A 144,179-nucleotide genomic window follows, 5' to 3' on the forward strand; every position below is an offset into this window, starting at 1 on the left:
AGGTTTCATGTAGAGTTGGTTTTTTTCCCCTCTTTCTCCCCCTTAATGGAGAAGCCACAGTGTTTGCTGGGATTGGGGGTTTCTTTATTGTGTTTTAAGTGACGCAGCACAGCGTGCTCTGGGTAAGGCTTTTGTGCTCCCTGTGAGCAGCACCCACCTGCTGCTCTCCCCCCCTGTGCCACCCCTGGGGAGGTTTTCCTTTGTGAGCAGGAGGAATCAGGGGCTCAGCAGCAGCTGGGGGGGACAAGGTGCAGGAGCGAGTCCCCCGGGAGCCCGGCCGCGCGGGCAGAGCTCTGCACCAGCGCACAGCGGTTTCGGTGACGGCTGTTGGCCACTCAGTACCTTCAACACACAGACTTTGGAGACTGACCTTCGGCATCTCGTTGTCATGAAGAACCCACCACCACGTGCTGGGGTGGAAACTCTGGTCCGTCTTCACGGATACGGGTAGTTTGGGTTTGTTTTTTCCTTTTTGCTTGGAGCAGGAGAAACCCACATGCCACCGCTGCTAATTTTCCCTGTAAACAGGAATCCTTGTTGCTACAGTTTGTGACCAGACCCCGGGGATGAGCATCGCTTCCTCGGACAGAAGACACAGGGTTTATTCAGATCATCTCCTCGTATTCTGTGTTGCTGACCTGAATCCATCCAACACAGAGGCTGTGGCTTGTCCAAAACCAGAGCACGGGGTGGGCAGGGCTGCGGTGGATGCGGCACAGCTTCCCCATGACCATTTCACCGTGCATCCCTGCGGCCATCCGGGCTGCGGGAGCCAGCGGGGACAGGAGCTCTGCACCCCCGACCCAGCGACAGCCAGCACCAGGGCTCAGGCAGCCGCGCAGCAACAGGCTGGGAGGTTTTTTTTTGGTTTTTAATATGCTCCACCCCAACACAGCTCTGGCAGCAAAACTGTTAGCGCAGAGTGAGCAGAGGAGCCCATCTGTCAGAAAAGACACCTCACCTCTGGGCAGGAGAGGAGATAAAGGGGTTTTTGTCAGCACATCTGCGTCTACCTCTGAAGTGTTGCTGGCAGCGTCCTGAGGGTGAGGGTGGGATGTGTCACATTCCTGGAAAACGGAGCTGCTCCCTCGGGGCTGCCCAGGGACCCGGCCTGAATTCCAGCTGCGTGGGCAGCGCAGCCTCCAGAGCAAGGCTGAGCCCAGCCAGGGCAGAGGGCGAGGCCGGGCACGGGTGTCACCGGCATTCGGGTGACAAAGGCATGCAAACCAAACGGGGGCAAGTCACCTAAAATCATTCCCACTAACACAACTACTTTTACTAACACAGCTTAAGCCGTAACAGCCTTGAGATGGAGGGAGTAAACCAATGGAGTCTTGTGGGTTTACCTGGGATTCTTTTCCAAAGTCCCTCCCGTTGCTGGAGGGTGTCACCTCCATGGATGAGGGACACTAAGGCAGCGTCACTGGCACGTCTAGCCCTCTCCAGCGCCAAGGCAGCGGTGGGGCCAGGAGCAGGAACACGGCTCAGCTCCGAGGGGATGGCTTCCAGCAAAAGGGCTGGAAGGTGCAGCTGCAGGGCCTTAACGTCGAACAGCTACAACTGCTTCCAAAGTGACCCTCTCTGTGCCCTTGGATAAGATTTTGCACATTAATGCCTGCAAATCTGATTATTCCAAGGATTTTACAAGCCACGTTCAACCAAACGAGCTCATCAAAACAATCTTTTGTTCTTCGAAAGGGAGCCTATCATGAGGTAGGAAAAGAAAAGAGCACTGAACAGTAATGGTAGCTCATATCACTTTAATATCCTGCAATGCTCGTTATTGCTCATTTCTGTGAGGAGGGTTTGTTGTGGGGTTTTTCTTACACAGAAGGCAAATGGGCGTCAATTTACATAATTTGGTTTTGAAAGGGAAAAATCCACCTAAGCGAAAAATACTCAGCCTTAATACACAGCCATCGCTTATTCAGAGACATCACGTCTAAAAGACGATGTATTAGCAAGGATAAAGTATTTGTGCTGCTTTTCCAGGAAAGCTTCCAAGATAGAAAAAAAAACCCAACTGTATTATTGAAGAATTTTGTCTCTTTGTTATTTCTAGAGCCTTTTGTTTAAGGGAAAAAAGAAAAAAAAAAGTACATATGCTAACCCAAAAGGCTGCGCTAATGAGCACCATACACCAATTGCCAGCAGTGCTGCGTGACGCAGAAAAGCAGCACAGCAGCGTGCGCACAAAGTGTTGACAGGGGCTGGGGTTTATTGTCTATCCTTCGCAGTTCAATAGTGTTCTTAAATACAGCGATAAAATTACTATTCCTCTTTTAGTGAGAGATTTGACAATAAAAGGGGAGACGGGCTGACTTCCTTCACTCGGCGCGCACTCCGGCACGGTGTCCCACCAAGCCTTTATGTTATGACAGTCGGACCGGTGCGGCCGGTTCTTTCATGAAGCTGTGAAAGTTTCAGTGCAATAGAAATGAGAGGTGCCAACATGACCTGCAGAAAGGAAAGAGATGGCTCAGAACCGCGCAGCAGAGCGGCGCACACAGCCCGCGTACGGCGCACCTTCCCTCGCGGGCGTCTGGTGTCAGCCCGGGACACCCACCGCTCGGAAGCACTGGTCAAAGGGGCTGTTTCAGGTTCACCGCGGGAGCTGCGGGACGCGCGAGAGCAAGGGCGCAGTGAGGGATGCGGCGCTACGACCGCAGGCAGGTTTGGAGAGAAGAATCCCAGCACAGCTCCGGTGCTGCTGCCGCCCTCGTTGTGCCACCAGCACAGGAGAGTTAAATCACAGGTTTAGTTTGTGCCTCTCAGAATGCAGGGGGCTTTTTTTTTTAGTCTTTTTGTCAATAATGGCACAGTAAGTTACGCAAAAAGAGCTCACAGACTCTTTGCTGGGGAATACAAAATGAAGGTTCTTTTCCTCCTACAAGAGAGGTCAACAGCATTTTTAAATGATGCTGTAAAGAACAGGTATTATCTTTAGTACACAACAGGCGAGTGCAACCTTATACACGACTGCCTCCTTTTACCCCCATTTATTTGTTTTGAACAAATATTTCCCAAATTCAGTACAGGAATGAGCTCATTATATGCCTAGTGATGCAACATTTCAACTAGAAGGTCAGTTGAGGACTGAAACAGTGTCCTCCCCCACCTGCCACCAGCCACAGACGTAACAGAAACAGGAAAACTAACGTGTGATTGCAGGAGCAGCTGGGAGGCATTCTGAATGAGGAACACTTGTTCCACACAGAGCTGCTTTTTTTTTTTTTAATACATCTATTTATACTGGGATTAAAGATACCAATTCCAAAATACCTCGCACCTCCACACATCCGTAAGCAAAGCAGTGCTAAGCAAAGATTGAAGCTTTTTAGGACGGTTGGGAGCCAGCAGTGCCGTGACTGAGATGCGATGCTTACCTGGGGGTCTTCATGTATCTTCTGAGCATCCTTCTCGTAGCTGTCGATGTACAGCCGCACGGTTGCTCCAGCACTGCCAGTGCCGCTTAATCTGAAGATAATGCGGGAGCCATCGGAGAAGATGAGCCGCAAGCCCTGGTAAGGGAGAAGGGGAGGAGAAGGGACTCTCAGCTACGCGCCTCTTGGGTACCCAAGGTATTTTCCATGAGAGCCAGCGTGGCTGTGCCTGACCTGCACGATCCCAGAGCTCCTCCTCTTCGGGGAGCCGCAGAAGGCTCCTGTTATCCTGTTCCCACTCCCGGAGGAGCTGGTGTCCCTCCTCACCCACTCTGGAGAACTCGCTAGAGCTCCTGACCATGAAGCGCGTTGCTGCTGTAAGGTCTCTCGCCCCAGCGCTTGCTTGGAAACGAGAGCCAGGGACTGATTTCTCTGCCAGGCACAGCATTACACCAACCCACCGCTCTCCCACAAAAATATGATATAAAGAAAACGCTCCCGTCATCCCACAGGCAAGGCAATCATTCCTGCAGGATTTCTCCATTATTCCTTCCCACTTACTATGCTTCCACATTATGCTGTCAAACCAATCCATTTACAGAACATCTTTATTCGATAACCTCTGGTGACAGGTTACTCATGTCACATGTATTCAATAGCCCCGTGACTTCTGGAGCCGGGAACTCAATCCCGCGTTACAGCCGCTCCTCACTGCTGCCTGCCCTCTTAGGGACAAGCATGTGAGGAGCACCATCAGCTCGGGGACAAACGCGTCTGGGGAGGATTTGCTAGAGACAAGACAATACCTGAAGGTATTATAAAGACAAGACAATGCTGGGAGGGTTCATGCCTCCTGCTGCAGTGGGGTTTGAACCCTTCATTCAGCACAACCCGGTTCTCAGCCATTGACCCATCGCCCTCAACTCAGCTCTGTCACTCCTGACATGGACCTGTTGGAGCAGGTCCAGAGGAGGCCAGGAAGATGCTCTGAGGGCTGGAGCCCCTCTGCTGTGAGAACAGGCTGAGAGAGCTGGGGGGGTTCAGCCTGGAGAAGAAAAGGCTCCAGGGAGACCTTAGAGCCTTCCAGGCCCTAAAGGGACTCCAGGAAAGCTGGGGAGGGACTTTTTACAAGGGCATGTAGTGATGGGACAAGGAGTAACGGCTTCAAACTGGAAAAGGGTAGATTTAGATTAGATATCAGGAAGAAATTTTTCACTCAGAGTGGTGAGCCCCTCGCCCAGGTTGCCCAGAGAAGCTGTGGCTGCCCCATCCCTGGAGGAGTTCAAGGCCAGGTTGGACGGGGCTTGGAGAAACCTGGGCTGGTGGGAGGTGTCCCTGCCCAGGGCAGGGGAGTGGAACAAGATGAGCTTTAAGGTCTCTTCCAACCCAAACCATTCTGTGATTCTATGATTCCCCTTCACAGTGGCTGTGGGGAAGCTCTACTCCGTCTCCAGACCCTGCTGGGGCAGGAGCAGTCTCCAGATCCTTCCCTCTCCAAGGCAGCAATTTCCCTTCATGCAGCACAGGATCCCACCAGCAAAAATTTTCCAAGGGACAAATGCAATGTTTGACTTTAAAGCAGGTGCAAATGTAACAGACAAAGTTTAAGCCCAAAATACACAGCACAATGCCCCTCTGAAGTCACGTTCAGCCCAGGCCAGGCTGTGCCCACCTGGTTCTTGGAGACACTTCCATCCACAGGATCGTTGTACTCAAAATTGTCGGCTTTCTCAACCGTGTAGACTTTGTCACCACAGGATAACTGCTTGCCCACAAAGGAGCGGTCAAACATCACAGTCTCCAAATCTTTCATCATCTTGTTAGCTGCATCTGCATCCACCTCTTCATAGTCATATCTACAACCAGTCACCACAAAACAAAGATTAGGGAGGCTGTACGGAGTCGCAATGTTTTGTGACGCCCTTGTTTAAACACTGCGGTCTGCCCCATAGATGTTCTCTACGCCCTCGCTGGCGGAGAAGGAAGAGAGGAGGATCTGTGCAGCAATACGGCTACGATCCGATACAAATCCATGGGATACCCTGCCACGTATTACAGGCGTCAGGAGAGATGAAAGCGCAAATTGTGCTGTCTTGCACTAGGCATATCGAAGACAGAGGGCTTGACTCTAACAACGCTGACTGCAAAGAATTTATTCTAATTCTGCCGATAGGATCTCGACAGGTTCCTCAGGACAACTATTTTGCCTGAACACCCTCCTGTGCGTCCCCACAGCCAAGCACAGGTGCGACTGCAGCAGATAACACACCAGTGCCAGCTTTGATCTCACTAACCCGGGTAAGAGCGGCAGAGAGAGCAGCTGAAGCACACATCGGGATCCCAGCCTTCGTACTCTGATTGCCAGAGTGATTTGTGCCGCTTGTCTTTGCCCGGCTGGCTAGATGGAGCACGCACAGGCTTGCCAACCTGCCTACCATCGCACTTAGCTTGCTATGCAGGCACACCTCCGGTGCTAAAAGACTGCCTTTTTATTCTAGACCTTGGCATTTTTTCCACAGGTTTAAATGCCTCAGATGTATGCTGGCTTTGTGGTGTGGTGCGTGTCGGGGGGAAGCAAGTTCTTTCATTTGGCAATTTGAGACAGAATTTTTGTGTAGATCTTTCCAAGCTGAAAGATTTCTGCCTTATGCTTTCACTCCTGACAGCATTCCCACCTTTGTTTATGTGTTCTCACTCCTTCCCTTTTCATCTTCCGTGTCTAACGTAGTTTAAATTAGAGTATTTTGGGACTGGACAGAAACTCAAGCAGGTAAGTAACGGCCTAGGAGCTGGGCATCCATTCAATAAGACACTGCCATCACGGAAGATATTACAAATTAACTTGTGATTTGTGGTCTCAGGAAACTGTTCCAATTGCAAAAAAAAGACTCTTGCAAGGAAAAAATCTCCATTAAAAGAAAAAAAAGATACCTTGCATATATAAAATGTACAGCCTTTGCAGAGTTTGGTACTGCCTAGATTTATGTTTAGAATAACAAATCCTAAACTGGACATCATGAAAGGTTAAGGTGAATACCTGCTGTTTTATTGAACCCAGGCATGTTGCATACAGCAGCAAACTGCTCAGGGAGTTTGAAATTACTGCACCAGGACAGAGACCGCGAGCGTGACGACGCAGGAACAGCACCGCGGTAGCACGCGCTGGTGGGCCCTGACCTCGGAGGGCTGAACACAGGACAGAGGTAAGCGTGAGGTGTCAGGAGCGCCCTCCTCACCTGGTGAAGAAGTTCCTGCCGTATTTCTGCCAGTGATCCTTCATGATGTCCTCCACGCTCTGCTTGCGGGTGGCCAGGATGGACAGCCAAGCCAGGACAGCCCACAGCCCGTCCTTCTCACGGATGTGGTCGGAGCCTGCAGAGAACCAGAGCAGAAACACATTTCCCACCTCCTTTCACGCGAGGGTCTGTGCTACAGCCCTACCTTGTCTTCTCTCCTCCATCCAACTGGCAGCCGTACAAACTCACAAATGGAAGGCATTTCACGAGCTTGATCCCCGCTGTATTGTTAAAACGGTTCAAGATATCATCTGCTTTTAGCTATAGCCCAAATAAAACATTCGGCCCCTTTTAACACACACACACTCATTGTTCACAGATCCTTAATTCTGTTCCCAAGGAAGTAATGGGGAACGCACAGTAAAAAGGTCATCCAAAAAAGAAAAAGAAAGGCAAACGCAAAGGAACAGCTCAGGAAGGACTAACATCAACCTCTTCAAGCAGCTGTCACGTACCTCATGCCAAATCAGCATACTCTGATCAGCACATACTCTGGCTGAGCACCAAGAAAAATGTCAGCCCTCGCTGAGGAAGCCAGACCCTAACGACTCTGAAAATGGGACAGCACCAGCCACCAGGGCTGGCAAATGGAGAGGCTTTCTTCACGTGCAGAAACCAGAAGACAGCCTCATGCCTGCTCTCGGCCCCACACGCCAGGCATTGAAAGGCTGTAAAAGACCCTCTTTTGGCTAGAAAAGGATTCCTCCAGAGCAAGCAGAGAGAGCAGGAGGCCGTGAGAGGCCAGCCCAGCCTTGCCCTGGGAGCACACCGGACAGGGCAGGGCAGGGACTGCAGGGCACCCAGGCCCTCGGGAAACCCGAGAGCGTGCTCCAACATAGACGGCACCCTGAACACCAAAATTAAACGAGGGATCAAATGGCAGCCCAGAATACATCCAACCCAGCCTCCGTGCTTCTGGCTTGCGAGTTTGGCGCTGTGCCCCACGGATGCACAACTTCTGAGTTTTATCTGCTGAGCTCTGGAAAACCTCCAAACAGGTATTAATGAAATCCCAAGGAGCCAGGGTACGCCTGCTAATGCGGAGAGCGCTACAGAGCTGCCATTTTACCCTCTCAAGAATTGCCAGAGTGAGCAATTATCTGGGGAAAAAGGCTGGGGGTTACGTGGTGCTTTACACAAATCCCACCATTGTGGACGCAGCGATAAATTATCCTCAGGGTCCTTTACAGCAGAGAGAGCTGTAGAGAGGTGATGGAGAGGAATGCTAAATAAACAGAAGTCCCATGTGATGTATCAACTTATTGCTGGAATAAAATACCCAAGAAAGCAAGCAGGAATTCTGTCATGTCGCATTACTCTAATTGCTCCCGGCCTCCAGTCCCACCAGGTCACAGTTTGTTTCAATTTTTACTGGGTCTATTTGGCTGCTCCTTCACCTCTCTCCCCTTCAGCACTCACATTCTGTCCGGCTCCAAACAGCTCCTCATTAGCTTACTATCAAACAACCTCCCTCGCCCCTTTTCGTTCCTTAAAGTGCATTTGCCAGATGGACAAACCCCCTTCGCACTGCACGGGGAGTCCAACACTCCTGGGCCCTTTCTTCATCCGCCCCCCACAAAAAACCTGCTTCAGCCCCTGGCCACTCAGACGTGATGCTGCACGGCCAAAATCGCAAACCTCTCTCTCTGCCCCTGCTGCACATGGAACCAGTCCCTTCTATTTGTAACGTCGAGTCACTTGCCTATTGGGGGACGCAGAGAAACTATGAGCTCATTGCTCATACAATAAAAGATGGAAACAATTTTAGAGAGCTGCTCATTAGAGACCATCTCCTATCAGCAGCTCCATGAATCATTTGCTGCTTTTTGTTTTTATTTATTTACTGAAATGCCGGTGCCCTCTCATTAGCCAAAGTCCAGAACATAAACTTAACGCATGCTGAAATCATTCAGGGCAAAACTCCAAAAAAATCTTTCTTTACTCACGATTTACTTCAAGATTTCTTTACAGAGATACCACATTTTCTGAAATTCCTCTTTCCTTCCAACCTGAGGCCAAATCCCGTGCATCAGAATAGCATCTGATTGTGAAAATAGTGCCACTGAAGACTGCTTCAGCCCCACAGCAAACCGCTTCCAACCAGAGTCTGTGATGCCACTTCCTCAGCTACAGAAAAGCCGGGGTAATCCTTCCATGTCAAGTTGTGCACCCCAGTTCCACAAAGCACTTAATTTCAGGCATTTTGGGGATTTAAGGCCATCCCCGCCCTGCGAGACACCCACGCGCAGGCTGAAATGTTTTTCTGAAATATGGGGTGGTGGAATCAAAACACACAAGGTTCGAGCCTGAAATCATCCAACCTAAATTCCCTCAAGACCCCGTGCCTTGCATATCCCACCGGCTGCCCCCGCTCTTCAGAGCTCGTTAGAGAATAAGAAAAACAAGACCTCGAGGAGAATTCAGACCAGATAAAACTCAGCCTTTGTGCGTGGCTTAGGTGCTGACCTCCTGCGTGCAGGGAAGGTCCCATTTCCAGAGGCAGGGCGATAAAACCATGAGGTAGGCGCCATGGGAGGACTCAGAAACTGCCGAGGCCTCCCGGGAACACTGCGCGTTTTGAGCACGCTGCTCCGACGCAGAGCAAAATCTGCTCGCTTTAACTTCCCTGCACAAATAATAGTTTTGTGTCACGTGCACACCCCTAGTAAATTCCTTAAGATGTTCACTTTGTTTCTCAGTAACCTAATAACTTGCTTAGACTGTTCAAAGGCAAGTGTTAATTTAAACTTTATAAATCATACCTTGTTTTTCGAACAGGAAAATGAGGGCCCTATTAAGCTCAGAGATTTAATAGTGACCTGAAACCTTCCCTAATAAAACTGCATGCTCCAAACCATATTTCTTTCCAGAAATGAAAACATTTAGAAGGTTTTCCTGGCCACCAAGAGTTGAAAAATACATTTAACACTGCACTTAATCCCCATAGACTCAATGACCGGGCTAGTAAAGAGGCCCTTAAACTTCCTGCATATCTACATATGCCTTCCTAAATAACTGAAAGGAGAACTAGCTCTTGCCTGACAAAACTTTTAGCATTGTGTTCCTTTCCACCAGTGATTCTTGCAAGCTTTTTCTTTTTTTTTTTAAATTATTTTACTATTTTAGAAGTATTAACAACTAGACATGAAAGATAAACCCTGAGCTACCCGGCGCAATAAGGAACTAAGAGGAGGAATAATACCATCATTAGTGCCATCAGGAACACTGACTTACCAGTACCAAAACTCTCCTCTCCGCACAGAGACAGTTTGTTTGCATCCATCAAGTTTCCAAAGAACTTCCAGCCAGTTGGAGTTTCATACAACGCGATCTTTGTAGCGTGGGCCACCCTTCAAAAGGTAAGAAGGTTAAGTCACACCACAGCTCCCATGTGAAACACTGCAGTAGGACCTTCGGTTGGGGTGTCTCTTTTGGGGTAACACTGCTGGCAGGTCATGCCACTCTTGTGGTTTTTTACAACAAACATTTATTTGTACAGCAATTCTCTATTTTATCCCAGCGTAATGTTTGGGAAATGGGCGGGATGCGTAACTAAAGAATAGATATAGACACATAGCTCTTCTAAAGCAATTTTAAGTCATAGGTTTCAGAGCACTTAACAAAGAAAGTAATACTATCAAATTAAAATAAAAAAAAAGGGTGGGGAAGATCATTTGATCGGGCTTATCTGTAGAGAAGAGAAAGAGCCAAGAGCAGAGCCCAGCTCCGCCATGTCCCCAAACAGGATTTAATTCATTAAACTCCACTGCCTCCCCTGGCAGGCAGCCCGCAGCCCTGGCACTGCTTCACCCTCCAGACGGACCACGCACTCACTCCCCACTACAGACACGTGTTAAACCACAAAAAAGGGACAGTCCCTCTCCTTGGCAGGGCTCCCCTCTCCCGCCGCACAGAGGTAGATGTTACCTATCGAGAGCCCCACTGGTGGGCATGCTCCGGGCAAAGCCACGGACTCCGGTCTGCTGGAAATAAGGAATACTGAAAATATTGGCAGCAATGACGGCGACAGAGTCGGAGGGGTTCACAAAGAAGCCGTGTTTCCCAAGAATCATGTTGCGGTCCTGGTGAAGACAAGAGAGAAACAGCTCTCATCCCCGCCCAGCGCAAAAAGGCTGCAATGGCAGAAGTTGCTCTACTTGGCAGGCGCAGCCTATAAACGCAACAACTCAGATTTTTTGACTGCACTGAAATAAATACAGAGGTTTGAAAAAGTTAAATTGCAACACCTGTATAGTATTTCACCTTCCCGCTGACTTTTCACAGCCTTTAAAGCTACTTAAATACAGTTTGGATTTCATTATTAACACAGTAGCCAGCTATTGCCATGGTGGCAAACTGCAAGTGGTTCACTTCTATTTGCAATTACAGAAGGGAAAGAGGCAGAAAAAAAGATCTTCACCTTCATCCTCCTCTTCTTAAAAGCAGCTGAGTGGTCGCTCCCCCCACAACTGACTAGAGGGCAAAAAAGTGAGTACAGAACAGCCCATTTACCCCGTCTCCATCAAAAGCAGCTCCAAAGTCGTACTCTCCTGTCTTCATGGTCTGGACCAGGTCAGCAGCATAGGTTAAGTTGGGGTCGGGATGGTGGCCACCAAAGTCCTCTAGCGGGGTGCAGTTCACAGCTGAATTTGCTGGGGCTCCGAGCTCCTCGCACAGGATCTTTTTCACGTAAGGGCCCACAACTATCACGGGAAAACAGAAAGAGGAAACAAGTCAGCCTCTGCCCTCAGGCGGCTCTGCACCAGCCACGTAGCCACCCAGGGCCTCCGGTCTGCTCACTTTGGGTCAGTTTATAAGGTTTATGGTACTCAAGTACAAGCGCTCCCAACAAAAGCCCCAAGCAGCGCATAGGTGTGCTTAAGCCTGGTCCGTCCAGGCACACAAGCTCTTGCCAAAGGAAGCTTTTCAGCTGTCCCACTAAATACGTGAGACCACTCATGGGTTTAGAGGTGAGGATGAGCCTTTGCCACTGTGAAGGGCTTGTGCCCCAAGTGCACCGAGGTATTAGTGCAACAGCCCCATAGAACAGAACAAAACGCCTGCGTGATTCACAGACCTCCAGCAGTACAAGAGGATTTACTGCTCTCAAACGCTAATAACGTAGACAATAAAAAATAAGTGAGCACAGGAACAGGAGTGGCCTGGAGACAAGAGAAACAAGACTCTAAGAAAGCTAGGGTGCTCCTGAAAACGTCTATTGAAAGAGACTCACAAGCTTGGCATATATATATTAAATTATATAATAGTCCAACGGTCCCACTTTTGGGACCAAATATCTAAGGGCAGACCTTCGCCTAACCGCTGTGACCTCCAGGGGACACGGACTGATGCAAAGCCTGCCAGGGCAGCTCGGATCCCAGCATCGGCGCTAATCTCTGTCTCAGGTGCGGATTGACATGGATTGACACAGCATCCCCCCTCCCCCGCCAAACCCCAAACATCTCCCAAGTCCAAGCACTTGACAAAAGAAAACAATGTAAAGCCATAAACAGTTCGCTTGCAAAAAGAAAAATGCAACGTGTTGCAAAACAAGAAACAATTTTACAAATCATGGATATAAACACCAGAAAAAAGTTTTCTCTCTGCAGTCAGTGCCAAAACCCCGGGGACACCCAGCCCCCCGCAATCCCAAGTGCCCCCGTACCTCCATGCATGGCATCTATGCGAATCTTGAGGTGGTTTTTCCCCGAAAGCAGTTCCTTTAACGCACTGAAGTCAAAGATGTTCCTCAGCATATTCGCATAAGCTTCTACTGAGTCCACAATTTCCACTGGGAAGAAAAAGTAAATAGAGACCAACTCTCAGAGCCCGAAATCTTTGCAGAAAAAACGATTTTGCAACACGTGGCGGTGTGCCGACAGTCCTTAGCGCAAAGGGCCAGGGCTCAGCATAAAGCCTTTAAACATCCCATAGAATCGTTTCATAAAGACAATAATAATGGTATAATGGTCCTATATTAAGAATTTAATTACAGGCTGTTGCTGCTAATTGAGTTACAGACCAAACAGACCAACAAAATCCTTAAGACAAGCACCGTTCCCAGCTACGGCTCCCTGCACTTCTTTTGAGAGGGCTCAGTCCCACTCTGCTTACCTGGAGCACAGGATTAGAGGAAAAGGGGAAAAAATACATATATAAAACCAGATCTCCAATTTCCACCAAAGTCTACAGGAACTGTGGACCTAATAGTCTGAAAAAGTGAGTTGCACCTTTGCAGCTAACAGGCCATAGAAAGACAGAGCCATGAAAACCCCGTTAACATCAAAATCTCACTACGCAGAAATGGGGACTGAGAAAAATCCCAACTTTTATATTTTCTGTTTTCATTTTTTATTTTTTTTAAGTACAAGCACGGGTCACTAAGAGATGGTAAAAAATACTTGCAGTAAGTGTTTTTCGAAAGACTTTTTTTAATGTATTTTCATATTTCACTGCTAAATGACAAAAGTCACCTGTGAAATGTAATGGCTTTCCCACCCACAGAGAGAGCTTTTGCACGGGAAGCCATGGGGAAAAAAAACCAAAATAAATTATAAAGAATAAACAGTAATGCTATAATTTTTAATCAGGAAAACGCACTTTAACTGCAGAGTTGTCTGTTTCGCAAGTACATGTTACTGATAGTCTTACGGACAAAATAGACTCTGATTTTAGTGAAGTTTGATGGATCGGATTTAACTACCAAAGTACAACCTTTTGTAGGACAGAAACAATGATATAATTAAAGTATTTACAGAAGGTAAGATGCAGGCCAAAGAAAATAACCAAAAATTGCCAGGATGCCAGGGTGACCAGGAGCGATGTCCTTGCTTGGCTTATCCAACAGATGAGAAGGAGAGGTCAGAATGGCCACGTCTGTCCTCCCAAAACACCAAATGTCCCTGTCCGTCCATGGGTGGTCCGCACTCACAACACCTGAAAGGAAACTTTCCAGGAGGAAGAACAGTTGTTTACCTGTAAATGGTTTAAATTTGTTCTCCAAGTCAAACTGCTGTTTCCCAATGGTGCTCAGGTCCACCTGGAGATCTGGGCAGATCGCATACTCTTCAATTTTCTTGCTGATTTGGAAAATTTTGTCCGTGATACCTTCGGGAGCAGGACCTGCAAGATAAAATGGTCAAGCGGGAAGACGTTAAAGAATCAGACTGTAAAAGAAGTCCACTTCAGAAGTACAGCAGAAGACCCGGGGCTGGGAATACCTCCCCTAGAGAGGAATATCAGGGTGCGAGAGGAACAGATCAATCACTTGCTCTGTTTAGGGAAACCCACTGCTCAGGGCACCAAAACTCTGTGGTATTAAGACAGTTAAATTAGGCTTCCTTGGGGTCAACACAAGAAACGGCCAGACAGAAACAGAGCAAATCAAAACGAACCAAGCGATGTTACCTCCGTTGGCAGTATTGAATTTAATGCCAAAATCCCCATTGGGCCCGCCGGGGTTGTGGCTGGCCGTCAGAATGATGCCACCGATGGCTTTGATTTTCCTGATGATGCAGGACACTGCTGGGGTGGAGAGAATGCCGTTCTGCCCGATGACCAAGCGGCCAATCTGAAAATTAAAGAGCAAAACAAACCACTGTGAGTCCCAAATCCTAAAACCGGCAAAAACTGCCAAAACCCCAAACAGTGGCGACAGGTAAAACCAGAGCCCCCAGGAGGCATGCTGATGGCAGAGGAGAGCTGACGGCAGAGGTGATGCTTCCCTGCAAGCAAACAGCTTGTTCCTGGGAGGCTGCCGAAGCTCTCCGCTGTGTACAGTGAAGGTCAACATCTGACCCCGCTCTGTTCTGCCTTTTTAGCATTTTCCTTTATGAATGCTGCAGCTCAACTGGAAATGGCAGCTTGCACTGAAAAGCTGAGCTTTCCAGAGGCATCTAAACAACAACCCAAAAAAACCAAAAAAACCCCACCCAAGCCAACCCTTTGGCTATGGTCTCGAACTTTGCTGTCAAAAGACACAATGGGACTGAGAGAAGCCAAAATGAAACAAAAATCGAACATCATCCCTGCTCCCATGGGACCAGCTGCAGATTCTCTTACTCGCAGCGGGTAACACACCTCCTTCCCATAAATTTAGTAATATCACTGAGATTAAATCCAGACCAATGCGCTAAGCAACAGAAGGTAATCGGGATCCGGCTGCTGGAGTTCATGGAATAAAACAGAAAACAAAAATTTTTCTGTAAGAACACGCTCCTTACCATAGCCCCCAAATGAGGTGACAGAGATTTAAAAAAAAAATACCAGACTACTCTCCATCAACCGAGGAGATTAGACCCTGCGAACGACTGAGAAAAGAGAAGGAATTTCATTCAAACACAAGATAAACCAGAAAACAAAAGGCAGCGTTCCCAGACCGAAGGTCCGCGTTCGGTGCTAAGCCAAGGGCACTGGATGACTGCGATTCCTCTCCCACGGCACTGCCTGGTGCTAAGCCCCGGCTCCGCTGCCGATCGGTCATTACATGCTACAGCTGTCACAGCCCGGCTGGGCGAGCAAGGCGTCGCTGAAAGAACTGCACCTTTAGCAAACAAGCAGCACAAATGCGAAACAGCAGTTTATAAACCCAAAGCGAATGCCCTTCTTTCAGCTGGCCATAGTAGGTAATATTACAGCCCTCACGGTGCCTGTCTGCCAGGCTGATCGCGCTAGTTTATTATGCCAAACATTTAATTTGAAGTAGCTCAACCTATGTGGGTTTTGCTTTTTCCCCCCCCATTCTCAGCCCAAGCCAGCACACCTTGTCTCATGTTTTATTCCCGCCTCCAAGTCTTGCTCCTTCAGCTTCACCGAGAATCAATGCAGTCTCCAGGAGGCTCCTCTCTAAAAACGTCATCTTTTGTTTCCCAGCTTCCCCTCGAGGGTCACGTTCAGCCGCAACCCCCCTCTTCATCGGTGCTCTGCCAGGCCTCGCACGCAGCTCCAGGGATGCTGCTGAGGACTGGCAAGCTGCCCTCTGATTTGGGGTCCTCCTTGGCTTTCAGAGGTTTTCATCTGTTGTTCCCCACCCAGCCAATGCTAAATCCTTTGTGGTGGCCACTGGAAAAGGCTGCTTGGTGTAGCAGCACGCTGAGCAACTTACACTTAAATCTTTTATAATTCTCTGGAATTTGCTATGAGAAAAATCTAAGGATGTAACGATGCAGAAATACCTCTCACAGACTGCTCAAAACAGACCTGTTCACAAACAGACCCACTTTGTGCGGCGATTCTGGGTTAGGGTACTTCGAAGCAATCCAGGCAACACTTCCCCCCTGGTTTTACTGAAAGCCCCACTAAGATGCACACGGGTAATAAAGGAGACCTCCTGTGGCCTCCCTTCTCCCCCCAGGTAACACAAGCTGATACTTTCACACCAAAAACATGTTTTCCAGGCCAAGGAAGCTGGTGTCTACAGCTCCATTGCGTCATCAGCACACCCTTCCAGTCCTCTTTCTGTAAAAGAGACGCATCACAAGATGCATCAATCCTATATACTGTGCCATAGTTACAGCCTCTGAACAGACACTTCTATTTACACAAGTCAGGTTAAGAGGACAAATTACTTTGGTCACTTTCTTTAGCGAAATAATCATCATTTAAGCCATGCAATGTGATGCTACCAACATACCAAGTGTGCCTGGGCCAATCTGGAAATCCTGCTGATCCCACATTTGTAGAGGTAACAGGACCTGCCTCTGCCACACACCAACAAAGAGATTTTCGCGTACTCAAAGCACGATACGCGCGCTCTCCTCGTGGCTTTTTACATTTGAAAACATCCTTGTGCTCAGCCCTTCTGTTCTATGGAGCAAGATGAGCACGATGCTGAGAGTCACAGGGATTAGCCAGACTGTATAAAAACAACCAATGAAAAATAGCAAAACCAGCAGCAAAACTAGATTTTAGCCAGACGTGGGCCGTGCTGCTGGGAAGAAATGCCTGAGAAAAGTCTCGGCTGGTGAAGACCAGTCTAACCTCACCTTTACCAGCAGAAAACGTGCCGCAGCGTCAAGCAGTCCAAGCAGCAAGCCTGGCTCTTTGTGCACATTCTCCAGCTCTTCTGCTCAGCCCATACACTGATTTAAGAGGAATACATTAATTTGCAATGCCAAGGGATTTTTTTTTTCCCCAAGATGGAAAATATGTTGATTTTTAAAAAAAAAAAGTTCTCTCCTATTCTCCCATTCACTATTAATTACCCTGCTGCAATCAGGTAAGTTTTTCTGTCAAATTCCTAACAGACAGGTCTCAGCATAAAGTTTGCTCCACACTAAGAGATCCCGGACAGACAGCAGAGCCTTTTCTTCTTAAAAAGCAGAAGGAAACAAAGACAAAACCCCAGTGCCCAAGAGTCTTGCAGTGCACAAACTGTGCTCTGCTGCCAACAGACGAACCATTTGTTTTGCTTCCAAAATACAGACTTCCAGCACGTTCAGAGATCACTGTAAAGGTTGCCACTCACTAACTCTCATCTTATTTCCATTTTCAAAGGCTCCCGGAGTACTTATCACACAGCCACAACTTATACCTGGTGAGAAACGCACCACCATGTTTTGCCTTTTCAATTTGCTGAGCAGCTCAGACCAACGCTGAACGAGCTTCTGCTGAGCTGACGCTGAGCAGCGAGCCACGGCTCCACCAGTTACTTTGCTTCTGAACAATGTCAGGGTTGATGGAGAGACTACAAAATCCACAGGTGCCAACAGCTCGTGGCATGTCAAAACACAAAACAAGAACACACGAAAACCAAGCAGCATTTATTTTCTTTGCTGCATGTGTATGCCCACATACTTCTATCCAACTGCATCCCTTAAAAATGACTAAATGGCAATTTCAGTATTACCAATCTCATTTTCCATTATAAAGTTAACTATTAGCAGTTGAATAAAATCTATGGGGAAATCAAATCGCATAGTGACTAATTTATTATGGTTTTCTGCATTTATCAGCCACACAACTACAGGAATTTAGTCATTTAACATTTACCAACCCCATTGGCAGCAGCCATTTGGACTATCAGTTCCACTGCAGACTTATTAAAGTATCTCCCATCACCTCCAACTACCATAGAAGATCCTTGTCGATCTCTTAGGTCTATGGAAAAAAATATACTCTGGATAAAATTCTGCAAATAGTTCGTCTTGGATTCAAAATAAAAGGTCTTCTTCCGTAATCCACTGGTTCCTGGTTTCTGATCGTTGTAAGGAGCTGTTGGCAAGGTCATCAGAGGTAGAGGAGCGTCTTCCATGTTCTTTTTTCATAAAAATGCATTTACAAAGTAAATTATGCCAAAATACAAAAATCAATCTTGACACCAGCAATGGCCCACCTATTAGGCAGAAGTTCAGTGAAGCTGCTGAGGACCCAAAAATAGCTCCTTGAACCTTGAGCTGAATGTGGTTTCTGTAACTGAAGACGTTTTCTTGCACTTGTTGTGGAGGATCAATGTCACGGAGAATACACAATTCCACGCTGCTGTCCCTCACTGAAACAGCTGGGAAAAAGAGATTTTTGTCTTCTTTATCATCTTCTTTTCTCCACAGGCAGAGCTCCTTGCCATTCTGGGCTATCACCCACCGAAGCCCAGCACCATCAATCCATCTGGTTCTCCCTTCGGGCAGGGCAACGGGGGAGGTGGTGAGGAGCTCAGCCCTCTGCTCGGATGCATGGACCGATGTGCTGCCCCGGCACGGAGCCCAGCGTTTTCGCCAGCCAAGCAAGATCTGCACGGCAGCGCCAGGCTGCTGGCCTGGGCCGGCCGTCACACCGCTCCCGGGGGCGGCGGGTCCCCGGGAGGTAAGGCTCCAGCGGGCATGGCAGCGCTCTGCTGGAGTTATTTTGCAAAGTCTGGTGAGTTAAAGGTCACTCTTAAAATGGAAGGCGACAGATCTGTTACCTACAATTTGCTCATACAGCCTGACTACTCCTTGGGCTCCCTCTCAAACACAGGGACGGTATCCACGACCATCAGTGGGACAGCCTTTCTTTGATTAAGAAAAACTCAGAGCAGCTAAAAAGCCACAGGAGCGATGGTGTCAGCTGAACAGCCACACGTCTCATCACGGGCAGAGTTATTAAAACCACAAAAAAACTCTCACATGTTTTGGAAAACTGCATCTGATAAAGCTGATGTTGGAGCAGCTTTAACACATACAGAAGAGCCTCAGATACCAAGAAACTTCTATGAAGCATCATCTTCCTGAACACGGGGAAGGTAACTTTGAATGCTAGACTGAAATCAGAGTTTCCTCCAAACCTCTTCAATAACACTCGGACTCCTCTGTCCGAGCTGCTGGAAACAGTTTGTAGATAATACTGGAGCAATTAAAGAACATATACTTCATAATGACTCGGTTTGTCCCGTTACTAAAAAGCAGGGGGGGAAAAGGAGATGTGTTCACAGCTGAATTGTGACGATTTATGAAGGCACTCACTGGACTGTTTCCTGAGGTGCTAATTCTGTCATTGCTCCAAAAACTAACAGATTTTCTTCCACAGGGTAATATTTATCAGTACATTAAAATCGAGCTGGATAATTTGTATGAGACTGAGGGAAAACCTCATAATTGAAGGCGGAAAAACACCTTTGGACACAAAGGCTCTACCTGACCTTCTGCAAAGGCGTCAGCCAGGTCCTGCGACAGAGCCAAAGGAGCCAGGCAAGCTCTCGTGTCTACTCCCTAGGGAAGGGATTTAATTCCCAAGGAAGGGGAATTTAATTCAGGTTTGATCCCAGAAAGGAAAGCTATTTCAGCCACCTGCAGGAATCTCAAAGGCTGCCCCACGCAGCCACGTACCCAAGCTTGGCCAAGGGGCGAGCGCTGGCTTACACAAAAGCCGGGACATTGCAGAGCTCAGAATCTGATTCCTTAATTCTTCTCTTTTCCCCACCAAACCACACTGAAGCACGGGTACTGCAGAACTAGGACAACACATATTTTACACCAAGAGCGAGATTGCCCGGGTTATGTAGCTAGAAACCACTGGCTTCTATTTTATACATCCATGCTATCTCAGCATCCTGCAGCTGAGATGCCCTTTATTTTCATGCAAAGGCACAGGTTTCCCTCTAGTGGCACAGAAAACAAAATCCACATCCCAAAATGAGCTAACGGGGAGCCTCACACCAGTCAGGCCCCTGGCAGGAAAAGGCCTAAGCAAGCTCTTTCGTTCACATTCCCGGCTAGATGAACTTACTGCCCTGCGAAATGCCGCGGCATCAAGTGACAGGAGGAGGGCACAGGCCACCTACAAGCTCCGGAGGCTGAATGAAGGAGATTCACACGGACTTACTGGCAGGGAAAAGGCCTAGGCAAGGTTAGGATTTTGTGCTTATAACTAAGTGCACAGGTACCGGACAAAGGAATCAAGTTAAATTAAGCTGGGGAGGAAGGTATTGGTCATCAGTGCCATGCTTATGTACATAAAATGAAACACATTCTATCAAACAAAATATAAAACACTGCATATAAAGCATAGGGACAAGACCAGCACATACACCAAGCCCACCCGGTCCCAGGGCTTTCCTGCAACATGTGCATCACTACTGGGGATAAACTAAATCACCAGTAATTGGCCAACCGGGACTGGTATCGGGGTCAGCGATCCGACAGTTGCCAGAAGATTCAGAGGTGGAAAAAGCTCACCAAAGGTGGACCCTGACCACCTTAGGGACTGGAGCAGAGACTGAGGAAGGGTCATTTGATCTGTGATCTGGGAGGCTTTGCTTGGATGACTGTGATCATTACAGATCACTTACAGGCAGGAAAGGAATTCAGCGGGTCATCTCCTCCCTCCCTAGAACTGGTACAGGATCAAACACACCTAGGGCATCCTCCAAAAAATTGATACAACTTGTTCTTGAAATCTTTTTCTCTAGGTAAGCTGGGCCAGTGCATAATTAGCCTTGTAGTTAGAAGCGTTTTCCCACAATCTGCTGTCCATCTTCCTTGCTGTGGTTTATGTTGTCCTGAGCTGACACAGAAAACAAACTGATCATAATCATCTTCCTGACAACTTCTCACATATTAAAAAAAAAAACCTTTAGCATACAGACTCTGAGTGCCCTCTCTTTGCTACAGTACACAACTCCAACCTCCTTAACTCTTCCTTGTGGTCTTATTTCCTAGGTGTCTTATTCCTCATGGGTGTCAGAGGCTGGTGAGGGTGTTTCCGCCTCCGAACAGATGATCTTTTGCAGGCAGGGACACTTGCTAGCTTAGGTCCTCTTCTACTGTCTTGCACTTCAGACATGCAAGGATAGAGTTAAAGCTATGAACTCACTGTTGACTTTGGTTAATGATAAAAAGACAAACAAGACTATTTTGAGAGGACTTAAACTTCCGTAAAACGTTGCAGAGCACGCAGCTCCTCTCTTGGCTCGATACTGCTGGTCCCTGCCCCATCCCCTCTCCCCCTGCCTGAGCTCTGCCATCTTCTCTCATCCAACCCACTTGGGACCGCGGCTGTCTGGACCCTCCCCAAGCCTGGGACCAGGCAGCTGGGTTCTCTCAACCTCCCACTCCCAACACGAACCCATCCTCAGCACAGCCTTCCTCCGAGACACCATCTTACATTTTGATATTCAGGCAAGCAAAATAATTGGGGGGGGGGGGGAAAGCCCACTGTGCAAAAGCCAGACTGAACAGTAATTCTCTCTTCTCATCCCCTGCAAACACCCTTGGGTCAGGCTGCTCCGAGGTCCATGATGCCCTCTCCTTTGTGAGCAGCCCCTCTCCTCTCCTTTCAGCATCTTCCAATTCCTCTCTCCCCATCCAGTGGGCTCTTTTTTTGTAATTAATCAAAAAGTTACACTGCATGAAACTCCAGGGAACAAATGGAATCAAATCAGGTATTTTTGCACTTATTTTGTGACTCTCCTTCAAAACAGAAAACACATTTCCCTAGCTCTTGCGCACAAAAAAGTTCTGGTCCCTGCACTGCTGCCTGCACGCTCGCCGTAAGAGGGTGCCAACAGCCCTGAACAGCCCCGCTGTGCAGCTGCCAAAACCATGCTCTTTCTGCCCAAGCACAACGCTGGTCCAGGCAGCCACTGCTGCGTGTGACATTTGGCAATGTCAAGACAAATGGAGCCCAAGTTAAAGAAACAGATCAACTGCAAGCCTATTAGTCATACAAGAGTGCTGCTCCAACTGCAAAACTCTTTGCTTCCATAAGAGCTAATTAAAAATCTAGGTTTTGAAGTTGCTGTAGAGATTCCGGAGAGGCAAAATACTTGGCACCATCTCAACAGCACAAGTGTACGTAGATGCAACCACGTACATACAAGTCACTCCAGAATTACGACACATTGTTCTGTGCTTACATTGCACGCGGTTAAAATTAAGAGACAAGCCAGAGGGGTGGCAAAGGGCTCTGCAGGGCTAGGGGTGAAAGCACCATCTGCAGGGCTGCTATGGATACCATGACGGGCTCCAGGTTTGTCACACTGGTAGGGGCTGATCATCCCTTTGCCAGGAGAGTACACACCAACAACCAAGACTGAGAAACTTTCTGTTCAAAGGTCAGCTCTTCAAAGCATATCAAAATCTGCATGTTACCTTGAACTGCCCTGGCATTTGCTGTCCTGCCCCTGCACCAGGGAATGGGAGAGGAATTCCAGCTGGTTTACCTCGAGCAGAACCAGGAAAGCTCTGGGATCCCTGGCCCCAGCCCGCTGTGAGAGAGCCCCCATCCCTAGGTCCTCACAGAAACCAGCACCTGAACCCAAGAAATCCACAATTACAAAATGCAGACAAACTTGTAGAGGGGAGGGGGGGCAGTGGCTGGCTTGCCTAGATGCTAGCATGAGGAGCAAAGACATGTCTGGTTAAACCTTGCAGGATCAGGGACGGAGGTCTGAGGCGTACAGCACCAAGCTGCTGCCTGGCAGCAAGCTAGTAACCCCCAGTATGTATACGTGACAGGGAGGTGGCTATACGTAGCAGGAAATAGCACGGATGGAAGGGGAGAGGACAAGACTTACACGAGCATTTTCTCAGAAACTTACTAGGATGTGCTAGAGAAGCTTCGTCTGTGGGCCCAGGGGTAAGAAGCGGCTGAAGTACAGTAGCAGGAAAGAGGGCTGGAAGGGCTGTGGAGAGGATCAAGGCAGGGTCAACCCTACCCAACCCATTCTCATTAGAGGTTTTCCCAGGCAGAGACCCAATGACGTCCCCAGGCAACCCACTGCCTTCATTAGCCTTAAGCTTCCAAAATGCTTTCTAATGTTGAACCTAAACTTCTGCTGTTGCAATATTAATTATTTCCCTGTCCCCAGCAGGCCAGAGAACAAGTTGTTACCTCCCTCCCCGCAGCACGATTGCAGAGGTTTGCAGACTGCCAGCGTGCTTCCCCAGCTCTAGGCTAGGAAGACTCTTTCATTCCTTCGTCACTGGCCCCATCTGCCCAACCTCAGGTCGCTCCTGCTGGAGCCTCCCCAAAGCAGCCAGCATCCTCTCTGAGGGGTGGTACCCCAGATCAGGGCTTACGCTCCCCGTGACTTAATTTCCTGGGTTTCACTTACAACAACCCTTTTTAAAAATCTAGGAATGACATTTGTTTTTCTGGCTAACTGGATGATGCCGCCAACAGTCTTTGCGGTCTGCTCATCAGATTTGCTGCTTAGTACGTTACTCTGCAACTTGTACTATGATTATAAACGTACACATTATGGTCACATTTTATTACATCTGCCTATGCTGCCTTCTTTGCACTTCTTACTGATATCCTATGTTATTTCTCTTTACTTCTAAGATATGTTCCAGTTCATCATTTGAAGCATTAATCAGTACATTGATCAGCTCAGAGAGAACCAGGATAGGATGGCAAGGACCCACTATAGCACATTTCTTGATCCTGGTGAAGCTCAGTCTTGGCATAAGACGTATGGGTAGCACCTATTCAGTCCAGCTCACCTATTCCAAACTTTGCCTTGACAAAGAGAGGGCATTAGACCCTGTCCTGCTGCCCCACCAGCACAGCCAGAGCTGAGGTTTCTGGTTATACAGAGTCATTGTTCCAGGAGATTATGGTTAAACCCGTCAGTGTGACTTTCAACTCTCCGTCTGCTGGATTTGCAGAGATTAGCCGCAAAGCACCTTAGCTCTTCCCTTGAGCTGGACTTTCATTATTGTAGAGTTTAAAATTCCAAAAGGCACTGAAACTGGACAACCTGACCACTGCCTTAATAACCTTTAATTGTAAACTGATATAAGTCAATTAAGTTTAGAGGGAAAATGAAGCTAAGCTAGCGCAAAAGCAGTCTCCAAGCTGTAAGAGCTGCTGCATGCATAGTTGTCTTCTAAAACCCACCGTGATCTGAAGCCAGGATATATCTGCATGGGAATGCTCATAGCACAAATGGTATCTATTTCCTTACTTCACATATAACATCTCAATTTCCCCTTCTGCTTCCGAGAAAAACAGTAACATAAGAAAGACCAGAAACCGAGATTTTCCTTAATGGCCTGTAGAATCTAGCATCACTGCATCTAATTCCGGTACACAGGGATTGCTTTTCGGAAGAACTTTCTTTATGATGACTTTAGTTTGACGGTTTTAGCATCAGTAGCTTTACTTAAAGGGAAGATCTGACCCTGAGGACTGAGGGAGTCTGTTCTTTGGGACAACGATGCCAATTGCAGGACGGATGAAGGTCTGTAAATCAATATGGCTAAGGCTGACCACACAGGACTATGCAGAGCCAGGAACAAGCAGAAGAGATGTTGGTAACAGGTTTCTTAAAAAATAGACAAGAAAAACAAGTGAGGCTGAGACAGGGGTGAGCAATAACGAACACTTCCCATAAGCAGGCCCAAAGCAGATCACAGACATGCTGGTCCCACCATGCCCCTTCCACAGCTGGGACGGCTGAGGCCAGGAACGTGGCCACACTCGAGCCAGGACCAGAACGCGGGTCTCCAGGCCTGCACCACACCGTAGCACTTATTATGGGCTCTGTGGCACCGTCAGAATGGGAACTGGTCTGGAGACTATGGGAGAACAGCACAAAGTAAAAGGGAGCAGAGCTACACAAGTAGAGCAGTGACAAATAAAGAGCTGCTGTGCAATGCAACTGAGTTTAAACACTTGGTTTCCCTGGGATAATTGAGTGGAGAAAAGCTTTAGAGCAGCCAAGCCAGGAAACCAAACTCTCTAGGCTAGAGAGCAGTATTTCTCATAAAAGCACTGTTTGTCCTGCAGCAGTAAAACAAAACCAGGCGAGCATTTAACATGCAAAGCACTGCCTGGCATTCAGAACACCTTCAAGCAATTTGCTTTAATGTAGCTACTTTGCAGCACTTTGGAATTTGTTTATTTAAGAAGGAACCAGGAGCACAGTAAATTTGTTCACTAGCGGGTGACGGTGTTAGTGGATCAACCTGCTGCTAGCTATACGATCAGATCTAGAGGTATAGCTTCAATTCTGTAATTTTTGCATGTTTTTGACACAAAGCCACACTTTTACTCTGCCAGGTGATGCTCCAACAGGGGCTTTTAAGCTCTTATTCATGTAATTAAGGAGTCAGACTCGCTAACTATGTGGGAATAACATCAAGGAAACCTGGCACAACAGACCAAAACAAAATAGGGAGGCTACACTGGATGCCAACCGAGAACAGCAAAACCAACAATCTCTATTTTAGTTTACTTGTACAAACGCAAAGTTATAAATAGAATAAACACTTCTTAATCACACAACTACAAATTGAGTTGTTGCTAGTCAAATACAAGTACTTAGTTATACATTAACCATTCCAGATGGAGACAAAACTAAAACTCACTTTAGCATCCTTTCCTTTTAAGTTATAAAACTAAAAATAATAAACTGTAGTCCTCAGGTTTCTCCTGTGGCTTGAGAAAATCACTCAACCAGACCTTAAAAGTCACATGATTTTAAATTATTAATCCGAACACCTCTTACTCCATAGGACCAGAAATACAGTTTTGCAGGACTTGCTCTGGGACAGGTGGCAGGCTGGCTGACTTTAGATGCGCAAATACGGCCTGGTATAACATACCTTGGCAATCCAGCAATCAGAAAAGCTAAAACTTCTTGTTTTCAATTTTACCACATTCTTACTATACCTACACACCAGTCCCCCTTACATGCATTGTAATAATCATTTTTTCTACAGATGAAACACCACTGTCAGTTCAGGTGTCCAGGCAGGGCAGTGCAGCCACTTCTGGAGTTTTCTCTACATTACCCAGTACCTTTCAGCATGAGATGACGGAGACTTTCTCCGAGAGCTGGCTGCCGGAATCAGGAGACCCCCTCCAAATACCCCCAGCACTCAGACAAAACCAGTCTCCAGGAACAAGTTACCACGTGTTCCCTGTTCTGCAGTACACTTTCTTACCAGTTAACAGAAGTAGTTCACCCTTCCCTTTGAAGGGTAGGTGACTTCCAGTTACTTCACATTTATTATGAAGAAACAGGATTTTCACAGGCTCTTACTCAACTACACTGTGGTAACTATCAGGGAACTGTTACTTTCAGTTATAGAGAAAAACTTATGAAGCAAGCATCCCCTAACCATTCCAAAATAGGAAAGCAGATACATAGAAACTTATTACAAACTAGCATTTTGCATTTGCTAAAGAAACTTTTTATTTTTAGTCACCTTATTTCTTAGGACCTGATAATTTCGCCAATTTTTAAGTTTGGCAATGCGATACTTGCACTGTCTTATTTAGGCCAGTGCCACTCACACTTAGCCAGCAATTGTATATCAAGTGTTCAATGGCTCCGTATTCTGCAAATCACTTCACTGTACCTCCTTCTGCTGACTTATTCAGGCTTTACCTGCTGCTCATTTATTAAAGAATTTGGGGGATATTTTGCTCTTCTCTTCTATGCTTCCTGATGAGGTCTTTTTCCTCCTCTTTTTTAAGTGAGATACTTAGACCTACGATTTTACAGTGCTTTTGACTTGCCAGTCCTCTCTAAATCTCTGAAGGGGGAAATGGGGTAATTTCATGGCACTCTACAGCACGTTGTTAAGCCTATACCACTACCTCTGTTCTGCTACAACCAACATATAGAGAACCTGCGTCTGTAGATGACTGGTAATGCTGTAATACTGCCAGATTTTTGCTTGAAATAGTCTAGCATTTTGTCTCAGGCCGTGGCCATTATCTTGTTTTATAAATTAATGATTCAGAATGAAAAGCTTTTAAAGTAAAACTTTTCACTTCATATACTAGCGTCTTGGCTCTTAACCCACATACTCTTCCACCTGTTTTCTTCCTCTACCTTCCCATTTCCTTTCTTGCCTTTCCAGAACATTTTTCTGAATTTAGAGCCTACCACTTTGAATTCACGCGGACCAAATTCTACACGACAAATGCCCATTAGCAAGTGCACCCCTTGGAACTGGCTTCTGTAATTCCGGCAGACAGCTCAGTGCTGTAATGCTGCTCGTACATGAGCATCTGCACGATGAGGGTGGAGGATTTGAGCGGTGACTGGCTCTTGACCCCCTCCCAAGAAGACACCTAATCAGGACCTAGCATAGTCTACCATGGGGCCCTGGTCGCTTCTGGAATTGAGTTAAGACACAGATGACAGAGAACTCAGTGCCTGGAAGGCTGCCACATCCCACCAGGCCCCAGGTGCATATCCAGAAACCTGCACAAACTAAGGCTTTATCCCAGGGAACAAGTCTCCCAGTCTGTTCATTCACAGGGATCTAAGGTGCTGTCTATGAGCGCAGTCAGGCATGAACACTGTACGTTTCAACTCCAAGCCCTTCTCAGAACAAATAAATAAACCAGTCTCTGTTGCTTTCCCCGTCAGGGAAGGCTGCACTATCCATCACTTCCACAGATGCACACAACAAGGCCAGTGCTGTTAAGGGATGCTGGGACATAGACTGAAAATTGACCAGCTACCACAAGTCACAAAAGATAAATTTCTACATGGCTTAAAAAGAAACAGTTGTTTGCTTCTTTATGCCATAAGAAGACAGCAATCTCAAATTAATTTATTTTTTTTTGAGAAGCCAGGCATACAGAGGCACCGAGGCACCTGATTACCTCAGAAGCCGAAGTAGGTAACTCTGAAGTTTTACCATAACGTGTTACCCTAACCACCAAGCGTTCCCAGCTCTCTCCTTGGTCTGTGAGGAAGCAAGGTTGCTGCTGACGAGGAGGAGTCATGTGTCCCAGGGGAAGAGAACGTTTTTCATTTGGAAAAGACCAAATGGAGGGAAAAGCTTCCCTTTCCAAATTCAGCTTCAGCGCTGCCATCCCTACCGACATCACATTCCCTGCTGGGCTTCTCTCAAGCTGACCAAGTGACAGGGCCAAGTGGAATCAACAGAGATGAAGTCTCCAGCAGCGAGACGCAGCCCAGTGCGGTGGAAGGCACTGTTGCTCCCCACCCAGCGCACCTCACCACTGGCACGTCGTGCCGCTGGTTTGTGCTGTTTGCTGGAAAACACAACTATCGCCCCAAGCAAGAAAAAAAGCAGTAAGAGGAAAGCTGCACTCACATCCCACCTCCGCACTCGCGGAAGCCTGACGGCTCCTGCACCTATCGAAGGGGGGTAAAACCACCGGGTAACTTTTAGCGTGTGAAACACAAGCTGAGCTGCGTCAGCTCCTGTGTCATTCACCGCTTCACTTCCACGCCACGGCCACGCAAAGCGCCAGCGATCCCCGGCTCCCCCGGCAGCCCTACCCCGTTGGCGGCGGCGATGCGGACGATGAGCTGGATGGCGTCCCTCATGTAGAAGCGGCCGTCCCCCCCCACCACCAGCGTGGCCTCCTGCCGCTCGCCCGGCGGCACGGTGGCCAGGATGCTCTGGATGAAGTTCTCGGTGTAGTTGGCATTGCTCTGGAAGACGGTCACCCGCTTGCGCAGCCCGCTGGTACCGGGTTTCTGGTCGCCGTACGGCTTGGTCTTCACCGTCACGATCTGCACCATGGCCGGCCGAGGCTGCGAGTTCCGGGCGGCCGCGGCTCGGGGAGGGGGGGGAACCGGAGCCGGCCCCGCCACCGCGCCCGCCCCGCCGCCCGCCCCTTAAAGGCGCCGGCAGCACCGGAGAGGGTGTGGGGGGATCCCTCCCGCCCCCAGCCCCGTACCGGCGGTGAGGAGCGGGCGAGAGGAGGACGGCCTTCCTGCCGAGCGGCGCCTCTCGGCGCCAGGAGGACGGCGGTGCTGCGCTGCCGGGCCCTGCGGGGAGAAGAGGGAGATTGAGGGGCTCGGTCCCGGCTGGGCCGCACGGTACCGAGCGCCTCCAGGGCCCGGGCCCGTGTCCCCCAAGGCCACCAGCGGGATGTCACCACAGGTCCTGGCAGCCCGGGCCTCTACTGGCCACCGACACAAGCAGGAGAGCCACCCAATGCCCCCAGAAAGGGTGGTCGGGGAACCCAGCGTTAGCAAAGCCATGCAGCTGCACTGAAGATAACATTCCAGAAATTCAAATTACAGGCACTTTTTCTCCCAAATGTCTCCCCTCAGAAGAAGAGAGGCCGGTGCCTGTGTTCAGCCTTAAAAAGAGACGCTAGAATGTTTTTCTACCTTAGCGGTACCTGGACTGAGAGTGAAAACCGGAAAAGACTCTGCTGATACAAAAGGTCCCTGTTCTCATCTCCTCCTGGGCAGGAAAGGTAGAACCTACTCTGGAGAGCTAGCCTATCTTCCCACTTAAAATAATAATAATAATTAAACTCATTCTAGCAGCAAGAGGATCAGAAAAAAAAAAGGTTCCGCTCTACTGCTGTGTCACATTGAACTAGACCCTGCCTGCAGCAAAACCGTATCTTTTCACGTGCACCGATTTCTCAGCAAAGTACTTCTGTTTTAACTGCAAACACAGAAAGAGTAGCATATGGGTTCCCGCCACATCTAACAAGGCTGATTTTATAAACAAAAGAAATGCAAATAATGGAGCCCTCGCTTTTCCTGTCTCCTGCACACAGAAAGTGTCTCATCATTTCCCAGCTCCTCCTTAGAGATGCAGCCGGGAACTTCTGCCCTACCCGCCACACCTCGCCTCAGGCGGCATTTACACAGCTCAGGCTTGTTTGCTAGAAATCACCAAGTATTTGTGGGGCCTCTTACTACAACTTCTACTTCTTTTAGACAATTCTGAAAATGAAAGTGATATCTGCCGTACCAGCTAAGAAAAGGAAAAAAGGAAAACTAAGCAGTCACCAGTAAAGCTGCCTGAGGACCAGTTGCTGAAGCGTGTAAATCACAGCCGGCCTCTAGCAGAGCTCTCATTTTGTAGCTGACATTTACTTGCCCAGGGTACGATTACAGCAGAGCGCAGGAGTTGCTGGCAGATAAATATAACTTTGCAAGACTACTTGCTGCCCTTGCAGATGAGGTCACATACATTTAATGTCTATTTTAAACTCAGACACTTTTTAAGCATCCAGTGGCCAGGGTCATCATTCCCTCCCCCCCCCCCATTAACAGACGTTTAGAAGAACTAGAAAAACATAATCGGCTGCATATTTTTAGTACCTCAAAGTTGCTTGTCATTGCTATTGCAGCTTACACTTGGTGGACTTTAGTCTCCTTATTTCAGCAACCCTGGAAATAATTCATCGCTGTTAACAGTCAAGAGCCTAAAACAAAACCATCATTTTCCTCAAATAATGGTATTTCATTATCACATATTAAAAGGCAGACTTTATTTATATAAAAAGAGTATTAAAACAGTCAGTAATTATTCAGAACAAGTATAAGATGCATATTATCATCAAATGACAAAAAAAAGCAAACAAAATTTAAAAAAAGAACCAAATCCTTTATCAGGTGGCAATACAAAATCATTAACCCCACCCCTTTATACTTCTTATGTCAAAACCACAATAGTGTTTAATTAGGAACCCACCAGACCAATTCAACAAAGCAAGTTTCTTCTCAGTGAAACGGTTCCAGCACGTGATGGAACTACATTTCATGTTACAGAAAATAAAAGCATATTTAGGGAAACTATCCTTCATAAAACACAATTACATTACAACTGCCAGCTGTGTTACTGAAGAGTATTAATTGTTATCTTGTCTTAATGTTTTCATGCCGAAGTGTTTCGTTAGACGGTGTATAATGACTCGTCTGTCAGAGAGTATTACATACTTACAATTATTCCATCCCTATGCTATCACGACTAAAAGAGTCGTAAACGACTAAAGGAGTCGTTTAGATGTGGTGTTGGGGGATATGGTGTAGGGGAGAACTTTGTAGAGTGGGGTTGATGGTTGGACTCGATGGTCCCAAGGGTCTTTTCCAACCTGAATGATTCTATGATTCTGTACATTTCTTAAAAGCCATTAGCAGAAGTGTGATACCAGAAATAAGTGCTTATGTGATTCATTGGCTTTAACAAATCAAACTCTGGGAAGCATAAATGTATGCCAGCTTTTGGAGAAGGGAAATACCATAAATTGCCTAGAAACTACCAGAAAAAATCCTGGTTTAGTCTGAAGGACTCTCTAACTGGAATGTTTAACGTAAGAGGGAATGCACGCAATTATAAAGCCATTCTTCCTGCTCGTTCAGCGGCATCACGTGCTGAGAAACCTGTATACAAGAGAGAAAACAGAGGTGAAATAGTCATTTATTGGAGAACTGTGTGTATGTTACCTGAAGTGCTACGTGAGCAAAACGAACCGTTTCAGTACTTGTATCGCTAACATTAAACGACGAACATTCTTTATCTATAATGACAGCTGGTATTCAAAACTTAGTATCGAATTTAATTGCATGACAGCAAAATATTGATAAGGGACACTGAATCTACTATTTATACTGAATGAAGGTGAAATTAAAATTAATAAAGCACCTTACAGGATCAGGCTATAGACATCTAAAGTGTCAGCAGCAATATCAGAATAGGCCCCCACCCTGCCTGTGTCATGGGACTGTATCTGCTTACAAGGGGTTTGGATGCATCCACACTGGAAAGCTGTGAAATATAAAATAGTTTGGATGACTCTCCTTTGAAAGGAAGAGACCATACTTTTAGAATAATAAAAACGGGATTTTCTTCATAAATGAATGCAGAAAAATATCATCGGCATTTGTAACGCATTTCCAATCTCATTCTATCCCTTAGAACCCTCTTTTAGAATTTTCGCTAAAGCCTGTGCAGCTTTGGAACCGGGATCAGCAGATCAAATTGCCTTGTGGCTAAACATGATCCATAAGTCGAGTCTAAAAAAATATTAGCCATCTGCAAATCACACCGTGCGTAAGGAGTGCAACCTATATATTTGTTTCTGACTTGCACGTGCTTGGTCTGTTTCTCACAGACATCAATAGATCTGATTAAAAGTTGCTAAGTAAAAAAAATAAAATAATAAAGCCTTAGAAAAAGAATATTTAAAAATATTAGTAAATGGTACATGTATTGAATGGACAACAAACAGGCACAGGTATGAAAAACTGAACAGCTGTGGACTTTTATAGCAATCTGCACAGGGAAACATGGATACATCAAGTACATGTTCAGCTTTGAAATATCAAGAACTATATCTGATCTGTACCGGTGATGAAGACGCCACCATCCACATGCCCATTACCATGATAAAAGACCCGCAAAAGGAAACTGTACAGATGTCACATGATTCTTCCTTTTTGCTTCGATTTTAAGTTGGCTACACAATAAAAATCTTACCATCATGGACTTCGGTGCCACTTCTACAGCAAAAACAGTAAGTCCCCTATTACTTAGGCAGTTCTTACTCTGCTCGTTGTTGACATGAATAATCACTTTGTTGTCAGACTGCAAGTGGAAAGACATGAAGGAACCCATTACTCTTAATGGTTAAGTGGCTGCTCTTTATGTAACAACTACAGACTCCTCTTATTTCCTCTGACTTTGCTGTTTCCCAGGACAGAAACGCTTTAAGGACACCGACATCTATTCAAGAGTAGCAGTTTCAACTGTACCTTAGCATCATCAGAGCCCAGAGCCACTATCAAAAGTAATTTAAGACTCATTGAAATAACTTCAGCACTTACAAAGATACAACCTGGGAACACCATTTAGTGAGAAAAGTATTTGCCACAGAATGTTACAGATTCTAACAGTTTACATAGTTTCAGAGGTGACTGGACAAATTCATACTAGATTTTAAGTACAAAGAAAATATTTCTGTCTCAAGTAGTCCTTGAACTGCACATCACTGGATGCTAGGACAGTGGTCTGGAAAAGCGCCACTGGACGTTTGCCCAATTTTTATTTGCAACATCCCCTACAGGCCATTTCTGAAGACTTCTATTAATAGAGAGTTTCAAAAATATTGGATGAAATTGGCCATCGGTCAGTCTCACCTCCATGCCAGGCAAGATCATGGAGCAGATCCTCCTGGAAACTATGCTAAGGCACATTGAAAATAAGGAGGTGATTGGTGACAGCCAACATGGCTTCACTAAGAGCAAATTGTGGCTGACAAATCTGGTGCCCTTCTAAGACAGCATTCCAGCGTTGGTGGATAAGGGAAGAGTAACAGACATCATCTCCATGGACGTTTGACACTGTCCTGCATGACATCCTTGTCTCTAAATTGCAGAGACATGGATTTGACAGATGGACCACTCGGTGGATAAGGAATTGGATGGATGTGGTCAACAGCTTGATGTCCAAGTAGCGACTAGTGATGAGTGGCGTTCCTCAGGGGTCATTACTGGGACTGGCGCTATTTAATGTCTTTGTTGGTGACATGGACAGTGGGATTGAGTGCATGCTCAGCAAGTTTGCCAACGACACCAAGCTGTGTGGAGCGGTCAACACACTGGAGGGAAGGAATGCCATCCAGAGGGACCTGGACAGTCTTGAGAGGTGGGCCCGTGCCAACCTCATGAAGTTCAACCAGGACGAGTGCACGGTCCTGCACATGGGTTGGGGCAATCCCAAGCACAAATACAGGCTGGGTGGGGAATAGATTGAGAGCAGCCCTGAGGAGAAGGACTTGAGAGTGTTAGTTGATGAGAAGCTCAACGTGAGCCAGCAATCTGCACTCACAGCCCAGAAAGCCAACTGCATCCTGGCCTGCATTAAAAGAAGCAGGGCCAGAAGGTCGAGGGACGAGATTCTGCCCCTCTACTCCATTCTTGTGAGACCCCATCTAGAGTACTGCGTCCAGCTCTGGGGCCCCCAATATCAGAAGGGCATGGACCTGTTTGAGAGGGTCCAGAGGAGGCCACGAAGACGCTCTGAGGGCTGGAGCCCCTCTGCTGTGGGGACAGGCCAAGAGAGTTGTGGGGGTTCAGCCTGGGGAAGAGAAGGCTCTAGGGAGACCTTAGAGCCCCTTCCAGTCCCTAAAGGGGCTACAGCAGAGATGGGGAGGGACACTTTATCAAGGAATGTAGTGATAGGATGAGGTGTAACGGTTTTAAACTGCAAAAGGGTGGATTTAGATTAGATATTAGGAAGAAATTCTTTACTGCGAAGGTGGTGAGGCACTGGAACGGGTTGCCGAGAGAAGCTGTGGCTGCCCCATCCCTGGAGGGGTTCAAGGCCAGGCTGGATGGGGCTTGGAGCAACCTGGGCTGGTGGGAGGTGTCCTTGCCCAGGGCAGGGGGTGCCACTGGGTGATCTTTAAGGTCCCTTCCAACTCTAACCGTTCTATGAAATTAATGTAAGTATAATCACTTAAAGAACACATACTCTTGCTAAAGCTATGCAAAAAGGATCCAGTACATAAAACCGAAGGCTTGGGCAACAGAAAATTCGTTAACCACTAGTTTATCCCAGGCAATATTCATACAGAAGACCTAAGGACATGCTACTATACCCGCCCCCATTCCGTTTTCTCTAGAGAAATCTCAGTTTGACAGAGATGCTGGAACATCTGAACGCAGTTTCTTTACACAACCAGCCTCATGCAGCAAAGAAGCTGCTATTAGACTGGTAAGGACTGACCTAAAAAAAAAAAAAAAAAAAAAAGATCTATCTATCTCTGGTGCTCACGCTACAAAGGGTTTCTGGACAGCAGAGTGTAAATATGGTAATTCTTGAAATATGGTATCGTTGCAGAAATGTAAACACAGTCTAGTATTAAGCTGCTTTTTACTTTGCTCTAGCTGCTCTGGCATCACTGTGGTGAAGCCCTCATTTCTACAGGGCAGTGAGATAAAGGCAAACAAAAGAATTATCTGTACAGGAAGGTACTTATGGCAACAGGAAGAAGGTCACAGATATTCACCTAGCACAGAGCGTATATTATAGTAAGTGTGTACGTTGGATAATAGAAAATGCCTCACTATTTCTTCTGGCACACAAACGGGCAGACAGTAGATTTGGTGCTGCTTGCTCTCTAAATTTGAGGCTCTGTATGAAGTCTTTTAATCTCCCCAGGTCACACCCTGACAAGGGAGGGTTAGAAGACAGGCACCTTTCTCTCCCCGCTGATTAAATGCAAGACTAAAACAGAATCCCTCAGAAACTAGCATATTTCCTTAATTTAATTACAGAAATAACAAAGAAACAATTATTTCCATTGAAATCATCAGCACAATAACTGAAGATATAATCAGATTACTTGCACTGCGGGAAGCTTAAAAGATGACGGATGCACGAAACTGTCTTTTTATTATTTCTTTCCAGACTTTTACAATACAAAAAAAGCCTCCAGTCTACAAATTCTAATGAGATTTTCAGGGAAGTGCAACTATTTGCTACAATGCAGAACAGAGGTATTTATGAAGCCTAAATGGTATAAAGGGCAGTGGTCAGCGAATTTAATCAGACAGCATCCAGCTGCCTCAGTACAGACCTCATCTACTTCTCTGACATATCCACAAACATATAAATAACTCCAGTATATCCACCCTAAAGGGCGAAGTGCAGATCTAAACCTGTAGTTCCGAGGAGTCTCAGCATTCAGTCCTAATATTAGTCCACCAACCCACCCCCTTTTGCATGTTTGCCCATTTAAAAATATACTTCTTGTTGTGATCTTTTAAGATTTAAAGCATCTTAAGTTTAGCATCTTACTGCACTGAATTTATTTCCTCATGGTTCCTGATATAAATGAAACTGAGAATGAACAGCACCTTTGTTAGGATCTATGCAAAAAGGGTTAAAATCTCTGCTTCTCACCAACCACTTTTTCTTGGATTTACAATTCTTAGCTTGGATTTACAATTCTTAGCTTGGATTAGTAATAAAGTGAATGTGTAAGACTAGCCCGTTAACAATTCACCCATAATGCACTTATAACACACAATCAATGCAAGTCATTTCTCTTTTACTTTCTTATACACACTGAAAATATTAAATAGTGCAAATGTGCTATTTATCTTTGCTCTTTCTGTAATTGTATTTCCTGTTCTTAGTATTTGTTTTCTGGTATTATGAACACCTTATTTCTCCCATAATTATCAAAATATTGAAAAATTGGAATGTAAACACAAGCAAATATTTCGATTCTATGTGACAGTAAAAACTGCTTGCCTCGTTATAACAAGCTGCCCCTCTGAAGAACAGTGATACAGACTTTTTTGAAGTCTGAGTCATATATCCAAAAGAGCTTTGCATCTTTGGTTTTTTTTTTGAACTAGATACAAAAACTCGATATTGGAAAATATAATTCTCAAAAATGATGGAAGGAGGGAAGAACAACAATAATAAGACATTAACATAAAGTCCCTTACAGAAGTCTCATGCCATACCTTATTTTCAATAACAGAAGTGATTCTCCTGCCCACTTTGTAGGTATAGATGATTATGTTTTCACAGCCATCCATTACTTTGGCCTCTCCTTTATTAACAACAGACTTGCAAACAGCCCTGTTGAGTTGCCAGCTGCCTGCCTCTAGATATATGGCTTTAATTCTGGGTTTGCATTTTTCTGCGTAGATGTCAATGACAAAGGGGCATGCCTGCAATGGAGAAAATGAGTTTCATCATCACTTTATCTGTAGTTTTTCTCCTCAGGTTTTCCTCCACAGCTCCTAAGTATTTTCATGTATGCTCAGAAGTAGAATTATCCAAATACAAGAATGCCACTGAATATTAAATGTTCAAAACCTGAGAGCTGCAGCAATCTTTTAAACCAAATGAAAGCTCAGGATGAATATCTTTTATGCCAGTCACAGTACACTCGATATGCAGTTTGGCACATTTGGATCCAACACAGCAAACCCTTCCTTGGATAGCAAAACGTACAGGAATTAAGACGAAGTATGAAGGTATTTCAGTGTCTGAAATAAATCCGTTTCCTTTACCTGTCACACTCTTGCTATTTTTGCCACTCCACACAGATCTAAAATATCTGCAATGTTGCATTAAGCACTCTGCTCTTACAGTATCTTGGCTAAGATTAGTACAAGTAACAACCAGGAGTCTTCATTTTCTTCGACTCAGTAATAGCACCTCGGTTTCTTTCAAATGGCTATTGGAATCCACCAGGATTTCTCAGTTCTGTCTTTAATTTGTTAGAGGCTCAGTGCTCCTGAAATATCAATCTCTTAAACCACCTGAAATCTAGGAATTAAAGGGTTAAGTAGATATACATTTTTAGATGAACGACTAAAGCATTCGGAGAGCTATGTTGTCTGGAAAGCAAAGGCTATAGCCATAAACCACAGCTAGTATAAGGCACAAAATACCTGTAAGAAATTTCTAGCTTGATAAAAGCCTTCCCAAAATCTTCTTTCTTAGAGGATAGCTCCCTCTTACGTCTGAAATGCAGAAATACAGTTTTGCAGTTCTGCTAACCATACCCACAGGAAAAGGAGAAAGTGCTACTCATTAAGAAATCATTCACCATGAGCTCAATATTTTCACTGAGAGACAACTGAAGTCTCTCTACCATACTGAGCGGTTTTGCTCTCTCTATATTTGTTTCATACACACGTATTTTTACACGGTGACTACACTGACCTGATTTAGTTTAACAAAAACTGAAGAAATAACCAGAGTATGATAAAAAAAAAATCAGCTTTTCTTGTGAATGAAAGTTAAATGATGAAGTTACCTGCATATTTAATGTTTTCTTTAGGTTTTCATAATTTCTATTCTTTAAGCATATCCTCTTTCTTTAGTGAGAACTACTAACACCGACACCGATATTGTTTTGGGGAAAAAAAAAAAAATAAATCTGTAAGAACACAGAAACATTAGGGAAATAACTCCGGTCCTGGAAAGTAAACAGTGTCCCACCAGAAGCTCTTTCACTACAATTTTATATTGAACAACTTCGGACACTGTTGTGAAAGGCAACAGTAACAGAAATAGCCATGTCTGAAAATTAAGAATTCCGAATCATGTGGAAAAAAGTTTTCTCCTTATCCACTTCCGTTGTGGCTTGGACCAGGAAAGTGACTATTTTAAGCAGAGCAAGTCCTGCATTTTGTAGGTTTGCTGACAGGTCACAGTTTACCATCACTGTCTTCCTATCGTTTCCCACCAGCAAGGTGCGTGAATTCTTTCAACAGGTATAGCCCAAGATTCCTTCCTCTACGACCCCACAAAATACTGTCTTTCTCTAAAGCAAAAGGCAAATTTCCTCCTTCAACAATGTCAGTGTTATCCTAAGAAAGAGGATACCATAATTACTGAAAGTCATAGTGTAAACCCTGTATTAACAGTTTGGACTGGATCACTGACCTACTGAAATCAATTTATGACAGACAGAAACAGTACTGCAGTTAAACATGTGCAGCAAGTTGTATGTGAAGCAGTTATTTTTGCTATATGGCTATCATACCTCTGTCATTTCTAATGCTTTATTGTAGCCCAGAGACAATAAAGTGACCCAAAGGTCACTAGGATCCCCTTCACGGTCATTGGCTTCCATGAGATTCAAATCCATAAATCCTTGTCTTGTTAGCTCATTCTTCTTCATATCAAAATTCTCTGTTTAAAAAGAAATATAAGGTAGCACTTAAACATCTGTTCTCTTTATAAACGCCCTTTATCCTTCCAGAGCCAAACTCCCACTTTTGTTAACGAGGTTTAAAAAAATGGAGCCATCTTGCAGCCTCAGGTTCTCCAATATTCTTTGGGAACGTCCTTGACCAGACACGTGCTCTTTGCAGAGCTTTCCTGTGGATTTTAGACAATGACTAGAAACAGCTTGTCCCTTGTACAATGCAAAAGAGGGTGAGATTTCAAAACAGAAAGAGTTCATACTGATTCTTTTTTTTTTCTTTTTTGCTAGCAGTATCTGTTGTGGCTGAGATTAGCAGTATGGTGTATATTAGGAATGGGAAATTAAAGTCTGCTGGGGCCAGCACCCTTAGTGCTTGAGGTCCTCGATATAGAAATGATTTACTTAGTTCCTAAAAAGCAATAAAATGCCAGTAACCCTAACACCCCTCTCTCGATAGAATATCATAGATCGACCACTCTAATGTCAGCAAACACATAATTGAAATGTCCTTGTGTCAGAGATTTTTAAAAATGGTTTTCTCATCTTCATAACAATGCTAAATCTTTACTATATATTATTAAAAAGGGATTACCAATTTAATAAATCTATCTAAGGGTACAGATGCTATAATAAATGGCTAACTTTGGTGTCAAGATTTATGCTATTCGTCTGAACCCTTCAACTGATTAATGACCTGGTAAAACATTCACCATATTCTCTTCTTTCCTCTCTTGTACACTTCACACACACATCCACCCCTCCTACTCATGTTGAGACCAGCGCACAGAGGCATAACGCAAAGTCATAAAGCGTGGAAAAGCATGTACAGGGATGAGAGAGACGAGAAACTCATTTATAGAAAAGTATTTTTGTATGAGCTTTCCATCATTTAGGAAAAAATCCAGTATCTTTGAATGTTTTGGGGAGAAAGTTAGCAGGACTTGCCAGATTTAAAGTATTTTGGCCCAGATTAAGTAATATGTCATAGCTTACCACAGACAACAACATGACATCAAACATGACATGGGCTGATATATAATGATATGCCATACTGGCATTTCAGACATAATTTGCAGAAAAACTACATTTCTTATAGAAATTTCTAATTTTCATACAATGGCTTCTAAATTTCCAGTTTGTCTATTCACTGCAGCTAAACTTCCTTTTTTTCTTCAAAATCGACACTTGTGGCCTAATACTGCTCCCGCAAGCTGGCAAAACGCCCAGTAACACTGACGAGACGTATCAGCAGACAGAAAACAAAATACAGCTGGAAGTGTCTTAACTGTCTGTCAGCTTCTTTGTCTCACTCATGGAAGTCTCAAAACCTCACGCTGTCATATAGCGAGATTCGGACAAACTGACACACCATACACGAACCTTCAAAAGACAGATTTTTAAATGAAAAACTATTTACATCTGAAGGAAAAATATAGTTGCACTAGGTATTTTCTAATGTATAATTTTCTAAACAATCATCCTAAGCTCTACATGCCATTTTTAAAGCATCATATACACACTAATTAAATGACTCTCTCAACACTTTATGAGATACAAAAGCAGTAACAGCTTAATCTGCAGAAAGGAGACTGATTAAACGAGTACCTGTTACAGCTTAATTCACCACATGATCCATGATAGAAAACCTGTAGGTTTTGGCAGCTATAAAGTCTTTCACCTACAATACTTTGCAATTAGCAATGGGAGGAATTTCCTCAGCAGAAGGTCAGTGGCACACAAACCAGAATGAAGGAAGACAATGGACAGGAGACTGGAAAAGGAAAGAAAAGAAAAACAAAGGGAGAAGAAAACAATATCTACATGTGTTCTTGGTATAGGCTGCAAAATACTCAGTTCCTCTATACTATATACAGAGTAGGATGCTATAAACAACAGCTCGCAAGTAGATTGATAGCCCTAATGAACTTACCCTTGCATACAGCCCACGCTTCCTCATCGCATTTCTCGCCGCTAGTTCTCAGTTCAAAGAAATTGTATTCCTCCAAACTCAGAAGGCCATTTCCATCCAAATCAATTGTCTCAAATATATCCAATAAAGCCGCTCTAAAAGATGAAAAAGGCAGAACTATTTCCAAATACTTCTATTTCCTTTACTGTCTCGTAATACCATCCATAACTATTCAGTCTATTTGAGAATATTCTGTACAAACAGTACTTTGGTAAAATACAGTTTTTAAAAAGCTAGGTGTCATTTGGAGCATATATTTTTATAATAGCTACCATGCCTCTTTGGGAATGTGACTCACCGGAACTCTTTGGTCAGAACCAGTTCTCCATCTTCACCTCTATACACCAGTTTTGCTTCTCCAGTAATTTGTGTTTTTACCTTCTTCAGCCTACAGCCCGTTGTGAATGGGAGTAGCCAGTAAACTCCTGATCCAAGCTCCCCTCTCCATCCAAACATCTACTCTTAAAAGAAGACGGACAAGTTTGTAAGTGACTTCTCAAATGATACCTTTCTTTATTAGTAGGAATATTCATACAAAAGTGATTAATTACTTGAAAACACTGGTAATGTGAGGTTCTTTCCTTAAAGAAAACATGTCTACAGTGAGATGCTGTGTGATGCCATTTTAAAGACACAAAAATTAGTGCATGTCTTAGTTATAAGAGAAGTTAGAAAAATGTACAGGACCAGAGATGAGGGGATAACAGTCATTACTGGAAGTGTCTAATAACAGTCCTATCATTTTTCAGTTTTGTAACAGTCTTTAACTGTTAAAGTTTAAGAGAAAAGCAGTCAGAAGCAGGCTGACAAAACCCACCGAATTTTTCATTTCCTCCCTGATTTATTAGCTTTGTTCAAACTAGCAACAAAAATTTCCTATGTAAAAAGTCACAAGTAACTTAGGGTTTAAGAAGCAAGCTGAGTTCCCTGTGGCTTGGAAGGGGGAAGTAATTTAACGCTGCCATTTCTCCTCCCTTATTTCTGCCATAGGATAAGAATATTCTGTGCACTGTGAAGTTCTACATCATATATATGGCAAGGAGAAAGAAAATTAAAGGAAATTTTAACAAATTTTACCTTTGAAATGTTGTTTTTGAAGGTGCAGGAGAACAGGTGAGTTTCCACAGAGTGCCTATATAGACAATCAGCAACTCGGCAATACTTGCCAACACACCACATGATAATATGATCCTCACAGGAATTTCACTAAACTTCTACACAAGGGGCTTGCAATTCAGCCCATCCAAAGGGCACAGCTAAGACAGTATTACATCCTAGTTTGCGTAAGTTCTGTCAATTTTGAAAGGGAACATGCACAGAACAAGTGTTTCTTCTCTCCTCTAGTCTGATTAGTTACAGTTTGAATGCCTTTCAAACACATGGGAACTCACCCATGCACCATTAACACATACACTGAAGATACAACAATTAAAAAAGGAATACAACAAAAATATCTAACCTCTTTGTTTTGTTGTTCAGTAAAGCTCACAAGCTGTAGATTTTCTTGGGTTTCATTTTCCTTCAGAATATACAAAGCTGTATCCACTGACAACCAGTGACAAGGTTTTCCTAAAAAGAAAAACATTTCCAATACAAATGCTTTATAATGACACAAAATTGTTTCTCTTTGAACCCCGAAGTAGATATTTCCATGGTATTTATAATATTGATCCTTGTTAACGTAAGATGGAAAAAAAGAATCCATTATACGCTAGCGGGACTTCCTTCCTATTTAGGGGGATCAGATAAATTGTTCCAAGTCTTGTGATTGTCTTACAGATAATGATTACTATTAATAGCTCTAATAGTAAAACCTTTGGTAGTTAAAGAAGCTATTTTCATTGTTTTCTGCCATTAGAACAACATTATTATTTATTACTTTTCTTTATACTAAGGCTCCTAGATATTTGCAGTTAAGGACATTAGCAAAATTATATCTGTATGTATGTTTTGTAAAATACTGTTAAACTCATCTTGACTGGAAACCCAGATCATGCGCAAAAGCTAGGGATACCAGAAGATAGCAATCTCAGAAGCATAAACTTCAATAATTTTAAAGATTAAATAGCAAGATCCTCCTACATGGCATCATGCATGATTTGTTTCTCTGATCGTGTATGATTTGTTTGTCTTGGGTTGGATTGGAATGGAGGCCTGGTCTTACGTATGTTGAATAGATGCCATTTGTATCTCTTTGATTTCTGGTAGCTGCTCGGTTCCTGAGGGCAATCAATCAATGAGCTATTAAGTGGTCTTCAAGTTAATCAGACCACAGCAAAGCGATGAATGCAGGGGCTTATTGTTTCTACAGTTAGCAGTCAAGAATACGAAAGAGTAGCTAGACACCACACAACTTTGTTAAAAATTTGAAGATGTTTTTGATTTCTCATAAAAAGGTAATTGCTTTGCTAACATGAATCCTTTCCTTACATACCAATATTATGCCTTCCTCTTCACAACAAAACACAAAGATATTTCTACATACAGGACAATAATATTGTGCAAAAGTAGATTTTTTTTTTTTTTTTTTTTAAATTACTCTTCTGGTCCCACAGAATGTCTGGACAATTCTGCAACAGAACTATTCTAAGGCACAGTTTAAAAGGGTGCCACCTGAAAAAACAAGAGTTATGAGCAGAGCACTGAGACATCCTGTTACACACATCTGTTAGTGTCAGATCACTTTTCCTCGCCATTAGAAGTCTGTTGATCAACTTCCCATTTCAGCCAGGTAGTAACTGGGAGATGACTACTTTCCATGAATTATTTGCAGTGACATTTTTATTACCAGCCTCAATCAGAATCAGTTACCAACCTGTAGCACAACAGCCAGTCCAGATGACTCTAAAACATCTTTGGGATCTAATGGCTCCTGTTTCATGGGATTAAAGAGGGAATAATCTACTTGGGAAAGAAAAATCCCAACGTACCAACTAGATAAAGCACCTTCGTAAATCACCAGATAGAATAAAGCCAATAGTGTTTGGCAAAAAGGAGCACAAGGCTGACTAATCTCAGGCGGCTCCAATGTTGGGCTTCACTCTTAAAATGAAAATTAAAATAGGCAAACTAAGCTATAAATCCCTCAGACGAGTTTCATAATCAAAACATCAAGGTACCATACTGATATAAAAAGCCATAACCTATTTTCAGTATTTACAAAAGTATCTGAGGTGGACAATACAAAATCTTTCACACAATATTCACTAAGTTTTGTATTGTTGTTTCTCACAAAGTACATCAACACCTTAAAGGGAAATACTGCAAACAGTGCTAACGCTTCAGTTTTGTAGTAAGAAACTTCACAAATCTATGGCCAAAAATAAACTAAGAAGTTGTCTCGCTGCAAAGAGAAACATAATGGACTTACCTGATTTTCACTGCCCAGGCAGTGAGCACGAAATGACAAAGCAGAAAATATGGTCTGACAAGTTAAGTTATATTTTCAATAGGATTCTCTCCATAGAGAAAAATATTGCTATATTGCAAGATCACAAAATATCGCAAAGTATTGAAAGTGAGAAAGGGAGAGATGTATCAGCAGGAGGAGAGAAAATATTTTTATAGGGGAAAATTCTCCAAAGAAATAGAAATACATGTACCTTCTACCTGACGAACGTTTAAAGGCTTGATGGTAATACATACTGTAGACCTTTGAGGTAAGTGCAACCTGTACTTGTGACTAATGATTTCACCATCTTCTTCTAAGTAGAAGCATCCTTTGGATTGTGCACATTGCCATTCCTGGAAACCAAGCAAATGTTAGATGTTGCCTTCATCTTTGATCAAGATAAAAACGCCTTCTCTGAAATATTAATCTGATGATTTAGTAAATCCTGCATAAAAATATAACACAAGATGCAGCACTGATCTAATTTTTTTTTTTTAATTTTCTCAAATAGTCCTTCTTGTAGTCAATTTTTGCAGGCAGTTAGTAACGTTGCTTCACTTGCGAAAATGCTTGAAAAACATACAGATTACCCCAATGCTCAAATAGTTGAAATGAAATTTAATTGCCAGGAAGAATCAAACTGAATTCATGAAATTCTCTGAACTGTGTGATTTACCACTGAAAGGCTGGAATTCTGCTACATTAGTTCCATCAGGCCAACCAAGCAAAGAACATAACTGATTAGCTGAACGACGGAGGAGTTATTTCCTCAGACAAATCACAAATACAAGTACTGGTCAAATTAAGTGATTTTTCTTGGCTTCTGTCAAAGCTATTGGAGAGACATAAACTGAAAACTGCTGTGTTTGTGAATAATAGGGTTCCTAAAGAAGCCATGATTTTGCTGAAATGCTCAAACAGCTACATGCTTCACCTCTTTTTTTTGTATTTTTTTTTTGAAACAGCAGTTCTCAGTTTTCAATTTCAATATCATTTGAATGATACTTCTTTAGCAACATAAAAATAAAGTCCTTATAGGAGGACTTTATTTTTGCTGCCTTGAGGAGCGCAAGACATTCTTGATTTGCCTTCCCTGGTCTGGATTAAGTCCGTTATTTCTAGTAACTCTCCTAGCAGCGGGAGATAATGTTTCTGAGCGGAGCCTAGCGGGAGGAATCTTTCAGTGCAGTCTCAGCAGAGAGCTCTGTCCAGGTGGCTGAACCTCTGCTTCGTGTTCAGCGTCACAGGTAGCTAACACAGATTTGAAAAGAGAGCTTCTAAAAAACGGAGGAGGTCTGCATGTAACTCTCAGTAACCAGGCTAACTACTAACTCTGCCTAAGGCCAAACAGCCTTCATCAGTGCTACATTTAATTTCTCCTCTTAAAGAACCAGTTCTTGTTACAACACATTCACACTCCATTGATGGTACTTTACAGCCAATGACCTAAAGGTGTCAGGCAAGAACTGGACTTTACTAGAGTACGCACACCCAGGATGCCAAGTAACTCGGTTGGTAATACATGTAGCTCCGATCCTGAATTTAGATTTCTCCATTCACAACTCTACCTTTCTTAAGAACTTAAATTACTCGGGGACTCACAGATCTAAGCGCTTTCAAGTCCTGTGCCACAATTTTGCCACTGATTTCTGTGGGAACAGGATCAACTCCTCTATACTAAACATTTCTAACATGGGAGTTAATAGTAACATTAGAGTCAATCTAAATCAGTGCTAGAATTCAAATATGTAGTTTAATCTGTTAAATCATTCCAGTACCATTCCATTCTCGGTAAACTGTTTATTCCAATACTTGCACAACTCAACTTCATCTAAAGTCTATATGCAGTAAATTGAGATTTTTCCATAAAACTTGACGCAGGTGAGATAAGCTTAGAGACTATAGCAAGCTAACAAGAAGTTAATACCGTACAAAACTCTTTGAAAAATTAATGGCATTCTGAAAAGACCAAAGTCAAAAGGTCTGCTAATGAAGCAACGTGGCTGTTCTTTGAGACATAAAAGAGCATAACGTAAGTTTAAACAGCAGTCCAAATGTACTATAACTAGTCAAAGAGATACTGGGACAATTTTCACGTACCAAAATTACTTTAACAGCCACGTTCTGTTCCCCCTCTCTCACTATGGCAGTGGTCTTCAAACCATCATCTCCCAGATAGTCCATGGAGAGTAGCTTTGTCCTGTTTGTTTACCCTCCATTTTCTAGCTGTTATTTCAGATGAAAGACTACCATTTTTGCAGTTTTGCATTTACATAGATATTGCTACAACAGGGACATCAAACAATCCAAGTAAGCAGGGAAAACATCTCAAGGAAAAACGTGCAGGTTAAGATGCAAGCAACAGAAAGCAAAGATTTGACAGTGCTTTAGGAATCAAGTACTAAACTGTTGTTCTTGCAGAGAGCGTAAGGTGGTGCTATATTCTCTAAATTATCCACGTCAAATTACAAACAGGTATGTAAACTGGGGAAGCTAAAATATTATTTTCTGTTTTGATTTTAGTACGTCACTTCAAAACATAACAAGAGTTGTCAAATAACAGCTAACATAGTGGGGAACGTCTGTATTAGAAATGTTAATCATAAAGAAATGTTAGGTACTACCTGCTGCTGCCAGTGCTGGCCACTGCCCAAATAATGTATTCCACCGCTATTATAATTTAAGTTATTATTGGAATTTTCCACACAGTCATGCATAATTCCAAATAAAAAACAATGTTTGAGAGAGGAATTGTTCCTATGATTAAAGCAAAGAGCTTCAGTTCAACACTTTATCTTGTACAAACCTGTTCCACAAGCACAGAAAGACTTGCCAGTTCAATTGCACGAGGCTACTTCACCAACGAGTGCGCGCATGTAACTACTTTTTTCAGGAAAAACAATTTTCTCAGGCATTTCTTTTGCTACCCACTGCATGTAGAGGTCTTTCACCGGCTTCGGTAGAGCGGAATGCAGAGGTGAGAATCCTTAGCAGGGACAACTTAGCTACCCAATGCAAAGAAATTTTAGAAAATGATACACTGCTCGCTTTTTTTTTTTTTTGTATTAATAACCTTAAATCTTGACTAAAACCGACACAAAGAACATTTTGTGGAAATTTAAGATCTTCATTAGCCATCTTTTAATTAATTCTGATTCAGCTACAGTTGAAGCCCAACAGGGCAGCATGTTGTTTATGCACATCTGTAGCACTTCTGCAGCACTTCTGCAACTGCCTATTTTTTCTCCCTGAAGTTATTTACATGTCTTTGAACATGTCACAAAACTCCACTGACAAAAAGAAAACACGTAGAAGAATGTACTATGAAACATTCCATGTTTTCTAGGGGCTTTTTAATTTAGACATTCACCATATTTTGACTTCCACTGTTTTTGTTCTGTCAGAAATGTAAAGTTGGCATTGGTCCAACTTCATCATGGGAATATTTTCTTACTGTCCCAAAAAGACAAGTTAACTGCAGGAAAAAAAATTCTGACTATAAGATAAACAAAAAGAATTTTTGGATGCTAGATTCTGAACCACACCACAAATGAATCACTGTGTGTTTATTCATTGATTTTAACAGTTTGTATCATGCCATTAAAAGTTATGGTTAAAAAAAAAAAATTAGTAGTTCTAGTTATACCTCTTCATGTTTATTGATTGATTTCAGTTTTTGTGTGATGCTAATCAATAGCAATCGATATTTACAGCTGCTTTTTTTCAGTCAGTTCTTACTGGCTTGTACATAGAAAGAGGAATCCAATATTGGGAAACTGCGCTGGTTTTATATACTACATATCATGTTTGAACAAGGTGAAATTGCAGGTTAAATTGCATGGAGGTCCAGATACCTAAACAGACTGCAAAAAATTCCTTTGAGATTATGTTTTTAAATTTTAATATAGAACAAATGTCACTGTATAGCAATGTCGAAGATATAAAGGACTTCAGAGTTCAATAACAAATACAGAGTTGTTATTTGAAACAAAAATGTAACTCATGAGAACAATCAGTTCAGTTTTCTAGCAGCAGTTACACTGTGTGGTCATAACCATTTTTTCCCTTTTATACAGGAGTCTCAAGGTGCACATTTTTAATGTATCCTAGCAGTTTCCAGTTAATGTTTTATATTTCTACAGCTATTATTTTCTGTTGAAAGAAAACTAGTAAAGGTTCAGTCAAGAAAGGGAAAACAAAGGAAAAAGATCAATATTAACACTCTACAAATATTGACTTAGGGAAGTGACTTTGTTGTCTTTCTCCCACAGGAATTTATATTGAATGAGTGATTTATTTAAAAGAAAATACTGATAGAACATATTAGTCTAACTAAAAATCAATATTTTCAGGCTACAGCATATATTTACAAATTAATGCCCAACAAACTGAATATGCTCACAGATCTGTTATTTATTTCCAATTACCTTTCATATAAAGGTTTATGATACACAATCTTTCAGACTACTTAAGCATTTAAAGTTCTCACCAACCTAATAAATTATTAAATTTTAAATTTCTCAAAAAGTCATTAAATGTTTTATCCAACAGTGGTTTCATTTATAAAAAACACACTTTGTTCTATTAAACCTTCACACCTGAAAAATTATTTTCAATAACTAGATGTCAGCAAAACCAACAGTATATAAAAATGTTAATAATAATATGTATGAAGAAACCTCTCAGTAGTTCATAGCTCCCCTTGACAAACTATTAATAAAACATAAGCTAAAAATCAGAGAAAAACGGTTTCTTATTTAAAATGCAATAACATATGTGCCTAGAGGAAAACAGCATAATTTCAATAGGACTAGCTTACACGATACCTTCATTGTGTCTGGCTCAATTAGCTTTGTGTTCCTGTTGCTACCGGCCCCCATGCTGATAGTGGTAGAAACGGATGCTTTGCAACTTTGAGCTGATGATGGTCTTGAAGGAGTTCTGCTATCACCTATAAACATAGATATTTAGTTACTATTACATTCTTTCAGGTTACTCCTCGTGCTATTTATCATAAAGCCTTGCATTTATAGGCACGCAGAGAAAAACCGGATGACAAAAACTTAAATCGCATAAGCTGACTCCCCTTATAATTATATAACATTTAATAATTCTTTACTTCCCTGATTGTACATCCCAGGTTAACAGGCGTATGAATGGCAGAACCTTGGAATCCAAATCTGCCTGAAGGACAAGAAATTGTTACCACATGATTCCATTTACCTTGGAATTAAGGTAAATCTGTCCTAAGTGTAGAGGTTTAACCTGTTTCTAATTTAAAGTTATTTCTTTCCAAGACAATGTAGTTTCCCTGCCAGACAGCACATCGCTTATGCACAGCTGCCCAACGCAATCACTTCCAAGCCGTTACTTTCAGGTTCCTTATGTTGGGGCAACTCTGCTGGTACAATTGTTGATTTAGCTACATAAACTCAGTCTTCATTACTGTTTTGTCGTCTTTGCACCTCTACAGTACTGCCTAGAATTGAAGCAACTAACAAGAGCACACACTACATGCCAATATTTCATACATGGTACATTTGCAGTCTGTTAGCCTGTGGTCTTTTTCCAGTTTGGGAAGGTTTGTAAGTATCTTTGCAACTTCAGGAAGAACATTAAACTCTCATATTGATTGTGCCTGAAAAGTAGCCTCAATAATTGAAACAAACAGACTGCTTATTGATAAATGTTTAAGGTTTCATCTCTGACCTAGGAAAGAAATAAATAACTTGCTATGTTGCAACATCTGAGCATTCATTTTCTCTCTTCCCTCTGGACTGTGTCACATAAGACTCAACAAAATTCACTCTTAAGAACTTGAGAGCTTCAGATCATAGATGGAGCCAAAGTCCATCTGAACACGGGGGTCAGATATTCTACTGAGACGTTTAAGCGATTGCCACAGTAGAAATTTATATTAGTCAATAACATCCTCACTAATCTGAGAAAAATTAAATAAATACTCCACTGTTCGTTGACCGAGAGCATGAACTCCAACAGAATGAAAACTCCCAACGTGAAACATAAATACCTTTTGTTGGTGCTAGTTTGTGATCAGTTTTCCTTGAGATTCTTGGTGATGGTTTTGACACTGGCAGTGTGATCCCTTCACAAGAAGTTTCAGTTTGACTTCCAAACTGCTGCTGCCTCAGTCGACCATCAACTTCCAGTTTCTCTCGTGCAGTCTTGCAGCACTGCTCACTGGTTGTCATGTACAAGTCACAAAACTTTAAAGAAAGAAAAGTAATCTGTTAAGTGAAACATTCTTTCTCACAGTTTTAAGGATTAAAATGTAACATTAGTAAGGAAAGGACAGGTCAATAGATGTAATGCATTTTCTCTAAAAGCACAATATTAATTTTCATTTTAATGAATCAGAGCAACCACTCAAGCGACACAGTAAAATGGAGACATGATTCAACAAGGAGGTCCACTGCTGAATGAAAATTGAGTGCAACTTTCAGCCCCAGAGAATTTCTTTCTACATATTTGAAGACTGATTTTTTTTTTTTAACATGTATTTTTAATAGGGGGTTGTTTTTCTCCTATGAAACTATATTTATGTACAAATCTTTGTGGACTGTTTGTTCACTTCAAAACTTAGTCATTGCTTAGAGGTGATGTCAAAAAAGCTGGTAAGAAGTTGCATCTTGAAAATTAGATGTTCAACATATACAATAAGGTCCCACACACAAGAAATTATGAAATGTCACAGACATAGCATCTCTTCCTGATTAGCTGAGTTTGCTGACAATTGTCTTCTTTATCCTGACGTTCCTTAACTCTTACCTTCGCACATGCTGTTAGGCTTCATGCTTAATATTAGGCTGTGCCCAATACATTAAGTTCACTTGCAGCAAGTGACCTTTTCAAGGATAATATCCAGGGCAGCATGTTGTGAGATAAAGTGTGGGAAACAGAAATATATACCAGCCCACGTTCCAGTACATAGGCAGTTAGGGGGGGCTTGGGTAAGGTCATCAACGGACCAACACAGAGAGGTGGCATGTATTGTGTTTGATAATGCTAATACTGTTAAAAACATCAAGCCAAAGACACAAGAACAAAACACTCTGGTTGCCATACCTTGTTGTAGTCAAGTTTGCCACCGCAGTTAAAATCCGCTTGTTTAATAATGGCACTCGCTTCATCCCGAGTCATTGTTTCACCTCTCTGCAATAAAAACAACTCAGTTTGGGTTCCTAATAAAGAATGCTGTTCACCTACAGCACACATTTAATAAAAACACAAAGAAAGATTATCTTTTTATCCTTTCAGGGAGTCTTATCTTGCAATACATGTAAATGGACGTGGATTTGAATCATCAAAATAGAGGTCAACATCTTAAAAAATTATGTCCCTGCAATGCTACTAAATACTGAAGAGATGAATTGCATCACTTTATACAATTTTGTGGTGTCTTCTGGAAACCTACTGTGAATGATACCTACATCAATTTCAGAAAATCTTCCATAAACTGGGGAATCTTCTGGGGAATCTAGTTCCAGATATTTTTTAATGTGATTATGTTAAGCCACATCAATGACATGTACAGGTAAGTCTTCTGACATCTGCATGCTTTGGGCTGATCATAGAATCATAGAATCATAGAATTGTTGAGGTTGGAAGGGACCTTTTTAAGATCATCGAGTCCAACCTTTAGCCTACCCTGACAAGAGCCACTTCTAAACCATGTCCCTCAGTGCCCCATCTACCCTTTTTTTAAACACCTCCAGAGATGGTGATAATGCATAATGTCTAACCAAAGTATCAACCCACCCTAGCACAACTTATCTTAAGACCTCAATGAACTACAGAACGTCATAGCTGTGATAAAACCAAGACACTGACCATAATATTTTATGTATAGCTTGGATAAATGTTATTTTTTAACTTTTTATCTGTACACACATAGACAACTTGTGAGGTGAGAACAGCACAAGTATGTCATCAGCTGTCTTGATAAAAGTTCATAACCCCAAAGGGCTGCAGAGGGCCTCTGTAAAGAACAGATGGACTTGCACTAACTTAACCAATGCAGGGACATGTGCTTCCCTTTCTGTTACTCCACTGCAGTATAGATAGGATTTCAACAAAACGTTCTTTGAAAGCATTAAAAATATTTTCTCCGCCAGCTTCCACCTCCAAGGCGCATTTGCTGAAAGAGATTGACAGGTTATCAATGGCAAGACTGTAACGGCAAAAAATGGAAGAAATATCATAGATAACCACAGAAAACTAGACATAAAATTGAAAAAAAAAAACACAAACAAAAACCAAAATCCAAACATGAATCAGTTATTCATTCTTTTGATCAGGAATATTTGTTTACACATTCAGAATTGTTTCCAAAAATTTCTACAAATGGTTAAAGATGAATAATTAAGTTTCTACTGATGCTTACCGTTGTAAGAATTTTATAAAGTTCATCATGTAAAATATACCCAGTGTTATCTGGGTCTATTTTTCCAAATGCTTCAAGCAGTTCTGTTTTTGTAGCTGGTTTTTCTTTTTTTAAAATGGTACAAAAGTCATCAAAATTCAGTGTAGTTGTTTGTGAAGTCCAATATTTATTAACTGTCTTCTGAGACGGATTTCTTCCAGCCTGTTGAAGTACTGAACATTAAAACATAATATTAACTAGATATTCCAGCTGTCAGTAAAGGAGTTTTCTCAAAACATCCTTTAATCACTTCCCATGTTCAGACTTTTTTTTTTTTAAGCCAAATCAATCCAAGGGAAAAGCAGGTCTGAAGGACAGTTTTGCTTATAGTCTCAATCCTGTACTCTACTGATACAGACTGACTGTGACCTTCCCTGGCCTTGAATTCTGTGGCTTGTACCAGTGAAGTTCAAGCAGCCTGACGGGCAGATGAGCTCACTTGCATATTCTTTTGAAAGGAGTCATCAAACAGGCAGTGCCTGGCATCCTACATCATCCCTCGCAAACGGTGACCCAGCACAGAGATGACATACGCCGCACTGCTGAGAATCACATCCACTTTCTTCTACAGAAGAAGGAAGAAACCAGAGAGTAGTCTGTGACTTTATAACACAACAATATCGCAGGAACTATTTTGCTTAAAGGCTCTGATCTGCAGCTTCCACTTACTCGTGTGCACCATTCTACTAAACTCAATGGGATGTCTCCCTTAAAGAAAGTCAAGGGGTTCAAAGCATTAATTAAGGAAAACATCCATGAATTCAAAGACAGGCTCCTCAAGAGACAAGTGTAAAATTCAGCCCAGTGTCTATATCCCCTGCCTTAATATCAAGAACCTATTATTTGTAAGCTTGCAGATTATTAGGTCCCGTTTCTACCAAGATACACATAAATCTTTCCATTTATTTTGCCGAGAATTGAGATCTAGTGTAGAATTCATCTAAAACAATCATTTATGTCATACCTATACATTTGAACTTATCCGTTCAAATTATGCAACATGAATTTCAAACGTAAAGGAAAAATGATACTAACAGACATACATTGTTAAGGCCAAGAGCCAATACCATACATGCAACCAGCCCCACTGCTCCTACGCCTGGCATTCTTCAAAATGAATTTGCTGGATCTAGTTAGCTTCTTAAAAGCCTTTACTGAAGACATACTTGCATCAGTTTCCAGGGTGAATAAGGTATTATGTTAAATTGAAATTAAATTCAAATGCACAGTCTATCTGAAACTGGAAGGATGCTTTTATATCTTCCCATATAATCAAGTTTTTTAGGGAAACACAAGAGATCCTTCATCTCTACCCAGGCCAGCAGTTTTGATTTTTAGCCAGCTGACCAATGACCAAGTCTATGCTGGCTGAGAGCAGTTCAGTAGCATCTGTGAAATGAAGTGGTGGCATTGTTACAAATCTCAGTAGGCAACCGTGTCACCATAAAAACAAACAAACAAAACCAGACACCTTTGTTGCTAATCTTCGATTGAATGCCAAGGACTAAATAAAGATTTCTGCCCTATCACCTCTACAGGCGGAGTCAGGAGAATACAGCAAAGCTTACATCTTTATCCATGCAATGCTTGGGCACATAGCAATTGTTTAAGGATTTCAAGGTCAAGGTCAGCCAAGGAAGGGCAGTTACTCTGTGTGTTTGTTTACGGGGATAGCGAAGTTCCCTGGAATATTGATATAGCACAGTATTCACTTATATTTAACAGAGTATCCTTCAAGTATATGACAATTCTGTATTTTTATGTATCCTGGGAGATCAGCACTTGCCATACCCCACATGCCTCCCCAGTTTATATTTGTGAAAGTTCAATTAGACTGCACCTTTTATTTATACTTCTTTACTGACTGATTCTGCTAAATACCTTAAATAATATTACAACACAGGAAATGAAGCTACTGTCCGTGAATAAGTAAGACTCCTATGAATGAAATTTTGCAGAGACCATCTCTAAGTGAATATTTCACAGTTTACAATATTAGCCAAACATCATGTAGCAAGAGAGCTTACACACTAGCACCACTTATTTGATAAATGCCAGAATTTACTTCAGATGCAATATAAGTCTATAATAACTCTCAATGCTTACAAATTTTAAAAGAAGTCCTTAAATATCTCTGAAAAGACTGGGAGCCTGAACCACTAATTGCCCTTCCTGAGTTGACCTTGGAACCAAAAAGGCCCAAACACTTGCTATCTAGTGAAGTGGCATGTGGATAGAGATGAAAGCCAAAGCATATATAAAAGAGACGACATTTGTTCACACCGCTCCTATCTTAAAATACAGATTATCCAAAACTATCATTAGGATATTATAAAGGCACTTTTATAACAGCTGAGAAAGCCTGGATAACACTAAATCACATGCTGAAAGAATGTGCTTGCTAATGGGTAGAATTTTATGCACTGGTATAGGGAAAGAAGCTACAAACAATCAGTGCATCAGAGAAGTACACTCAGCTTTTATAATGGTGGATTCCATGTGGAGACCTCATGTATTTTAGGCACCAGGCATGCAGCCACTAGTGAAAAATATTTCCTTACATATGCAGAAAAAAATACGGTCACTAGAATTCTGATAAAACTAGATTCTCTGCTAGATAGCATAGCATGTTTTTCCCTTTAGCCGTTGCTTTTTTTTTTTTTATTACAAACAACTGCAATGCCATAATAAACATACTTTTTACTGGCATCATAATCTGAGAAGACTTGAGAAAGCAACCTGTACTACCATCCATCCCAAGTACATTCTAAGCTGCACCTGAAACCCACAAAATAAAAATCATTTGTTTTCAAATGATGATACATTTCGGTTCTCTTTATCTAACCGAAGGTTTATGTTCTCATGCTTTCCTTGTGAACCATGCGAACTGGAAACATTTTTTTCCAATAAAGCAAGGTAAGATTTTCACATCACAAAACTCCAAATTGAAAATAGGACTGAAAGACACTTTCATAAGTTTCCTAACACAATCCCATGCCATTACATCCAACCATGAACAAACTTTTTCATGAAAGGACAAAAATGCTCTAAGAAGGAGAAAACAAAACCAAAAAAAAAAAAACCAAAGCAAAAAAATCCCCAAACAAACCCCAAACACGGTAAGACATGGTACACAATCCTACAACTCCAAGAGACAGAAAAGTTGTTATTGTATTTACTTGAGAAATTTCATCTGGGATAGTGAAACATATTTCAGAGGTTATTACTCAGACTTATCTTACTCCTTTCCTATCTTACTTGGTCACTAAGGTATATTACAAAGATATCAATTTCCAATACACAGCCCTAACTACCATTTTTCAGGTAAACTTTTGTAACTTTCCCAATAATTCCATGCAAGGAACTTTAAAATTCCATAGGTCTTCAAAACAAAAGTTGTTAAGCTCCACAGCTTTCAGTATCTACTAACATCTTTATCTAGTACAGCTGATGCATTCAGAGATATTTTTTTCTTGTTGTACTGCTGACAGCAAAACACTTATACACAAATATAATATGGATGAAAAAATCAAAACTTTTCATTTTAGTCTATGGGAACATTGTAATTCAAAAGGAGTTTAAATAAAGTAAGAATTCTTATGAAACACTAGTGCCTGAAACAGTCCATTTGATCACAAAATTGGTAGAGGAAAGGCAATTATTTTCACATATTACTCAAAGTGGCTTAGAATTGATCTGTGATACTACCTTTAGGGGTAAATTGCCTCCAGTAATTTAGGGGTAAACTGTCGCCAGTAAACTACCTCCAGTAATTTAGGGGTAAATTTTCTCCAGTAACAACCTCTCCTATGAGTCTACAAACCTCTGTGCCAATTAATGCCAGTTATCATGGAGATTTCCTGTGACAGTGCAATAAGGAGCAATTGCCCCCTATAAACTGAACTGAGACCAACTCACTTAATAATTTGTAGTAGGAAAAAATTTATTGCAGAAATGTCACAATCAAAAAGCAATACCTAGGCCCACCTCAAGCAAGCAACAATGCTACCATCAAATTTGGTGTTGTTAAACAGCTCACTTAGGTCCCCTGTAAACTGTCAGCTGGTATTGACTTTTGCTCATTCATACTGGTGATTTACAGATGAAAAGCTCTGTATGCTATTCCCACTTCCCCGAGTCATCCAACACCTAGCAACAAAGAAGGAGGATTTGAGGAAAATGAAAAACTTTGAGGAATGGTGAAAAAATCACTACGTGACATATTTTCTAACAGGTAAATGATGAAAATGTCTTCAAAGATACAGCCACCAACACTTGAAATCTGAACCCTATCTAAAACTACTGTAAATTCCTTAAAACAGTTACTGAGTTTATGCGCTGGGATACTCTCACAGCTGAATTGCTGACTGCTGTTTGTAAACTACCCGCTGCAATCACCACACACAATAGTTATGGGGAAAAAAATATCTAATCGTTACCTAAACTGAGTTGTTCTTTTGATTTAATATTTTCTAAACTGCTTTTCAAAACAGTTAGATAGGCTGCTCGGCAGTTCATGTAAAAGATTGCTTCTTCTGCATGCTGGGACTTCTTTGCTTGGGAACTCTCTGAGCGTGTGACTTTCTGAACAGAGAGGGATGCGTTATTCTCAGGACTGCTGGCCATTCTGTGAAGAATACAATTACAGTTAGAGTTTGTTACTTTCTTGCCTGTTTAATAACGTCTCTGCTTTATACAGATTATCCTAACATCCAGGCCATATGCTTTTGGTTCTCTAAATCTGGGATGAGAATACATACCTATGTTTGTAGGTAGGCACCATGGGATCTGCAAACAAAAATAGCTTGAGCTCTACTTATTAACAACAGTTTATTCCCTATTGGCAGTCAAAAGTTTCATTTTATTGTATTTTATTTTAATTTCAGACATTTTATATCACAGTGATTATATAGTCATGTTATTTGAAAGCCTAAAAACAAATTTTCAAGTTATCTGTAATACAAACCATTGATATCCATGTTTAGAAGTAAACCACTAGGACTTGTCCATACTACACACTTACTACACATTTCTACGACAATTTCTCTCTTGCCACGTTAGCTAAATTCTCCTAATGACAGAATGGGAAAGTTTGTACAGAAGTGCACTTGTTGGCTGTGATGACTTTACTACCATTGTCTATGCCTAGCATGATTTGTCACAACAGTATATTAATGAACATATCATATCTACCACTGTTTTGTCCCCAGTGCCACTCTCATTGTTGCTACAGTTCACCAGCAGTAGCAAAAGTGGCTTCTCACGGTGTTTTCCTAAAAACACTCCAGTTTAAACATGGCCACAGGTGCGAAAGGCACAGAATTATTTAAAAGACTTTTTCACCAAACAACAATAACGAAGTAAATATTATCGAGAATGGATGCAGCGCTTACGTCATTGGAGAGCATTCTGTAGCTGTATGATTATGACTGACTCATGTCATGTTGGATTCTCTATTATAATTCTTGGTGTTAACAGCAGAGTAAAAACTCCCTTTGTCCTCCAGTGCAAATTACATGTAACTGTGCTTATGCTGCACTGCATATTTGTCAGGATTTCCTCCCTCACTCAAAAGTCGACTTTCATCTTTCCAAGACTGATTTAGCTGGAAAACTGGCTAGATTTACATAGCCTCAGCAGAGACACTGTGTAATGTCATAAACAAACACTATATAATATTCATTGTTTAAAAAGTGATCCAATAATTATTAAATTGATTACATGCTTTTTTCTGGTTCCCATACCAGAATGGGATTTTGTTTTCCGTTTTTACAGTTATAACTTGATTAAACATATGGCTAATAGTAAAACTGGTCAAAATTTTAACCCTTAATCCTTCAAGTACATGAAGTTAAATACACTGAATTGTACCTTTAAGAGTTATCTAAATATAATTAATAGAAATAAATAAGTCTGACGCTAAGAATGTGCATAAAAGCGTGTAAGGTAAGTCTTTTACATACAACACTACCCATATAGTTGTGAAACAATGAAAAAATATGAAATGCATTTTTTCTAAATTATTAAAATGTTTCAAAGCAGTAACTAATACTGTTTGCTCACCAATGGCCAGTAAACTTTAACAGCAGCCTTTCTGCTTTTACCAAGGGTGATTAAGGTTTTTAGAAGGCCATCACAGAGGGACACTAAATCGTGTTGTACTGTTGGTCTAACAGCCTCTCATATTATTTTACCCAATGTTGGCTTCAGAAAACATATTCCAGTATAATAAATTGAATACCCCAAGTTCAGCAACAAGACAACGACATCATAGGGTCCCCTTCAGGACTCATTGGATTTTTACTCAGGAGGCCTAAATCACTCGCACCTTCTTGAGTTATATAGGTCTTTTACACTTGGGAAAGAAAGATAATAATCGCTTATCATGGATGAAGTACCCTATTTATAATACACAGGCCGCCTGCCTGACACTTTAATATTACACTGGCATTAGAAGGACCCCATAGGGACACCGTGATACAGTCTGGTTACTGCAAACGGGTGTCACTATAATTAAGTGCCAGTGTTACACACACAAAATGGGAGTGGGTTAAAGTCAAGGAGGAAAAGAAGAATAAATGTTAATTTTCCCGTAACTAGTTTATAAAATGTGAACTCTCGTTTATACTCCTTAGACTTCCCATTACCCAGATATTTCTTACACGGGCCACAGTTCTGCCAAGAAGCGCTGCCGACACATCGCTCAGAAATCCGGTGAGCAATAGCTTAGTAACAGCACTGCCAGCAGCCCCTTGGTTTAGGTGGTTACATTTTTACTGGACAAATGACACTTTAGACAAAACAGACAGAGGGGAGCAATCCGGCCTCGGCTGAGGCGGGAGGACAACACAGCCTAACTATTACTTTCAATGTTAGTTCGATGATTCTAACAAATAAAAACCACCTTCCAAGCAGGAATTAAGTCATACCCTTCTTGGCAATACTGACCTTTCCGAGGCTGAGGTTCACCTCCATCCACAGCAAACACGCACCAACGGGGAAGCTTCGCGCTGCGGCTCCTTAGCCTTCCAGCCCAAGCGCTCAGGCCTCACTCCCCTGAAATGAGGAAACTTTTACCACATAAATCTCGTTACCTCCCTCTCCGGTGGGCGCAGGCATCTTCTTAAGCAAAATTTATCACCCACCATCGCGCAAAAGACGCTACAATCCCTTTGCCGGCGCCCGACAGATGGGGAAGCAACTCTCCCGCCCTGCCCGGCGTCCCCAGCCGCCCTGAGGGGCCGGCTCTGCCCGCACCTCACCTCACCTACCAGCCCAGAACAAACCTTCCCGAGGGGGGGAGGCCGCCACCGGCCCGGCTCCTACTGTCACACAGCACCGGGAGCAGGGGCAGCGGGGCCCGACGAGCCGGCCCTCGGCCTGCCCGAGCCGGGGGCCGCGTCCCGCCCTCTCGGCGCCGTTTCCAGCCGGCGGCGTTTGGCCGGTGCACGGCGGCGGCGGGAGGCGGGAGCTTTGCAAAAGGCGGCGGGAGCGGCTCCGGGCACCGCAATGTCGTAGGTATCGGGTAGGGGTGGCCGAGTGGGTCCGCTCGGCTCCGGGTGCCGCTGTCGGCCTCCCCCCCCGCCGAGAGCCGCTGGAGCGGAGCGGGCGGTGGAGCCAGGGCCCGTGTGGGACGCGATGAGGCGGAGCGCTTCTCCCCGGCGGCCTGGCGGCTTCTGTACGGCTGGGAGCTTGTTCCCTGAGGAGAAGTGTGCTCCTCGGGTCGTCCCGGAGAGCGGAGGAGCAGGCCACTGTCTGGGGAAGGGCGGGTTTTGTTTCTAGCTCCGTCTTCCCGTTGTTGGATGGGGCCGGGAATAGTTAAGATGGTTGTTCCTCGGGGCAGGGCCTTGTCCAGATGGAGCTTGGGTGGGCAATGCCCACTGGCATGGGTAATGCTTTATGTATGTTCCGTGTTCCTGGAGTGCTGCCTCCAGCTCCGCGGCCCTCGGCAGAAGGACATGGAGCTGTTGGAGTGGGGCCAGAGGAGGTCACGGAGATGATCCAAGAGCTGGAGCCCCTCTGCTGGGAGGACAGGCTGAGAGAGCTGGGGGGGTTCAGCCTGGAGAAGAGAAGGCTCCGGGGAGACCTTCCAGGCCCTAAAGGGGCTCCAGGAAAGCTGGGGAGGGACTTTTTAGCAGGGCCTGTTGCAATAGGATGAGGGGGAATGGTTTTAAACTGGAAGAAGGTAGATTTAGATTAGATATCAGGAAGAAATTTTTCACTCTGAGAGTGGTGAGCCCCTGGCCCAGGTTGCCTAGAGAAGCTGTGGCTGCCCCATCCCTGGAGGGGTTCAAGGCCAGGTTGGCCGGGGCTTGGAGCAACCTGGGCTGGTGGGAGGTGTCCCTGCCCAGGGCAGGGGGTGCCACCGGGTGGGCTTTAAGTTTCCTTCCAACCTAAATAATTTTATGACTCTAGGGGTGGAAGAGGGGCAGGAGCCGTGTCACAGATGGGTTGTGTTGAGTTTGACACCAGGGGTTTGTGCTGCAGGCTGCTGTGGGAAGTTATGGCAGGCCATGACACGTTCCCTATCCATTTTCCATCAGTCGGTATCTCTTTTAGTGTCTCCTGTTCTTATTTGTACCATTCTTAGCAATTTATCAAGCAATAGTCATGTAAGTCTGATGCTATTCTTGCGTTATCTTTGCTAATCTTGGGCTTCTGAATAACAATAAAGAAAACGTGTAGGACCTTGCTAACTTCAACAGCAGTAAGGTGAAGCTGTAAGACTTCTGCTGCCTATATATAGGCTTGGGATATTGTCCCAGTTTACAGCTCCTCGTGCCATTTCAAAGATCACTTATGTTAGAGCTAACATAGGTTCCAACTTCTGCCAGTCTTTCTCTTGACCACAGGTGGTTGAAGTAATCATGCCAGACAGTAGTAATACAAAGGAAACTTAGCAATATACAAGCTTTGATATTTTGGTGTGTAAGTAAGTCTGTTTCTCGCTGGTTGCATGCTGAGTTTAACTACCATTTAAAACGAACATAGAAAATGATCATATATTCTTTACGCTTTTACAATTAGTAAGACGTTTTTACTGGCAAGTTTTGAAGATGAAGCAAAACGTAAATAGCGTAGAGCTATTTTCTGTGGTGATTTGTTTCCCCCCCACCCCCAGTAAAGCAGAAACTTAAGAGGAAGCTAACTGAAATGCCTTCAAAATGCGCTACAATAATCCCTAGGGTATTTTTAATGAAAGAATATAGTCAAGTCCATGATACTGTATGTGATTGCTACCATTGCATTAATTCATAAATGAATTATGAAGGAAAGTTAAGTGTATGTGTAATTAAAAATAATATTAAAAAATCAATTTCTTTATAGAAAGTTAGATTGCATACCTACACTCCCACAGTTAAGCAGATAAGTGCTTTCATCAAAGCACTATTCAAGTGAGTAAAGATCTCCCAGTATTAGCAAGGAACTGACAGTATGACCTGATAGATAATACACTATAGAACTAATATGTAGTTATTTAACCTGATAAATATTATGGGGAAAATAATAATTGCAGGTTGTACGGCTACCTATAAACACGTGCCATCATACTCTGCATAGTTAAGAAAATAAAATTTTCTTTGAGGGAATTTTGAATGAATTCAAGGGTAGGAAACTCAGGTAAATAAGTTGTTGTGTACTGTCATCATATATGCTGCATCTTTTTGTGTCCTTTTCTTATTCATACTCTGACATTTGATTCTACGCCATAGCCAAAGCAAGGCTTTTTGAGCCATATAGAGAAGATAAACCAAACTAAAGCTGGTGCTGTTCCTCCATGGTGGGTCCTAAAATACTCTAGGAATTTTGTTTGCACCTAAATGCTCATATTGTTTTTTCTCCATGTGCATCTTTTGAAAAATCTGAGGGAAGACACTTTGGCCAACTGAGTCTTCGTGTTAGAAGTCTGGATGAATTTTGTGTCCATGGTCCTAGCCAGGGACCGCGTGTAGACTAAGAGCACAAATTTTAACTTATTTTGAGTGAATCACAGTCACCAGAGATTTACCTTCTCATATTATGGCGTCAGAAAGACAATCACTAAAAACAAGCCCACAAGCAAACCAGGCTGCTGGGTAGGATGGAGTGGGAAAAGCAAGGCAAATTTCACCTCCTGATGCCAAAATTTTATCCATGCAGCTCCTTCCAAGGTTGAAGTGCTTGCGTGGAATGAGGCTGCCTCTTCGTCGCCATAGCTCAGGGTATTTGCGGGGGCTTTGCAGGCCAGAAGAGAGAATTTTGGACTGACTGCAACTCTATCGCTGTACACGGTACTTGGCAGACTTGAAAGAACACAGTCTTGACCAGTCCACAACTTTCTCTCTAAGAAATTTTCTAAATGTTTATAATCTGGTGGGATTTTCAGGTAGTTTCTCATATATCTTCATCCTAGAGCTATGTTGACTCCAGATTCTGCTTTACTTTGGCTTCCAGCTTCTTTTGAAGTCCATCATAAAAACTTCCATCATAACATGCCTTAGTATAACATGCAAATGCATTGGCCCCTAGAGCATCCTTTCAGAGTACATGTATTAATAAATATAATGTTTCTCTGCTGCCACTGGGGTGGAAGATGTAATGGAGTCTGCATTCCTTAAGCAATATGGGTTTCTATTTAAAAAAGAAATACATTGTAAAGAATTCCATCAAACCGTTACAGCTTTGACTGCCCTTTGGCAAGAATTTCCCACGCTTTTTTAATTTAAATGTTACCTGTTTACTTGGCTTTTTTAAGATAGAATACTTCTCTTCCCCTTCCTGTAATAGAGATAGTTGTAAAACAGTATTCATATAAGACCGTTACCTGAGTTATATTTCAAAAATGTGTTTTCATTCCATTTTTCCAATGCTTTAATTTACAGTTTTGGAATCGTAACATAAATTTTAAAACTATAAGTTTGGAATGAGGTCATCTTAATTCCTTACAAGTCAAAGTATTCTTTTCCAAGACGAAAACTGTGAACTAAGTTCTTGAAATATGATGCATTTTCTAAATCTTGTTTAATTTGATACAATATATATGTTTCTTGGGGTCTGTGCTTATAAAGATTTTAAATTTTTTTCCTCGTTGTTTTATATAATGCTTTAAACTATTGTTAAGATTTAGGAATGTGCTTAAAAAGTTTCAGTTGTCTCTGGGAAAAATAGTCTTAATTTATGTTGACCTTTCTTTCCTTTGAGCATTTAGTCTGCATTCAATAAAATTTTGATGACTGCTCTTTAGAAGACAGCTGTACGATATAAAGTATTATAAATATTCAGCTTTCCTCTTCTAGCGTTGCCATTAACAGCTGGGCATCCAGTTCAGCAGAGCAGATTTTGCAGAGAGAGCTTGGCATGTTCCTGAATCAGTATAGTGAAAAAGACTAGAAAATAGTTTCTTATGGTTTGGGGACCTGTAAAGACATAGAGCATCTGTTCCCCGGTTAAGTCATAGTCTGGTAGCACTGAATCATGTTAAGAGCTAAAATGATGGGAAGAACTACTTTTTTCACCTTGGCTGTACCTGTTTTAAATGCCTAATACATTATTTCTACTAATGGCAAAATAATTTCAACCCTTGCTCAGAAGGTATGTAAATATTAATGCTTTTGTATTTTTTCATTGTTTATAGTCTTTGAGAAAGAGACAAATATACAATGTGATTTTACTTCACTGTCTTGGTTTTTATCTCTAGTATAAAATGGAGAATTGGATTTTCTTATGCAAACATTTTATTCCTCTAAACAGGCAGTGTTTTTGTTACACAGTATTTTAATCAGCTAATGTATTTGCTTTGGATGAGATTAGTTTTCTTGTGTAGTATAAAAAAATGTGAAACACAAAAAAGGAAAATGTCTTTAAAATTACAGATTATAGACCTTACTACCAGCAATCTTTGTGTCTAGGTGACCATAAAACTTGTCCATATTTTTCTCTTTCAGAGTTAAGAGAGCATTAAAGTTGGACACCGTTAAAAAAGATGATGTAAGTATTTTGTGGTGTATGGAATCATCTGGGCTGTATATATATATGTACGTGTGTGTATTTATATCTATATGCATACATATGTGTGTATATAAACATGATACATCATTAGAGTTGCATTGTATTGTTACAGATTCGATGTTGTCTAGAAAAATCCTAACAACACAAAAAATTACTGCTGAAAATGTTAGTATAAAATTTATTGTATTCCATTGTCATGTAACTGCCTGGCCCTAAGTAATGTACATCTGCATGAATCACATGAAAATAATGGAGAAATATGCATATTTTTATTGCCATCACTATTTACCCAAGAGCTGAATGAGTTAAGATCCTTGGTGAAATTATTTATTAGAAATTAGCTCCGTTATCCTGGAAGCAAATGTTCTGCCATGTAATTGTACATCTAACAATATGGAATTATGATAATGCTGTAATCTGCATATTACAAACTGCAAAATTGAAATGAAAACACTAAAGGCGTTTTCATGTCAAGGATATAATTATCTCCCTCAGCTAATCTGGCATAATGAAACAATAAAGTACTAACACTGCAATAAATTTCACCACAGTTATCACAATAAAAATAAAATTGTACTGTTGCTATTATTTTTTGTAAATGCAGCTATAGTATACTCTCAGTACCAGCATGTCATGACATATGTCAGTTTATTATCTGCTCCTACCAACAGTGGGTGTTGCTGCAGACATCCATACAGAGGAGCTTGTGAGAATGGCAGTGTTTAAAGGAAGGAAAATTTTGGAAAAGTAGATAGAGAAATAGCTGGTCAGCAGATAAGCTCCCAATAAATCTCCATGTCTGTGTCACTTTGAAGAGATTTGTTTATATGCAGCACATATTTGGAGGTCTCGCTGGTATTTAGCAAAACAGAAATTCGCAATTTTAAAAATTTTCTAGATACTTTTTTTTTAATTTAAACAAAGGTGGCAAAGTACCGCAGTGGCACTAAAAAAAATCATTAGCAATTTAATTAGCAGCTTAGTGTACCATTACCCAACTTGTTCTGCTCAGAATGCAGCTGTGACTGTAATTTTGCATCTGTTTCTTGGGCTGTAGTAACGTTTTTGTAGATGAGTGGTCCAGCTGAAATTACACACAATTCCCTTTCTGCCTTAAAGCTGTTCCTTCCCTGCCCCCTCCCCATGAGATAAAACGAAAGAGTTACTTGATGGTTACCTGCATTCAGGTTCTTGTGCAGCAAAAAGCTTAACAAAAGCCCATCTGAATGATAAAAACTTTTACTGGAATCTCAGTAATGTAGGCTTACACTATGATTTTTAGTTCATACAATGCCTCTAACAGATACATGTCAAAGATTTAAAGTGTTTAAAGTATACCATAATTAAATAACGTTGTAGGAGGTAGGAAGGAATGTAAGGTAATAAACACACGGTTTGTGTGAAGTATCTTTTTTAGCTCTGCCACATCCATTGCTGTTTCTACAATTTCTTCCTGTTGTTCCGGAGGCCCTCATTCTACCTGCTGGTCACAGTACCCAAAGCATGCCTGAACTAACCAGATCAGAAATTAGTATTTTTAGATTTTGTGATGTTAGTGTGGTGTCATTAACAAATTGCATAACTGGACCACGACTCTCCTTCCTGGAAGGAAAATTCTTACTGCCAAATAAATACTGTCCTTTGAAGTACTACAGTAACTTTTTCCAGGTAGCTGCTCAGTGGAGTCTTACTTCATATCCAGAAATATGGTGGCTGAGGTGACTGCTGTTCTAGCAGGAAAAATATCCTGAAAGTGTAAGCAGATTGGAGATTCTCCCTGTTACAAAAGAGTTTTGATGACATTTATATGCCTAAAGTGGCATTGATACTTTACTATAATTAATATTTCATTTAAGACAATTTGAAACATTTCTGTAACCTGCTTGAATGTGGCAAAATATTAGTGACAACAGACTGAAGATTTCCATCCGATATTGTTTAAATACTGATAGACTGCAAAAAAGAGTATAAGCAGCTGGTGTGAAATTATTTAGGGTATTCAAGACTAAAACAAGACAGAGTAATATCCAGGAGCTATAAGAAAGCTAGGTAAGTGGGCAGCAAATTAGATCTTTTGAAATACGGTGTAAGTCATATTACTAATGACTAATACTGTTGGGTTCTAGATTAAGGGTAACCACTCAAGGCAGAGTAGGAGAAGAAAAACATCAAAACTGCAGCTTTGTGTAGAAGTGCAGTAAGATATATCAGAAATAGAGTAGCAAGCAACACTGGAAGTATAATGTCATTGCATAAATCAGTATTTTGTCTTCACTTGAATTAGAATTGAATGTACTGTCACTCTACTTTAAAGTATAATTGCAGAAATAATAATCTTTGAACCTATATCATTCTGTGGAAGAAAATGAGTGTGAACATAGACTGTGGTACAAGTGGCACAAGAAATGCCTTCAAATGAAGGAAATTAAAAGATCAGGGTGTCTTAATAGGAGTTCAGTAGTGAAGAGCAGGAAAGGGGTATAAGACTATGCTGTTTGCTTTCTAGAGGGGATATTGAACATTCTTGTACTTTTATATAATCGAGAGGAATTTAATAATATTGCGGTGTGGAAAACTGAAAGCCAATAACGCTTATATGATATGTTAACTTCTAGAACTCATCCTGTAATTTTGGTAAAGTCGAGAAGGTAGTAGAAGCCATGATAAAAACACTCATTCATACAGATAACAAGAGTATGCATATCTAGGTAGGTGGGAAAATAGCAGTGTTAGGCTTCAGGACACTTAAATCAACTGCTAACCATCTAGGATCGAGAAGACAACTTCTGAGGGTTACCTAATTGTCCATTATACTTCTAGGTACAACTCATATTCCTAGTTCTTCTGTAAATGTATACTTTTTAGAAGCAGTTTCCTTATAACACCTCAAGAATTTAAGATTAATTATGAAAACATTAATATTCTCTATCATTAATTTACTCAGTAATAAAATGTAGCCTTTTCCCAGGTCCTGGATTCCTGATGGATTGTAGAGGCTTCAAGTCACCTTTGTATATGTAGCTTTGTGATCTGATATGACTTACATCCTGGTATGACTTGTGGCTTTCACCCATGTTACCTGGTTACTGCTTTTGCCTCCTAAATCTAAAATTGCTGTAGTTAAATTTTCCAGGGGATATTTGTGGGACCTTAAACCTACGAGGTTCAGGCCTTCTCAGAGTTGTCTTTCTGTCCTGTACCATGCTCCGAGCTCTCAACCATGTCCCCAATAGCCCTTTTCCCACAGCACCCAGGAGATTCATGCGCTGAGAAATCCTTACTGGACTGGAAGATTAGTATACCCTTCGTTTAGTCTGGTTTAAAAAGGAGTAGGATGAGGGTCTTATTCCAGCAAAGCAGGACAACATATGGGAAGTATGGAAAGGGAATAAATGAGTTATTAATTTGAAAATGCGGTGGAAATATCAGTTACTAAAGTGGAAATACCAGGTTGTCTGCTTTTTTGAAATTTCTTTTTCCTCAACTTGCCTTAAGTACTGTGCATTCTGTAATGAATATAAACCCCAGATCCTCACCTTGTATTTCATTTATGCTATCGAAACAGTGTAATATGCTTACCTATTATACTTTTTCTAACATAAATTGAATAATAAATGAGAGATGAATTAAAGAGATTACAGAACAATCATGTACAATAAAGCTGACTGCTGACTTTAAGTGTCTCCTTTAAGTGCTGTGTGTCCATGTGTATTTTTGTGTATGGCTCCTTTTTGACAGACTTTTTTGATGGTGTTATTTAAAGCTGCTAAACTTCGTAGTTGGAATCAAGTTGTTACTAGAGCTGAAGCCTTTATGTGCAAACAAAGTGTGGTTTTGGTTTGGTTTTTTATTCTGTAGATGAGCAGTGCAGTGAAATCCCAGTTTCTCAGAGTTGCAATTCAGCATCTAATATAGAGAGTGAACTGTGTTCCAGATAACCCCAGTTAATATTTCAGAATTGCAGACTAGTTCTTTTGAAAACTTCTGTGCACAATTCCTTTAACGTCATTAAATAACTCCTTTTATAATCATTATTGAATATCATATTGAAATTGTAAGCCAGAAACAAAATTTTGGATTTAAGGGACTTGGTGTTTTTTTGATTAACACTTGTTTAGAAAATCATTAGAAATAACTGTCTTTTGATAGAATTAAAATCTAAAAATAGTGGTTTATAGTTCATGTGTCTTAAATTTTCAGTACTGCAAGAAAAATAATACCAGGTTTTGGCTGCTTTAAAAAAAAAATGAAACAAAAAGCACCCAGGTGTTAATTCCAGAATATCTAAATTTCTGGAAACCACATCCTTTTTGTTTATGAAAACTGGGAGGCTAACGTTTGAAGAACTTTTTATTCTTTTGAGTAAAACTAATGTGAATGAGGAGGGGGAGTGCTAGAACGACTTGGTGGGCACCTGGCAGCCAGTGAAGGTCACCCCACCACAACATATAACACGGGCTTTCCATAAATGGGAGCACATAAAGTTAGGAATTGCTTAGAAAAATCTATTAGCAGGTGGTAAATGTTCAGAGAGGCTTTGTCTGGTTTGGGGTGCAATATGTAACTCTACTGATAGGAAAGGGAGAGGCCAGCATGTAATTAATTTGCAGAAGGGAAGTTTACAACCATTGTATGTTTAGGTGGTCATAGGTAGTTCTTTATCGTTAGCCAATATTCATTTAGATTCTTTGTCTTTTGCTACATTTTAGCCATCTGATGCAACACCTTTGAAGACCAGAAAGGAAAATCTAAACTCTTATTCACCGACAACAGGGACACGCGAAATGAGTCCATTTTCACCTCCTACGAGTCGTAATGCACAAAATCTCAGAAATCATCCATCAAATGGTTAGTTGAACATTCTGCCTTTCTTACTGCAACATTTTTCTGGCTATTGGCTTGATTTAGTAACTTATGTCTCATGTGGTATGTTTGATTTCTTTTTCCTCTTAAAGAATTTTAATCTCTTTTGGAAAAGCTGATGTTGATTTTTAAAGCTTGAATCTTTTCAGTATAAATCTTGGGGGTGTTTATGAAACAGCTTGTTTGTGAAACAAGTTTTGCTTTCTGTTGATCAATATTAAAAATGTTTGACTTTGGCTCAGAACAAAAAAGCCTATACTGGCATTTTTGGCAATAATTCCATTAATTCCTTTGGTTAGGCCTGTTTATGGTAGCCATGTCCTTTGTTTGCTTTCTTTCTAAGTCCCAGTTTTCATTGCCAGAACTGGTACGTGCTACTGAGAGTGACTTTGCTCTTCTTTGGATTATAGGGGAAGATGTTCTGACATTGCTGTGTACTATGTGCTGCTTCAGATTATTGCAAGGAAGTCCTGGTTTGCTCTTGCAAGGCAGTGCCATCCATTGTTCATAATACGCAGCTGAGGTCTGGGCTCTCTCGTGGTCCAGAGAGCTGTAAAGAAAAGATGGGTGCAGTTGATGCATGTTTATTTTTGTGGCCTTTTGAGAACTGTGTTGGGATTTGCAATGCAAGGCCTGGTTTACATACTTCCAGGTTTCTGGTGGTAAATGCTTGCACGTATGCATGCATACCTACATATAGCATTTCTCAGCTCTGAGTCTTTCTCTATCAATATTGAAAGTTACGTAGATTTTATCAAATCAAAGCTAAAAGGGAAGTTCAGTAAGTTTAACTCTTCTGCTTGGCATTCTTTTACATAATTTTTTACTATTTTTTTTCATAGTAAGGCACTTCAAGGCAATTTTTAATTAATCTAACATAACACTGAATGTCATTTGCTCTCAGAAAATATGCCTTTTTAAAATCATATTATTTCCAGTTCACTTTAAGATATATGTCCACTTAGTTACACAGTCACAGTTTTTGATGCAGGCGAACTATATATATTTTCAGTAGACTAACCTGCTTTTATGGCTGTATAGGTTGGGGTCTTTTTAAGTGTTAAAGAACCATTAGGTCACCTGGTGTGTCTTTTTTATATTAAAAAACTAATACAAAGAGACTTTCTTGTCATCTTTCCCATATAGAGCCCAAGAGCTTTATTTCCTTGCAGTACAACTCCTAGAAAGACAGTTTAGTCTTGATTTGAAGATTCAAATTATTTAAAAAATAATAGTAAAAATCCATCACTTCCCTTGTTAGCAAGTTCCTTGTTCAATTACCTTTGCTATTACAAAAAAAAAAAAAATTCTCCTGTCTGATTTTGAATTTGTCCGGCTTTAATTTTCAGCCATCAGTTCTTGTTATGCCTTTTTGTTGGGTTAAAGAGCTTTTTATGCCCCATATATTTTGGAATTTATGTGCAGTAATTGAGGCCTCACTAACATTCATGAATTATGATGAGTAGAAATATTCTGAGCAGGATAGAATAACCACTGTTTGAAATTTATCTAGATGTCTGCAGATTTTTGCACTAGGTATTGCACCACATGTTCTCATGATGGATCTACAAAAGTGGATTTTTTTATCCAGGAAAAAAGGGATTTTTTTTTTCTTTTTTTAAAGGAATGTGATCAAGAAATTTTGGGATTCTATCAAAGCTGGCTGACCAAAAAATGAGAATTACTGGAATCCTTCAAGCTGAAAATACTGCAATCTGTGAGCATTACACCCCTTTTCCTTATTAAAAATAGCAGATGACCTGAGCAAGCATGGCAATGTCGGGTGTTTTGGTGGCAACATAGCTATGCACAGTTACAGGCCCATGTGCCGAGGTTTTGGGTTGGTTTATTTTTCCTAATTAGTATCGTGCTAGGAAACTAAACAGAAGCAGCTATATCCTAATTCTTTGTCATGCTGCCAGTCTTCATTATAACCTGCCTTTGTGTCCTTGTTACCTGTTTGTCGAACAGTTTTAATGCAGTCGAGTTTTTTATGAGCGCTCGCTGACGGTTGGAATATTCACAATTTTCCTACTGAGTTCTCTGCTGATTCCAGTTTTCCCCAGAATAGGTTGTCTTCTCCACCAGTGCTCTGCTTTTGAATTGGGGGTTTGCCCCTGCAACTAGTACAGAAGTGGCTGTTTCAACCATTGACATTCCAAGAAACCTTTGGAGGAATAATTAGACTAATTTTCTCCCCACTCTTTCAGTGAGTGATAGCATGTCTCAACTAGTTCTGCAGACCTGATTTATTGAAAGGACCTGTCTTTTAGGACACCCTTGCCTTCACATAATTTAAGATACATACAGTTGATATGTGTTTAATTTTGTGGCCTTTTGAGAACTACATTGATATTTGCAACGACAGGCCTGCAACGAAGTTTATGTACTTCCCGGTTTGGGATGGAGGGAGTAAAACTTTGCCTACCAGAAAGTAAGGATCTTTGCCACAGTGCCTACCCTGTCTTGTGAACAATTCCTTCTCTCAAAACTAGTGACAACTTCTTTCTTCCTAAAAAGATGGTGATTTGGCACAGTGAGTATCTCTACACTCCCACTTCACATCTAGAAATCTTCAGTGACATTTAATCAGCCGTTCAAAGTATTGACCCCTGCATTCTTAAAAGACTATAGTTTCTTTTGGGGATTATTTTCTTCTTCATCAAAATTGTTTAAAACATTGTCTTAAGTATTCCCACGGATAGCCCTGGTTATGTGTTGAATTTTCTCCTTGGAGTTTAAACCAAGTTAGATAGCAATCTAACCCCACTGTTTTCCAACTTTCTTCTTACTGTGAAAAGTAACTCTTCCAGTGAGCAGCACTCTGACTTAGTTTGTTAGGGAATTTATGTCTTTGACATGTACATTTATCTACTCTGTTTTTCTTCAGAGAGAAAGGTATTTTCAAAGTCTTCACAGGTCAGATTTCTATGGCAGTCTCTGTTTTCATCAGTAAGAAGGAAATTTTGTGTTTGGTGTATTAACTCCTCTACCCGTCTCAGGATTTGATAGTACTTCCTGGGTGGAACAAAGAGCCTATGTGACTTTTTTTTTTGCCTTGTGGTAAATCTGAATCTCTTCATCCTGTAGGAAGAAACCTTTCAATGAGAAGAGTTGCCAGTAGGTGTTCTCCGTCAGATCAGAGATGTGGCTATTGTTACTGCCATCAGTTGGTATGCCTGTGCTGGCATCTGCTATGTCATGGAAAGGTCAGGTCATACCATACTTCAATTAATTGTTTTGTCATGATGTGGCAAGCTCCATTCTCAACCAGAATGAAGCAGTAAGTATTCAGATTCAAGCAAAGCTACTGCATATTATACCTAGCCACTAATGATCGCTGAATTAAGATTGCCTGTATCCTGAGGGAAGAGTCAGATTAGAACAATCTATGTCCCCGTTGACCACAGTCTAAGGCAAAGGGAGCAGTAAGCTTTCTGTTAGTGTTGCCACATCACAAAAGCAGTTCTGAAAAAAAAATTCTACTTTTTTATGTATAAATGCAGATTTTAATTTTGTGGCTGTCTGCAGAATATGAAACTATACCTCAGCCTGGCGGGATATTCACCTGCACTTTAACACTTACCTTTGCAAAAAGCTTTTAAAATTATATAGAACGATAGCAGTCAGATACAAAACTAAAAGTGCTATGGCTCTTTAGATATCTTGCTATCCCTACTTGTTTGTAATTACCTGCTTTAATGACCTCTTTCCTTTAGTTTTAGTCGATGCTTTTTGCTGGCACAACACATGATAATACGCAAACATTTAAATCTACTGTAAGTTTTAAAACTTTTTCAGCATCTCTGCATTTGCATTATGTGCCTTATCTCTTAGGTGAAAGGAAAAAGAGGGGCAAAATGTCTCGCGTTAAAATGCCTGTATATTAGGATGTTGATGGGAAAGGTGAACATGTACTATATGTCTATACTGATATTAAGTATGGACATAGGGGAACATTCTTTTTGCCTATAAAAAGGCAGATCACATGGTCATAGCTGACATTTAGATGGATAATTATTCCATAATGTAGTACTAGCCATCTTTTTTTTTTCCCTGTGTTCATCTAGCTGCAAGATGGTGGTATATAAGATGACTTCTTATATCACAGGTTTCAGGTTGTCCTTTTAAACCCACAATTTCTTTTCTCTTTCTGAAAAGACACTTTTATTTTAAGTGTAATGTGTTAATAGATTATGCATATCACCAGTAAGTGAGGTGTTAGAGTATAGTCTATATTCTATTTTTCTGTGACCAATGCATAAGAAAACCAGAAGGCTGTGCCACCATACGGAGAGACCTGGACAGGTTGGAGAGCTGAGCAAAGAGGAACCTTATGAAATTCAACAAGGGCAAGTGTAGGGTGCTGCACCTGGGAGGAATAACCCTATGCACCAGGACAGGTTGGGGCTGACCTGCTGGAGAGCAGCTCGGTGGAAAGAGACCTGGGAGTCCTGGTGGACAACAGGATGAGCACGAGCCAGCAATGAGCCCTTGTGGCCAAAAAGGCCGATGGCATCCTGGGGTGCATCAAGAAGAGTGTGGCCAGCAGGTGGAGGGAGGTCATCCTCCCCCTCTGCTCTGCCTTGGTGAGGCTGCACCTGGAGTACTGTGTCCAGTTCTGGGCTCCCCAGTTCAAGAAGGACAGGGAACTGCTGGAGAGGGGACAGCAAAGGGCTACCAAGATGATTAGGGGACTGGAACACCTCTCTTATGAAGAAAGACTGAGGGACTTGGGCCTCTTCAGTCTGGAAAAAAAACAGCTGAGGGGGGACCTTATCAACACTTATAAATACTTAAAGGGTGGGTGTCAGGAGGATGGGGCCAGGCTCTTTTCAGTGGTGCCCGGGGACAGGACAAGAGGTAACGGGCACAAACTTGAGCATAGGAAGTTCCACCTAAACATGAGGAGGAACTTCTTTGCTGTGAGGGTGGCAGAGCCCTGGCACAGGCTGCCCAGAGAGGTGGGGGAGTCTCCGTCTCTGGAGACATTCCAAACCCACCTGGACGCGTTCCTGCCCAACCTGCTCTGGGTGACCCTGCTCTGGCAGGGGTTGGACTACATGATCTCCAGAGGTCCCTCCCAACCCTATGATTCTATGAAAACAGAATGAAATTTATTACAAAATTAATGCCATTAGCTATGAGAACTTATTTTGCATTGTGCAAAGTCCACAAAGTAGCATGCATCTACCTCACTGAGGAGTCAGATTGCAATTACTTGTCTAATGAACATGACTTTCTTTTGAATAACACTGTGGAGGAGTGCCTCCACAAAGACTAAATACCTACAGAATGCTAAGATTGTTCAAAAGTAACATTTATTTTAGGAGAAGACGTGAACCAACACAGCTGTAAGATAGTAGGTCTTTATGATGTCCTATGTATGTCCTGTTGGGCTGCCTGATAACTCATATCTTGCCTAACTACCCAAAATCTCACAATCCATTTATGACATAAACTTCCAAAATAACAGAATACTAAATATTCACTAGTTTCTCATCATTGTTGGCTAACGTATTTTTAAGATTTATTTTAAATTGTTTTATTTTTATTCAAATCAATCCAGGGTTCTGCCATTCCATAGTACTGGTCTAAAAGTAGTATCTGTTGCCTAACTGATGACTGATATATGTGCAAGTTCTACAAGTTCTTAGATTTAAAATGAAATCTTTTGGGGTCTTAACCTTTAGCAACTGTAGTGGAGCAGCTTAAATTTTTATAGCACCTTGTCATTCTGAAGTATTTCTAAATGTTTTACAAAATATTAAAATTAAAAGTTAATTTATCCTTGAGTGCTGATACTTATGTGTAATAATTTAGATCTAGTAAGAAGAAATCAAAGTGTTTAATGCTTAGTGCGGCCTCTCTTTTTTTAGTCTGAGACGTATTACAGTGAAACGTGAAAAGCACCTCATTTCAGAGGGTCTGTTCTAGCATCAATGCATTTGTTAAGGCCACGGTAAAGACCTCTGTCCACCTGCTTTGGGAGAGCAGCCTGTGTTAGACGCTTCTCGTGGAATCTGGTCATTTAAGAATGCCCAACCTACAGAATGGCAGTCCACCAGTTTACCAACACCACATGTGAGCCTGGGTTTTATTAAGAAATCCATGGGAACGGACTTTTGTGGTAATATCCTGTTCCTGTTTCCCCACAGAAACATGCAACTGCTCAAAATATCAGTGCACAGAAATGTAGAAATGTGATTTTTCCATGCAGAATAATGGCAACTGGCGTATGATTTATCGTGCCCCATCATATGATGAGCTAGAATATTATATTGTCAATATAGCATGTCAGAGCCTTTGGAAGTAATTTGTGGTATCTCTTTGTAGTTGTTTACAAGATGGAATTGGGGGACAGGCATTTTTTATTAAAGGAAAATGGAGGTTTCATTGCTCAGTCATTACAGTATTTTCATGATAATGCTTTGTGGTAAAATGCCGTATTTAGGCAGTTAATAGGATTAAAAAGCTTGTGAGTAGAACACAGTGTCACTGTGTCACTGACACAGTGTGTCACTGACACTGACACACTATGTGTCAGAATTATACTAGCTTCCAGTTATTAATACTATAATCCCAAGGTTTCCACAAATGTAATGTGAATTGATGAGAGGTCAAATTACACAAGAGTAAATTACAGTGAACTAAGAGTGTTTCATTATAAGGGAATCTGTTCTGTTTCGTAAGTGCGTTTTGGTTTTTTTCTCTTCCTAAAAGATCATCGAACAGTCAAGGTTCATACTAACACCTTTTTCATGTGCTTCAAATGCTCGATATCTTATTTTCATCTTTATTGTTTCTTTTCTTTCTTGTGAACCTCCTAGGAGATGGAGCTAAGAACGATTCAGAAAGCGGATTATCCAGAAGAGGGCAGCCTCAAACAGAGGAGGATGCGTAAGTGTATTTAGTGCATTGTGGGTGCAGTGCTGTGATTTTTACTTGTGAAAGAGTAACGTTTCATACAGAATTAAATTAATAGCTATTATTTTTTAATACTTCTAATTCCACAGGGTTGGGTATTCAAAGGCACTGAAAGGCAGGTTTACAGTTACAGGTACAGATTAATGCAGGGTTTGCGATACAGCTGTCCAGCCAGTTCTGTCTTTCACTAGTAGTGTGGGGCATGTGACACTGCCAATTACAGGAGTCACGCTCATACTACTACACAATGAGGTATCGTAATTAAACTACTGAAAAGAAGGTATGCTTTGCCTTTATTAAAAACTAGCCACAGATGGTCATGGTGTAACTTCACGTTTGCTTTGCAAAATCTTTTAAAATTCTTGTCTTTTCTCACGCAGTCTTATTTTAAGCTATAAGCTTCCTGACGTTAATGGTCTTTGGGCAGTCCACAGTTAGTAAAGCACTTAAATAAATATTTCAGGTAAAGTGTTTGATAAACTACTTTCCTAAACCTGATAGATGTGAGGGAGGAGAATTGATAAAATGCATTACAAGTAAGGGTTCTAGTGTCTCATTTTGTTAGTATTGCTTGATCTTTTCTGTTATGAAAAACATATTTAATTGTTTATAATATTGCCTAACCTCAGCAGAAAAGTGAACTGAAATTTTCTGTGCCAACAGTGAGATGTCAGGCTAAACGTGTTACGTATTTCAGCTAAAACAAACACATCCATCCCTAAGAGTTAGACAAAGGAAATATTTGTTTCATCTCTGATAGAACTTGGTGAAGAAGTGGAAAGCTGTGAATCTCTGTAAGTTGGATTGCATCAGGGATGCTTTTCATCTTAATGGGAAGTTACCCAATTCAGAAGTCCTGGAAGTTACGATTTTTTTTTTGTAATATGGAAGTTGTATATGCTCAGTAACAGTTCTTAGAGTTTAAGCTTTAGTCTAGCTAAAAATCTGAAAGTGTCCTTCCTCAGTGAGCGTGTTCATACTTCTTGCTGCTAATACAATATTATCCTAGGTAGTCCCCCATCCATTCCATCCTTGTTACTTAACTGAAATTGCATTCACCAGGGACTCTTGTGAGCTCTTTTAGCAGAATTTTTTAAAAAATTCTTTATTCTCATTCTTCTTCAACACTGTCTACATTTTTGGTCTTGAAATCTTATTATCCTGTTGCGTTGTCCTGCTTTTTTACTTGATGCTTCAAATTGTCCTCTGGTGGAATCTTGACGCATATCTTTGATGCCTATCCGAGAAAGTCTAATTCACAGCTGAGCGTGAACATGGCTATGCCACATCTCCTCTTCTCTCCTCTACAACATTAGATATTTTTTTATCATTCTGTGTAATGTGACTGTCCTGTATTTCATTCGGGCCTGGTGCCTGCGCATCCAATTCATATTTTATGTAAATTCTCCTGTCTATAGGTCTCCAAAATCTGCAGTGTGTTTCCTATTACCCCAGTTTGTCACTAAGAGCTCACCTCTCGGTGCAATGCAAACCTCCGTTGCCCACATACTCCTTTGTTGGCCGGGTTCTTTGTGCTTTCCTTGTGTTCCTGCTTCTGACAACAGGTCATACCGTAAATCCTGTGCTGCAGCTTGTGTTACTGGAAGAAATACCGCCATGCCAGTGCAGTATTCTTGCAGGCTAGTTAACCGACAGTAAGAGAGTTGGGGTTTTGTACTTGAGTGGGTTTCTTTCATCGTATACTTCAGTAGACGTTGATTCTGTTACTCTGCTCCTGTATTCTTGTATGTATTAAATACTTGTACCACAATTGTACCTGGTGTCGCAGATGAAAATTCCCTTGGGGCTAGATGTTTTATGCATGTGTTTCTTTTTTACTAACAAATAGTATTTGTGACATTTATTCAACTAAATATTATGTTTCTTATGTTTGAAGTTGTAAGTCTTCGTTTTGATTATTACACTTGAACTCTCAAGGTGGTTTTTGGTTTTTTTTTTCCCTTGTAATGGGTGCTTTCCCTGACCATTAGCTTGAAATTTTTTCGGTGTAGGACAGTAAGTATCTTCTAAGTGATGGAGCTTGACAGGTAGTAGAATTGTTTGGATGGCACATTAGATAGTAAAAACTAAAAATCTTACAGTTATACCAGTGGAAAGCTGTAAACCGATTAATTAGGCGAGTTTTGTGGTTCAGTAAATCCCTTGGTCAACACATATAGACTCGTCTCTTAGAGGCAGTAACCTTGAATTGCAGAAGAATTTGAGTAATCATAGTCTTCATTGACATGTAAATGTTTGCATTCAATAATTCAGTATGTTTTTTAAAAATTGCAAGATTTGCAGAAGACTAGCAGTTAGTGACATGCCAGTAAAACACATTTATAAACTAACACCTACACAGTAATATTTATGTGAACTTCCATACACTTTATTTTTACAGGCGGAAAATATATTGTACAATACACTGACATTAGCATTTTATTTTTTGCGTAGCCTTCTGCTCCCATGTTGAAATACAACAGTGATAAGTTTTTCTCATACTGTAGTTCTGTTTCTAAATTTGGGGGTTCTTATAAGGGGGATTCTCCCCTCTGTGGGAGGAAGCGGTAAATAGATTATTTCTCTGTTGTCTCCATTTGATTTGCATGTTTAATGGTTCAAAGAGAAAATAGCCTAAACATCCATTGCAGGAATTTTTTCAATAGATATTCAGTGCAAATCCTTAATCATGCATTAAAGTCTGCCATTTAGATCTAATCTGATTGTATATTATTTTACTCTTTATGGCAAGACCCATTTAACTCTGAAAGCTGGGAGTAAAGTATATTTGTGGCTTAAAGCTGAACAAATAACATCATGCGATGTCGTCCTTATTGGGCTCAGTTTTAACTTCTCACGTTTCCTATGTCTACAAGCAGTGGGGTACGGTCTCGCAGTCCGTGGGGTTGGGGAGCTCGTCCTCTGGATTAAATTCCTGTTCTGAGGAACAAATGACTTAAATTCCTGTTTTTACCATTGTCTTCCTGCACGATCATAAGAAAATCCTCTGCTATTGCTGAACCTGAGTTCCTGTCCTTAAAAGTAGGCTATATGTATTTTTGGCAGTTCGCATATAAATCCTAACCAAAGATATATTTGGTGTTATATGACACAATCAGGTTGCACAGCCCATCTGTTCACAGCTTATCTAAGTCCATCCTGATTACAATGTGAAGAAACTCTGGGAAACATTTAAAACACTGATTTTCACCAAGTGGTGACGTGGCTGATTGATTGAAATTGGTCTATTTTAACTTTTTATGCAGGTTCATGGAATTGCAGTCCAAAGTGAAAAGATCGTTGGTTAGCATTCTGAAAATAAGAGCAAACCTGAGAAGCCTACAGGTCTGGTTTACACTGATTTATTTTTTTAATCTACTTTTAATATAGGATTTGAAATAAAAATGAAGATCTTATATGCAACATTTGAGTTTTAAGAAATAGGGAAGCAAATTAAGCAAATTAAATTCTTGAAACCGGGGAGGTTTGACTTGGAAATCCAGAAAATGCAAAAAAATCCCAGAATTTAGAACATTATTTTTTTTAAACTAGAGGCGTTGCTTTTCTAAGTACACCGTTTTTAATTTGTATCACTCCTCATTTTGTACATGAATAAAAGCATATGAAGTAGTTCTCAACTATTATTTATAACTTGAAGTATGAATTATTACTGCAGATTTTTATGTTCTTGAAGATTAAATATCCCTTTGTGTTGAAGTGATTGTACTATTTAATTTACCGCTAATGTATCATCATTTAATAGACTGTTTAATACATGCTAAAATGCAAATCACTTTTCAGTTGTATTCACATTTTGTTCCCTGAGTAAATTTAGCACAGGGTTGGCTGCTGTATATCAATATCTGGGAAATAATTTGGTGTACGCAAAGTATTGTATTGATTTATTTTACTTGTATATGTGGTCTGACAATGTTTTATTTACAAAAAAGACTGGTACTGATCTAAAATATTTTAATTGCAACGATTATTTAGAAAACTCTATTGAAAAATCCTTTATATTTCTCATGAGATTGATAGTGTATGTTTTTAGATCTACCATGAAATGCTGAGGAGTGCGTTCAATAGAATCTTAACTGCTGGTAGATTTCCATTTTGCTAACATATTATAGCAAGCTTGTGCATGTGCCAAGATTGCTTTTCTGGGGATCAAGTGTTAATCTGTTTAAACAGCTGAAGACTTACGAATGAAGCGTAAATAACAAGAGATTTTAAAGTAACACTTTCAAAGGCACCTGAATGCCATTTTCAAAAGTGGCGTATGTTCAGACACCCTGAAACTTCGTAGTCCCGTCGACTTTCGGTGAGCCGGAGTCTCACACGTCATTTGCAGCTTATGAGAAATTGGCAGAAGTTCTTTCTTTCAGATGTTTTTAATAAGTTGTAGACGTCGAAGTAGGTAGTTCGGGAATGAGATTTAACAATGTCTTTAATTACGGGGTTTTTTTTCCAGGCTTTAGAGGGCAGTAGAGAGCTTGAAAATATTATTGGTGTCTCTGACTCGTCTTGCATCTTGAGTGCTGAAGTGCAGAAAACCCAAGCGCTAAGTAAGGAGGATTTTCAATATTATTTATCCCCTTTATAACAATTTAACAATGATCACTCCAGACGTTTCCTAGTGTCATATCCCGCTCTGTGTTACACCCCAGGACTCCGACGAGTGAGTTCTTTTGGTCAAGACAAATGCACCTTAAATGTCCGTGTGCATCCAACCAGGAGCATAAAAGAAAGGCAGCCCCAACGGCCGCTCTTCTAACTCACAGCCACAGATGGGGAGGGAAAACCTGCAAGAGCAACACCTTTTCTTATGTAAATAGTTAGATACTTAGTGGGTAGTTAGCTAGTGATTAGGCTAAACGTTTGCACTTTGATTGCATTGCCTTTCTTCTCTTCTTGCAAGGAAGTTGTTTTGTTTGTTTGCCTGTTAGGAGGATTAGGCCAAACATAGGTTTCCAGGCTTTAAAAATTGCTATTCATGTGTCTTTAAATGATGGACATACCAGATGCTTATTGTGTTGGGATAAGGGCACTTTACAGCTGGCACATCTGTAATACTTTTCCAAAGAAACCCAGAAAGTGAAAGATTTTCATTTATACGTGCCCATTTTTAAGAAACTTTTTGTCCTTACTCCAAGTCCGAGGTTCCTGGGACATGTGAATCCTCAGCAGCAAAAAGCGCGTTCATGCTTCTCTTCCCAACTGCCTCTGCAACTAGAGGGGGAGTATGTGATGGGGAAATATTCTAATGCAAAAAACTTGAGTTTGGGATAATTGCAGAAGGGAAAAAAAACAAGCTATTTGCTTTCAGGAAGAAGAAATAAAAATCTCCCTTACCAGGCCATTCCTTTAAAAGTGGTGAAAAGTAACTGTAGGCACCAAAGGGGCCCCAAATCTTTATGCTTCAGAACAGTTTGTTCATTTGTTTTCACAATCACGCCACCTTTTATCTGTACCCACGTGACATGTTTGTGCTACAGGTGTGTGGCATTTACCACCACTACTCCTCAAAGTTTTGCATCTATAACATCGTTCTTGTAGGCTTTTCATACCAACCTCTGATAACCTAGTTTCCAGCTGACCAGGGAATATGAATGATATACGCATATACATAGTCCCTGTGCCCCTCTCTGGACAAGCACACAAAGATGATAAAACAATTTCTTAACCTGCAGCAAGTGTGATGTTTTGCTGCTATACATTATTCTACCCCCTGTCTGGTTGCTCTGTTTTCTGCAGAGTGTAAAAACACTGGAACTAGCTGAGGAAAGCAAAACACAGGGTGACTGGGACTGTTACTTTCTTTGCAGTTGGAAAGGGCTGGACAGTAAAGCTACAGGTGCTGGAGAATTTTTCTTAGTGAAGAGCGCTGAGACTCTTCTAAGGCATTAGGTGGATGCGCCCCAGCAGTGGAATTTATGCACCGCACGATTGCAGCAACTACTGTTGTTTAAATTACCGTTTCTTTCCTGACTTGTGTTCCAATGCTCATTCTGTTTTCATTTTGCATGTGTTTGCACTGTACTAGTTCCCACTGTAATGCATATAAGCAGCTGCTTTCTTATACAAAATGAAGTTTTCTGAAAATAGTCTGTGTTTACATTGCTACCCTACACTGTGGATAGGGCAGTAAGACTCTGTATCCGGGAGAAGGTCGCAAATGTTGGACCCATTGTTGACACTTTCTGTTATGTCCACTCTTTCTGTTACCTTCTTGTTGCCTTCAAAATGGGAATCATCTTTTTCCCCCCATCTCTGAATTAGGAACAAAGCACCATGTCACCACTAGAAGACAAAAGTGGGAACAAAATGTGGTATGAGGCTTGTACGCACAACTTCTCAAAATTCTGTTCATTTTGAAAATGGTTTGTTAATTTTTTTGACCGCAATACATAGATAAGGAGCGGGGTTTGGTCATCACTTGAAGAAAAATGCAAATGCTTTGAAAGTGAAAAAAGCGACATAGATATTACTTTCTTTGGAATCTCTGGGGCAACATTTACTGATTTCAGATTTATTTATTTGACTAGTGAGTCAGGCAGAAGAACTGCAGCTGTTGAAAAGAAACGATGGAAAACTTCCTGCCCGAGGTAAGAAACTTTTTATAACTCCTGCGTAGCAGATGTTTTGACGATTCCTTTTAGTTTATTCCGTCTTAGTTCTTTCCACTTGAAACAAGTTGGGTAACCTTTAATATGGGAAGATGATGATAATCAAATATATTTCTTCTAAGCGTGCAGGCTAGCCTCAACTTTTGCACTACTCACATGTGAGTTTCATCTTTTCAGCTACTTTCATTGTATTGGGTATTTCTCCATCAAAGCGTGCAAGGAGAAGAAATCGTTAATGGTCTTGCACTTGAGTTATGGTCTAGAAATAAGTGCAGTCAGGTCCTAGAGAGTTTACACACCTTTTATGTGTGCCAGAGTTCCTCCTCCTTCCTCACTCTCCTCTCTCCTCCTGCATTCTCAGCGTATAAGCCAAGTAACACACAGTCTTTGCAACAAAACCTTTTTCACCTTATACTATGGTGAGGTATTTAGCACGCTCCAGGGGACTGTGAAATCCTACCTATTAGCTTTCATCATAACTAGCGCTGTGAAAATATTTGAATCTGGTGGCATTTAATGTAGCCTGCCCCACATAGCCACTTTAGTGCCTTGCCTAGCTGGGAAGGTGGTGGGGGGATACACACAAGATTTATTTTTTTCTCACACCCAGTAAAATCAACAAACGTTCACCACTGACATTCTGGTATTTCTGTTGTCTTCATGCATTCTCTTAAAATAGAGCTAACCTAGAATCCAAATGTCCCAGCCAGCACGACTGCTTCACATCACGAGCAGCCCCTTTGGTTTCGGTTGTATCTGCTCTTCCATTGGGCTTCAGTTCTTTCTGTTGTGGGGAATTCTCTTAAAGGAGAGAAAATTGATCAAACTTTAGTTTCTTTGGCTCCAGCAGATTATCGCAAATGAAAAGGAATGACATCACTTTTTAAGGAATTTGGCTCGTTTGTGCAATTTGCTGTTTCTATTTACAGCTCCCTATGTCCTTCTGTTGAAGTGATCGCAGCCCCTGTCTGGCACCGATAATGGTGAACGCCATGGGCCATTGCAGATTCAAACGGTTGTTGCTTCCTTTGTGCGCTGCTCTTTGGTGCTCACCAGTATATGCATGGGTGGTTCCATCTTTGCTCTGGAAACTAGCCCCTGAAGCTAAACATATATCCAGACTTGTGAGATGAGAAACGAGATATTTTGTGAAAGTAGGACGGAAAATAGAATGATGAGTTTAAGTTAAGTTGACCAATTTTGATGAAGTTTCAATGTCAATTTTGCTTTAAGAAAGAATAAATTCAATTTTGCAGTCTTGAAAATACAGTAGTAGGAGAAGCGAGGAAGTATGTGATGAAAGCATTTGGAGATGTTTTACTTTGCCTTTTAGTGTTGGATGTGGTTTTTCATAATTATTTTTAATTAGTTATGCTTATGACTGTTCTGTGGCTTGGTACAGACGGAATGTCACATTATCATCACATGGTGAGGCATGAAATTTATTTATTTTACATAAACAACCTCTACTTAAAACAACTTAATACAAAACATTCCTCGCTCAATGGGCAGCATTATGTAGGACTCAGTATATCATTTTGTGTGACCAGCATAAAAAATGGCATCATTGTTTGTCCATGACTAGCACTTACAGTAAACAAAATGTTTTTGAATAGAATGTAAGCAAACTATAAAGCAACTGCCAAGAGATGAAATCTATTCAGTATGTTGCAGTCCCAACCACGCTTTATGTGTCTTGAGAATAAGTGTGTAGGTTGCGATATGCGTATTTTAAAGGACAATTTAATAGGTTCAGAGTTTCAAGGAGTGAAGAGTACGTTCTGAACGGGAAAGTTACTTAAGCTGGTTATTACAAATTATACTAATATTTTGCTTCCCGACAAGAAAAACACGGACACAAATCACGTTCGTGACTGTCTGCTGTCCAAGTAAGAAACAACAAGTGAGTGTTATAGAAGATCAAATACTTGGCAGTGTTGAGGAAAACTATTTTCAGACTGTGTCTTGTAAGGAAATAAAAAATACTTTCTTTTCTGCAACGTTGTTCATCCTGCTAAGCCCATGGGCAAATACGATCACCCCTATTAAGTTTAGTTCTAAATATTCGTAACTTTCATATTGTTTTTAATACAAGTGACTGAAGTTTGCACTCTTTGCAACAGTAATGGTGGCTTTCCAAGGGACTACGTCAGGGTTAACTAGGTAAATTTTCATTTAAGGCCACTTGAAATTACTAACGAAAGCAAAGCTGGAGAGAGGGACCAGGTAACACTGACTTCCCACTCACCATTTTTTGAAAACTATGTATATATGGTGAAACATAAAATCCCATTTCCCAAACGCTGCAAAATATAGATGCCTCCTTAATAAGCGGAGTTCCTTCTCAAAACAGACAAAATGGTAAGAATACAATATTCCATCATTTATCCCAATTCCTGTCAGTTTGAGTTTGGACTTTTTACTGGCTCGTTGTGTACAGGCAACTAACTAGCTTGGGTCTGGACTGCTGCTGGGTTGCCGTGAAGGTAAATCAAGTTTATGATCTATTTCTACCTTGTTCTCAAATAAAGAGGTGGGTTAAATTAAAGGGTGGGTTTAAGGAGGACGGAGCCAGGCTCTTTTCAATGGTTCCCAGCGACAGGACAAGGGGCAATGGGCACAAGCTAGAACATAGGAAGTTCCGTTCAAATACACGGAAAAACTTCTTTACAGTGAGGGTGACGGAGCACTGGAACAGGCTGCCCAGGGAGGGTGTGGAGTCCCCTTCTCTGGAGATTTTCAAGACCCGCCTGGATGCAGCCCTGAGTGACGTGCTCTGGGCAATCCTGCTCTAGCAGGGGAGTTGGACTAGATGATCTCTAGAGGTCCCTTCCAACTCTGAAGATTCCGTGATTCCGTAAAGTAGAATACATTTGTTGACCTTTAGACATACTTGGGTGTCTGTCTCCCACCCATCCTTCCTCCTCCTCCTCTTTTGGGATCTTTGGGGGGGAAACACATCAGACTTCAGATGTATATTTTCAGGAACGTATCTGTGGATTTTTCTGACTGTAAAAACCCTAACCTAAAAACCACAGGGTTTTTTCTCAGCCGAACTTTGTATCCACTTGTAGGGAAAAAATGTCATTATACCTTTTTTAGGAAAAGTGAGCATTGCAAGCTGGCTAAGCGTTAAGTGAACTGAATGAATTCACAAGTAAATTTATTCAGAAACTGAGTTTCTTTCCAGTTTCCATTCCTTGAGAGGAAATGGAACAAATACCACGATTGTCTTTGCTTACGGCAAATACTCGCTTTTCAGGCAAGCGATGAGATGGATGCAGGGGTTGGACCTAGCTATTGGGAAAGGCCTTTTTATCTAACAGATGTGTAGGCCTCTTTCGCAAGAACCGATACCTGAGCTGACTGGTAAGGATGAACAATCTGCTCGTGCTTGTACAAGCCCTACTCCTAGGGCTTTTCTGAGGTTCGGTTCTTCCACAGTTTTAATCTGTTTGGGAAAAGCTGCTAATGCTGACACAAACAGCAGTTCCTTAGTTCTACCAAGGCCCTTTCAGTTAAATCCTAGGCTTCTTTCCAGCAAAGGTTAGACAAGATCTCTCTAGCGGCCGTTTTGTGGTGTACATCATCTCTAAAAGCACCAAAGATGATGCCGAAGGACTTTTTTTCAAGTAGATTGTTATTAGATGGAGACTTAGAGCTTGTGTTTACACATGATCTGCTTACTTCAGTTCTTAACACTGAAGGCCAGGTTTGGTGTTTTCCCACACATCAGAAATGTCTGCTCCGAGTTCATGTCCCTGCACGGTGTTTGGAAGAGAGATCATAGAATCATAGAATGGTTCGGGTTAGAAGGGACCTTGAAGATCGTCTAGTTCCAACCCCCGATGGTCCTCAGTGCGCTTTCACTGAAGTTCTGCAGCCAACCAAGACATGAGTTGCCCTCTTGGCCAACTCAGAAAGGCTGTGAAAGCCCGGCCTTGTTTGTCTGCTCCTCCATGGGGAAGATCTATCTGTATTTCTGCTCATAAGGACTTTTCTACAAGTAGGCTTGGGGAAAAGTTAATCTCAGTTATGTTTTTAAGTTATACCTCGGTGCGAACACTTGTAACTGGGACTGCATTGTGCAAAACCGAATTCAGACTGCTTCAGTGCCGACCGCGTGAGTATGCAGGTGCACAGCAGGACTCAGGGCAGCTCGCCTGTTTTACTTACTCGTAAGTTATTTTGAATGTTCCCATGCAGAGACCCAGAGATGTCCTTCCGCCCTCCCACGCTGACAATCAGAACTATTTGTGAGATTGCCCCAAAGTGCACCTGCAGGAGCGTGTTGTCTTCTAATTTGTAGTGTGTGGATTGAAAGCTGTCGTTGCTCAGGCTAAATTTGACCGTGCGTCTTCTCTCACCTTGTGTGAGTGGGGCTTCTTTTAGTTTGTAACCATGCAAAGCCCTTTACAGTCTAGAAGAGGTAACAAAACCCCCTTAGGCTGGTCCCCAAAACGCGCAATGGCAGTGATTTTCCTAGAAGTGAGTAATCTTGTCTACTGGGAGGCAAAGGAGCTGTTGGCCAGGTTCCTGTCTGAGCCCCGGATGCCGCGCTCTTTCCCAGCGGGTGATGGGTCTGTTGGATTCCACTCGCACCTTAAGAGCGAGCATTTCCAAATGCAACCTGAGATTTGCGAAGCGTCTGGGTCTGAGGTCACCAACATGATAAGCTTTTTGGATGGAAGGAAGGGGGCAAATTACAAACCTCTCCGAAGATTTAACATCCCCTGCTATGTAGATGAAATATTAAGCTATTAACTTTTGTGGCAGATACAGAAATGCACATGAGACGTACGACTATAGGCCTCAGTCGTATATACATATAGAACTGTCAACCTGCATTTTCTATTTAGGTGTCAGCCACGTTTATTCATGAATTTCACACTTGTGTTGTTTATACTCTATTTTCCTATGTACCTTTTTACAGATGCAATAGCTATTAATTTTTAATTCTAGTGGATCTAGACTTTAGAGTATTAAGCTCGATGAAAAATTAAAAAGAATTGTAGTTCTTTCAAGAGCTACATGTAGCAACTCCTACATGAGAATAAATACTGCTTTCTCCCATGAATATAATTATTTTAAACAAAAAAGAAAAGAAACATTAGTTTGGACTCACTTAGTAGCAATTATACGTTTAAGAGGTGTAAATAACTTGCTATCCAGACATTACAAATATCCAGGTGCTCTGTATGTGCTGATGACAACAAAATTGAAAAGAAAGACTGTAATAATTCTGACTGGTTTTCTCTGCAGAAGATATTGATTATTTGTGTGTGGTGAGAGATTTGGAAAATTCAATTAAAGGAGTTGTGCAAAGGTTTCATAAATTTTCCTTGTACAGCGTGTACACAGACATTGTTGCGTATTAAATCAATGCAGCACTTCACAATATATTTTCTTTGAAACATAAAAATAAATAACATTTAAACAGTTCTGCTTACTACAGAAACAAATTTTATTTTCTGTGAAGCATTTAGTCATGTGCTATCACTGACTCATACACATTTGCCAGCTGTAACAAATTTTATAGACGTTTTCTCCAGAGACATAGCTCATATACTATGAATTTTTAAATGAGCAAATGGTGAAGAAGGGATGTCAGCAATATAAAAATTGATCAGTTAAAAGATAAAAGCATAAGTAAAGAGATTTGTATGGTAGTCTTAATAGGTTTTATTAAATAAAAATACTATAAAAAGACAGTAATGAATAGACTGAAGGTTTTAACTGTGGTTGAGGTGGAGAAAAATTATTCTGGCACATTTAGTAGAAGATTGGTTTTATATCACCTGACAGGTGAACATTTTTTTTCTCTCTGCTTTTTAGATCTGTAAATGTTTTAGAGCAGTCAAACTTGCAGAAGAATGGCAGTGAAAGTAGGAGAGGGAAAGAAATTCGGGAAGAATGTACCCTTTTAATGCTTTTGTGGTCTGGGGACGCGAGGCACCGCGGCGAAGGGCATCGAGGCTTCCACCAACCCAACCACGCAGGGGTGAGGTTCCTGCTGCCTCTCCAGCTCCTGCCTCACCCTCCGCAACCTGAAAACGTGGAGCTGATGGGAAGAGCCCGGTCCTGCGCCCGGCTAGTGCTTGTGCCGCCCTCGGCTGCAGCCCTGGTGGCTTTCGGGTCACCTCCACAGAGCCCGTCCTTTCCCGGCTGCTCTGCTCACAACACATTTTCATACACAACTTTTGATAATGTTCTTGTTTTTATGTAGTTTAGCTTACCTAGGAGTTCTGCTTATAAAAACATCAAGAGAGAGAAAGGTTGTTAGGATTCTTTTTTGTCGGTTTTGTTGAGGTTTTTTAAGAGCAACTCATTATCTTTGTTAGTGCACACGTTTAAAAAAAAAAACAAAACACAACAAAAACAACCCAAAAAAGCTTAAACTGCTACAACAAGCATTATAAGTTTGGGGAGCGTATGAGTAGTAAATCATATATTATTTGATTATTTCAATATCTAAATCTTAATGCCATCTGTATAAATATGCCTATAAATAGGGCTGTTTTGTCCAAATGTGCTGTCATGGTATATGTTTGGAAAGAAAGCTGAGTTATTGATGTTTTTTATGAATCTGGGCAGCTTACAGTTTTTAAGGCAGCTTCTCAGAGTGAAGTGCGTATCCTGGCGCGGGTGCTTTGGCATGTTGGGTTCTTTACGTGCTGCAATCAGTGATTGAAAGGTTCACAGAGACTGAATTAGAAAGTTGCATTTAGCACAAAGAAACCAAATAATAGCAATTTGTAATTAAACATCAGTCTTTTTCTGTTACTTGTCATACAAGACTGGACAGTTTCCTGTAATCAGCAATATTTAGTGGTGGGTTTTTGATGGCGATCTGTGTAAACAAATGCTGTTTATTAGTTATAATGGAGGCAAAGTTGAATCGGATGCTTTTTTTATGGAGTAGCCTTATTAAGCCCTAGCTTAGGACCGAACTGGCTTGGTCGGGGTCAGCTGCAGCACCTTGTGTCAGATCCACGGGCAGGTCTCCTGCGTCCCGGCATGCAGACGGAGCGTGGGACACCCAAGGAATCACCGCATATGCCAAGTGAGGAGAATCTTCCCCCCCAGCACCCAGGGCTTTGGTGGCTTTGATGCCTCTCTCTGTCTAGGTTTCTATGCAGCCCCTTTCCTTGTAGTAGGAGTCTTTAGCTATAAGCCGCTGTAAGCATCTGTTTGTTCTCAGTATGTTTAATATAAAGCGAATAATTTTGAATTCTGTCTTCACCCTGTTGTGGTGGTGGGATGAAAACGCAGCATGAACCATCAGCAGACACTAAGGGTACTGAGACCAGCGCTGATCATCTGCTGCAGAAAAGCCATTTGGAAATCTTGGCACTCGGATGCACCTGCTTCCAGACCCTTTCCCCGTATGTTCTCATTCCCGAAGTTCCTTCCTACTCTTGCACACTTTTCCTCTGCTTCTTCCAGCCATCTGCTCGGCCCTTCCCCTGGCCCTGCCCTCCTTGGCGACAGGGCTCAGGTGTGGTTGTTTCTCTCTTTGCCACCCCCTCAGAAGACTCAGGGCACGGCAGTGCCTCTCATGCCATCCTTGACTGGATTCTGCTGAATCAGCTGAATTTGTATTTATTCTTTTATTATTAATAGGAAAAAAGAAGGACCAGCTTCTCATACTCGTAACCCATTCTGCTTTGTCATCATTGGTAACGATGCAGCACATGGGTACACGCTCACAAGTAATTAGGGCGGCCTCCTGTTGAGGCACAGTAGCTGTATGAAGTAAAAGGGGTTCTGTTAATCACTGCGGTAACTTATTTAACTCGTATTTGGGGGGGATTTTCATAAATTCTGTAAACATCATTGTTGTGTTTATCGAAGCTGATTTTTCCTGCCCCACAGTGTACGTTCAGACCGGCGGGAGCTCTGCGTTCCTGAAGTCGCTCCTTGACTGAGGTAAGCAGCCCCTGGCTCTGCTGCGTGGCTTCTCCAGCCACCACGGACAGGCTGAATAATTGTAAGGACTGAGGTACTTAATTTTAAAACATTTGCAGAGTGATCCAGGATGTAGGCCTGCAGTCAGGACTGTCATATCTTGATGGGAAAACAGTTGCTACGCTGCATGTGGTATTTGTCGTTACTGGTTTATTAAGCAAAATGACATCTTGAATCTATAGAAACTTGTCCCACTCTGAAACATCCGATAGCGTTTCTCCTCGTCATCGAAGTGGATGTTTTTTCAAGAACGGCAATTCAGCTGTAATACATGTAATGAAAGCAAGAAATTTTGTGTACTTCAGCTTATACCTTCTTCAACGCCATGACTGCTGCCCCAGCACTGGCCTGGGAGGCTGCCGGCCACAGCCCCGCTGTGCTGTCGATGGCACGGCACTTGGCTGCCAGGGCTCAGGCTTTGCTTTCCCGCAGAACAACTCCTCCGCTCGCTCCTGGCTGACCAGGGGCCTCCAAGCCATGGGCTTTTCCAGGCGAGGACAGTGGGCTGCGGGGCAGATGGGCTGGTTGAAGCTGAAGCAGCAGCAGCCACCCCCTCCCCCAGAGCACCTCGCCCTCCTCTCCCACCTCTGCACAGGCACCGCCGACAGGCCGGGCTCGCTGCTGAGCAATCCACCCCATCAACTTTCTTAGCGTTCCCAGAGCAGAAACCGTAAAACAAAATACTAACAGACACCTCGAGACACGGTTAACGAGGAGGTTTTTAATCCTTCCTCCTTTGGCTGCTGGTCTCTGCTCCAGTGTTGTAAGCGAAAGCCCAGTTAGTGACTGACCTTGTCTGTCATCGTATGTTACCTGTGCACAAGAAAACTGGTCGCTCATGATCTTTCATAAAGTCTAGTGAGACAAAGAAGTCTCTAAAGTCTGCGGATTATATTGATTCGCCGTGTGGTGTGAGAACATCTCTCCTTTGGAAAGTTAAAGTAACATAAGCTTGTAATTGAGGACTATGGAAAAGCAGATCTACAGGTTTTACAAGCCGTACAATTGAGCTCAGGCACATGCATTTTTCTTCCCGATGAAGGTTAAATTTTATTTTGTGGTCCTAAGTAACCTAGTAGCAGAGTTTGAAAGCTCTTTTTTGCTAGTCCACAAGCTAACGTTACCCTCCTGCTTCTTAGCTGCTTGGGCCAGAGATTCTTTCTACTCCTTACTCCTTCCAAACCAGCTACACCACCAAAGGCTGGGAACAGAGCCATGGCAGGACAGCCCCAGTGCAGGAGAGCGGAGTGTCCTGCTTAGCAGCTCATTTTCACCCTTCGGCATCATTTCTGAGTCCCACAGAATGCAGAGAGTGACTGGTCTATGGTACAATAACCAGTTTAAGTCTTACACTGGGTCATTAGCTTCAGCTAAACTCAGACCGCCCGCAGCCACAAGGCTTCAGTCTGAAGTCAGCTCAGAGCACGCTCAGTCTCTGTCAGCCAGCGTTGGCTGCCTGCTGAATAGTGTGTTTGCACCCGATGGCCAAAAAAAAGGCACATCTATGTTTTCTGGGTGTCTCTATCCCTTCCCACGTGTGACCAACACTGTAAAGTCCTCTGCTTTCTTATTGCTTAAAAAAATACAGTTGCGATGATAGCTAAATTATCTCTTAGCCATTATTTATCATTTTTTTTCCCTACAGATTAAAACTACAGCATTCCCTTAAAACATCTTCCGCTGTTACTGCAGTTGAAGGGAGCCCGCCTGGTGCTCTGCATCGCCTCAGGACGTATTTTTTTTGCGCAGCGAGACTAGTGCGGGACATGGGACAGACACACGGTTCTAACCAGATCACATGAATGATGATGCTGTTGTCTAATTGCTATTTATTTTAGTCATTCCTTATCTCCACGCAGGCATTATGTGAAAAATGCATTCCACATCAACCCAAAGTTCTACATCTGCTGGAGTGTACTTAAAAGGAGAGAAGAAATGACTGTAAACCTATCTCCCCAGCAAATACCAGTTTGGGAGGGCTCGTTGTGCTAGGCAGGTGCACATCTAGATAAAATTTCTGGCATCTATTTAAACTTAACAATGTGCACAACCAGATCATCTCAATGCAAATAATACATCACGGGCGCTTTGTGCAAGCGTGTCTACAAAATGCTGATTTAGGTTTGCTGCTGCATGGAAAATAAACTGTATTTTCTGTATGTTCTTACTGCAAATATGTAATTATGCTGCCTTGGGGCAGGGGGGGGGAGTGTTGCTGTTTTGTTTTGTTTTGCTTTTAAAAAAAAAGGCAATATAACCCTCCCTTCAAGAACTGGGTGAGAAGAAACTCTGCTAAAAGATGAGCTTTGGCGGCCAGGCCCCCAGTGGGAAATGGCTGTGTCCTGCCGGGGGTTGCACACGCTCATTTCATCAATTCAGCATCCCCCCAAAAGCTGGCAAAGCGCGATTTAAACAAATGCACAGAGTTTTGTGACAGCCTGCCTAAAAACTTCTTACTTTTTCTAAAGACGATTGGGCTCAAAAGAGAGAGGAAGCTCTTACTGTGCAAGGAATTGCTGAGTGCTGGGCACGTGTAAGTTGTTGACAAACAACCCTCTCCCTGCCTGTGGCTGCCACCGTTGGGGACATTTGGCACCTGCAAAGGTGTTTCCTCTAAAGTCACCCCAAGACACGCTCCATAAAGGCATCGGTTTCAAGCGTTAATGTACACGGCTCTAATAACATTTGCTTTTTAGGTCAACAGTTTAGTTCAGTTTTGCTAGTCAATGATACACGGGGCAAGCTGTTAGAAAACAGTTTTTCCTCTTGTTCGTTATCCTCAAAACCACCTCAAATACGCTCATCTCAAACCAGCGCGGGAGCTGCAGCCTCGCTCAGGGTGAAAAAGTGCTGTAAAATGATGTTATTTTTTTTCTAGAAAGTCCAACATAAACGCACACAACTGAAGGGCCTTTCTACCACTGCAAAGCACTCGAACAGATGAACTGATTCGTACAACTAAACTTCTGAGAACTGAAATGATAAATGTATTCCCGGTTGTGGTTAAACATGTATACGCTCAAACTTGGGGAGTTATTAATTAATAAACATGCTTTTCCACTTTAATACCTGTATGGTCTGATTGCAAAAAGCGTTAGTAAGTGTTTGAAGGTAATTTAATTTCTACACCGTTCTCCTTGAAGCTTTCTGTGCTGTTGGGTGGTGGTTGTTTGTACGGGCTTTGGCAGCCGATTGCTCTGTACGATCAGGGAGGGTTCGCCTGCACCGGGAATAGTTTACAGAACCTGACTGGAACCTCGGGAGCTGGAAATTAAATAATTATTGATCTGAAAAGCGGCTGTAGCCGAACTGTACGCCAGGCTAAATCAAGCTGTTCTGCATAGCCTTACAAGAATAAAATAAAACTTGTAATGAAAATAACAGCAAAGGTGATGATGGACGACAAGAAGTTACAGCGCTAACTTACACCACGGCAATCATTAAATACCATGAAATTTGGTATTTAATAATTTTTTAGGGAAATACAGAGTTATATAGTGAGCTGCTGCTGCAAACGCTCCTCACGCATGCCTTAGCTATTTAGGCAGTTACTGTTTCTTTGACCTCTTGGTGTACCGGGCTTTTGCCTTTCAGAAACAGCTGGCTCTGTTAAGAACCATTTCCAGTTCCCCACAAGGTGGATCGTATGACTCTCACTTTATCACCCCTGGAGGCCATCTCAAGGACAAAGAAAAGAGATACACTCAAAACTAATGTTTTTATACGGGGGGGAAGGACGGCACCACGATAGCGTGATGAACGCAAGAGAACAGGCTCCTTAGAACCTGAAGTCGCTCTGCGTCCTGCCACCTTAACTTGCTCTTGCAGACGTTATTTCAGTGGAAGTAGACGTTCCTCAAACTGCCTGCGCCCCGGCAGCCTCAGCTGGCCCTGCCTGCAGGGAATGCTGCGGTTTTCAGCTTTCGCAGCCTCTGGAGACAAAGATTCCTATTTCTGCGTCCTGATACACATCAGTGCCCCTCGGGCCTACGCTTCTAAAAGGAAAGGCCATGCTGTGGGCAGAGCTCTTGCATGCCACGGCTAGAGTCACACCCTCAGAAAAATTCTAAATACTTGTGAAAATATTTAAGTTTTGTTGCTTTATAGCGAACTGTCACCGTGTAGGTAAACTGCAGAACTGTACTTCCCCCAATAACCTTACAGTTACTACTCAAACATGCTTTTTTTATTTTGTCTTATCTGCCAGGGCTATAATGTTGGCTGTGGCTACTTTTTCCACAACAAGTAAAGCTGGAAAAACTGAATAAATACAGTCAGGCCGTGGCCACTTCATCTGCAGTATTCATAACTCACACAGTTGGAAGTTCCCAGAACAGCTGATTCACACACTCACAACCGACGCTGCAGCGACAGCCCCACAATGTGCTAATGTCAGTGACAGGGTGGTATGTGACAGCGCGGGGAGGGCCGGGGACAAGCTTTAAACAAGGATGGCTTTGCTTTTTTTTTTTTTTAAAAAAAAAACATATATATATATATAGTGTCAGAGCAGAGTTAAGAAATAAAGGATAGTCAGGTTCCTAATTAAACTATACTACCATGACTTGCTTTACGATGTATTTTTTTACTAAATGCTTTGTTATGTATATAATTATTCAGTCAGTTTGTATTCTCTGAACTATTGGCGTTGGAGGCTGTACTAGGCAGAGGGAGAAACCGCGGAGTTCAGTTCAGTTTACAGCTGCAGACTAATATGTGATAAGGGGGGGTTCATTATTTGGGTTTTATTTTGAAGAGCCTAGTACCTGCACGGCAGTACCTCAGCTATTATTTCAGTGGAAACAAGCTTTTTTTTTGGCTTTTCAGTCCTGTTAGAAACAGTTGAGAGTCATAAAACTACGTGAGTGTTAAAACCAAGTTGCAGCTGCTGACCTGCAGCGAAGGAAGCGATGTCCTCCCGCCCGCCACATACCCAAGAACCTTCCCCTTCCCAAACGTCACAGCCGCTGCTTCTCTGCCTTGGTGCATTTCTCTGGCTTATGCAATTCTTCAGCATTCTGAAAGTATTGGTAACGTGGAAATTCACACAGAAAACAAGGAAACGCAAAGCCTGTGGGTGAAGTGAAGCTGCTGCAGAACTTGGGTCCAGCTGGTGGCTGAACGCACAGATCTCCAGCCGGTGACACTGCTGAAGGGGGAGTTTGCTTCCCCACACGATCAGCTGAAGAACCCAGTGTCCTGCTTTGATGACAGCATCAGAGCGCGCCTCGCACAGCAGCCTGGACTGCAGTGGGCTACACGAAACAACGACTGACAACACAACACTTTGCGTCATAAAACCGCTCAGCAAGACAACTTCAGAGCCACCAGTCAAGAGTTTCCACTTAATCTGCTCTACTTGCTTATGCTTTTAATGCTGGGAAACATGTCAACTTAATGCTAACAAGACAGCTTGCTGATTTGCTAACACAACTAGGGTATTTTAGCATTAATTCAAAATTTGGTCCTTTATTAGGTATATATAAGTTTACAAATGGTAACAAAAGTATTACATTTCTGAAGAAAACACACCAAATCACATCTCCAAGAGCTCTTCAAAATTCTTCTCCTTTAAAACAGTCTGATTATTTTCTGTTTAAATACGTATAATGCGTTTCCTGATTTTCATTAGGCTACAGGAACTGTATTACATGACAAACAGGTTCACCTGCAACGCCAGACACCGCTCACTGAAAATACTCTGTCCTTTCACAGTTTAGTCCTTGATTAACTGATTTTCTTCTGACTTCTACTATTCTTTGAGTCCCAGAGTATAACAACATTAAAATACACCAAAAATAATAAAAAGTGTAAGCAAGAAATAACGGACACAGATAGAGGGAATAAGTCCGGTAACCTCTGTGGAGGAGGCACTGCAGCGCTGGCTAGAGACAGGACGCCCATCAGGGTTACGGAAAGAAGAAACTGTAAGATAAGGAATGATATATTAGCTAGTGGTGATTTAACACCTCAAACGAGCAAGCGTCATTACTTGGGTGCTCTGTATTCTTCAGTCTATACATAGATGACACCACAGAAAAATTATAGCACACCTCTACACTGAGATAGCGCGGCTTTCCCTGTTCGGGGCTTTATACACAGTTACGGACATAAAACTGGTTTACGCAAGTGCTCCGGTACCACAAAGAGCTGCAACTGAGAGTTACAGGAATTAAAATTGCTTACCAGACTCCTGACAATCTTGGGAAAAGACTTGAACCAAGACACATAGCCCTTCAGGGAAAGGGAGAAGGGTTTCAGCTGCAGGTCCTCTGCTGAAGTCTTCTCAAATATGGAAAAGGAAGCCGCGCAGACTGAGAGGAATGCCAGCATGGTCACGGCGTAGGGCAGCAGCAGGCCGTCCTTCAGCAGAAGGGGCAACATACTGTTAAAACACAATTACCCGCAGAAGTGAGTGCACATTCCGAGTTATATTTCAAAGAACGTAAAAAGAAGAGGAAAAAGAATACATTTATACTTAGTAGAATTGGGGAAGAACACTGTTTTTAAATAATGTTAACAGTGTCCAACTCACCTGAAAGTTGATACAAGTAAAAACCACGTAGCCATAAAGGGGATTTCATTTATGATTAAGCAGACTGGTCTAAAACAAAAAGAGGAAAAACAGATATGCAAATGCTGAAGTGACAGTGATTCAGCCTTCCCCAAGGACGCTGCACTCCCCCTGCTCTGGGAGGCCGAGCAGAGCTCTGCCCACTCCCCACAGGCACCGGCTCAGAGAATCCAGGCACAGGCAGTGCCCCAAGCGCGGCATCCTCTGCTGGGGTGCCCTGCTCCCCACTGAACCCCAGCCTGCAAACGCTCTGCCCGGCACGGGGCATCGCTCAGGGGATGGGAAAAACACACCCTAAGGACAAAGGGAGAGAGGGCCCCTTTACCATCGCTGTTAGTGAGGTATCAATTGCCCAGTTCAACTTGCCAGCGGGCTCCAGCCTCGCTGGGCAGCTAAGCCCCGTCTCTGCCCTCTGCACCAACCCCGCAGCAGCCTGTCCCTGGGCAAACAGCTACGCTCTGTGCCACGTCCTGCTCCGGCAAACCCAGTCAGAGCGCTGCCCCGCAGAGACCAGCACGGCTGTATTTGTATACTTACACATTTGATATTCTGAATAACTTGTAGAGTTTTTAAAATCAGATACATTTGTAAGTGAGAAAGCAGCACGCAATAACAAGACAAGGAAAAAGAGATCAAAATATATCCACAGAAAAATAATTTACTTACACTGACACTAGAAGAATAGATTTTTCATGTACTTGAAAGGAGAACAGGAAAAATGACAATGCACAACTAACCTTAGAAAAGGAAATCAGAGGTGTATTAGCATATGTGACCGCAATGCAAAGCACTGGGTTAGTTTCTCTGCTGGCATAGACTTTACATGAACATATGAGCTAAACGATCTGATTTTTCTAATTAACTGCTACATTTACTCCAGTGCAATTTACAAGCACACAGAGCTGCTTCTGTTACCACCGATACATAAAAACAGATTGTTTGAAAGTTTACCCAGAATTATTCAGAAAGCGCTTCCTGTGAAGAGCCCTCACTCTTGCTCAGCTTTACTGGCAAGAGCAGCCCCACCAGGTACACCGCAGACTATTCGCACACAGAAGCCCTGGCAAAGTTCAGTTATGGCGAAAGCCACACACCTTTTTAACATAAAATTTTGCTCATCATCATGAGCAGCCAATACACCAAAGTAAACAAACTGTCTGGTTTTTTTTTTTCACCAAATAAAACCACACTGTAAAACATCAACTAATTCTTAGAAAGGATAAATGTTAGTTTTAGCAACGTTGTGATAAATTCTCAAGCAGTACTCACATAAAATTAAAAATAAAAATTATCTTCTAACTCTTGAAACCTTAGGACCAGGTCCATATAATTTTGATTTCAAGGTTTGCGTGTAAGTCATGTTAATGTGCTTAAATTCAACGATACAATATGACTAATAAAAGGCAAGGATTTTGGAAATAGCATCATTTTCTTTTCAAACTACTAATGAACTGACAACGTCCATCTTGGGACATTTTATTGAATTTTGCAGCCAATGCAGTACGAAAAACTAGCACTTTGGAAGCTAAACAAAAAGAGGAGAAAATCCAGTTCTATATGAGGCTTCAATGTATACGGAACTTTCTCAAGATTCTTCAGAGGAAGATAATAAAAACACAGCATTAAATTAAGAAAACTGAGGCTAAGGAAAAAAGTCTGGGTTTAAAAGATGGGTCAGATCCCCCTGGACGTGTGACAGCAAAACACTTTTTAACCCCTCTGTTCATCAGAAACAGGATGCATTTAGTGGCAGAGGCACCCCTGCACCTTGCAGCCACTGTGAGCAGAACTGGTGGTGGCACAGCGGTGCTGGACATAAAACAGAGCAATGAAAAACATCCACTTACCAAAGCAAATTTAAATCCTCGCAGAGAAGGCTGGACGGTCAGTTTTATACAAGTAGGAAGCAGGCTCAGGAATGTTACAGCAAAGCTAAAGAATTTTGTAAGAAAAACAGTTTTAATACATGAGTAACTACATCCACGAGATCAGATAATCACTTTTAAAAACGATGGAAGTTAGGAATTCAGTTGGAATTTTCCGAAGTACAAAATCCCTCAAGGAGACTCAATCACAAGAGAAGAGCACTGAGCGCCTTTGCTGACAGAAGCACTTGTGAAAAGGGAATAAAGCATTTCCATTAATATTTCAGACTCTGGACACCTAGACTTGAATTCTTCACTTTGTCAAAAACAAAACTGTGAACTCGGACTTCTAAAAGCACTGAAAGAGGTAATTCTTTGAAAGAGAAAGCATAAAAGTTTTAACTCAGTTTTAAACAAACAAGTAGCTTAAATCACTATATAAATAAGGAGGAAGTTTTTCAGTCGTAAATATTCCTCACAGTACTTAGGGAAACCCTTATCACTTGGGAGAAAAGTCCACTATAGGAAAGAAAACATTTTTTCAAGACTTTAAACACCGTTTCTCCTAATTCTTCAACAAAAAATACTCATTTCGCAAAAAATAATGCAAATAAAAAAAACTACCTAAACCACTTCAGTTATGTCTTACCTGAGTTTTAGTTGAGTTTGAGGTGATACTATATTCTTTATCTTTATAAGGACACTTAGACTGCACCAAATATTGGCTACTTTATCCTGGAAAGGAAAGGAGAAAAAAAAAAAAAAAAAAGGTAATTAATGATAATTTCATTCATTTAAATTTATATTTGTGACAACAGTGGAGCTTAGGAGGTGGGGGATTGTTGTGTTTTTACCACGATACTACAAAAAGACACTTACAGAGATACATCATAGTCTTAGATGTACATTAAATTATTCCAATCTTGAAAAATGGAAAATTTTAAGAGACTCAATTAAAACAACGTTCTAAAATAACTGAGAAATAATTCTTCAGCACAAGAGACTACTTCGTAACTCATGAGATCACACATTTTGTGAAAATAAGGCTCTGAAATGATCCGTCCCTGATTAAACAGTGCCATATATGAATCTTTTTTCAAGTGCGAAGACATTCTGCGTATTGTCACATTCCATTACATACCTGAACGTATTTAGCTGTGCGTACTGCTTGCTAGCAATGACAGAGTTAACCTCTAATAAATCAAGAAGTCTAAAGACATTAGCAGTTGTGCTAGGATCACTTTCAAAATTAAATTTGTAACTACAGCTATCGTGCTCGTGAAACTCATCCCTAAACAGCTGCTTGAATCACAGCTGTGTAGACATAACAGCAAGAGAGCGACCAGCACCAACAACTGAGCCATCGTCCTCCTGTGCTCACCAGCGATACAGAGTATGCGCTTCAAATCTGCTGAGGATTACGGGGGAACAGAGGGTTTGGCAGCACCAGCAAACACACAAGACGCCTACTTAATAGCCAATACGATTTTACAACCATCAGCATTTGTTACTGCTTCTGTAAATGGGAACCGATTCAAAGAACCTGTTACACGCACCCCGGTATAAATTTACTGCGCGTTGCTTACGTGGACAATTTCTCATTTTATCTAGATTAGCATCCAGCAAAGTCACTCCCCTGATCAACTCAGAAAATATTTGGGCTAATATTAGACTAAAATCCTTAAGCTCTTTCACACTCATTGGTTATTGGCATTTACAGATTTCATTTTTAAACTTCGTACTGGATAAGAAGTCTGGTGACCAAAGCTTTATAAATTCCAGATATTTCCCAAGGAATAGGGTTATTGGGTTGGGTTGGTTTTTGTGTGTGTGTGTGTGTGTGTGTGATCTTTTGTGGGGGTTACGTTGGGGGGAGTGGGTTGTTTGGTTTGGGGTTTTGGTGGCTCGTTTGTTTGTTTTTTAATAAACTAGTAGAGAATACGCTGAGAAGACTTCCGTACAGCTGCCTAAATAAAATGCTGCCTTTGGTACATCAGCATTAACTTTTGAAGAAAAAAGTGCCAGTTGTGACATTCAGACAGAATTATTATATTATAATAATATTATTTATATTAAAAGAAATTTTAAGATTAATCAAGCCGTGTAAGTATTTGCTTAAATCCCTGTGACATCAAAACCTGAAAATTCAAAGCTTCATTTTATTGGTTAAACGTGAAGTTGAGAATTTGCTTTTAAAAGTGTAATATTAAGGCTCAGGCTCTAATTAAGCAAAACAATGAGCCAGTGTTACTTGGGAAATGAGTACCCTTTACCCTTCCTTTTATGGGGGAGACTGCTGGGGGTCAGCAGTAGGCAAGCGGGTAATCGCTTTGCTGGACAAAGGCTGCAGTACCCAGCGCCTTGCAGCGAGTGTCGACAGCCTGAGGGAAAGTAAAAGCAAATCTGGCCTAAAACTTTTGGAAAATATTGTGGAAACTTGCATTGGAAGTACAAGGTGGGTCAAAAAGGAAGTTCTAGGCTGCACCCAAAACACTATTTTTGGGGTTGTTTTTTTTTTTTTTTTTTTTTTTTTTTTTTTTTTTTTTTTTAATAACAAGTCCGGTTGAAAAAAGCCATGCAGAAGCAAAGACAGAGACTGAAGCCGTTAACTTTTACGGTTACATCTTCTGACTCTGTCAATTACTGTGGAATCTATTTCAATGGAAAAATGTATGGATTGAAGTATGGGTTTGATGATGGGATAAGTGTTGTCTACTCATATAATATCCTGGAAGATGCCAGCTGAGCTGGGGTTAAATACTGGATTAAATAACTGGCAAGAAATGACTGCTGAAGAAGCCAGCTCAAATTACTAGTTCTGTGGTGTGTCTCCCACATGAAATCCCTAAAGGTCACGATGAAGGTTTCTCAAGGGATCTAAGAATACAGAACATTTACAGCGGGGTGGGGGAGAAGAAAACATGCATGCCTCAAACAAGCCTCGGTCAATGGGAAAGAGTCTTCTGAGTACTTGCATGATTTGTGCCATGTCGGTACAGAACGGGAGCCAGCAGACAGCAAAGGAAACCACCACTGTCCCTGCTATTTTAGTTAACAACACTAATCTGCAATCAAAAGAAAAGCTCACATCAGAAAAGATACATCCAGCTACTGGTAACAAAAGTCAGTTCTTAATTTATAGCGTAAACGTTTTTTTAAAAAAAGAGATAAAGAATGGAAGGCAAATCTAAACAAGAAGAGGTATCAGTACCACAGAAAAAGTTCATCATCCCCAGATTAGTGATACCAACTCCGCGAGAACCACAGAGCCGCTGCTGTCAATTTAATCACGTTGCCTGCTGCAGCCCATATTTAAATTAGCTTACAGAATGAAGAGTGCTAAGAAAGGACACCTAAACAGATTTTGCTATTTGTTCAGTGGAAATACTTTATGTAGCTCTCAACAAGAAATATTTATTTTGCTGGAGAGAAATACATTACAACAAGGTAAGTATCTTCCACTAGAAATTAATTCGGCAATTCCCGCATACAAATAAGGAGAATGACATTCTCAATGCCAGGCTGCCTGCACATATTCTTGAGAAAGATAAAATGGTTTAAAGTCACTTACCCCTTTCCTTTCAGTCCCTTCTTGAAGCACTTTCCAAGTAAATAGCAAAAAAAGGGCAGAGAATGGTAGAGTTCCATTTGCTTATAATTTAAGGCCAAGCAAAATGCCACTGACCCCAAAAGGTCCCAGTCATAAGACAAACAAAGAACGCCCCACAAGGCGAAGCCCAGGCTCACTGAGTTGTATATGGTTTCTTATGTCAAGGACAAGATATACATCTTCCTACTGGAAGTCAGTAACGAACGCCCTGAGGGACAAGCATAAAATACCGTGCAAAATAAGTTTTTCCGAGTTAGTTTTAAAAACACATTGCCAGTTGTGACTACGAAGTTCAGAGACAGAAATAATTTTACTTCTATTTAAAGTGCAATTTTTGTATTTCCAAGAGCTTGATTCAAAGCTCGCACAGGCAAAAATGAGGACAAATCGTATAATTAACACACACACGCATAATATATACTCAGTCAACCAAGTTTTTGATGACTGTACTTAAGTAAGACACATCAGGGTAAATATTTTTTTATTGGAATTTACATGATTAAGGACAAAGCTTTCAAGAGTCTCTCCTCCAAGCTCCCAAAAGGTATGTGCAGAATATTCAAATACATCAGTATTTAATTTATATATTATTTAGTTCAAGGATTCCTGAGGCTTTTGTGATTATATTACACTCGCAACGCACCCTCATCCACGACCAGTTCCCTCGGCTGCTAATGCTGTACAAACAACGAATAACAGTTACTAAAAGCAACGTTTCTTCCTTAGGACTTTGAGAACAGGTTCCTAAGCTCAGTAGAGTTTGAAGAGACTAAGCTACACTTACTATCAAGTTGCAACAAAAGATTAGCTTTGTCTTTTACGGCTATTTTTACACAACGAGAGAAACCAAATAAGATACTTGTATTGTCAGAAGTTTCGCAATATTTTGTTTTCTCCTTGTCAATATAAATAACTGTGACAACACACCGAGATTGCCTACGTTGTTTTCAGCCCACTCCAATTTCCCACTCAAAACCACCGCGTATATTTGAGATCACATCAGCGGGTAGTTATACCAAAAGGCTGTGATCTTGCAGAGATGTGCAGCAGCAGTTAAGGTGTAAATCTCTTGACTTCTTAGGAGCCGGTCACAGATAGTGACTCATCTAAGAGTCACAGGGCTGGAAGAGACCACAGGAGACCACGCAGAACACCTGTCCGCTGCAGTGTCTGCTACACCTGTGTCAGTCCTGACAATGAGGTTTGCTGAACCTTTTCTTAAAGATCTTGAGGCTGCAGATTCCACAACATCCACAGACAATCTATTCCAGCATTTCACTGTAACTAAAGTTCAAAAGATTTTTCCATGTATTAAAAAAAAAAACAAATATTCCCTACAGTAACTTAGGGCCATTACTTCTTGCCCTGTCCAACACCAGACAAACAGAAAAGATTATTGCCTTCCTCTTTGTACACCTTTTGCATATTAGAAAACTAACCCTCTGCCTTTTTCTGGCCACCACTTCTCTCACCTAAGTTGAACTGCATTCATTCCTGTCCCCATTCTTGTAAGCAACGTCTCCAGGTGATCCACATCTTTAGAGAGTCACACCAAAAATAGAATTTCAGAATTCCTGAACTGTAACTCAAATATCCAATAGCATGATGATTTTTTTTCCTTCCAAATCTACTTTCTAAGATATATCATCTTTCAAGTTCGCCATGCACTCTCTTGGAAGAAAACCACAAATTAGTAAACTTGATTTAGTAGATGCTGAGATTCAGTATCTCCTTAGAATATTTAAACATCCACATTTATCACAAGTCCAGGACTGTGTCCCTCTGGCTCGACGGCACTGAGCAGCACGGCCTGGAGCACTCAACCAACAGCATTTGCTTGTTGATGTACAAAACAAGTATAAAAACTGAAATCTTATTAAAAAAAGAGCCACCTGTGAAGGTGTCTGCCACCAATACTGACTAGTTAGCTCTGACGGCCCAACTCCTATTAGATGCCTACCTTTTAAGTGGTGAAGCATCAAGTGATGTGAATCCACTCTCAAGTAATCGTAAAGGCAAGACAGACTGGCACACTTTATAGAACTGAACGTTTTACACAACTGCACTTGACACACTCCTCTGCCATCTCAAGAAGAACTAAGGTGATTCTTTCTCCAAACACAAATCACAGGAGCACAAACCGTTGTTCTTTTCACTGTCATTGATGTTTTCTGCGATAAAGTGACTGACAGAAATATAAGCTATTTGTGTTCGGATTATCTATCCCAATATCAACTATTTATCTCCAATATATTTAAGACTTCCAGTTTTCTTTAATATTCTCTGCTTTGGGGTAGGCAGAAGCCCCTCAGATGACTTTGTACACAAAAGTATCCTTCTGCCCAGCTAAAGACAAGTACTAAAGAACAGTGGTATTTTAAATGGAAACTGATTTCACTGCAGAACAAGGATACTGGAAGTGTCCGTGGTCAATAAGAATGAGGCCTGGATAAAGCAGGATGCAGAGAGCGCTGGAAACCTGGAAAGAAGGATCAGAAAAGCAAAGGGGAAAATAATTATTTCTAAGTTAGACTCCAGACAAGGAACTTATACTACTTCTCCAGTACAAAAACGGTGCATCCTATATGTAGAAATCATCTTCTCTACAAGTAATCTGTCAGTCGTATTTTGAGGAATAAAAAAGGATACAGATTTTCCACAAATAAAAAAAATACTGAATGGAGACCAGCCTGCCCTTTGCCAACCAGCTCAAAGATCACCTGCACCCACCTTAACCTTTGGAATTAGTCCAAAAATCAGAAGACTTATTATTCCAAAGTGTATTCATTCTACCAGAAGGAGTGTGCAAGACAAAGCAGTTCCTAGATTCCCCCTGTCACAGCACAAATCTTGGGTTTACTACCCAAGTAATAAATTCAGAAAGAAATAATTCAGGAGTTCATGGCTACTAAACTTCAAAGCATCTTGTTATTGTTATTGAAAGCATTAAAATAATTGCTGTAAGATAATAGCTTTTTTTTAAATCTTTTTAGCTGAAAAGCCTTTAATACGAGATATACTAATTGTCATCCATTTTACGTCGATTGAAGACATCACAGTGTTCTATACCTTAATTAACTCTGATACTGTTACATTTCTATCCTGTTTTAACAGTATGTTTTCTTTGGGTTTTAATTTACACACACACCAGATACTTGCCTTCTTTTTAGTAGATGTTTCTTTCAAGGAAAAACAATATAAAATAACTGCAGGAATATAAACCAGCAAATCAGCAACAAACACTGAAAAATAAAGATTAACTTTATGTTAGAATCCTCCCGCATACCTTGTCTCAACGCTATCCACGTTGTGTATTTTTATCTGGATTGTGAATCTTTGACTCTGCTTACAGTTTTAATTTCTCGATGCTCCACTTCTTTGTCGTATTTGGTATAAAAAAACCCTCAGATTACAATAACTACACAGCGTTGGAGTAAGACTTGTTGCCTACCTTTGAATGTAGGGTTTGCATCTGTATCCTCACTGAAAACTTCACTTTAGTCATTCAATTCAACTGAAGTTCAAAAGGCGTGTGACTACAGCTTCAGCTGAACATGCTTTTATTTTGTCTTACGTTGCCTCACAGTATGTCTCGTTGTTTTAAAGACAGCTGGCAATTACACCAAAGCTAGTTTTTTTCAATTGTTTTCAGAAAGACAAAGTAGAGGCAAATAAACATTAAAATATCAGAGAGTCCTTCATTAGAATAAACTGGGTAGTTCCACTTCAAAGGACAAAAAGAAGGAGGTCCACAGAATTTGATCTTGTTAATGTTTCTAACACTATCATTTCTGATGTCCAAAAGCTGCTGCTTCCATGTGTTCAGCTGTTTTGGCTCCTGGCACAGCCTCAGTCAATAAGGGAGCACACTCTAGTTCCTCACATGCCGAAACGAGAGAAGGCATTCTTAATTCTCAAAAGAAATCAACTACAACTAGATCCAGTCAAGTTGTTTGATGGAACAGATAGTCTGAAGACACAAATAATTAAGAAGCACTAGATTGTAACAATCTCCACTGTATCTGTGTGAATTACTAGTGATGTGGATAAATAGACTAAAACTAGTCATTTGGCTTTGATCATCTGCCTACAGCAAATATATGTAAGAGGGTCGACAAGGAAACAGAACCAGCAGGTTAACCTGCCTAGAATTATGTCAACTCCTGCTCCTGCTTAAACCACCAGGTGAATTCTTCTGGAGTGTTGTCTTAAGGGCCTGAGAAAAATCTTCCATTATTTCTATAAACTGTAGATGCTGAGATTCAATATCTCCTTAGAATATTTAAACATCCACATTTATCACAAGTCCAGGACCGTGTCCCTCTGGCTCGATGGCACTGAGCAGCACAGCCTGGAGCACTCAACTAACAGCATTTGCTTGCTGATGTACAAAACAAGTATAAAAACTGAAATCTTATTAAAAAAAGAGCCACCTGTGAAGGTGTGCTCAGAAAATATGCAACTATTCGAAGAGGGAAGTACACTTTGCCTCTTTTTAGTCATGGGCTTTGGAAGAGAGTGTTTAAAGATATCAGTTATTTGGTGATGAATCATCGTGCAGGCTTAAACAGAATTAAACAAATATACCCAAGGCATTAGCAAAACAAATACACTGACACGTAAAATAAAGGTGTATTACCAACAGCTGACATTGACCATTCTGAATTATTTTAATGAATTCTTCTAATGGCTATTGTTAAAAAAGGGTTTTTAGTTCTCCTAGATCCATCAGTGGTTTGTCAAGTGAGTTGATTTCAAAATTAATAAAGACCATTTCAAGGGTAATTAAGTTCTAGCGATTTTTATTTTTTTTCAATTCAGTCAATTACTAGAGACCAGACTGAGAGGTTTGTGAAGTACAGAGAAGCTACTGATGAACAACAAATTCTGTTGTTGCAATCACAAAGCATTTTGTGGAACTCTACTGTTATGTAAAGTAAAAGACCGATTTAAAATGAAAGAAAATAGTAACAGGATAATATGGCATCTGCCATTGCTTAGAGAACAAGAGCTCACTGGCCACATTGTTTGCTGGCCTACTGATACAGCTACTGAATTAAGTTATCTACATTTTTTTCTGCCCTTGTTTTATCCTTTTCTTTGTAGAGACAGTTCAAAATAATCAAATGGTCAGATGATTGCCTACAGGAAAATGAAATTTAGTATAAAAATGGTAAAATACATTTTTACTTTTTTGTTAGCAGAAGTTTATCTCTAGGACGTGGTGACCGTTTGAAGGAAAAGTGACATCTTTAGAGAAGTATCAAATATCTCTCCCTTTCAGATAAGTTATTCAGTTCATAATAAAGATCTCCGAGACCTCAAGAGGCTGTTAAGTCAGTGAATGCCACTCTACATGCAAAATAATTTTACAGTAAAACCCAAGCCAAGCTGAAAATGAAAAACGTATTTATCAGAATGGAAGGGAAAACAACAATGCTATTTTCAAAATTAAAGAATGCGTCTATGCTACAATAAAAAAAAAAGTAGCTTTGTTTCAGAATTTTTACTGAACCAATTTGGTTGAAAACTTGTTTGTATATTTTAAATTTATCAGCTTCACAAATGATGGCAGAAAAGAACAGAACAGAGGAGTCTGGTTCAAAAATGGACCTGCAAAGCCACCCAAGTCAAAGAACTGAGAATAAACTGGTAAAGACAGAGAAGCTGCATGATATTAAACATGCTAAATTAGTAAGCAAGACAAAGCTGTACAATCATCCTAAGGAAATATAATTTTCCTACCTGTTGTACGCATAAATAACTTATGTGGCTGACTCTCATACCCCCGAGATGTGTGCAGAGCAATCCAATCAGGATTTATTAACTTTGCACTGTAAAACAAAGTACAGACACATCAAAATGTAGACAGTTCTCATTTCCCTTTACACTCCCTTCAGCAATAAAGATGACATGCACAGGAGCATATTCCAAGAATTAAGATGAATGAGAAGAAATATTTCAAAGAGCAATAGTGATCAATGAAAGATTTTCCTCACCGCTAGATCAGTTTACACTATAGACTTTAGCTGCTATTTCACAATTAAAAAAAATAATAATCTTTGAGAACAGTAAAAATGGAATACAATATTTATGAGGACAAGATAACCACCTTCAGTCTAGTTCCACTGACTTTTAAAAAAACAATTGTAAATACCTTTCATACTTAAGTATTAAATATAAACCATTTACAGTTCACATAGATGCCCCACATAGCTGTGCCTGTGCACTTTAACCTACATTCTTATTCCATAAGTCTCATTCCAACAGCAGTAAAGCCCTCGTGGAAAAAGTATTCCAATAACAGAATTCTATTTACATGATATCCAGTCATCAAATGTCACTTGGGCTCTCAATACAGGAGAGGCTTCCCATGCGATGCACCCAATTCCTACAGCGCTTTCCTCTGTGCATCACTGACCCAACAGCGGCTTATATGAAAATGAAGTATCTAAATCACACCTAAATCTGCTAAAATTTAGAGGCCTGGCAAAAAGAAAAAGGTAACCCTTCAGTCTCCCTTGCAATAATTACAAGACAGAAAAACAGCAGTATTCATTTTAAGCAACAGGGATACACACAAAATCTGTTTCCCTAGCTTTAAAATAGCAAACACTACTTTCCAGAGTGGTAGTTTTTAGCTACTAGTTTCTCTCAACAGGAAAGAAAGAAAAAAAAAGAAGGGAAAAAAAGAAAAAAAAAAAAGGTGAATGTGATGCTTTGTATTCTTCACAGAAGTAGGCATTTAAAATAATGAACTTACATGTAAGCACACAGAAAACTGTGATAGGCAGTAAGAGGTGGATAATCAAGGCCCCAGTACAGTAGGTTGTTATCACTTGTATTGAAGTACCTAAAAAAAAATTTAAAGAAGGATCTACATTTCCAGCCCAAGGAAAAGGTGGAATATTACACCAAATATTTTTATAAATGTATTCAAAAACGAAACAGAAGTTAGCAATTTCTGTATCTGCTTTATTTTACTCTGTGCAAAAAAAATCCCAAGCAACAACACAAAAGCAAAAGTGATTCAGAGTACACTCACTTGTGTTTGCAAAATGGAAGATTTAACTGCTAGAGGTCACTTACCTAGAGAGGGGAAAATCCTTAATGTGAACAGAGTTTGACAAAAATCCAGAGGCTAAGACAAAGCCGGGATAAAAATGGTTGTATACATCTACTGTAGCTCTAGATTTGTTTATGTGGTAGGCTTTGCAGGTCCGCACCTCCATCTACAAACCAAACCTACATTTTTCATGCATGCCAATTATTCCGGCAGACAGCAGTCAGTTTGCCAAAAAGGAAATAAAACCAATACAGTTACAAGGAAATTTCAAGAGAAATGGAATTCAGTAGTGATTTTTTTTCCTTATATTAATCCCAGATTCCGTTTTTTCCTGGGCCTGGACAGCACATTTAGTACGTGACAATGACTTCTGAATGCTACTCTTTTCGACTGTATTGCTGCAAGTTGTGAGCTGCTTCTGCTCAACAGACCTTAATATGAAAATTCTGAAAACCCATCAGTTGAAGTTACACTGCTGGAAAGCAACTGAACAGAAGTGGAAAAGGGTGGTGTAAAGATATTACACAGGCAAACAAAAAGCAGCATAGGTCTGGAAGAAAACTATGCCACAGCAGGTGCACCTATGCAATTCTGTTAGCACAAATGGAGGAGTTGGGGCAAAAAAGTTCCTTTGAAGGGAACACCACGTTATCAGAGTAACACCTCCTGAATAAACAACACAAGGTCATCAGCCTCAATCAGATATGTCAGCCAAACCACTTTACCTAGTTCTACCTCAAAACTCAGGTGGATCACGTGAGAAAAAGGAAAAGGATTTTCCAATTTGTAATTACACTGTGTTGGTATTTCTACGGAAGGCTGGCAGCAGTTAGAATTAAGACTCCTCTTCCAAATGAGAAACAGAAGGTTTTATCCCAGGAAAACAGAAGTTACAAAAATAAGGCATCAGACCCTTTATATCTCACAGTGAAACAGACTAACTAGTCTAACTGCCAAGGGGCAAGCTCTTGGCTTCTCCAGTTTCTCTCTTCAAATGCAGCCAATTTTTGACATTTATTATAGTAAATGATATTTCTTGAATCCTTTATGAGCTGCCTGAAGTATCTTATGAACTGATGATAAATCATGTTTCTTTGAGTTGCACCTCTGCTTCTTATCCTAGAATTCAAGACTGCTCATGCCAAGGCAGTTCAGGTTCTTCAGGCAGACTGTAATAGTCTGCAAACTTAGTAGTAAACTTTCCAGTTTGTTTTGGGTTTTTTTTTTTTTTTCATTTTACTTGCCATAAACTCAGTTTCAAAAGAAAAAACAATCCCTATACCCAGTAATATATAGCAAAAAAGCCTTCACAGTTTTAATTACCAGTATAATAAGAAAGGACGTTCTTAAAGTAGCCTTTAATAAATAATGTCAAGACTCTAAAGAATAATATTAAAAAAAAGAAATACTTAAATTCCGGCCTCTGGCTTAGTGAAATGTCACACAAAGAAACTAAGTACGAACCACACTGTAGTTTACTGCAGCATTACTTTTTTAATAAATCTTTGGTTTGGATCAGAGAACAAGCACAGAACATGCAGCTATATTACCTATACATGCCTGTTTAAATGGGACAATTAAGCCTGTGAAAAGATCAAGAGATCTGACAGGACTATACCCTCACAAGAGATCTGCTCTCTAGATTTACCTAGACAAATTTACAGAAGAGCACGTGCTTGCTGCGTAGACAGCTTTTCTAAATGCTAAACAAACAACAGCACTAGAAGTGATTACAATCTCAACTTCAAATGTGAATGCTATTTTTACATACCAGAGCATGTAATATCTTTTCACACTGCGTATTTCTATAATACAGGAGGGGAAAGACAGCTTAGTATTCTAGAATGTAATCCCTTGCATGTCAGCCGAGATGTTATTTTCCAAACGCCCAAGACAGAATATGACTTTGCCGTATTAGCAATTCAATTCCCAAAGCAGACCCAATCCAAAAAACTTCTGTTATAAATAAAACGAAGAGCAAATACAACAAGACTGAGATGCCCAACTGGCAGCCCATAGGCTAAACCCAGCCTGCAATATAGTTTCATCTGGCCCCTGGGAATGCCTAGAAATAATGACTGCTATAACTCTTAATTTTAAGTACATATAGTTCCGCGTAGCAGAGTGGATCAAAGCTGCCAAGTCTATTATTATGTAAGCTCTCCATTATCCAAACTCTGGCACAATGAGGGGTTTAGATATCCCAGAAAAAAGTGGAAGAGAAATGATAATATAGACACAAGAGGATGATCTGAAGTCACAACAGAGAGTCATCTGCAGAATTCCACAGTGCACCATACTTTCAGAATTGGCCCCACGTAGATTTACAGAAATACAACTGAATTAATATTCTATTCTGTCATATCAGCTTGTTCCCCAACAAATATCTGAGGAAAAAACTACACCAAACAGAATGCCACTATCCCTGTTGGAAGAAGACCTGGAGCTCCAATGTATTCCAATTTATGTTGTAGCATATATATGGACTAAATAATTTTTACCGTTCCATGCAAGCTCTAAGGAGGATTAGGAATAATGTAAAAATAAATAAAATATTTGAATAATTTTCCTACTGTTTTAAGTGATCTGTATAAATTAAGTTCACTATCCTTACATCTAGATTCCAGGCACCCACATTTTAAAATCTATATTAAGAACATGGGTGTGAACAACAAACTCCCAGGCGTAAAAAACAACCAGTGCCTCCAGCACAAGAATTCAGGTCTCTGCATTTACTGGCAAGCCTCGTAGCTTGGCAGAGATGAGCACAGTTCGTTTTGGTAGCGCTGATAATCACGGAAGTTTTTGTGCATTAGAGAACTGGAACTCAGGAAGCCGAAATGATTTTTTTCTAAGCCAGGAGAACAAGCTTCTCTATGATCTCTAAAAAATTGCTTCTTGATCTTTCCTGTCAATTCAAAACAAAGCCGGAGCTTCACAGAAAGTCCTACCAGTCAGAATATCTTATCATACAAGCTCACAGCTAGCAAGTCAAAGCTCCAAATTTTAGCTTTTTTCTTTTTTGTGAAGAAAATGGTACCTCCATCTAAGAACAGGGTGATATTATATTACTATAAAAAGGTTTTTAGAACAGTTCAGAGAACAATCGAAGATGTTGCAGAGATCTTAAACTTAAAGGTATATTAAAGTAAGACACAAACCAAAGTTTCATTACATTTACCCGTTTGTAACCTGAACTACAAGAGCACTACGTACCACTGCCTGATGGGCAAATTGTAAGTAACTTCTTGCCAGTGTCTCTGAGCTTCATAGTCTCCATACATAGGTGGTTTTCCTGCACCTAAAAAGAAATGACAGAGTATGCAGGAATTCATTCAGTTTATGCAGATTGCTTTGCCTCCAGATATGTATTTGCATATTAATATATTACTAATTTTATTCTCCTTTCTTCTCTGATATTTGAGAACAAAATAGAGCCCTCATCTGCTATGCAGTCTGCTATGCAGTCTAACAGGGAGGAAAAAAAAAAGTTATGTATTCTTTTGGCTCTCTGGATATTTCTGCGATAAGCATTTATCAAGATACTCCACTGTGAAGAATTGCTTCCTCACCTGACAAAAAAAAAAAATCATTTCCAAGTGTAGATGAAAAATGTGGCACTTTCTCCGAAATAAGAAAACGTACATAAAGGACATCTTATACTGATTTTGTGTGAACTACTTCACTTTCTTAGTATATAATAATTGACAATGTTCTCCCTTGTGTTTCAGCCATGTCGTGGTACTTTGCTATTAAAAGTAACAGCCAGCCTTATTTTTAAATTTACTTAGAACTAGGACCTGCTGCAAGTCCCCCAGGTTCCTCTCCCTTTCCTCTGCTGCCTGCTTTGTAACACTAGCAATAATACTGCATCTGTCCCTTTCCCCATGCTTCTTAATAAAGAGTTAATAAAAATGAGCCATTTACTAAATCAGGCCATTCAGTACACAGAATAGGTTTAGAATATTTTTTTGTTATCATCTACAAAGCTTTCAAAATAATAGCTGCTCCATTCTGGTTGACAGGAATTCTCTCTCACACGTTTTTCAACTGAGCGATTGTTATGTAGCAGTTCTGCAAGTGGATTATGTTAAAGGACACTTTTCACACATGCATACACAAGTCTCTTAGGAAACTAAGATATATTTTTTTTCCACAGAAAAAAGCTTTATCAATGCAAATACTTCAGATGTCTACTCAGAAACAATTCCCTCAATGTAAGCCTAACTCTGATAATGGCAGTATATTAAGCATCTTTATCACAGAGTTTATTTACTTCTATTAGCCTGCACTTATTGAGAACAGAAACTGGACTGATAGTACTTCGAGTAAAATATTGACACCAGCCAGACAGAGATTTAAGAGTTTCTTTAAAATATAGGAAAGCCATCTATATTTTTTTCACATGATCTATGTTTGTGGGAGTCACACTAGCTCAGATATGTACTGTTTATTCCTGGGTAGTGGATTGAACAGATTATCTCCACTAATTTATTCTTGGGTAGTAGATTATCTCCACCATATGACATACTCAACTAAAAGTTTCCCGAATAAGTGAGGTCACTAGAGAATAGCAGTCTTATCGGTGGCCATCCTGTAGCTATAAATTTAGTGGAACAAAAAACCTGTCATAGGATTACTAGAATACAAAAATAGGTGTTAGCCAAATTTTCGAGTGTGTATGTGTGTGTGTTTGTGCGTATATACACATATAAACATAAACACAAGCATGTTTTATTTCAGCTTCTCCCCCTCAAAAAAAAAAAAAAAAAAAGGAGAAGAAATGATCTGGCTTCAGAATATTCAAAAGAGATCTTAATCCAAAGGATCAATTACTAAAAAGCCAAATACAGAGACCGATCACACATCAGTTAGAGAATGCATAGTTAGCTTCTGCCTACAGCAGGCATCATGTACACAGCCAAACAGCATTCAGAAATAACAAAAACAGAGTATTATATTTTAAAAGGGTCACAAATACTTCACATTTAGAGTGGTGTTACTCACTTTTATTGTTACCTGGAAACAGACATTTTTAAGGGTCTGAAGCTGCCTTTCAACACGGCTATTTAGCTTCTACCCGTTTAGCAGGAGTTTGGCAATGCATTAAAAAAAATTACATGATCTATGAAGTTCTTCCTCAATAATTCTCCAAGACCAACTAATCTAAGCTCATTGTAAATGTTAACCTTTCAAAACTAGGTATTAGTTATCTGCTTTCTCACCATCACTAATTCCAGAGGCAGATCCAAAAGCATGCTCGATGGCAAGTAACAACAGAATGGAAATGATACAGCGATACGAGACTCTACAGTAAATGAGGGCAGAATTAACCTCTTTGCTTCTGGCCATCCATGCCGCGTGTGGCTTCAGACTATGCCGAATCAGCATTTCTACCAGAGTCTGCTTCAGAGAACGACCACTACTTCTAATCCTTCGCTCAACTTTATTGCATTGATCAGCAGTGAAAGCAAAACAACAGGACCATGTCAGTTTAAACATTACCCTGCCCGATTTTTTCCTTCCTCCTGTCATTAAAGGTTTATTACATCTGAAGGAAGTCAAAGAGGAAAAAAAACCACCTCACTGTACTTATGCATTTGACAGCTCTTTCTAACATTCAGGTTTGTCTTTTTTCCAGCCAGCCAATGCTCAAAGTTAAGCGCATGCTTTAATAATTTGCTTGATCGGATAGGGCTCAGATTTTCCTATTCCAAAAGAAATTATACAATCATAGTGTATGAAACAAGATTTTAAAATTGTTGTTTCAGTTCAGGCATTATTTTGAGACTCTTTTGGAATCTTGATTGGCTTGAAATTAAATAAGCTTTTAAAAAAATCTAGTTAGCAATGTAATTGTAAGTATCTGCAGTACAACAGAAATTTAATATGGTATGGCAAAGGACAGGCTGTTTGCTTTTCTGCCTACAGATGGGTAAAAGAGAGCCTCAGTTACCTACAGAACAGATTTCTCATAACGGCGTTTTCAGAAAGCAAACTCAAAATAAGACAACTGTGCAAGAAGGTATGCATGCAACTTATCTTCAAACAAAGTCCTTCAGATAAACGGAACCCAGGAGTTACCAGTTTATAATCACTAGAATACTACTGAACAGCTCCAACTACTCGGGAAACGAGGCTCCCAATTGCCTTAACAGAAAGCCAGAGCTGAATTTGACTTAGCTTGTGATTCTTTTAGCTGATGGGGATTGAAAGGAATGGTTCATTTAAAAAAAAAATAAAAAAAATTGCAGAGAGCAAGCTTTGTGCAAGCTTATTCGAAGTGTAGGAATGGCATTGAGAGGTTTGGGAAAAAACCTTGCTAGTTCTTTGCAAGCATTATGAGATGGGGAGGAGAAAAACTCATCTATTAAAAGAATATAGCTCTAGTTCATGCTATAAACAATCTTAAGGAAGTATAGCTACAAGGCAGAATGTAATCGCTCACTCCATGTCACCCTTACACTGTCTTCATTATCACCAGTACAGTTTATCTAAATACAAATTACGGCTATATCTGTTATAGAACTTAAAGGACAAGATTAAACAAATGTACAATTGGACTGCAATAATATTCTGCAGCTACTTAAACAAAAAAGACATAGGGGTGAACAGCCAGCTGTTCTTTGGCTCCTCCTAAAACATTACTGACCGTCATCCCCCCTCCCTCCAAAAAAACAGAAGTTGCGAAGGGTTTTTTTCAGTATTTTGTTCCAAGCGGCTGTGATGTTAATCACTGCACACTTCAGAAAAATAAGAATAAGGTATTATATGAACCTTAGGGAAACAGAGAGGCACTAAAATACGACAGTACTTGAAATAACACATTGCTTCCTATTTATGATTTTACATGCAAGTTTATTTTAATTTATCACAAGCTCCATAATTCACCTTCATGTGGTTGTTTTACAGACCGTGAACACGTATTACCTGAATAAGAACCAAGCGATACAGTCCAGCGTACAGTAAGTGCTAGTAAAACAGTAATTGTCATTAAGCTCCACTTCTCCATAGTCGGTCTTTGTAACAAGCCAAAAGGTACCTGAAAGAACACCATAAACATTGCTACAATACTGTCCAAGTTTTTGTTCCTTAGGCTTTTACTGGTACTATTGACAGTCCCAGTTTTCTCCCCACCCAGAAACATTCTGTCACTATCTTGCGTCTGGAAGCACGCTGCAATCAGGAGGGGGTTTCAGTACTGGAAAATTTCTAACTGGGAAGCGAAATGCTGCCCAGAAACAATTTCTCCTGTTTCTGAGCTAGAAGCTGAAAAGGCATCTGCCAAAATGCATAAACAGCAAGAAGAAGGGTAAAAGATTTCAATCCACTTAAGAGAAATCAAATACCAGATCAACACCACGCTGTACATACAGGTACATACTTAAGCATCATCTTAATAAGCTCCACACAATTTGTTAGGCAAACATGCAGCATGTTTTACCTGTAAGTGACAAGAGAAGATTCTAAAAGAGACCAGTAAAAAAGATTGCATCGGTACCCAAAATACTCATGCCAATCATGTAGGTTAAGTAGCTGACAAACTAATATTTGCCACTGAACAAGGAAAACCTCTTCAAAGAAGTCTATAAAAAGTCACAGATCAATAACTCACTAGAAAAAAAAAAATACTGTTAATAAGCACACAGTTTCAAAGGCTGCGTTAATGCCCCAGTATTAAGTTAATGCCACTTATTTTCTTGACTAAGACCACCACAGCCAAATTACGCAAAATACAGACCTGGTATAGGCTTCTCTGTTGGTTTAAACATATTTGAAAACCATTTTAAAGTTAATAGTGTACTGGCAGGTCTTATGCTGGAACAGGTATTATCTGTTCTCCTGCAGCCATTATAAAAGCAGAGCCCATCGTAAACTCTGTATCACGTGTTCTAACTGATTCCACAGGAATACAGTCATGAGCCAATACATGACCACAATTAAATGCATACTACTGACCTAGGAAGGCAAACATCTGGCGCTAATGATCAAAAATCCCTGATCTGAGTCTTACTTCAGTCTCCCTTATACTCAAAAAGGGGCTTGAAATTCCACCTCTCCCTTCCCAAGCATAAGCCCACTGTCCATCAGCAACCTCTCCCTAGAGGATACACCAGATGAAACCTACCAGGCTCAAGGGATCTTCATCCTTCTAACCAAAAAAGCAGGAGGACTGCTCTCCCACCAAGCTCGCTTGACCATACTAGGGATCTAGTAACCCTAAGAAATTTTGCTAAAAGCCACGTGCATCAAACTCAGAAATCAAGAAACGGGAAAGTAATGATGTTGCCCTATGCAAAAAACATTAATTATAGAATATGCAAGCTTTGACACAGAGAATCAAAAATATTTTCATCTCCATTAGAAAAAAAATTGAAGAAACTACTCCAGTCTTGACAGCGAGAGACAGCAGTAAATCCAAAGGCTGTACTTCTGCCAGATCAGCAGCAATAACACCGTTCCCCTCCCAGTCAGCAATAGATACATTACAGAATAGCGAACGAGCCTGGGTACAACTGACAAAGACTTTCGTCACAGAAGAGCCATCATCAGATTTAAGCGAGTTTAATACACTTGCCACTGCCAAAAAAAAAAAACAACGCAAAAAAGTCCCACACAGCAGCAGTACTGAACTGCTGTTTTAGCAACAGACAAGCAACATCTAAGACAGGTTTAGGTTATTCTGCTCAAACTATATCCATATTTATTTACTAGTCGCAGAAAGGTATGACCCAACACCACCATCAAGGGGAAAAAAAAATTACTTTAGCAATATAAAACTATGACAGCAGTGGATCACCATCTATAGGTGAATCCTGATATTTGCATGCTTTCAGTGCTACACCTGCGCCTAAGCCGCAGGATTGGCACATATATCTAAATAAGATACTGAGGTAGAGTCTGTAGAAGATTTTACTCTAAATGAACTCTCATGCTTCCTAAACTTGGGCCCAGTAAGACCAGGGTCCTATATAACTTACAAAAATCAAGTGTCATAAGCCTGGCCTTTACCTTCTATAAAATACCCACACCTGGCCTTCCTTTCTATCTCAGTTAGAACAAGTATTAATTAATTGTATCTCCTTAATTCCTGCACAATGACAACCTCACCTGCAGATTCTCCCATCTCTGTTCCTCTCATTTCCTTCTGCATTCCCTACGTTTGGGGTAACTATCATTTTCTGGGGTACTGAAATTTCCCCTGTCAAAAGTGGTTCTAAAAAAATTCTTTCCTACATTTTTAATCTTTAGTAATTATTCCATGCGTCCTGAAACAAAAGCCATGCTTTTATTAGATTGTAAAACATGGATCTCTGATTTTTGCTACCCCATAGATAGCAATGTTAAACAAATAAGACTTTCCAGGAGATGATGAAGCTGGTTTAGTCAGTCTCAACTTAAAGTTTCCACCTTCTGCCTCAGGATGGGCAAAACTAAAGGGTCTCTCAAGCGAGATGCCACAGGATGAAAATCACAGCCCCAAAAGCCCGCTATCCCTCACGCTGCCCGCTATGAAGATTCAGATAAATAGCACCGATAGAAACCACCCACTCCTTTTGCCAAAGGGAAACTCACAGAACTCAGTCACGGACGCACGACCCTTAACGTAACCCATCGTTTGCAAAGAGATGGCTGCACGCAGCTCAGCAGCACCCTTCCCTTCCTCCAAAAAAAAAAAAAAAAAAAAAAAAAAACCAAAACCAAAAAGCCCACAGACGCTAAATTAAGAATGCAATTTGTTGAAGGAATACCCGCTCCACAACCCTACTGCTCCCCTGTTCCTTGTCAGGAAACGCTTTTATTTCTCACGTTCCCTTCATCCATCCCCAGCCGCCTCAGGGAGAGGCGCGGGGGCGAGCCGCAGCCCGGGGCCTCCCCGCCTCCCCCTCAGCCCGCTCTGACCGACCCCCGACCCCCAGCCCCGCACCCGGGGGAAGCGCCGGAGGGGATGCGGGGTACAGCCCGCCCCACACACTAACCCCGGCCGAGCAGCCCCCTCCCGAGCCCTGAGGGACCGGACACGGAGGACACGGACGCCACCGCCACCCCCCCGCCACGGCCCGGCCCTTCCCGCCGCTCCTTACTGGACACAACGGTCGCGCACGCGCTTCCGCCTGGGAAGCGGCTTCCGGCCGTTAGGGCGGCGCGGGGCGCACGCGCGGGAGGAGGGCGCGGGTCTGCGCCTGCGCGGCGCGGTGGCGGCGGCGGGATGGCGGCGGCCGCCCTCGGGTGGCGGCTGCCCTCGGGGCGGCGAGACGGGCTCCGCCGGGGTGCGGTGGGTTGCGGGAGGTGGGCAGGAGAGGGCCGCCGGCCCCTGGTCCTCCTCGGGGGTGGCGGGGAATCCGGGAATGGCGGCGTTCCTCAGGAGACATGGCGGGGTGCTCGGCCGCTGTGGAAGAGGCGCTCAGCGCCGGGCAGGGACCTGGCCTGCCCCGGGCCCGGTGTCACCCCGGATGGTGCTGTCAGGAGGCGACGATCCTTCGTTTGTTTGTTTTTCGTTGCTCGCGTGCATGCGGAGGTGGTGCTTGTGTCTCCCTCGCAGCGGTCAAGGGACGTGGGGCAACGTAACGGTGCGGTATTGCTGGTGAAGAGCGTGGTCTCGACACACAGGAAGAGTGGGGTTTTATTCAGGCAAGGAATCTAACTGTTGGTTTCTTTGTTTGTTTTTTTTTTTGCAGAAGGAAACTTGTTCTTCGACTGCGCCGGGGAGCAGCTCCACGCTCCGTACGTCTGCGGTTCGGTGTCTCGGAATCAACTTGGAGACAAGAGATCTTGGGCACCACAGGCCTTTCTTTTACAGCTTTCAGTTTTACCCTCTGTGATTCACTTTAAGGTCGTGACAAAGTACATAGCATAACGTAAATGCTCCTAGGTCATCTTTAAACAACGCTTACCGATATTTAGAACTACAGTCTCTGTTTTTCTTTAGTTTGCTGTGTTTTTCTTCTGGTTGTGTGTCTAACTGAGGTTGGGATATGAAATTTAGTAGGAAACTGACTGTTTTTAAAACACCACACACTGGGGTTTTCATGAACAGACCTTCCAGGTGAACTGCCGGCATTGCTCTCCTTGGACTGGAATCCCAGGACCCAACATTGTAAAGGATTTAAACCCAACTGCTACCAAGTGGAGGTATGGTCAGGAAGCACCCGATCACTTACAATAGAAGCGTTAAAGTAACCAGGGATAATAGGAAAGCAAAATTCTTCATAGATTTTTTTTTTTTTAGATATAGAAGGTTTTTCTTGATATATAAATATTAAGCAACATACAGTATTGCATACCACCAGAGATGGCGCTTCTTCCTTGAAGTTCTTCCCATGCAATAACATGTAGAATACTAATTTCCACTAGCCCAACCATTTTTCAGTTGGGTGCCAATTACTTGGACATCCTGGTCCTTCTCGCACCTGCCATAATTTCAGCATTCTCAGCAACCGTCACTTGTGAGTGTCACCCCAGGCAGGACAGTATGAAGAAACTGGAATTTTGTGGTCTTATACAGGTAAACATAAAAATCACACTGTTTTTCTGGCCTGTCAAGGTGTTTGGAGCCATGATCCTATTGAAAATGGCGGATTATGATAATTAAATTTTACATATTTTACCTAAATCTGTTTTACTCAATTACTCATGTTGCTGCTAAAGAAAATGCTTCTATTTTAGGATATTGATAAGATCCTAAGGGATCTCTGGGATGGCAAAATAAGCACAGTCCTAAAGATTTGTCAACTACAAAGTAAACTGGAAGATGGGCAGAGTTACGCCTCCTGAACCCCACCGCGGCTTTGGCGGGATGTACGGCACTGAAAACGCGCTGCACAAAGTGAATTCCCAGCCTGAGCCCGGGGCAGAATCCCTGCGACGGGTCCCTATTTCAATTTCTCCTCTCCCAGCCCCTCTCCTACTCCTCCCTCCAGGATTTTCCACGCTTGGACTTCCCTAAAGCTGTCTCCCGCACCGCGAGGCCACCCCCGAGGCCGTGAGCGTTGCCCGTGGGCTCCTACTGCCAAAAAAAATGAAGAGTTTTTCAGGTTTTACCTTGCGGGTTATCGATAATTCGGTGCCGGAGCCGGGATGGGCGAGCAGGAGCGCACGGCTGCACATTCAAGTGCATTATTTCAATTAGCCGAGCGCTCTTTGTTGCAAGGTGAAATCATTCACTCCCCGGGAAAGCTTTTTTATTGAATGCTTTCTAAATACTTGCATTGGTCACGTCGCCTGGAATTGAGTCTCTGTCACTAGTATTTCTGCGGTGACTTTGACCAGATCAATGACTGGAAAAGGCATTAAGGACACATTGATACCGCGGGGTTGCAGACAAGCGGGGCTCGGCTTTGGTGCTCAGGAGTAAAGAGAAACCGATAATGAGCAGATAAACGGCTTTTCTTAACCCTTGGCGTTCTCGGGAGGCTTCAGCCCGTCTGCTGGCTCTTCTCCTCCACCCCGGCTCTCGGGGTTGATGTAGAGCCGAGCGGCGGGAAGGCAAATATGTGGGTATTCCATAAATCTGGAGCGAGATGCGGTCAGGATAATGAGGAAGCCTTTCCCAGGGCGGGAGGGAAGCAGCCCTGGGAGAGGCTGCGACTATAAAAAGTTGCTTTCCAACTCGGCTAGGATTTCCTTTCTGAGCCGCGATGCGGGGGGTGGTGGTGGGGGGGAAACAAACGTCTGGAGACGCTCGCAATCGCAGATTCACAATCTGACCTTTTCCCGGGTTCCCGGCACCGTAAAACCGCCCGTAATTTAGCGGGGACTTTCGTCAGGCTGGGCAGGCACCGATCGCTGCAGCCGCGGTTCCTTCGCATCTTCATTCCCCTCGAAGAGCAGGAAACGCCTTTGGAACCACTACCATAACCTGCAGGGAGACTGATTCCTCCCCCCGCCCCCCGCGAAATACTAACACTTAATAAAGTGATTAGAAAGGCTTGAGGTTTTGGCTTGTTTTCTCGAATTCCTGCCATTCTCTGGGGGTGTGGGCGCTGGGGGACCGCGGAGCTTCCCCCGCCCGCCCCGGGAAGGCTCCTGCCTCCGCTCCCGGGGGATGCTCCGAGCCCTCCGTGGAAATCCCTTCGTGGAGAGGGCAGGATGAGCGGTTTTCGCGTGTCCCGGCTGTTTCCATTTTGCTAAAGCTCAAGGAAACCGTGATTTTATTGAACCTGGAGTTCGTGGACGCTCCCTCTCACATTTCGCCGTCTTAATAAAGTTGCGAAGTGCCTACTTTCTCAGCTTGCTTACCAAATCCTGAATTAATAAAGTTTACTTAGTTATTTAAATAGATTAAATGTCACATTTTAAATGGAAGGGGAAGGTTCTACCTTACTGACCTATTTTTCGTTTCTGATTTAGAAAAAGGCAAGATTAGCATGGATATTGCATTTTCAAGGACCTCGCCACTATTAAATAGACTGTTAAGTGCATTTTATGGCTGAAGAGTCTTCCCAGTTCAGTCTGGGAGACGTGCTAAGTTCATCTCTACCTGCTACATTGAACATTCACTGACTAAAATACTTTCTGCGGATGTAATACCTATGCTCTGTATCTTTTAAGTACATAACGCTTAATGTTTTAGGGCTAGTAAAACCTAATTCGGTAAATGTCCCTGGAATAGGAGGTGTTGACTCTCGAGAAAACTGGATGGCGAGTGTTTGGCTAATTGCAGGGATTCCCTGTGAAGAGGTGAGATGGAGGGAAGGGCAGGCTGCGGGGATGGCGGACAGGGATGCTCAGGGCTCCGGACGGAGCCTCCCGCGGAGATTTAAGCTCCTCTGAGGTTTAAGCGGGCATCTCCCCCCTCCGCGGGACGCCTCCGGCGATGCCCCTTCCGCGGGCACCGGCGAACCCGGCCTCAGCTCTGCCCTCCCGCAGCTCCGGAGCGGGGTCTCCCGGGGGTCCTCGCCGCCTCGCCCCCGCGGGGACAGGGCCACCGGCCCCGGTGCCGCCTCCAGGTCTCGGCTGTGCCGGCCGTACAGCCCCCGGTGCTGCCAGCCGGGGGGGCTCGGGGGAGAAAAACCCGAACGCTGGGGCTCCTTCCTGAGAAACAAGGTCCACGCACGATAAATAGACATTTTTTTAAAAATCACCGCAAAAGATCTTTTCCTGCCTTTTCAAACGCTCGCCGCGGTCTTTCAACACCCATCAGCGTGTAACTTTCGGCCGCGCTCTGTGCCCGGGGAGAGATCAATTCTGCTATAAATAGGCGGCGTTGAGCGCAGTTAGCGCGCAGGCGGCGCGGGGAGGGGGAGCGCAATTCCCGCGGCCGCGTAGCGCCCGGCCCCTCCGGCTGGGAGGGCGAGAGGGTTCCCCGGGAGACCCTCACCAGCCGAGGGAATGGCCCTGATGGGCCCATCGCGTCCCCTTTTTCAAGCAAGGTGGTGGTTTAGAAGATTAGGGCCAGATCCTGTCTCCAGCCCCTTGTACCTTCTCCTGCACCGGGCGGAGAGCGCGGCCGGTCCGTTATTGTAATAAATAACGGGGGGGCTCCGGGGGGGGCGGGGATGGCTCTGGGTAAACTCCCCGGGCGGTGGGGATGGACATTTCCCCGGTGCTTAGGATCTAGTTACGTTCAATACACCCCGGGGACCGACCCGACACGTCTTACACTAATAGGCATCTGTCACCGGCCGTGTCAGGTTTTGCCATATGCGTCGGACAAGTTTGTGGAAGGAAAAAGAAGAGAAAGAACAAGAAAAAAGGAAAAAAAAAAACAAACCACACCAAAACCCAACAACTTTCTGTTGTCTGGGTGAAGCGAGCGGCTGCGGAAACTTCGCCGGGAGATGCTGTCGCTGTCCCGTCGCCCCTCCCGGGCCCGGCTCTCCGCTGGGCAGCACCGAAAGCTCGCTGCCCGTCCCGGCTGCAAACCCTTCCCGGTTTGGGGACCGACTTCTCGCCCCCCCTCCGTGTCCCCCAAGCCCTGCCGGTGGCTTTGCGCGACCCGCCGGGACTCCCCGTCGTGCCGCCGGGGCTGCAGGAGCGCTCCCGTCCCGGGCCCGTTCCGTGCACCGGGGATGCTCCCGGCCGCGGGGCTGCGGGGGGGTCGCGGCCCGGGGAAGGGGGGTGCGCGCCCGTTCCCCGCCGGTGCAGCGGGAATCGCCGCGCCCCCTGCAGGCCCCGGTGAGGCGCTGCAGCCCCGCCACCGGGAGCCCTCACCTGCCCGCGGGGCTGCCGCTCCCGGCCCGGCTCCCGCCGAACCGACGAACGGCGGTTCGCCGCCTCCGCCGCCCTTCCCGATCCCCGCGCCCTCCCGGTGCTGCCCGGCCACGGGAGCCGCCGCCCCTTCCCCGGGAATGGCTTCTCCGCAGGTTCCCACCGGCCGCTCCCCTCGGCGTTGTCGGGGGGCCGGGGGGGGGGGGGGGAACCGAAGGGGTGGGGAAACGGGGAGAGAAAAGAGAGTAACGGAGGGAACCGGGGGAGAAGCGGCGGGGAGGAAAGTTGCCGGTTCCGCCGCCGCCGGCGCGCAGATGCCGAGCCCGAGGTATTGCTGCTATGTGGGGAAATATGAGCGAGTAATTTTATAAGTAACAAAGGCTGGGGAATGGAATGAGCCCCTGTTATCCGGTGTCCTCTGGAAGCCCGGGATCAGCAGCTTCTTGAGCCTAAAAGCGAATCCCAGAAGAGGCTCCTTCCTCTTTTCCCAGGGGTATCCGCTAAATATAGAAATAACCTCCGCGCGTCTTGCCCAAATCACCTACCATTTGCTGTTTGTGTAAAACCCATTAGCCCAGACACAACTGTGAAGCAACTTGTTACTTTTATAGCCGCCCCGCACACACAAATTTAGCTCCGTTTCGGCGGGGAGCGGAGCCCGGCTCGGGCCCCGCTGACACCGAACCCCCGCTGGCTTCAGGTGCCCGGGCTCCCTCATCATCGTCAGATGATTAGCGAGTCCTTATTTATAAAGTTCAAACTATCTCATCGCCAAGCGGCTTGTTTTATTTTAGTCTATGTATGCGGAGGTATAAATATTTACTTAGGAAGAAATAATATTTACCGCTTACCAGGAAAGAAAGGACACCCTTTTTTTTGATTTATTATTATTAAATTTATTTTTTTTTTTAAATCCGCGGTTCCCAGCGGGTGTTAGAGGTGAAACGAGCGCCTCGTCCACCTCCTCCCGCAGCGAAACCCGCTGCATCCCGCCTGCGTTTTACGCCGCCGGTTTTCCTAACAAAGACAGCGCATTATTTGGGCGGAATAAAAATAAAAGCCAAATCCACGAAGGTTTTTCAAAACCGACGAAAATTCAACGTTTTGCGAGAGAGAGAACCAAGTACCGAAGGCTGTCAGCGCTCAGGCGAGACCGGGTACCCGACATCTCGCCAGGCTAAACCCCCAAAGCGGTCTGTTAAATATTGTAATGCGCTACAGATTTATATTTATTTTTATTCTTTTTTTTCCTCTTGGAGGTCTCTTTCTTTTATCCCTGCAAATACACACAAATGTACATTTTTTTTTTCCCTCAGCTGCCCTTAAAAGTTATTAGGAATTAGCTGGGAAAGGCCGTTCCTTTTCCCTGGGAACGCGGAGCCGCTTAACACCGATTATTTTCCTGATCTAAACGAAAGATCCGCGCTCTCACACCGCACGGGCACGGCTTTAATATCTTTTTCCCCCCGCAAATAAATAGTAAACGTTGCTTAAATCGCCCCAGCGTGTTGTATTTCAAACGATTTCCCTTATAATTAGCCACGGAAGCCAACCCCAAGCGTACCTAGTCCGGCCGGGAAGGGGCAGGATCCCGCAGTGCCGGGCTGCAGAGCCGAAGTCAGGCTGAGAAAAATTAATATATTTAGGGAAAAAATTAGGGCACGGTTGAGGGAGTCTCGGATCTGCCGGGGAAAGGTTTAATTTTGGAGGAATCAGCGCGATGCTGGCCCCGCCGCGGCGGCCGGTCCGGCAACCGGCGGGGCCGGTCGCGGTCGTTGCGCGGCCGCGGAAAGCGCATCCCGAAGCGGCGGAAGGTACGCGGGAGGCCGCGGAAAACCCGTCCGAACCCCACCGAGACCGGCGAAACCCAAACCTTCCGCGGGAAGGAGCGGGCCGGCGCTGCGCGGCCGCGGGAGCTGCGCGCCGTTCTCCAGCCTCCGCGGCTCGACCTGCGGGTGGGTGCTCAAAGATACGCCTCTCACACAAAGACGGGCAGAGCATTTTAAAAATTTATTTACAAAGTTGTGTACAACACGAAGGGATAACATTTAGAATACATATATTCATTCATATATAAACAGACTTCTATAATAGAATGACAGCGTTTTCCTCCTTTGTTTTTTTTTTCTCCAAAATTCATTTTTTTTCTGTTCTTTCGTTTAATATTTAAAATTTCCCCCGCTTATTTTTTCTTTTAATACATTTTTGTTTTTCTCGTTTGTTCGTTTATTTCGGATAAAACCGCTCGGAGCGCCGGAACCTTCAAAAAAAGTGAAAGTTCGCAGCTCCTAATCGCGACCGTCATTTCGCCTCTTTAGAAAAATAAAAACCCCGAAAGCAACGTCAGTGATTTTTGATACAAATATGTACAAGCGGCGGTGGCGAATGGGGGTGGGGTGGTGGTGGCCGATGGCCGCTGCTCGGAGCCCGCAGCCCGGGCGCCCGCGGAGCCCCGAGGGGGCGGCCGGCGGCGGGGCTGCAGAAACTCCTGCCCGGGGCTACTCGCCCGCCGAGGCTACTCGCCCGGGGCTACTGCGCCGGCCACTTGGCCTGCACGGCGGCGGCGGGGGCTGCGGGCTGCAGGAACTGCCCCGCGATGATGTTGGTAGGCACGCTGAGGATGGGGGCGATGGCGGCGGTGGTCCTGGCCAGCGCCAGCGGCTGGTGGGCCATCAGGGCCGACTGCACGGTGACGGGCGGCCGCAGGAAAGTCTGAGCGCTGGCGGCCGAGCTGGCGGCGGGGACGCCGATGATGTTCTCGATGCTGAAGGAGGGGCGGCTGCTGGGCTCCGACTTGACGATGGAGCCGGCGGCCCCCAGGCTGTTGAGCTGCAGCTGGAGGCTGGGGCTGAGCTGGGAGTTGAAGGCTTTGCGGCTGAGCTCGCTGGACGGCAGCAGCGGCACGGCCGGCGGCAGCATGGGCCCCACCGGGGGGATGTAGGGGTACTGCAGCGCGGCGGCGGCGGCCGCCGGGTGGGTGTAGGCGCCGGGGTGCAGCCCGTAGGGGCGGCCGTAGGGGCCGGCGAGGCCGTAGGCGCCGAAGCCCTGCATCATCAGCGCCGTCTGGTCCCGCAGATGCTCCTGCTGGTGCCGCTTGAAGCGCTTCCTGCGGCGGAGGAAGCTGCCGTTGTCGAACATGTCCTCGGACTGCGGGTCCAGCGTCCAGTAGTTGCCCTTGCCCGGGTTGCCGGGCTCCCGGGGGATCTTGACGAAGCAGTCGTTGAGGGAGAGGTTGTGGCGGATGCTGTTCTGCCAGGCGGGGAACTTCTCCCGGTAGTAAGGGAAGCGGTTGCTGATGAACTCGCAGATGCCGCTGAGCGTCAGCTTCTTCTGCGGGCTCTGCAGGATGGCCATGGTGATCAGGGCGATGTAGGAGTAGGGCGGCTTCACCAGGCTGCTCTTGGGCTTGCTCTGCCCCGCCGCCCCGCCGCCGCCGCCGCCGCTCGCCCCCTCCTCGCCGCCCCCCTTGCCGCCCTCGGCCGCCGCCTCGGCCGGGCTGCCGCTGCCGCTGCTGCCGCTCTCCGCGCCCGCGCCCGCCTCCGCGGGCAGCGCCAGCTCCGCCGCCTCGTCCAGCGGCAGGCGCGGCAGGGCGGCGGGGCTGCCGGCCTCGCCGTCGCTCTCCTTGCCCAGCCCGTCGTCTCCCTCGCCCACCACGTCGATATCCACATCCTCGGCCGCCGGGACGGCGGGACCGGACATGTCGCTGGCGCTGCCGCCGCCCGAAAGGGTCATCCCCGCTCGGCGGCGGCGGCGGCGGACGGGGCGCGGCGGCGGCGGGGCCTCCCGCCCGCACCCGGCGGGGCGGCGGGCTCCCCCCACGCCCCCCTCCCGCCGCTCCTCCGACCGGCCCCTGGGGCTAGACCCGAGCGGCCCGGCTGCCCCCCGCGGCCCCGTCCCCGCGGGGCATGGGGCGGCCGCGCCCGCTCCTCTCCCGTCCGCGGCGTCCCGCGGCGCGGGGCTGCCCTGGCCGCCCGGTCACCTCCGGCTGCGCGACCCGCTCCCGCCGCCGGGCATCGGGGATCAGGCGGCGACGATGGATCCCGACCGCCGCGATGGGCGCCCGCGGGCGCCGGGCATGGGGCCGCCGCCGCCGCGGCTCCGCGGGCACCCGCCGCTCCACCGCTCCGCTCCGCGGCCGCGGCCCCGCCGCGCACCGCTCCGCCGCCCTTGGCTGTTTTTTTTTTTCCTCTCCCTCTTTTTTTTTTGGTTTTTTTTTGGTTTGGTTTGTTCCTCCTCTCCTTTTTCCTTCTCTTTCCTGGTTTGGGGTTTTTTTTCCCCCCCTTGGCGGAGGGAGGGGACGGAGCTCCCGGTGGCCGGGCGGGGCGGGGGCAGGAGGCCGGGGCGTCGCGGGGCCTCGCTCGCCACTTTGGAAGCGCGGCGGTCCGGACTGCCTGATAGATTACTTTCCCGTTAAAGATATACTCGGAGGCGGCGCCACGTGACCGCGTGACGTCAGGCGCCCCGCCGTGAAGTCATGCAAAACTCGAGTTGTTTCATGGACTGTCAACAAAGAGCGGCGGCGGCTCCGCTCGGCCCGCCCGCCCCGTCGGGCCGCCCCGCTGGCCCCGGGACCCCGCCGCCCGCTCCCCGCGGAAAAGTTGCCGCGCCGGGACTCGCCGCCGCCGCCGCTCCCGGTGCGACGGGCCCGGAGACCGGCGCGGTGCCATCGGTAGCGGCCGCCCCGGCCCAGCGGATGCGCCGCCGTAATAGCGCTTAAAACCACCAAGTTTGGGCTCTGAAATCACTTTTCCGTGGTTTTCTATGTTTTTTTTATTTTTATTTTTTTTTTCAACAGCAGCACCAGCTGGGAACGGAAGATGAGAGAATGGCTATTGATTAATCTATTAGGTTAGTTGCAGGGAGAAATAAAAAAGACGTAAAATAACAAAGGGAAACTATAAATAAAGAAGCTTTTAGCCGGTTCCTTTTTTTTTTCCCCTCTTTTTTCTTTTTTCTTTTTTTTTTTTTTTTTTTTCTTTTCCGCAGAGGTGTTAACGACTTAATCATTGCGGGCGTTAGCATATGAAAAAGTAGGAAATGAGGGAGTGTGTGTGAATGTGAGGACCGTATTGACGCGGCCCCAGGTAAGCCCCGGCCCGGGGAGAGGCGCCCGGCGGGGCGGGGGGGGGGCCCCGGCTGCCCACCCCTACCCCATTGCACCCAGGAGAAGGACCCCCCCCACCCGAGACATCGGCCGCGGGTGGCTCACGGGGCTTTGCTTTTTAATTCGTAGCCTCGTTCATTGTAATTCTCGCACGTGTTGTCGGATTTCGGGAAAGACAATTAAATGAAATTAGGAAAATGCCCCAGGAGCGAACGATTTCCCACGAGCGGTTCTGGCATCCCGCGGGGTTCCACTCCCCCACACCTCTCCCCACACCCCCAGCTCCGTTTTTACGCGTTTCCCGGCGGATCTCCGCGAACCGTGACCCTGGCCTCCGCACCCGCGCACCGCCCGCTCCCACGTATACTCACACTCACACACCTACATGCACACTCACACTCACACACACCCCCACACTCACGCTGCCCCTTCCGCTGCATCCCGAAGCGTCTCCCGGGGAAAAGGGAGGAAAAAAGACCAACTCGGCAGCCCCCTGTTTCATTTGTTGCGCTTTTCTTCGTCACAATAAAAGTCAAATTAATTGATTCATACCATTAATTACGGCGCTTAGCGTGAAAAGAAACGTTTCCCCTCGATTAGGGCTCTATTGTGCTAATCCCGTGTTCAATCACTGCTGCCGGCTGGGCGGCCCCGCTCCGCGCTCCTCCGCGCCCCTCCGCGGGCCGGCCACGCTGCTGCCGCTCCCCAGGACTGCAGGTAGCCAAGTTTAGGAAAGTATTTGGGAGCCCACCCGGCTGGAAAGTATTTCGCAGCCCACCCGGGCGGAGTGGGAAGGGAAAAGGGCTTTTCTAAAAATGTGGAAACTTTCCCCGAAATATCCCGGGAGCCCCCGAACCCGGGGAAGTTCAAGGGCTAAAGGTGATCAGGAGCAGGGGCTGCAATAAAATAATTAAAACGGTCCATGCGGAGGTGGAAACCCACGATAATGACACCGCCAGAAATAGAAAGTGGGCGCCCATATAGACAGATAGATTTAGCAACAGGAGAAAAACAAACTGTATCGTCCGGATCGATACGGAGTCAAATAGAGACACGGCAAGCAGCGGGGAAAGGGAGGATGGAATAAGTTATGATAGAGAGGGAGAAATTAATTACAACTCAATTTGATTCTAATATGGCAAAGCAAGATCCTGGCTGCGAAGCGAGTTAAAAATAAATCCGGAGGCTGAGCCTCGGGGGTGGGGGGGGTGGGGGATTGAGGAGGAAAGGCAGGGCTGGGGCAATTTCTGCTTCTGTAATCGTTTTAAAGGAAGGAGAAACCAAAGGTGTCCCCTTTCATCTCCTTAAGCCTATTACTTTCACTAATGAGTTATATAAATCGTTGACCTGACCTGGATTAAACCAGCAATTGTGGTTCGTTATAGACGTGCGGGGGTAAAGGGGCTCGCAGGAGAGGGGCTGCGGGTGAGAAATCCCGGCAAAATAAACACATCCAAGGGGACACACACACACACACACACACACACACACACACACACACACACATATCCCCCGGCCGGGGCCGGAGCGGGGCGAGCGGCGGGGATGGAGCTGCGGGGACCCCGCCGGCCCCGGGGCCTGGACACTCCCCCCCCGACCCCAGGCCAGGCTTTTCACTAAAGATGCAGATTTTAAAATATATCTGTCTTTTTTTTTTAAGGCCTCTATTTGCACGAGTTTTGTTTCTTTTTTCTTTTTTTTTTTAATTTTCTTTTCCTTCTTTTTTTTTTTTTATTTTTTTAATTGTAATAAATCGGCTGTAAAACCCGCAGACCTCAGTGTGAAACGAAATTGGTCATGTTTCCAAAACGGTTTCGGATTTATTTGTATTGGAAATGTATAAACATCCATTCTGTAAAAGGCAACACGTTTAATTAACGATGAGAGAGCAGTTAGGGGCAGAAAGCTAGTAAAATTGTGTGATAAATTTATGGCATTGTTAGCGTGCTTTTAATTATGGCTATTATGTTAATTATTTCACATTAGCATGGAGTTATCAGCAGCATGTCAGATTTAATCAAAACGAGCCTTTCTCTCGAAAATTGTGCTTTTCATTTGCCGCGAGGAGAACGGGGGGTCCCAAGCCGAAGCCGCTCCCCCAACTCCCCCCAACCCCTTCTTTATTTATTTAAAAATAAATAAATTGAGGCTTTTTAAATGAGGACTTCCCATTGAAAAGAGTGGCTGGACGTGATCCGGGCTGGTGCAGGCGACAGATCCCTTTAGGCTACTGCGAGCAGCGCAGGGAGGCAGAGGAGAGAAGCGACGCTCTTGTTTTTTAGGAATTCACCATTTTCACCCCCTCCGGAGAAGGCACTTTATCATTTTGGATCATTCTGTCAAACAATATGATGTTGCTCATTTTTATCTGTCCCGTTTTACAAAGCCCCCGTTCGCGCTGCCGGCCAGGACAACACGCCTGAGTACAAAAGAATAAAAGAGACAAGCCGGGAGAATATAGGAGCGCTGCCTGGATCAAAAAGGAGGAAAGAGGAGGAGGTGTGTGTGAGTGTGCAAAAAAATAAATTAAAAAAAAATATATAAATTAAAAAAATATGTTGCCGGATTGGGAGCAGCCGGCTGCGGGGCAGGCGGGGAAGTTTCGGGGGGTTCCGTCCGCGCCGAGGTGCGGAGCGGCCGCGGCCCCGCTCCCCTCCTCCGCGCCCGCGGAGAGCCGCGGTGAGCGCCTGGTGAATCCCGGCTGCTCTCCCGGCGCTGCAGCCCGGGCTCGGCCGCTCCGCGCAGCCCCGCGCAGCCCCCGGAGGAGCCCCCACGGGAGCGGGGGGCTGCGACCACGGCAGCTGCTGGCTTATTTTTAGAGCATTTCCATTCCTCCGGTTAATTTTAGATCGATTCATTATTTAGCCCCAGTTCGCCTTTAGGGAAACCTAAGCTGGGGGCGGCCGGTGCTCCGCGGCCGCGGGACTTTCCCCCATGCGGGCGGCGCGGCCGCGCAGGGGAGGGCGACTTCGGGACACCTCCCCCCCCCGCCCCCGTCTCGGGGCTGCCGCAAGGGGCGAGGGACTGGCGTATTTGCGCTGGCCATTTGCCTCCCTCTCTGCCTTGCCCTCCCCTGGGAGCTGAGCTGGGCGGTGGAGGGATGCTGGTGGAGGGGACCCGGCGGTGCTGGCTCTGCTCGGCTCACAGGGGACATTCCGGGATCCGACACGGGCAGGAACATCCCGGGGACCCGGCAAAACCAGGCGGCAGCGCTCAGGTGTGTCCCCATAACGCAGCCTCTTGGGACTCACAAAATAAACTCCAAAATCGTCCGAAGATCGGCGAGTACAGCGTGGAGATTCAGGTGCTTTACAAAGCGGGGAGAGAGCAAAATTAATCAAATAAGTTAAAATACAGAATTATTATTGGGCAAATGGGGCTGTGTGAGCAGAGGAACTCTGCCGCCTTTTGTGCAAGACAAAGTTAGCTGAGATCTGATTTGAAAAAAAAAAAAAAAAGGAAACCAAAAAAAAAAGGAAATCAAAACAGTTGGCAGTTGTTCAGTCAAAATTCATTTATTCTCCAGATTTTCACTTTGCAAATCCCCACCCAAACCAAAGGGACAGGTGTTCCCACTTTGTCCCTGCAAGCACCCTGTGCCCACTCTGCAGCCTCGCACAGCCCTGGGTGTCCTGGAAGGGCCCCGCTAATGTCCCCATCTGTCTCCAACAAAACGGCTAAAATTCGTCCTCTAAAAACCCTGTCAAATCCCCGTCCCTGCAGGTGGCATAATAAATGCAAAGGAACAAAAAGCAGAGGCAAGTCTCAAAAAAATCCTTTAAATTTGCTTTATTTGAAGGGAAGGGATGGGTGGGAAGGGGTGACCCTGGGTGGGAAGGGGTGACCCTGGCCCAGCTCTGGGGGTGACAGCGATGGTGGCAGCAGTGGTGCTCCTGCTCCACATGCAGCAGCGATGCCGGGATGCGACATCCTCACCCTCCGGCTTGTGGGAATGGGAAGGGATGCACTCGGGCCATTGCTGCTCCTTCAAAACCCAGGGATATCCCCATGCATGGTGGGAGAGGGGAGGCTCAACGGGCTCGGGAGGGAAGATACATTTTCTATGAAGACGCCTTTATTTGTCTGAGGAGGAGGAGTAAATCAACACGACAGAATATTTTTCCCTTCATCTATGCATGGCCCAAAGCGATGGTGCAAACGGTGCCGACTGGGCAGCAAACATGGGGTCATTCCTCAAAAACAGGGGGCACAACCCAAGAAGAAGGGACTCAACTCGAAATAAGGGTTGGCAGAGAGGCAGCGGTGGAAGCTTGTTTCAAACCGCTGCCCGTGTGTGTTTTTATACTGACTTTGCAGGTAGGCAGGAGGTGTGAGGAAGGCACAGCAGTTTTTTTCTCAGTTGTTCCTCTTGCCCGTGAGTTGTAAATGGCTGAGCAGAAGCGAAGAGGATTTCCAGGGAGGTGAGGAAATCCCTTTGCCGAAAGCAGCTTCGCTGGGAGCCCTCCATGGGCTGGCCCAGACACCTCTGTCCCAGCGTGAAGCCAACGCCTGCTTAACCCAGAGACACTCCTGTGAGATTTTGCACATCGTCAGAGCGCCCAAGGAACACCACGAGCTGATTCAGGATTTATTTTTATTAATCAGCTCAGCCAGGACATGGCGGGGAGCCGGCTCCCCCTCTGCATGCTCTCATGCTTCCCAGGGCTTCGTTTGTTTGTTTTTTCCAGGATAGTTTTGTAAGCCATTCCTCTGGCTCGTGTATAACACCCTGGATTCCCTTTATTAAGCACGGAAAGACAAGCAGTGAATTATCGCTGTTGTTAATAAAATTACTCTGCTAATATTTTTCCCCAACACATTGAATATTATTGATACGTACGGGATGAAACCCCTCCTGACGCCGGCGGCCGGCACAGGGCCCATGCATCACCGCAGCTCCATGTACACCATCCAAATGGTGCCTTGGTGGGGCGTAAGTGGTGCACAGGCCTTTTATGGGCCTTCTGCAGAACGGTGAATTTTACCCAAAATGCAGGTTAAAACCCATGCTAGGTATTAATGTAATCAGGTCCATAATCTCTCTATCAAAAACTCCCCGAGCACCTCTTCACCTGCTAAAACCAGGTAGCTCCTTTTTCTGGAGAGTGCTGTAACGCAGTTTAGGGGACTCTCTGCTTTTTTTTCTGTAAGGAAAATACGCATTGCTAAACCCCTCCAAGTCCTGGCTTAGGGGCAGAGGAAGGGGTGTCACCAAAGGGCCATCCTGACTTGCCACATATCTGCTCTGGTCCAACATTTTCCTCTAAATACAACCTTCTAAATACAGAACTGAATTATTACAATTTTTCTATGAAAAGTGGGTGCCCTTCACGAACATCTTGGAAACAGAACCAGCAGCTTCAGAAAGAAAAAACTCTGTTGTTTTTTGTTTTTTTTTTTTCAAAAATCCATTTTTTGGCCCAAAATATTTTTTTTTCTTATTTTTTGGGGCAACGTGCATCATTTCCAGCAGAGCTGCTTCCTGCTGTTCCCCGCAAAGCTTCTTTCTCAGTTTGACCGTTAGGATACTTCCGTGAATTCAGTTTAGATCCTTCACCTTATTAGAGGAACCTTTATTAAACCTTTTATTAAAGGATTTTAATGCCTTCCAAGGCATGTTGTAAAACCCTACGGATTTCAGAAGCTTCTTTGAGGGAAGTGCAGAGCCCGGATGAGCATTTCCAGCACTTGCGTGATGACAGCACGCGTTGGCAACTCAGCTCAAGCCTAGGACGGGATGGATAAAACCAGGGAGGGTTTTAATTTTGACAAAAATAATTAAAGGGTGGTATTTACAATTGAAAGGGGAGGATGCAAAGAATTGGTGTTTATTCCTTAAACGTCAACAACATTATTTTTTTTGTTGGATTTCCTGCTTTTGCCCAAGTAAGAATGGTTTCCAAGAGGAATTCCAGCTAAGGAGGTGATGAAACAGTGTATTGAGCTTGTCAGGCAGTATTTACAGTCTGTAAATAAAGCTTATTTAGGGGCTCTTGTTAAAATATTACATGATGGAGGAGTTCAACAGGCATATTTAAATGGATTCTAAGCAACTGGGCAGAGAGAAAATATGTCTGTGGGACCATGAAACATTTATCTGTCCAGAAGGAGAGGGGAAAAAAAAGCCAGGAATGATCTATCATAAGGGAGGAAATCTGCACCTCGGCATTTGCCAAAATGTCTTAATTGCTTTGTAAACTCATCTAAATAAATAAAACGTGGAAGGCTGTCGCAGCTCTCTGCTACGTGGTCTATGTGGCAGGGGATAAAAGCGCTAATCCTGCCCAGGGCTGGGCTCGCTCCTGTCCCGGGGCTGCTGGGGGGGGTTTATCCCAGTTGGTGGGGGATGGTGGGGAGCTTTCACGGCTCTGGGCTTGGAGGGGGTCACGGGGGTGTCCAGGGGCTGCTGTCCCACCGTTTGGGCAGCTGATGTGGGGAGCGATGCCCTCCGCCAGCCCTCGGCCATGGACAGGAGCCACTCGGGCAGCGTTCGGCTCTGCTGGAAACTCTCACAGCTGTCGTGGCTCCTCTTTATTCAGTTTTTTTTACTGCTGCATGTAAGTTTTACTGGTGAAAATGGTTCTGTGCGATACTTGTAGATCATTTACTTGGAGGACTCACGCAGCACAGGTGTAAGAGGACTCTTACTGTTTCCCTGAGTTTATTTACATTTAAAACTTTCCGATTTGTAGGGTTTTTCCCCACTTCCCCTGGGAAAATATTCCACCGCCTACAAGACACTTCTTGTAGTTGGTCTACACAGGCCATTTATTAATTTTACCTCATTACTGCTTGTTACACCTCTTAGCACCAATGCAGAGTTAATGTTCATTCATAATAAGAAGACATTTGTGCTGACATAAAGCTTTCAAGCCAGTGATCTCAAAACACCGACCGAAAATGAATGAATTTAACTTGTGCGACTCATTTAACTACGGAAAAGTGTTTTTGTTCCCCAGTGCTGCAAGGGAAGATACTGGTGTTCACGGGGAGCAACCCCAGTTAGCGCCCAACACTCAGGTGTGTCCTCATGGGATTGCACCCTCACCCTTCTGCAGGCTCTGCCAACTCCTCCTCATCCTCATCCTCATCCTCATCCTCATCCTCATCCTCATCCTCATCCTCATCCTCATGATGGTTTGACTCGATGATCCTAAAGGTGCCTTCCAACCTAGATGATTCTATGCTTGTATGATCCCCGGCTTTTATCCTCTGCCCTGCTCCAAATAACTGGAGAGGTGGCTTTCCTCCTCAAAATCGAAATGAGACGGTTTCTCAGGGCACGAGGACAGGCTGTATTTCACCCTAAGGGCATTGGGACCCCAAAGCGCAGGTAGCTGGACCACAGCAATGAAAAGGACTTGCTGGATTCATTTCCAATAAGCTCTTATTTGGTCCTTCATGGCTCTGGTGTTGGAGGTTAGCGACTGATGCCCGAGAGCAGGCTCTGCCCTCTCCAGCCTTTCCTGAACTGCCCAGAAATAGGAAAGGGCTGCAGTTTTTCAAAGGTGAATGTAGTTGTTGGGTCCCTATGAGCTGTTGGGACTGAGATGGCGTCAGGTCAGATCCTGGTGCTGTTTCAGGATGGGGTAAAGCTTGCACAGGGTTGGCAGGCGAGGACGTGGCTCCTCTCTTATGCATTTGGTTTATTTCTGGAGTAGAAATGACTTCCATCTACCCCTACAGCCCACAGTTACAGGTCCAGCTTTGCTAGATCTGTCAGGATCTTCCTCTGAGCAAAGGGATGAACTTCCTGAATATTCTTCCAGCCCTATAGCCCGTGTTTCCAGAATTACTTGGCATAGCATTTAAACCATGTAAATCAATGGGACTTAAATATGTGCTTCAAGCTACCTGTATTCTGAAGCTGAACTAGAGTTTCATTTTCCAGATAAGTCCTGTTAAAATTTTTAAGGTAAATTTTCATCTTCATATATATATGAAATATGACAGTTCTTCCTTCCTTGCTTTCTCCTGATAGGTTTTACCATTTCATATTCATTTGTTAGTGAACCTCGACCTGGAGCAACGGTCATTCCTGTATTGAAGCCGCAGGCAACGCAGCTCCGGAGTAACTTCTATGGCGCTGGAAGGGTCCTGCAGGGCTGGTTTGAGTTAAGGCGTGTTTGCTCACCGAGAGATGATGACTGGAGGATGCTCACGGCTGAGACTTTGTCACAGTATCCTGCCCGTTCGCCTTCTGTTAACCACTAACTAATGGCTCGGTCCTGCATCCCTCAGGCGGACAAAGAAGGACATTTTCTCAGAAAGATGGGCCAGGTCCTGAACAATGTCACTCATGTGGTTGCTTCCATTACACAATTATTTGCATGAATAAGAGTGTAAGGATTGGTAAGGATTTTTCGGGCTCTCGTTCTGGGAAGGACATATGTCTAGCATAGCTTTAGCTAACATGTCCTGCATGTTTTACGTGTTTCTTATGTGTGCGAAATGTAATATACTTATATGTTTCGGAGTCATGTATTTAGATATGATCTCATATAAGTTTGGCAGATAAATATGTTCATATCATATAGCACCGACATACTTATTTTCACTTAGGACTGCTTGTATTCTAGGACTCCTTTCTGTGCTTGGTGGAGTCAGCACAAGCCTTCTTGTTGGCTTAGCTGGAACATAATTAGGTCCAAATTTTCCCTTCAAATTGCAGCCATCTGTTTGAAAGAAAAACATGCTATACAACATAACCATTATGTTTAAGTCCAACGTTAATGTTAGATATGGATCCATCCTGTCAATGGCAAAAAGATTTATGCCTGTCTGTATGAGACTAGATAACCCCTTGAAAAGGGAACGATGTTTTGGTTTCTATCTGCCCATGACACTGCTGCGACCGGTCTCTGGGGTCTTAGTCCTTCAAAGAATGATGTGAAGCACCTGAGCTGCAGCCCAGGTGAACGGCAATTCCCTTTGCCAACAACTTTGTGCAACTTGCTGGCAGAATTACCAGGACGGAAATCTCTCCTTAAATTTACCTTTTTTGCACATCACTTGCCTGAATTCATGAAGCTGAGGAGGAGGAAGAGGCGGGAAGAGGAACGTCCTGATTCTGAAGAAGCTACCACTCTGAAAATGGAGAGGTTTAAAAAAAATTCAAGAGGAGAAATTAAATAAATAAATGCTGAGTATAGAAGTCAAACACACTGTGCCCGACGGGAGAGCAGCGCTTTAATGGCATAATTAGGGAACAATCTCGCTGAAAGGTCTCTGTGCTCGCTGCCCCTTGGTACCTTCCTGTGCTTCTACGGTGCAAGATTTGTTCCCGGCTTCTTCTGGTAAAGTTTATAGATGCAACTTTAAAAAAAAGGGGGAGTATTTTCTGCAATTATTCGTTAACCAATCTACGGCAGTAAATTATGCCCTAGCCCCGTGCCTTTCTGTTTAACACGAATCAGATGAGAGCTTCATATTTAGTTTAATAAACCGTAATTTCTGGCAAAGGTAACTGTCACCTTTTGTTTCATTCTGCGCGTTTATTTTTCAAGCACCAGAGCTGACCTCCGAACTCAATCTGCACTTGCCTATTGATGCATAAATATCTGTAATATCACAGTAAATTAAATTCAGTTTTAAAGGGTTTCTATTTAACAATCTGTCAGAACTTTCACAGCATTTGATTTCTAGTTTCCTCTGTCCACTGACAGGTTTATCTCAATATGGCTTGATTAATGAAACCTTTTATTTGGAGTAAGCATACCTATTATTACCATAATCTCTTAATGCTTGCTTAGGCAACATTGTGCTCTGACAGCAGGACTCCAAAAACTTCCAGCCCCTTCGCTGCTTGGCGGAGTGAGCAGCGAGATTTGGGGGCTGGGGAAGGGACAGCACTGTCCCGCTCTGCACTTTTGGGGATGTTTGCAAAATCAAGCAGTTTCCCAGTTTGGCAGATCTGGAAATGTTATTTTCATGGAGGCTGGTGTTAAACATACCTCAATACAAAGCATTTTTACTTAAGATTAGCAAATGTACATTTCATTTGTGATTAGTCTTATCCTGGGCATGCAATGGGTGTTCTAAAGAGAAGTTCTTAAGGAGAATTTGTTGAATTTAGGGAAAAAGTACTATAGCAGCATAGCCTAGAGAAGTTTGTATAGATTTGGATGTCGGAGTCATTGACTTCTAATCCTTGGTTTTCCTATCAGATGGCTCCAAGTAAATCACTTCATCTCTCTGGGCTGTACTCCCATCTCGCTGATGATCATGAGTAACAGAGTAAATAGAGTTACACCCATGGAAGGCAGAGTAAAACTGCAACAGATGAGAGAAAAGTTGGGGCAAAACATCCCTATTTTTCTCTGTTGAGTGGGAATAATAACACTTACTTACTGCACAGGAGGGTTTGGAAGTGGAATTACCGACTCCAGCACGCTTTCAGCACGCAGCATTGCTGTTGCCACCACGGATTGCTCTGCAGCAGTGGCTCGAATGAAAGACGAGGTGCTTTGATACCCTAAACGAGACAGAATGCAAGGAAGTGACCAGCAGGTTTCCTGCAAGATCTTTAAATTTAGACACGTTAAGGAGAACTGCGCCTTTCCCCAGGCTCCCCAAGGATTACGCTACTTCCCAGCTCCTACGGGCAGTGGGGGAACTTGCAGCCCCGCAGAGAGCACTGGGAGCTCTGACACCAACTTCAGCAGGGCCAGGGTTCACCGGGAATTTCATCCCTTTCTTGTTCTTACTTACAGCTGGGGTTTGGGCTTTTTTTTGCAAACTGCTCCTCCCTGGGCCTTCTTTGCTTAAGACCTGATTGTCAGACTCTGTCAGGTTCTGCAGAATCCAGAGCTTCTGGAAATGAAGAGCCCACCTCCCAGCTTGACCACCTGAAAAGCGATCGAGTAACCTAGCTGGGCTCTAACAGCTGGGCTACCTCCAGTTTCCAGGGACACCCTTTGCTTTTCGCTCCCCAACATCTCCAAGGGAGACTCTGCTTGAAGCCCACATCCCGCCGGAGTCAGGGACGAAGGTCCCCCCAGTGTGAGTGAGGATTTGATTGCTGTGCGTGCCAACGTAAGGATCACACGCGCAAGGTGTCACACATGATGTGTCCCTCCAAACAGTCACAAATCCCTTTTGCGCAGAATTTTAAAGCACTTCCATGTCAGCATTATGTAACTATCAGAGATGAGAACAATTTTTAATGTTTCTGCAGAATTAAAATATTTCAAGAGGCTTATTTCATTAAGACAATAATCAGCATCAGGAAATACATTCTCAGTTCTGCGCTTACACCCAGAGAGGCACTGTCGTTCCTATATAAATAACTCACGTATAAGGATTATATTTATCTATCAGTGGACACAGACAACGAGCACACACAAAAGCATATACACTACTTTGCACATATCCACGCGATCACAGAATATTGTCACGGTATAAAAAGTTGGAGAAACTCATTAGAAGCAGATAGTATATCTTCAATCAATAAATGCAATATGGCTCAATGGCACTGCATACAACATGTGCTCCTGCAGTACCAGGAGCAGTATTTTCAATACATGAATGCTTTCGATTGTCATAAAAATGTTTATTTGCTAGAAAGTGCAGACTCCTGCTCATGCAACCTTCCTTGTAGAATTATTATAATTCTCCAACACGTTTCAGACTTTTTGGGTTGTTTCGCACTCTGCTTTTTAACCTTCAACAACAAATATTGTTGTATCATGAAGACAGCAAATCCAAACAATTACATATGTAGTCCAAAGGCATACACAAGAAAATCAATATTTGACATCTTTGCAACTCCCTCTTTGGAGCAGCGCTCAATAGCTCTTATTCATTATACACTTATATCTCTTTCAGATTCGCCTTTGTCACCAGAAACCCATTTTTTTTTCTCCTTTGACTTCCACATAACTTCTTTGCCCTGTACTTTTACAGATGCCTTCTGGCTATAAATACTAATGAAATCTCTTTGCTTAATTCAATTTTGCTGGTACACTTACAGTTATGACCTAACTTTCCCACGAGAGAGACTGATTGAACATTCCAATACCTTATGGATGGGAGCAAACACTCCACAGAACTGGACTGACAATTTCCATAATTATAGAATTCACAGCCTAATGACCTTAAAAAACAATAAAAAGATCTCTTGTTAATTCCATTTCTGTTACTGACATTCAAGATATTTCATTTTTCACAGGACAACAAATTTACTTTTTATTTTCAAAAGAGCAGTCTATCCTTTTACCCTAGATTAAATTTTCTGAATATTGAAGGATTTCATTGAATATTTAGCATTTCTTTGTCTTTTAAAAGTTAGAATATTTATGATCCTTAGAATGCTTCTGACTGATTTATAGCAATCAATTATAAGAGTGCGTTTTCAAATAGCCCTTTTAAAAATGAAGAATAGAATAATTAAAAAGATCAGAAGTCCTCCCTTGCATATAATTATTTCATTATTTCATTACAGTGCAGAAATTGTTTTTGCTGACTGCGAACAATTTTAATTGAGCAAAATCTGTATTAATATACGATAGCAAGCAGTTCTTCCTAAGAAATAAGATCACTAATTGCCTAAATTTTTATTCAGCACAGTGAGCCTTAAAAGCCACATTGTAATATAAACCTAATCACTAGGTGCAGCGGATACTTTGCCATAGTGGAGACATTCCCAAAGCATAACCTTGCTGTACAGCTAATTTATTCCTTCAACAGGTTCATTGCCGCATGAAACATTTGTTTGGGTGCTGTTTTGTCGCCGGCTGGGAGCAGAGAGCTTTCCTGCCAGCCTGCCCGCCCCTGCTCAAGCAAGGTTGCCCATGCCACACGGCTCATGCCACGTATGGCCACCTTGTCCCCATGTTTTGGTGGGGACGCTGCCATGGGTGGCCGTGTGCCTGGCCTACATTGTTCTTGGCTGGAGGGGTTCAAGGCCAGGTTGGACGGGGCTTGGAGCAACCTGGGCTGGTGGGAGGTGTCCCTGCCCAGGGCAGGGGGTGCCACTGGGTGGGCTTTAAGGTCCCCTCCAACTCTAGCCATTCCATGACTCTATGACTCTATGAACTTAATCAGAGACACTTTTTTAGAATGAAGCAAAGTCTTTTTAATAAAAGATAACACCTTAGCCGGCACAGCGCCGGGCAGACAGCTTGCAATAGCTTCTGCCTAAAGTCTCTGAGCTTGGCAAGAGGAGCGTGCGAGCCCGCCTTGGAGGCAGCACGGTGCCTGGAAGTGCAGATGGGGCGTTATCAGGAAATGGTCGCTGCAGGGGAAATCTGGAGTTTGTCTGATGTGCAAGTTTCTCCTGTCATGGCATAGTTGCTTCCGGGGTGCTGGGGGAAGTTGCAAATGGGGCTGCTGCAGGTCTGTGAATAAGAGCCTTTGTCAGTGCTCAGCTATGACCCCCCCACTCTGAAAGACTGGCTGAAGCCCATCCAAAGGAGAGAAGTGGAAATTAAAGATGAAATGCTGGGCCACTGCAGCAGCCTTAATATAGTGCCTGAATGGGAAAGAAAAGATTTATAATTACCTCAAAGTGAGGCTGGAATTTTCCTCCTGAGCTTGTTGCTTCCCAGTCCCACTGTGAAGTCTTAAATGCAGTTTTGGTGCCACATTAATGCTGTAGCGGTAAAGTAAGAACAGTAGAAGTACTAGTACCAATAACACCCGGCAGCAATCAAACACAGCCACATTAAGGATTGCCTGGCGGCACATGTGATGTATCCCTCTGCTATTCTGTAGTGGCAGCCCTCAGGTACATAGTTATAATTCCTGAGAGAGGCAGGCTCTGGAGATGACAGACCGAGTAGTTACAATCTATCATGAAAAATTTTCAAGGATGAGTTAATGATTTTGTGCAATTTCCAGACCAGTTAGCGGAAGACTGGGAGGCTGGAAGCTGGAGTTTCCCTGGGCCACAGCTCTCCAGGAACAAATAACTTTTTGCCTTGTGCCTCAGTTTCCACATCTATAAAATGAGTAAAGATCCCACCTTTTCTGTGAAATGATTTAAATCTATTTCAGAAAAGCACTGTATAGGAAATACCCCAGAGCAGGAAAGGGGGATTATAATCAACCCAACTCCTCCTGAAGCAAAATCAGTGCTAAAACTAGTCCTAGGTAAATGCATTTGTTAC

The 144,179-nt window shown here is 43.0% G+C and overlaps 5 protein-coding genes across 7 annotated transcripts; 1 reads left to right on the forward strand and 4 right to left on the reverse strand.

Annotated features, from left to right (window-relative positions):
* Positions 1 to 1,743: 1,743 nt before the first annotated feature.
* On the reverse strand, positions 1,744 to 28,658 carry PGM1 (phosphoglucomutase 1). The gene is made up of 11 exons (XM_063344320.1): positions 28,371 to 28,658; positions 14,087 to 14,249; positions 13,655 to 13,801; positions 12,345 to 12,470; positions 11,192 to 11,382; positions 10,607 to 10,761; positions 9,914 to 10,029; positions 6,620 to 6,755; positions 5,056 to 5,239; positions 3,387 to 3,521; positions 1,744 to 2,457 (listed from the first exon to the last, which is right to left on the reverse strand). Exons 1-11 carry the CDS (start codon positions 28,614 to 28,616, stop codon positions 2,368 to 2,370), a joined length of 1,689 nt encoding a protein of 562 aa, XP_063200390.1. The 5' UTR covers positions 28,617 to 28,658; the 3' UTR covers positions 1,744 to 2,367.
* Positions 28,659 to 30,331: 1,673 nt separating this feature from the next.
* EFCAB7 (EF-hand calcium binding domain 7) lies at positions 30,332 to 59,778 on the reverse strand. Of its 3 annotated transcripts, none has more exons than XM_063343519.1 (15): positions 59,657 to 59,778; positions 59,279 to 59,386; positions 56,770 to 56,957; positions 52,292 to 52,503; positions 50,974 to 51,060; positions 49,919 to 50,114; positions 48,714 to 48,838; positions 44,099 to 44,240; positions 41,956 to 42,065; positions 40,795 to 40,952; positions 40,458 to 40,591; positions 38,363 to 38,511; positions 36,324 to 36,533; positions 32,323 to 32,430; positions 30,332 to 31,226 (listed from the first exon to the last, which is right to left on the reverse strand). In XM_063343519.1, exons 3-15 carry the CDS (start codon positions 56,954 to 56,956, stop codon positions 31,152 to 31,154), a joined length of 1,893 nt encoding a protein of 630 aa, XP_063199589.1. In that variant the 5' UTR covers position 56,957; positions 59,279 to 59,386; positions 59,657 to 59,778; the 3' UTR covers positions 30,332 to 31,151. The 3 variants fall into 3 exon arrangements, with proteins under 3 accessions (XP_063199589.1, XP_063199588.1, XP_063199590.1); XM_063343518.1 differs by having other exon boundaries at positions 59,617 to 59,755; XM_063343520.1 differs by lacking the exon at positions 59,657 to 59,778 and adding an exon at positions 59,476 to 59,598.
* ITGB3BP (integrin subunit beta 3 binding protein) lies at positions 59,758 to 94,365 on the forward strand. The gene is made up of 9 exons (XM_063343521.1): positions 59,758 to 59,844; positions 64,255 to 64,297; positions 69,028 to 69,166; positions 76,012 to 76,081; positions 79,375 to 79,453; positions 80,580 to 80,673; positions 82,654 to 82,713; positions 90,610 to 90,663; positions 92,348 to 94,365. Exons 1-8 carry the CDS (start codon positions 59,840 to 59,842, stop codon positions 90,660 to 90,662), a joined length of 543 nt encoding a protein of 180 aa, XP_063199591.1. The 5' UTR covers positions 59,758 to 59,839; the 3' UTR covers position 90,663; positions 92,348 to 94,365.
* Positions 94,366 to 95,694: 1,329 nt separating this feature from the next.
* ALG6 (ALG6 alpha-1,3-glucosyltransferase) lies at positions 95,695 to 119,946 on the reverse strand. Its single transcript, XM_063344715.1, is given in 15 exon segments — positions 95,695 to 96,627; positions 96,889 to 97,087; positions 97,238 to 97,306; positions 97,943 to 98,013; positions 99,124 to 99,208; positions 99,791 to 99,876; positions 102,071 to 102,206; positions 102,713 to 102,905; positions 105,158 to 105,230; positions 105,911 to 105,993; positions 108,497 to 108,585; positions 109,515 to 109,604; positions 113,034 to 113,118; positions 116,748 to 116,859; positions 119,903 to 119,946. Coding segments are annotated over 14 exon segments (1,539 nt in total). The 5' UTR covers positions 116,830 to 116,859; positions 119,903 to 119,946; the 3' UTR covers positions 95,695 to 96,429.
* Positions 119,947 to 127,013: 7,067 nt separating this feature from the next.
* On the reverse strand, positions 127,014 to 129,346 carry FOXD3 (forkhead box D3). The gene has a single exon (XM_063343913.1). It carries the CDS (start codon positions 128,697 to 128,699, stop codon positions 127,497 to 127,499), a length of 1,203 nt encoding a protein of 400 aa, XP_063199983.1. The 5' UTR covers positions 128,700 to 129,346; the 3' UTR covers positions 127,014 to 127,496.
* Between the last annotated feature and the right edge of the window lie 14,833 nt (positions 129,347 to 144,179).

This window comes from Chroicocephalus ridibundus, chromosome 8, assembly GCF_963924245.1.
Source record: "Chroicocephalus ridibundus chromosome 8, bChrRid1.1, whole genome shotgun sequence".
Lineage (NCBI taxonomy): Eukaryota > Metazoa > Chordata > Aves > Charadriiformes > Laridae > Chroicocephalus > Chroicocephalus ridibundus.

Excerpts from the sequence above, each read along its gene's own strand:
- EFCAB7 (XM_063343519.1), bottom strand. The coding sequence starts at position 56,956 with ATGGCCAGCAGTCCTGAGAATAACGCATCCCTCTCTGTTCAGAAAGTC. Across the intron at positions 52,504-56,769 it reads AAAAGAACAACTCAGTTTAG|TACTTCAACAGGCTGGAAGA; the intron begins GTAACGATTAGA and ends TTTAATGTTCAG. Across the intron at positions 51,061-52,291 it reads TTTATAAAATTCTTACAACG|AGAGGTGAAACAATGACTCG; the intron begins GTAAGCATCAGT and ends TTTTTATTGCAG.
- ITGB3BP (XM_063343521.1), top strand. Across the intron at positions 80,674-82,653 it reads GCAGAAAACCCAAGCGCTAA|TGAGTCAGGCAGAAGAACTG; the intron begins GTAAGGAGGATT and ends TTATTTGACTAG. Across the intron at positions 82,714-90,609 it reads TGGAAAACTTCCTGCCCGAG|TGTACGTTCAGACCGGCGGG; the intron begins GTAAGAAACTTT and ends CCTGCCCCACAG.
- FOXD3 (XM_063343913.1), bottom strand. The coding sequence starts at position 128,699 with ATGACCCTTTCGGGCGGCGGCAGCGCCAGCGACATGTCCGGTCCCGCC.
- PGM1 (XM_063344320.1), bottom strand. The coding sequence starts at position 28,616 with ATGGTGCAGATCGTGACGGTGAAGACCAAGCCGTACGGCGACCAGAAA. Across the intron at positions 12,471-13,654 it reads CAAATTTAAACCATTTACAG|TGGAAATTGTGGACTCAGTA; the intron begins GTAAACAACTGT and ends TTTTCTTCCCAG. Across the intron at positions 10,762-11,191 it reads CTGCTTTTGATGGAGACGGG|GACCGCAACATGATTCTTGG; the intron begins GTAAATGGGCTG and ends TGTCTTCACCAG.